This window comes from Oncorhynchus tshawytscha, linkage group LG10, assembly GCF_018296145.1.
Source record: "Oncorhynchus tshawytscha isolate Ot180627B linkage group LG10, Otsh_v2.0, whole genome shotgun sequence".
Classification (NCBI taxonomy): domain Eukaryota; kingdom Metazoa; phylum Chordata; class Actinopteri; order Salmoniformes; family Salmonidae; genus Oncorhynchus; species Oncorhynchus tshawytscha.
The window spans coordinates 25620801-25764979 of record NC_056438.1 but is presented as its reverse complement, the minus strand read 5'-3'; the positions used below and the strand labels follow the sequence as shown (position 1 = coordinate 25764979).

The window sequence follows — 144179 nt, the reverse complement described above, 5'->3', positions numbered from 1 at the left end:
TGAGGAGACTCCGGAAGAGACCGAATGCCAAAGAGGTGAAATCTCTTGTTGTTTTGTCATCCTCATAAGAGTGTTCATTCTTGGGTAAACGCCATGTTGATTCTAGGAGGGGAGGAAGGGGATTGTTCATGATGCTCAAGATCTTTCCTTATGTTTCTAGTACTTGCTACAAAACCTCCCATTGTCCTCCTAGAGTCTCAGAGAGATGCTGAGATCAGCCTGGTGAAGGTTGAGGACATTCCAAACAAGGACCTTAATGGAGACTGGCTGAGCAATCCCCGTCTACTGCAGCGGATCCTAGAGGTGCGGAACATACGGCATAAATGTTTTTTTGCTAGCGCGAGATGTGACAAGAAAAGGCCTGGGTACTGGGAGAGAGTGGGCCGACAAATTGACCAGGCTTACTTTTGCCTTTATCTCATCACCACCATTGGTTTTCTGGTATTCACTTATCATCAGTGGCTTCATTAGTTTTGCACTTTATACGGTGTGTGTAGATCATAGGTCTTGGCGCTCGAGGCCCCCCGTCTGCTATCTGCCTATATTCTAGAATATGTATTTAGCATTTAGCCATACTCACATGCCTTGTGTTTGTCCTTACATTTTTACGTTACTTGACCCATGTGATCTTCTTCTTCTTTCAAATTGGTTGTACATGGTGTCTGTATCTGTAGAGTTGTCCTTCATGATATTACTTTGTGGTTGAGTTTACAGATAGTAAATAAACTGCTAGTTTGCTTTGCTCATGTGTTCACTGTCTTTCAGAACAAAATAAATCCCCCAAAACCAAAGTAGTGCTTAACATACACTTTTTCCCATGATATAAAGAAAACAACCTTTATTCTACATTTAGGACATTTTGTCCGCAATCTATGGGTTACTAAACCTATCTGTAACACAATTTTTTATAGCACATTCTTCGGTTCATGAAAAAATATTCAGAACACTATAAAAAATGTAAAAAATGTTCCTTTTATCCTTTCGTAAAATACACGGTTTATTTAAATATTTGATAGAATATATATCTTTACATGCTTTATAATAGGTGCAACATTATTATAATGTGTGTGTGTCTCGGTGTGTAAGCATTTGTTTGAGTTCAAACCACAAACTCATCAGGGGTGTTAAAGGAAATATATATGAAACAAGGGGTCATGGAGAAGGAAACCCTTCACTAGGTACCATAGTACTGTTTTTTCACTCTATTTATGAACATATTATCGCAAAAAAAAGTAACAATATTAATTTTAAACAAACGGTTTGTGAAGTACTTTTTGAAAGTTCTGGATGTTTGGCGTTCTGAAACAATGGAATTTGACGTCAGTAGGGGAACCTGTCAAGCAACTGCAGCATACAAGCTCTGGAGCAATGTGCTATGGAGAGAGCCTTCTATCAGTGGAGATCAAAGGTGAGACAGATGTCATTTTTTTAATCATTTACCTTAACATGTACACTGAGTGTACAAAACATTAGGAACACCTGCTCTTTCCAAGACAGACTGACCAGGTGAAAGCTATGATCCCTTATTGATGTCAATCCCCTTCAATCAGTGTTGATGAAGGGGAGAAGACAGTTTAAAGAAGGATTTTTAAGCCTTGAGACAATTAAGACATGGATTGTGTATGTGTACCATTCAGAGGGTGAATGGGCAAGATAAAAGATTTAAGGGCCTTTAAAACGGGGTATGGTAGTAGGTGCCAGGCACCCCGGTTTGAGTGTGTCAAGAACTGCAACGCTGCTGGGTTTTTTACACTCAACAGTTTCCTGTGTGTTCCAAGAATGGTTCACCACTTAAAGGTTATTCAGCCAACTTGACACTACTGTGGGAAGCATTGGAGTCAACATGGGCCAGTGTTCCTGTGGAACGCTTTCGACACCTTGTCGAATCCATGACCCTACGAATTGAGGCAGTTCTGGGGGCAAAAGGGGGTGCAACTCAATATTAGGCAGGTGCTCCTAATGTGTACACTCAGTGTATATTTAAGAAATAATGCACAAGGGGGTGTGTTATATGGCCAATTTACCACGGCCAAAGGCTGTTCTTAGGCGCGATGCCTTATTGCTATTATAAACTGGTTACTAATGTAATTAGAGCAGTAACAAGAAATTATTTGTCATACCCATGGTATACGGTCTGATATACCATAGTTGTCAGCCAATTAGCATTCAGGGCCCGAACCACCTAGTATATATTTAAATCTGTACAGTATATGGAAACACTGACACAATAGAGTGGGATATCCCCTGGAAGAGTGCGTAGAAGGCTTTAATACTGAGAGATACGCAATTTACAGATTTTGTTTTGTGTTTGCTGCTGGCATCTGAACTGATCCAGAAACTTGATAACAAAAAGAAGCCCTACCCTGAGAACATGTTGGGGTTACTACGCTTCATACACAACCTCCATGAGCACTAGTAAGACACATGTTTTCCCAGTACTAAAAGTTGTCCCTCTCTTACCATTGAAGGAGGCTTAGTGTTTCTTTCTCCTTCTGCAGTGCTGAGGATACAGGTGTTGACCTGATAATGACCTTCCCTGATCTCTTCCAGACTGGTCTCAGACTAGAGATCACATGGTACTCAAATTAGTATAATATTTTACGACTGGTATGGTTACATAAGATATAAGGTTATTTAAGGCAAAAAAAATGACAGGAGTGCGATTGGTCAGGGTGGATGGGTAAGTGTATAACACAAATGTCTAGTAACCCAAAGGTTGTGTATTCAAATCTCATCACGGACAACTTTAGCATTTTTGCCACTTTGCAACTACTTAGCATGTTACAGTGCCTTGCGAAAGTATTCGGCCCCCTTGAACTTTGCGACCTTTTGCCACATTTCAGGCTTCAAACATAAAGATATAAAACTGTATTTTTTTGTGAAGAATCAACAACAAGTGGGACACAATCATGAAGTGGAACGACATTTATTGGATATTTCAAACTTTTTTACAAATCAAAGGAGGGGGACACTAATCCGACGATCCAGCAAACAGGCAAAGCATCAATAAAGGACCAAGTTCAAATCCTACTACACCGGCTCGGACGCTCGTCAGAAGTGGCAGGGCTTGCAAACTATCATGGATAACAAAGGGAAACCCAGCCGATAGCTGTCGAGTGAGGTGAACCTACCAGACAAGCTAAATGCCTTCTATGCTCGCTTCGAAGCTAGCAAAACCAGCATGAGAGGACCAGCTGTTCCGGACGACTGTCTGATCACGCTCGCCATAGTCGATGTGAGTAAGACCTTTAAACAGGTTAACATTCACAAGGCCGCAGGGCCAGAAGGATTCCCAGGATGTGTACTCGGAGCATGCGCTGACTAGCTGGCAAGTGTTTTCACTGACATTTTCAACCTCTCTCTCTGAGCCAGTCTGTAATATCTACATGTTTCAAGCAGACCACCATAGTCCCTCAACTAAAGAACACCAAGGTAACCTGTCTAAATGAATATTGCCCCATATCTGAAGACATGAAATTCTTTGAAAGGCTGGTCATGGCTCACATCAACACCATCACGCAAGACACCCTGGACCCACCCCAATTTGCCCAACAGATCCACAGATGACACAATCTCTACTGCACTCCACACTGTCCTTTCCACCTGGACAAAAAGAACACCTAAGTGAGAATGCTGTTCAGTGACTACAGCTCAGCGCTCAGTCTCAGCTGAGGGAAAGAGCAGCAGACTGAGGGTTCGCCTCTCAACATCACTCTCTCCCTGTCCCCCACTGACACTAACCAAAAAGGAACACTGTCTTCCAGCTGATGGGGAAACTCTCATTGCACCGCATTATTTCTGCCTCATGCACAAATTCATGTTGTTTCTCCTGTGAACAGAGAAAGTGAAATATTAAAAAAGACCCAAGGCACTAACAATAACAACATAAGTCTATAGATATACTTCCTACTCATTCATTACTTCTGCACAGCTTGTTTGTAGTGCTGAGTGGAAATAGTTGGAACGGGCATTTTATGGTTGATAAAAGTGTTGAATGCAAAGTGTTGACAGTGCCGAGTAAGAACGTAAACATGAACTCATAACAACAGCAGCTCTTTGCTGTATTCACTGTAAGTCTCTTTCTAGTGATGGTTCTATACTTTTTGAATCTTACAGTATCAATGTTGCTGTAACTTTCTTTAACGCCTGCTAATTTAATGCAGACACGATCATCTGAGCCATCCAATTGGCCGGCGGTATGACCATAGTGCACGTGATCTACTCTCTGGGCCCCGCCGGGAAGGCAGAGTTTGTACCTTCAGAAAGATGAAATGGTTCAAAATGGCAACAATTCGCCTACCCGGCGCACATGGCAGCTGAATCGGGTGCACCTACTGTCAACAGCCTGAGACAAATAAAACAAGATAGTGTAATGAAACGGCAGGGAGCAGGTCTCGAACCCTCGACCTTCGAGCCCGAGGTCCGGCGCGCTATCGACTGTGCCGCAAAAGCATGCTCAAGTGGCAGTCGATTTCCGAGCTTATAAACACAGGGTCGTTACAATAGGAACACAAGGATTTATTGTTTTGTTTTTTTACAGAAATGTTTGGCGATCGACGAGGGTACCAGTACTGAGTCAATGTGCAGGAGTACGAGGTAATTGAGGTAGATATGTACATATAGGTAGGGATAAAGTGGCTAGGTAACAGGATCGATAATAAACAGTAACAGCAGCGTATGTGATGAGTCAAGAGTGCAGAAAAGGGTCAAGGCAGGTTGTTAAATAGTTAACCAATAGCTACCCGGACTAACTATTTATCATTCTTATTTACTAACTATTTGTCTTATGGCTTGGGGGGTAGAAGCTGTTAAGGGTCCTGTTGGTTCCAGACTTGGTGCATCTGTACCGCTTGCCGTGCAGTAGAAGAGAGAACAGTCTATGACTTGGGTGGTTGGGAGTCTGACAATTCTTTCAGCCTTCTGACACCGCCTGGTATAGAGGTCCTGGATGGCATGGAGCTCAACCCGAGTGATGTACTGGGCCGTACGTACTACCCTCTGTAACGCCTACTGGTCGGATGCCAAGTAGTGGTCTTACCAAGTGGTGATGCAGCCAGTCAAGATTGTCTCAATGGTGCAGCTGTATAAAATGTTTAGGATCTGAGGGCCCATGCCGAATCTTTTCAGCCTCCTGAGGGGGAAGAGGCGTTGTAGTGCCCTCTTCACGACTGTATTGGTGTGTGTGGTCCATGATAATTGCTTAGTGATGTGGACACCGAGGAACTTGATCTGCTCCATCGATGTCGGGCTGTAGTGGTGACCACTGCTCTAGAAATTTGAGTGAAATTCAATCTTGTGCTTCTCTCTGTGGGCTGATATTTCTGCGCTGCGTGGCAGTCTCGGGCTACTGCGGGCACACAATGATTTTAGAGGGAACATTGGTGCAAGGCATTCCCATGTATACAGCCAACTTATCGTTACTCATTGTGCAGGGGGAGATCAGTGATGGTTGTAACACTTGCAAAGCCTCCAATCAGGAGTGAGGTAGAATCATGTGATTCACTGTGCACATGTTCAGTTTAGTCCTGGACCCTCCTGTGAAAAAGCAAGTCCCTGTAATAAACTCTGCAGATCCTATTGACAGATATCTGATTTTGAGGTAAGAAAGTCGTTATTTTAACCATATATGTATTTGTGATGACATCAACTGCATTGTAGTTCCATTCACCAAACTCATATCAGGTTTATAACCAATTTGTGGAGAGATATTTTATGCAATTTCTTTTTACATTTAGCTCAAATGGAAGCTAGCTAATGGCAGCAAGGGTCAGGGTTAATTGTAACAATGTGAGAAAATGTAACCCTGAGTAAAACTGGATGTTTTTCGTTTTCTTTTACATTCAGCATGTCTAGATCATGGACAAGACAGACACAGGGGAGTATCTCTCCACACTTTGAAAAGAGCATCAAATGATGTAGCAGAGTAGGGGGAAGGTAATCAGATCGGTTGCGAAGTTGTTTGGCTTATGTCATGTGACTCTGCAAAGAGAGAAAGAAGCTACAGGAGAAGGGGTCGAGAGAGCTTCCTCATGTTGGCTACCGTCGTGGAAACAGGGTCTTCATGGATGAGCAGAAGTTGTCAGAGTATCTCTCGAGAGCAGCTGATTTATATTATGGATTGTCACCTCGTGAGATAAGCATTTGATAGGAATTAGTGAGGAGTAAGTCAGAGCAAAGTTAGCAGTTAACAATGGTGGCAATTAAGGTCAAGGGAGGGAGTACTAAATGTAAATTATTAATGTCAAGTATTAATTGGGAGAAATAATTAACATATTTTATTATATTGTTCAGGTCAGAAAATGTGCCTACCAACTCGCTGAAAAATATGGTCGCAAGCATCCTCAGTCATGGGATGAGAGCTCTATGGTGGGAGTAGACTGATTCTCGTCTTACCTAAAGTGGCACCCTACTCTCGCCATTAGGAGTGCTGAAGCAACTCGTCTGTCACGGGCCACACGTTTCAACAGAACAAATGAAGCAGAGTTTTTCAGCAAACTGGGTGAGGTGGTAAATAAACAGCTTTAATGGCATTGACATATGGAATGTTGACAAGACAGGAATTAACCACAATACAAACATCTGATAGAAATGGTTGTGAAACCATTTTGTACAGGATGGACCAATTGGATGTGTTGGAAGTGGAAATGGATGTGGCTGGATGCAGGAGGATAACTTCCTAATTTTCCTTGAACACTTCCCCAAACATACCAAGGTCAGCCTGGAAAGGAAGGTGGTCCTTCTCCTTGACAACCACAGCTCACACCGGTCTATCAGGGCCATTGATTTCTGTAGGTGCTCTGGCATAGTCTTGCTTTCTTTCCTCCTACACTTTTCACACAAGCTCCAGTCCCTGGACAGGAGTGTGTACGGGCCATTGAAGAAAATGGTTAACTCTGCCAGTGATGCCTGGATGAGGATGAACCCTGGAATGACCATGACCATATATGACATTCCAGGCATTGACAAAACAGCACTTCCAGGTGCCACGACATCAGGTGCACCGGCATTTGGGCATACAACCCTGATATATTTCAGGAATGTGACTTTGCACCCTCACTTGTCACTAATCGTCCTGGTCTACCTGACACACTGGCCATGCCAGCTGCCTTCCAGGTCACCTCTCAGGCCAATGTGCCCACTGCTATCCAGCCACCCTCTCAGGCCACCGCTCCAGCTGCCTCCCAGGCCACCTCTCCAGCCACTTCTTTAATCGTGTAATAATGAACTCATTAGCAATCTTGGGGCACCACGGAAAAAGTTGAATGAGTTACCATTTCCCAAATTAACTCAAGAATATATCATTATCATACCAGTCATCCATTCATTATTATTATTACCTCATAGTCTCATTCTGAACGTTGTCGACTTCAAATCTGCACAAACCATAGTCTAAATGATGATTCAGCGATACACAAATTGGCTTAATGATTTATTTACTAACATCACACAGAATTACATAAACACACACACACACAGGATAGATTATACATCGATAACTAACAAAATGCAATGAAAAGTCCCTAATGGACTAACCCGATATGACGGCTTATTACACAATGAATGGGGTGGGGAAAGAGAGTGGAAGAGACAGAGAGGGGACCCATTGTACATACAATGGGGCAAAAAAAGTATTTAGTCAGCCACCAATTGTGCAAGTTCTCCCACTTAAAAAGATGAGAGAGGCCTGTAATTTTCATCATAGGTACACTTCAACCATGACAGACAAAATGAGAATATATATATATTTTTAAATCACATTGTAGGATTTTTTATGAATTTATTTGCAAATGATGGTGGAAAATAAGTATTTGGTCAATAACAAAAGTTTATCTCAATACTTTGTTATATACCCTTTGTTGGCAATGACAGAGGTCAAACCTTTTCTGTAAGTCTTCACAAGGTTTTCACACACTGTTGCTGGTATTTTGGCCCATTCCTCCATGCAGATCTCCTCTAGAGCAGTGATGTTTTGGGGCTCAGGTACCTTCACCATCCCAACCGTGAAGCACGGGGGTGGCAGCATCATGTTGTGGGGGTGCTTTGCTACAGGAGGGACTGGTGCACTTCACAAAATAGATGGCATCATGAGGAAGGACAATTATATGGATATATTGAAGCAACATCTCAAGACAAAATGGCTTAAGGACAATGAAGTCAAGGTATTGGAGTGGCCATCACAAAGCCCTGACCTCAATCCTATAGAAAACTTGTGGGCAGAACTGAAAAAGTGTGTGCGAGCAAGGAGGCCTACCAACCTATATTAGTGTCTTATTTTCCATTAATAAAAAGTAACACATTTTCTTCCACTTTGACTGATTATTTTGTGTCGATTGTTGACAAATAATGACAACTAAATCCACTTAAAACTCACTTTGTAACAAGAAAATGTGGAAAAAGTCAAAGGGTGCGAATACTTTCTGAAGACCGTAGATGTTTCTCAAATTTTCTTGAACTCAATGGAGACCATTATTTGAGCTGAAGAAAGAGAGAATATACTCCAACTTTGGAATGAAATGCTGCCTATTCACATCTCATTTGTTGCCTGGCTGCAATATTTTATCTTGCTACGTTAATAAATACACACAGTGTTAATTTAGGCATGGTTACCTGCCTACAATACCCACTGTAGTGTGAGTAGGTCCTAAGCCCATAGTAAATCAATAGAGATAACCTGCTAGCTACTACTGTTAGCTAGCCAGATAGCCACAAAGAATTGTTAGCTAGCTACCCACAAAGAATTTACATCTACCTTGATCACATTGGTTTTAGGTCATTTTTGCTTGTTATACTATCTGGTTAGCTATATTACTACGATTCACATATAGCTAGTTGATAGTTATGAAGTAAAACGTTTGCTTGGTGTATATCTTGTTTCGTCTCTTGCCATTGTCCTGCCTAGAAAAAGCAAGGTTCAGTGTAAGTCAATAGGACTAACTGGCTAGCTAGCAAACCATGAAGAATTGACATCTACCTTGCATAACATTAGTTTTAGATCATTTTTGCCTGTTTACTAGCTAGATGGATAGTTAGATTACGATTCACATATATCTAGCTGATAATTATGAAGTAAAAGATTTGCTTTGTGTCTATCTTGTTTCGTCTCTATTGTTTCCATTGTCCTGGCTGGAAGAAGGTTCAGTGAATGGGGAGATGCAGCGTGATGTAACACAGTGCGGGGAGTGCGATTGCTTCTCAAATCAAATGTTTTATGCCTTCTCCACATTCATCCTCACAAGAAAGTACTCAAGAGAACGTAAGCATATTGAGAACCATCCTGTATGCCTCAAGGTTAAAAATGAAAAACAAATGTAGGCCTATTTTTTAGCAAGCTTTTGAATTTGCAATTTGATTTCATGTGGCATGAACAAAAACACACATTCTCAGTCAAAAACTTAAGTCAGAACACAGCCTCTCTATCCTCTCATGTGTTTTCAGGTCCTCTGATCGGAAAAATTTCTTTCCACAATGAGAGCAATGGTATTTCTTCTCCTCCTCCTCCTCCTGTGGTTTTGTATGTATTCTTTCATGCCCTTTCAGGTTCCCTAACCGGGTAAATCTATTTCCACACTGAGAACATTTGAAAGGCTTTTCTCCTGTGTGTGTCCTCTCATGCTCCTTCAGACTCCCTATCCGGTTAAAACCCTTTCCACACTGGGAACATTGGAAAGGCCTTTCTCCCGTGTGTGTCCTCTCATGCCCCTTCAAGCTCCTTAAACGGGTAAAACTCTTTCCACACTGGGAGCATGGGAAAGGGCTTTCTCCTGTGTGTATTCTCTCATGCTCCTTCAGGCTCCCTAACTGGGTAAAACCCTTTCCACACTGGGAACATGGGAAAGGCTTTTCTCCTGTGTGTGTCCTTTGATGTGATGTCAGGTGTAGTAATCGGGTAAAACGCTTTCCACACTCGGAGCAGTGGTGAGGCTTCTCTCCCGTGTGTATTCTCTTATGGTCCTTTAGGCTTCCTAACCACCTAAAACTCTTTCCACAGTGGATACAGTGGTAAGGTGTATCTCCTGTGTGTATTCTCCTATGCATTTTCAGGCCCCTTAACTGAGTAAAACTCTTTCCACACTGGGAACAGTGGTGTCGTCTCGCTTGTTTGGACGTCTCTGCATATGGTTCCCCTGAAGGGCTCTCCCCGCTGTCAGAGTGAGAGTCTGGTCTCTCTTCTGCCAGAAAAACAGAGTATTTAGTTAAACAGAGACCTGAATGAAACCCACATATGATAAAACTGCCTTCCTATGAGGTTTAATCCAGAACTTGGTCCCTCAATCACCTGAAGTCAGTTTTCATAACATTTCATTAATTAAAAAAGCTTGATGGCCATAATAATAATAATAATGTAGAACTTCAAATGTAATCTTGCTCTCGTGGAGAGTCATGTTTTTAGGTTGCCTAATAAATTGTTTGCAGTGCTATGTTGCAGACTGTATAGTGTATACCAAGACCTGGTATTAGAGTCTGGTTTATTAGGTTCGTTTTTAGGCTGAGCAGAGCACTAAAATAATAGATATTGTGGACAACAGTGTTTAGCTAAATCAATGTCATTGGATGCATTTGATGGGTTGGTATAATTTGTGGAACGTTCCAACGGGAATCTGTAACCAAAACTTCGTAAATAACAAGGTTGCCAACAAAGCATACAAAGTTGTAAAGCGACAGACTAAGATACCGGGTAAGGAGAGTGGAATTTAATTAAGTTTTTCACTCACCACCATTATTTCCGAAAAATGTCTGTCCTCGCTCTGGGCTCCTATGGACAAACAATAATAAGCTACGTGGTGATTTGATGCTTATTCGGCAGCTAGTTAGCGAGGTGAATTTATCATGCTTCTCTGTATGAGTTGTTTATTGGCATCCTTGTACTCCAGAAGTTTTTGGATCAGATTTCTGTTGGAACGTTCCACCCGCATTTGATTCATGCATTTTGTTGGTGGCACACTATTTGACCGCATATACATCTTACAGTGTAGCTTTAACAATACAGTACAGAACAACATATTCAAGTGTAGCCTACAACGTCAGTGGAATGCTGCTATAAAACCACACATTAATTCAACAACTTCAGACAGAATTTGTGCCTCTGTTTTTAATATAGTACTTACCGGTGTTAATCAGATCTCCAGTCTCATCCTCCTCTTTCAATGTGACAGTTATCTCCCCCTCCTCCTTCACTCCAAAAACGGTATCCTGTTCCTTCTCTTTCTCCTCTTCGTTCACAGTAACATCCTCCTCCTCTTTCACTCTGAACTCTCCTTCCTCTTCTTTCACAGGAATTTCTTTATTTTCTTTTTTCACTGGAACATCCTCTTCCTCCTCCTCTTTTACGACAATGTCCAGCCCCAGAGCTTCTTTCTCCGTCCAGCAGACCCCCTCTTCTTTAGCAGATGGAGAGTATTTTAGTAAACTCATGCTCAGAGAGGTTGGCAAGTTAGTTAGCCTGAGCGACTAGGCTGTTTTAGCTACCCAGCTAGCTATAGCAACGTAAATATGAAATGAAAGGGGGTAACTAGCTAACTTTACGACGACAGAAGTGTTTTTAAAACACAGTGGCTAATATAGAACGAAATGATCTAAAGATATCCAATGCTTCGGCTATGTTGGCTAGCAAGCTACCGTGGTGGCTGACTAGCTGCTGTTGTTGTTGAAGAAGCGTCCGGTTAACTGGATTGTACGTCACACTGGTAGCGTCGGCTGAAAGACGCATATCGCCTTCTGCCGACTGGAGTTGGTAGTGCTGACTGAGTTAGGTAAACGTTTTATTTTTCCTTAATTTCATTAAATAATAGATTACCTCAGTATGAGTCATAATACCCATAGAGCCTAGCGGTCAAACAGGAAAATAGTTCCGATCGTTTTTCCACCATTCATATGGGATTTTAGAAACACTTAATAAGGGCTGTGTTTCATGTTCTTCCCTGGCGGAAGTTTTGATAACCGTGTAAATGTTTCTAGGACAAGGTGATTTATAAAAGTATTCTGCAGTATTTACCCCATCAAAATGAAATTCGCTGCTAATGTGGCTATACTAAATAACAACAAATGCCATTAAGGATCTGGCCGAGACCACCGAATCAAGGCAAAGGTAAAAATCTTGGGATTAACTAACTAAATGTAGTAATTAATAAATTGCCTACATTTCTTTAAATGGACAATTCTGAACTGTCTTGGGCAGGTTTTAAATTAACACAATACCTGTTAGCAAAGGTGTCTGTTAGAGATGACATGCAGGAGTTTGCAGGGATGTGTAGTTTGCATGATACTTTAATGTAAATAGAGCCGAAAATATTGATGAAAGTCACCTTGTCCGAGAGATTTAAATGGGAATCAAAGCGTCACGCCAGTGTAAGCCTACACAAAACAGTGTTTCTAAAATCCCTTATGGGACAAATGAATGGTGGAAAAACGATTGGAACAATTTCCCTGTTTGACCGCTAGGTTTTAAGGGTATTATGACACCTCTACGATGGGGCTCTATAAAGGTAGCCAGTCATGGCTAGAAGGGCTGTCGTTGTTGAAGAAGCGTCCCGTCAATTATACTCAAAAATATAAATGCAACATGTAAACTGTTGGTCCCATGTTTCAGGAGCAAAAATAAAAGATCCCTGAAATGTTCCATATGCACAAAAGCTTATTTCTCTCAAATGTTGTGCACAAATTTGTTTACGTCCCTGTTAAGTCTTTATTGAAGACTCATCTCTTCAGTAGGTTATATGATTGAGTGTAGTCTGGCCCAGGGGTGTGAAGGTGAACAGAAAGGCACTGGAGCGACAAACCGCCCTTGTTGTCTCTGCCTGGCTGGTTCCCCTCTCCACTGGGATTCTCTGCCTCTAACCCTATTACAGGGGCTGAGACACTGGCTTACTGGTGCTCTTCTATGCCATCCCTAGGAGGGGTGCGTCACTTGAGTGGGTTGAGTCACTAACGTGATCTTCCTGTCCGGGTTGACGCCCCCCTCGGGTTTGTGCCGTGGGGGAGATCTTCGTGGGCTATATTTGGCCTTGTCCCAGTGTAGTAAGGTGGTGGTTTGAAGATATCCCTCTAGTGTTTGGCAAAGTGGGTGGGGTTATAACCTGCCTGGTTGGCCCAGTCTGGGGGTATTGTCGGACAGGGCTAGTGTCTCCCGACCCCTCCCATCTCAGCCTCCAGTATTTATGCTGCAATAGTTTGTGTCGGGGGCTACGATCAGTCTGTTATATCTGGACTATTTCTCCTGATTTATCCGATGTCCTGTGTGAATTTAAGTATGCTCCCTCTAACGCTCTCTTTCTCTTTCTCTCTTCTCTCGGAGGACCTGAGCCCTAGGACAATGCGTCAGGACTACCTGGCCTGATGACTCCTTGCTGTCCCCAGTCCACCTGGTCGTGTTGCTGCTCCAGTTTCAACTGTTCTGCCTGCGGCTACGGAACCCTGACCTGTTCACCGGAAGTGCTACCTTGTCCCGGACCTGCTGTTGTCGACTCTCTCTCTCTACCTGTCTCTAACTCTGACTGATCAGCTATGGAAAGCCAACTGACATTTACTCCTGAGGTGCTGACCTGTTGTACCCTCTACAACCACTGCGATTATTATTATTTGACCCTGCTGGTCATCTATGAACGTTTGAACATCTTGGCCATGTACTGTTATAATCTCCACCCGGCACAGCCAGAAGAGGACTGGCCACCCCTCAGAACCTGGTTCCTCTCTAGGTTTCTTCCAAGGTTCCTTTCTAGGGAGTTTTTCCTAGCCACCGTGCTTCTACATTTGCATTGCTTGATGTTTGGGGTTTTAGGCTGGGTTTCTGTATAGCACTTTGACATCGGCTTATGTAAAAAGGGCTTCATAAATACATTTGATTGATTGATTGTTGGGTAGCATTTCTCCTTTGCCAAGATAATCCATCCATCTGACAGGTGTGGCATATCAAGAAGCTGATTAAACAGAATAATCATTACACAGGTGTACCTTGTGATGGGGATAATAAACGGCCACTTTAAACTGTGCAGTATTTTCACACTCAAAACAATCCCAAAGTTGTTTCAAGTTTTGAGGGAGCGTGCAATTGACATGCTGACTGCAGGAATGTCCACCAGAGCTGTTGCCAGAGAATTGATGTTAATTTCTCTACCATAAGCCGCCTCCAACAATAGCTGCACCCCTGCCCAGTCATGTGAAATCCATAGATTAGGGCCTCATTTATTTTAATTGACTGATTTCCTTATATGAATTGTAACTCAGTAAAATCATTAACATTTTTGGATGTTGCGTTTATATTTTTGTTCAGTATAAAAACAGTTGAAGTCAGAAGTTTACATACACCTTAGCCAAATACATTTCAACTCAGTTTTTCACAATTCCTAACATTTAATCCTAATAATGTCAGTTAGGATCAACACTTTATTTTAAGTGAATGTGAATTTTCAGAATAATAATAGAGAGAATGATTTATTTAAACTTGTATTTCTTCCATCACATTCCCAGTGGATCAGAAGTTCACATACACTCAATTGGTATTTGGTAGCATTGCCTTTAAATTGTTTAACTTGGGTCAAATGTTTCAGGTAGCCTTCCACAATAAGTTAGGTGAATTTTGGCCCATTCCTCCTGACAGAGCTGAGTCAGGTTTGTAGGCCTCCTTGCTCACACACGCTTTTTCAGTTCTGCCCACAAGTTTTCTATAGGATTGAGGTCAGGGCTTTGTGATGGCCACTCCAATACCTGAACCTTGTTGTCCTTAAGTCATTTTGCCACAACTTTGGAAGTATGCTTGGGATCGTTGTCCATTTGGTAGACCCATTTGCGACCAAGCTTTAACTTCCTGACTGATGTCTTGAGATTTTGCTTCTGTATATCCACATAATTTTCCGTCCTGATGATGCCATCTATTTTGTGAAGTGCACCAGTCCCTCCTGCAGCAAAGCATCCCCACAACATGATGATGCCACACTTATGCTTCAAGTTTGGGATGATGTTCTTCGGCTTGCAAGCCTCCCCTTTTTCCTCCAAACATAGCGATGGTCATTATGGCCAAACAGTTCTATTTAGTTTCATCAGACCAGAGGACATTTCTCCAAAATGTACGATCTTTGTCCCCATGTGCAGTTGCAAACCATAGTCTGGCTTTTTTTATGGCGGTTTTGGAGCAGTGGCTTCTTCCATGCTGAGCAGCCTGTCAAGTTGTGTCGATATAGGACTTGTTTTACTGTGGATATAGATACTTTTGTACCCGTTTCCTCCAGCATCTTCACAAGGTCCTTTGCTGTTGTTCTGGGATTGATTTGCACTTTTCACACCAAAGTACTTCATCTCTAGGAGACAGAACGAGTCTCCCTCCTGAGCGGTATGACAGCTGCGTGGTCCCATGGTGTTTATACTTGCGTACTATTGTTTGTACAGATGAACGTGGTACCTTCAGGCGTTTGGAAATTGCCCCCAAGGATGAACCAGACTTGTTGATGAGGTCTACAATTGAGGTCTTGGCTGATTTCTTTTGATTTTCCCATGATGTCAAGCAAAGAGGCACTGAGTTTGAAGGTAGGCCTTGAAATACATCCACAGGTACACCTCCAATTGACTCAAATGATGTCAATTAGCCTATCAGAAGCTTCTAAAGCGATGACATTTTCTGGAACTTTCCAAGCTGTTTAAAGGCATAGGTAACTTAGTGTATTGTTGCAGACCAGGGTCAAAACATTTCCACAAATCAGACACGGACAGAGTAGGATTAGGTCAGTTTCAAAGGTGTTTATTAAAATAAGTCCAAAAGAAAAGGTCTCCCCCAAGAGACCCTCTCTGGGATACCGTCTTCTGTGCTCTGGGTCTTGCTGTATCCTGTGGGGACCAAAAACTGGACTCCCTCCTGTTACCTATGGTGCCACCCCCAACTATACGGGAGTCCTTTCCTGCCCCAGTCTCTGCCCTATGTGCTGCCCTTCTGGCAGCTTTATGGGACTTGTACAGCTGGTGAACAATCAGCCCTTGATTTCTCACCAATCCCCAATCAGCCCCAATTAGTCCTGGCCCTAGAGCCCGTCGAGACCTGGCACGTCCAGCAGATGGAGCCATCAACTCGGGATGTATACTCCGTCTGTCACCAGGCCTCGACGAGTCTCCCCCTGGTGGCTGACCTGCTGTAAACTACAGCATGTAAACTTCTGACCCACTGGAATTGTGATACAGTGAATTATAAGTGAAATAATCTGCCTGTAAGCAATTGTTGGAAAAATGACTTGTGTCATGCACAAAGTATATGTCCTAACCGACTTGCCAAAGCTATAGTTTCTTAACAAGAAATTTGTGGAGTGGTTGAAAAACAACGTTTAATGACTCCAACCTAAGTGTATGTAAACTTCCGACTTCAGCTGTATATAAACACACATGCCCTCTGCTGACTGGAGTAGGTAAGGAGCACGTTTTTTTTTTACAAAACATTTAGGGTTGTGGGTTCGATTTCCACGGGTGACCTACTGTAAATCGCTCTGGAAAAGTGTCTGCTAAATGACTAAAACGTAAATCTAATGTAAATGTTTTTATTTTTTCATTTTTCAATATTAAATGGTGAAGTCCAAAGAGAAGCATGTGTTGATTGATTAGTAAGAATTTTAAACAAACTTTACATTAACTACTGCATTTAAGGCAATTTCTTATTCATGATTCAGATAAACATATATAAATATGCAACTAGGTCTCTAAAGCTCCTACATGTAACACCATTCAAAAGTTTGGACACACCTACTCATTCAAGGGTTTTTCTTTATTTTGACTATTTTCCACATTGTAGAATAATAGTGAAGACATCAAAACTATGAAATAACACATTTGGAATCATGTAGTAACCAAAAAAGTATTAAACTAATTTGAGATTCTTCAAAGTAGCCACCCTTTGCCTTGATGACAGCTTTGCACACTCTTGGCATTCTCTCAACCAGCTTCATGAGGTAGTCACCTGGAATGCATTTCAATGAACAGGTGTGCCTTGTTAAAAGTTCATTTGTGGATTTTTTTCCCTTCTTAATGTGTTTGAGCCAATCAGTTGTGTTGTGACATGGTAGGAGTGGTATGCAGAAGATAGCCCTATTTGGTAAAAGACCAAGTCTCAAATAAGAACAGCTCAAATAAGCAAAGAGAAACAACAGTCCATCATTACTTTAAAACATGAAGGTTATTCAATCCATAAAATTTCAAGAAGTTTGAATGTTTCTTCATGTGCAGTCGCAAAAACCATCAAGCACTATGAGGAAACTGGCTCACATGTGGACCACCACAGGAAAGTAAGACCCAGAGTTACCTCTACTGCAGAGGATAAGTTCATTAGAGTTACCAGCCTCATAATTTGCAGCCCAAATAAATGCTTCACAGAGTTCAAGTAAAGAAACCAATACTAAAGGACGGACACCAATAAGAAGAAGAGACATGCGTTGGCCAAAAAACACGAGCAATGAATATTAGACCGGTGGAAATCTGTCTTTGGGTCTGATGAGTCCAAATTTGAGATACAATGTAGAAAATAGTACAAATAAAGAAAAACTCTTGAATGAGTAGGTGTGTCCAATCAAATTAATTTAGCTATATCCATATCATATATCAAATCACATTCAAGACATTTCATGGTTGGAATCAAGAAATGCTCAATTCTATTCCTCTACAGTGCCCTCAGAAAGTATTCATACCCCTTGATTTATTTCACATTTGGTTGTGTTACAGCCTGAATTCAAAATGGTTGAAATAAAAGAAAATCTCACCCATCTACACACAATACCCTATAATAATAAAGTGAAAACATGTTTAGGATTTTATGCAAATGTATTAAAAATGAAATACAGAATATCTCCTTACATAAGTATTCACACCTGAGCCAATACTGCGTAGAATAACCTTTGGCAGTGATTACAGCTGTGTCTTTCTGGGTACGTTTTTAAGAGCTTTCCACACCTTGAATTGTGCAACATTTGCCCATTATTCTTTTTACAATTCTTCAAGCTCTGTCAAATTGGTTGTTGATCATTGCTAGACAACCATTTTCAGGTCTTGCCATAGATGTTCAAGCAGATTCAACACTGTTACTCAGCCACTCAGAAACATGCACTGCATTCTTGGTAAGCAACTCCAGATTTGGCCCTGTGTTTTAGGTTATTGTCTTGCTGAAAGGTGAATTCATCTCTCAGCAGATTGAACCAGATTTTTCTATAGGATTTTTTCTGTGCTTAGCTCCATTCCATTTCTTTTTATCCACAAAACTCCCCAGTCTTTAACAGTTACAATCATTCCCATAACATGATGCAGCCACTACCATGCTTGAAAATATGGAGAGTGGTACTCACTAATGTGTTTTATTGGACTTGCCCCAAAGATAACACTTTGTATTCAGGACAAAAAGTAAATTGATTAGAATTTTTTTTTGCCGTGTTATTTTAGTGCCTTGATACAAACAGGATGCATGTTTTGGAATATTTGTCTTCTTCCTTTTCACTCTGTCATTTAGATTAGTATTGTGGAGTAACGACAACATTGTTGATCCATCCTCAGCTTTCTCCTATCACAGCCATTAAACTCTGTAACTGTTTTAAAGTCACCATTGGCCCAATCCCTGAGCGGTTTCCTTTCTCTCCGGCAACTGAGTTAGGAAGGACCAATGTATCTTTGTCTTGGCTGGGTGTATTGATACACCATCCAAAGTGTAATTAATAACTTCACCATGCTCAAAGGGATATTCAATGTCTGCTGTCTTCTTTTTTTTTTACCCATCTACCAATAATCAGGGACCTTACAGATAATTGTAATTGTACGTGTGGGGTAGAGAGATGAGGAAGTCATTCAAAAATCATGTTAAACATTATTTTACACAGAGAGAGTCTATGGAAAAGCTGATCTTATTTAGGCTTGCCATAACAAAGGGGTTGAATACTTATTGACGAGACATTTCAGCTTTTCATTTGTAAATAATTTCAAAAATTCTAAAAACATAAATCCGCTTTGACATTATGGGGTATTGTGTGTATGCCAGTGACACAAAATCAAAATGTAATCAATCAATTTCTAATTCAGGCTGTAACACAATAAAATGTGGAAAATTTCAAGAGGCGTGAATCATTTCTGAAGGCACTATATTGTTAGGTTCTAATTATTAGAGTAAGAACTCAACAGACACTATGAAAGCTTAAACCAAGTCTATTCATCCCAAAGGGTCAAACAGCTGTGCAGACGATATATTCACACAAGCACTGATATGTAACCCTTTCTCCTATGCCGAGTCTCCTCCTACACATCTGAACAGCCAATGCATCTCGGTTGCTAGACAGAACCTTAGTGAGATCTGTTCTTCCTCACTTCATCTGACCTGACCTCTGCCCCAAAGTGCTCACTCCTCCCCAACTCACAGCTGTCATGGTGACTGGTACCAGACTGTCTCTTCTCATCCCAGAGGATCCCTCCCATAGGATCCCTGATGGCTAACAATTACATATCCTGACATAATGTAAACGTTATACATTATCCTCTCTTCCTCAGTGATATTAATAAGTATATTTCATATTCTCAGAACCCAACAATATAGAACTTAATAGACTAGTGTACTGTCCAGGGAATGTACTTGTACATCAAGCTGCCTCAAGCTACAAAAATAGGAGATTAATTCTGGCTGAGACAAGCCAAGGCTCGTGAAAGGCTACTTACTTAGTGACTTATATAATAATTTACATTTGCAATATCCAAATAATATAATGAACAACATTGGAGGGTTTATACTTACTTGTATCCAATGAAATTAAATGACATTATCAAAATGAAATACAGATTAAAATATTTAATCTGATTTTAGACATAGTTATGTCTCGAGGCCTATTTTTGAGTAAAACTTAATTGACACAATTTGATTTCATGTGGCATGAACAAAAACACAAATTCCCAGTCAAAAACATAAGTCAGAACACAGCCTCTCTATTCTCTCATGCGATTCCAGGTCCTCTAACTGGGAAAATGTCTTTCCGCAATGAGAGCAGTGGTATGTCTTCTCCTCCTGTGTATGTATTCTTTCATGCTTATTCAGATGCCTTAAGCGGTTAAATACCTTTCCACACATGGAGCAGTGGTAGGTCTTATCACCTCCCGTGTGTGTCCTGTCATGCTTATTGAGGGCCCCTAACTGGGTAAAACTCTGACCACACAGGGAGCATTGGTAGGGCTTTTCTCGTGTGTGTGTCTTCTCATGCTTTTTCAGACTACCTAACCACCTAAAACTCTTTTCACACTGGGAGCAGTGGTAGGGCTTTTCTCCTGTGTGTATTCTCTCATGCGTTTTCAAGCTCCCTAACTGGGTAAAACTCTTTCCACACTGGGAGCAGTGGTGTCGTCCTGCTGGTTTGGACGTCTTTGGGTCTGGTTCACCTGAAGGACTCTTCTTGCTGTCAGAGGGAGAGTCTCGTTTCTCTCCTGCCAAAGACAGAGTATTTAGTTAAACAGAGACCTGAATGAAACCCCCACATGATAAGTGTCTTCCTATGAGTTTTCTTCCGGACAAGATCCCTCAAAAACCTGAGGCCAGTCTTCACAACATTTCATAATTAAAAATAAATTTGGGGAGATTTCAAAAACAAATTATGAAGTGTTCCAAATTGAATCTTGCTCTAATGGATGACAATCCGTCAGTCAATTTTATTGGTTGCATTTGGTCGACTGTTAACAACGTTTTGTTGGTGGCCCACTATCTCTAAAGTAATCATAGAAATTACAATATTTTCAAAATGATCGTTTTTGTGTTCAGCCAAGCCTTTCCCTCGAAATGGCTATCCATGTTTTGACCTAAGACTTACAACCTCACAGACTTCTGCTAATATGTTCAGTCTCCCCAAAAAAGCTTGTCCATTTCATGTAACATCCATAACGCTAAATTGGGAATCCATGTAACATCCATAAGGGGAAATCCATATTTGAATTAGATTGGAAGGGGTGGGGGTAGCATCAAAAAGTGGATTTAATACATTCTTGGTCACTACTTGGCGATGCAAACGATGATAAACTGTCTACCGATTATGGACACCATCCAACGCAGGACACTTACTGCCCAAACAGGTTGCGTACAGCAACGGGATCGGGTGATATCTCACAAGTTGTCACTATGGAATGACCTAGGATGGGACGCTACTGTTAAAATGACAGTACTTACTGTTAGCTGTATACATGATGGCGAGCTATGAAGGGCTACCCCTAAGGGTGAGATATTTAAGTTGTAATTTCGCACAAAACAATCCATTGTTAACATTTGTTGGTTGCCAACTTTAGTGGTATACACATTTTTCAGTGTGGCTTTCTTTCCGACATTAAACTGCATAATCAAAAAGGCCCCTTTAAAACCATGCATTGATTCAACAACAGTGTGACCTAGCCTCTTTTAGAATCCAAGAGTGGAAAGACTTGTATTGGCTCCTGTCATTAATACTCAGCATTTCTGAACCATCCCGTTACATATCAGAATGTTGAATAAACTTTTTTTTAAATTAAATTTACCTGTTGTCCACTGATTTTGTCTTTATGTCGGATGTAATCTTAGACAAAATATAGACAGGGAAGTGTTAAGCCGAGTCTCACTACGCTGGTCTGTATTTCGATTGTATTTCCGGTTTTGTATTTTTTAATACTGATTCAATTCGCACACAACAAACACTCGCACAATATGTAAACAATGGCGGAGCTTAACCACAGACACAGACCTAACTTTGTCGCACACAATCAGCTGGCAAGTTTCACAGGTATTTCCAGCTGATTGTGAGGGAACTTGCTTTGGTCAACAACATGCAAGGTTCAATTCAGCTATTGTTTACATATTGTGCATCACATGCAATGCATCAACGGATTGGAAATACACTTGACAGAACCTACCGACACCGCAAAAAGTCAGGTAAATAAAACTTTCCTGTGGATATTTTACCTCCACTTCCCACCGTCAAAATGCACCAACAGCGGTAAAGTGTTAACACAGATAGAACAATTAGACATATTTGGTGTTAATGTCATTATATTCAACATTCTGGCGTGTAGATATTTTTTTTGGTCGACTTCTCTCAAACTGAATATACATGGTAACAGTCTGACGTTAAGCCAATTTGTGCCCCTCTTGTTAATTAAGATAATAACGTTACTCACCGTTGTTAATCTGATCTCCAGTCTCTTCTTCTTTCACTGTTACAGTTATCTCCCCCTTCACTCCAAAAACGGCACCCTCCACTTTTTCTTCCCCCTCTTCTTTCACAGTGACGACGCCCTCCTCTTTCACTCTGAACTCTTCCTTCATTGGAGCTCCTTCACCTTTCATTGCAACAGCCTCACCCTCTACCTCTTTTTTTACTGTGACAGCCTCATCCTCCTCCTCCTCTTTTACGACAATGTTCAGCCAAAGACCCTCTTTCTCCGTCCAGCAGACCCCCTCTTCTTTATCAGGGCAGGAGCTTAATGAGCTCATGGTTGGATGTTAGCTAGCTAGTTAGCACATTATTATCATCGACTAGCCTAGTGCTAGGCTGTTTTAGCTATCCAGCTAGCTATCTACTAGCAACGTAAATATGAAATGTAAATGGTAAACTAGCTTGACGACCAAAGTGTGTTCAAAACACAGTGGCGAATATACACCGAAGTCTAAAGAGCTTGAATCTTTCGGCTATGTTGGCTAGCAAGCTACGGTGGTGGCTCACTAACTGTTGTTGAAGAACCTCTTCTTCGATGAGGTTTAACGGCGGTTGATTTCCAATATATGTTGCATTACCGCCACCTACTGGAGTACAACTCCCTTATACATTGCTTGTACCACCTAACACTACACTCACAAAAAAATAATAACACCCTACTCCACTACTTCAATATATTTAGTCCTACCTCATGCCAACAACCTGAAAGGACCACTTAACACACCCTGTAACTCTTCTGATGCCAAGTCTCGTACACCCACATACCTCAATGCAGCTGCCACCACAACCTCAATTTTCTATGACTTATGTTCCATCCCTGCAGTACAGTTGATAACCATTGCTATAAATGCAAGAAATCCAATCTTACTGAAACATATATCACTTATTGGCCTATCCCTCTGTACTGGTACAGATCTACTACTCACACCACTCCTCTCAGGATCCCTCCCCCTTGACCCATCTTCCTCTACTTTCTTCACTGCCTCAGGTCATAACAATTTCTGCACTATTCTAACCCTCTTCCTTTCTCAAGGGACGCCATTTAACCGGCTGTCACAGTCTCCGTACAATCAGAACGAACCCCTCGGGATGTAGCGCTCAACAGTGCATCCCACTTATAAAGCAGCTGCTTCGTCTTGATGTTCTTCTTTATCAGAAGCTACCGCCACGTTTTTCAATTTCAAACAAGTGCGCTCTTCCAACCACCATCCCTGTACAAACATCTAACTCGATCCCCCCTCCCCACCATCAAGGGTGTCTTAAAGAGAGTTGGGATATGTAAAAGAGAAATTCTCATACATTGAGACAAACAAAGAGAAGCATATGTTGATTGATTAAATCAAATCATCAATCACATTTTATTAGTCACATGCGCCAAATACAACAGGTATTCACCTTACCATGAAATACTTAGTTACAAGCCCCCTATCCAACAATGCAGTTTAAAAAATATGAATAAGAATCAGAAATAAAAGTAACAAGTAGTTAAAGAGCAGCAGTAAAATAACAATAGCAAGACTATATACAGGGGGTACCGGTACAGAGTCAATGTGCGGGGGCACAGGTTAGTTGATGTAATTGAGGTAATATGTACATGTAGGTAGAGTTATTAAAGTGACTATGCATAGATAATAACAGAGTAGCAGCGGTGTAAAAAGGAGGGGGGGGGCATGCAAATGTTTTTAGCCATTTGATTAGATGTTCAGGAGTCTTATGGCTTGGGTAGATGCTGTTGAGAACTGGGGTCTTTGACAATTCTTAGGGCCTTCCTCTGACACCACCTGGTACAGAGGTCATGGATGGCAGGAAGCTTGGGTTAGGGATGTACTGGGCTGTACGCTCTACCCTCTGTAGTGCCTTGTGGTCGGAGGCTGAGCAGTTGCCTTATCAGGCAGTGATGCAACCAGTCAGGATGCTCTCGATGGTGCAGGTGTAGGACCTTTTGAGGATCTGAGTACCCATGACAAATCTGTTCAGTTTCCTGAGGGGGAATAGGTTTTGTCGTGCGCTCTTCACGACTGTCTTGGTGTGATTGGACCATGTTAGTTTGTTGGTGATGTGGACATCAAGGAACTTGAAGCTCTCAACCTGCTCCACCACAGCCCCATCGAGGAGAATGGGGATATGCTCGGTCCTCCATTTCCTGTAATCCACAATTAACTCCTTTGTCTTGATCACGTTGAGAAAGAGGTTGTTGTCCTGGCACCACATGGCCAGGTCTCTGACCTCCTCCCTATAGGCTGTCTCGTCATTGTCTGTGATCATACTGTCGTGTCATCGGCAAACTTAATGATGGTGTTGGAGTTGTGCCTAGCCGTGCAGTCATGAGTGAACAGGGAGTACAGGAAGGGACTGAGCATGCACACCTGAGGGGCCCCTGTGTTGAGGATCAGCATGGCGAATGTGTTGTTACCTTCCCTTACCACCTGGGGGCAGCCCGTCAGATTGTCCAGGATCCAGTTGCAGAGGGAGGTGTTTTGTCCCAGGGTCCATAGCTTATTGATGAGCTTTGAGGGCACTATGGTGTTGAACGCTGAGCTGTAGTCAATGAACAGCATTCTGACATAGGTGTTCCTTTTGTCCAGGTGTGAAAGGGCAGTGCAATAGAGATTGCATCATTTGTGGATCTGTTGGTGCGGTATGCAAATTGGAGTGGGTCTAGGGTTTCTGGGATAATGGTGTTGATGTGAGCCATGATCAGCTTTTCAAAGCCCTGATGGCTACAGACGTGAGTGCTATGTGTCGGTAGTCATTTGGGCAGGTTACCTTATTGTTCATGGGCACAGGGACTTTGGTGGTCTGCTTGAAACATGTTGGTATTACAGACTCGGACAGGGAGAGGTTGAAAATGTCAGTGAAGACACTTGCCAGTTGGTCAGCGCATGCTCGCAGTACACGTCCTGGTAATCCGTCTGGTCCTGCGGCCTTGTGAATGTTGACCTTTAAACATGTTGACCTTAAAACAAAAGGTCTTACATCGGCTGCGGAGAGTGTGATCACACAGTCATCCGGAATAGCTGATACTCTCATGCATGTTTCAGTGTTATTTTCCTCGAAGCAAGCATAGAAGTAGTTTAGCTCATCTGGTAGGCTTGTGTCACTGGGCAGCTCTCGGCAGCTCTCAAGCCCTGCCACATCCAGCGAGTGTCGGAGCCGGTGTAGTACGATTCAATCTTGGTCCTGTATTGACACTTTGCCTGTTTGATGGTTCGTCGGAGAGCAGAGCGGGATTTCCTATAAGCTTCTGGGTTAGAGTCCCGCTCCTTGAAAGTGGCAGCTCTAGCCTTTAGCTCAGTGCGAATGTTGCCTGTAATCCATGGCTTCTGGTTGGGGTATGTATGTTCAGTCACTGTAGGAACGACGTCATCGATGCACTTATTGATGAAGCCAATGACTGATGTGGTGTACTCCTCAATGCCATAGGTAGAATCCCAGAGCATCTGCTTAATTTTCCCCCACTGGTTGTATATTTAACATGCTGATAGAAATTTGGTAAAACAGATTTAAGTCCCCGGCCACTAGGAGTGCCACCTCTGGATGAGCGTTTTCCTGTTTGCTTATGGCGGAATGCAGCTCATTGAGTGTGTTCTTCGTGCCAGCATCGGTCTGTGGTGGTATGTAGACAGCTATGAAAAATACAGATGAAAACTCTGTAGGTAGATAGTGCGGTCTACAGATTATCATGAGATACTCTACCTCAGGCAAGCAAAACCTCAAGACTTCCTTAGATATTGTGCACCAGCCAGTGGACACAGTTTATCATAGTGCACTATGCTTTATTACGGACGACAGGTTCAGTACACATCACTGCATTTTGTATCAGGAAGTACACTAAAAGAAAAGGTTCCTGGAGAGTCCTTTAGGGGTTCTTTAAATTGAAACTTTGGGGGAACCCCTTTTAATGGATCCTCAAATAACCTTTTGAAGAACATTTTGGGGTTCATTTTTTAACTACCCACCCCTCCCCTGATATTATTATTAAAATGGATAATACTACGCATAACAATAATACAATATTTTAGTTCTCAGTGTTTTATGATTTTAGTGGCAAAGCAGAATAAAACATTCTAAATATGAGGTAAACTCCCAGCAGAGTCCCAAGTCCAATGGGTATATCCTCTGGCACGTTGATGTTAATATGTTGATGTTCTCCGTATCAACATATTCTCATAGCATTCAGTACATGTTCTTACCTCTTTGTGTATTGATATCCCTTGAATTGTGTCCATTTTCTGTTTTATAAAGATTTGCACAAATATGAAAAGATAGATGGTATCATCATAAAACAATATTAATGTAGATCATACAAGGGACCAACCATACCTTAAATTGAGAACATTTTTTACCTGCTGTCCTTTCAAATTCAAATCCAAATGTTTCAGTTGGGCAGTTAGTTGTTGGGGGTCCTTGCAGGAACCTAAGGAGGTTCCTCGATGAACCCCACCTCCTATGGGGTTCTTGGAATAATCTTTTTGGGGACATTTTCAGTGCCAAGAACACTAAGGTTCTTCATAGAACTGAGGATCTTAGAATAACCCTTTTTGAACCCCTAATTTTTAGAGTGTATTAATAAATATATCAGGTACATTTTTTAAATGATTTGGAAAATAACATATACTTGATTTAACCTGCAATAAGTACCAATATCAGTACTTAATACTATATTGGTACTTAATGCTTCCGGCGCCGACAGAGATGACCGCCTCGCTTCGCGTTTAGGAAACTATGCCGTATTTTGTTTTTTTATGTATTATTTCTTACACTGTTACCCCAGGAAATCTGAAGTGTTATTACATACAGCCGGGAGGAACTATTGGATATGAGAGCAACGTCAACTATGACTTTCCCGAAGCGGATCCTCTGTTTGGTCCACCACCCAGGACAATGGATCGGATCCCAGCAGGCGACCCAAAACAACGGCAGATGGAGTGGTCTTCTGGTCAGGCTCCGTAGACGGGCACATCGCCCACCTCTCCAGAGTATACTACTGGCCAATGTTCAGTCTCTTGACAACAAGGTAGACGAAATCCGAGCAAGGGTTGCCTTCCAGAGAGACATCAGAGACTGTAACATTCTCTGTTTCACGGAAACATGGCTCACTCGGGATACATTATCAGAGTCGGTACAGCCACATGGTTTCTTCACGCATCCCGCCGACAGAAACAAACATCTCTCTGGTAAGAAGAGGGGCGGGGGTGTATGCCTTATGATTAACATGTCGTGGTGTGATCATAACAACATACAGGAACTAAAGTCATTTTGTTCACCTGACCTTGAATTCCTTACAATCAAAGGCCGACCGCATTATCTTCCAAGAGAATTCTCTTCGATTATAATCACAGTCGTGTATATCCCCCCAAGCAGACACCTCAACGACCCTGAAAGAACTACATTGGACTCTATATAAACTGGAAACCACATATCCTGAGGCTGCATTTATTGTAGCTGGGGATTTTAAAGGCTAATCTGAAAACAAGGCTCCCTAAATTTGATCAGCATATCGAATGTGCGACCCAGGCTGGCAAAATTCTGAATCATTGTTACTGTAACTTCCGCAATGCATACAAAGCCCTCCCTCGCCATCCTTTTGGCAAATCTGACCACGACTCCATTTTGTTTCTCCCAAACGCCCATGCTCAGGTCTGTTCAACGCGGGTCCGACCAATCCGATTCCACGCTTCAAGATTGCTTCGATCACGTGGACAGGGATATGTTCCGGATAGCGTCGAACAACAACATTGATGTATACGCTGATTCGGTGAGAGAGTTTATTAGCAAGTGCATCGGTGATGTTGTACCCACGGCGACTATTAAAACCTTCCCCAACCAGAAACCGTGGATTGATGGCAGAATTCGCGCAAAACTGAAAGCGCGAACCACTGCTTTTAATCAGGGCAAGGCAACCGGAAACATGACCAAATACAAACAGTGTAGCTATTCCCTCCGCAAGGCAATCAAACAATCTTAGCGTCAGTATAGAGACAAAATAGAGTCGCAATCCAACGGCTCAGACATGAGAGGTATGTGGCAGGGTCTACAGTCAATCACGGACTACAAAAAGAAAACCAGGCTCGTCGCAGACCCCGATGTCTTGCTCCCAGACAAACTAAACAACTTCTTTGCTCGCTTTGAGGACAATACAGTGCCAATGACATGGCCCGCTATCAAAAGCTGCGTGCTCTCCTTCACTGCAGCCAAACATTTTAACGTGTTAACCCTCGCAAGGCTGCTTGCCCAGACGGTATCCCTAGCCGCGTCCTCAGAGCATGCGCAGACCAGCTGGCGGGTGTATTTACGGACATATTCAATCAATCCTTATCCCAGTCTGCTGTTCCCACATGCTTCAAGAGGACCACCATTGTTCCTGTTCCCAAGAAAGCTAAGGTAACTGAGCTAAATGACTATCGCCCCGTAGCACTCACTTACGTCATCATGAAGTGCTTTGAGAGACTGGTCAAGGACCATATCACCTCACCAGACATCACCGGCAACAACGCCGTCGCTGGACCAGACAGGACTGGAAAAAGTGCTCTTCACTGACGAGTCGCGGTTTTGTCTCACCAGGGGTGATGGTTGGATTTGCATTTATCGTCGAAGGAATGAGCATTACACCGAGGCCTGTACTCTGGAGCGGGATCGATCTGGAGGTGGAGGGTCCGTCATGGTCTTGGGCGGTGTGTCACAATATCATCGGACTGAGCTTGTTGTCATTGCAGGCAATCTTAACCCTGTGCATTACAGGGAAGACATCCTCCTCCCTCATGTGGTACACTTCCTGCAGGCTCATCCTGACATGACCCTCCAGCATGACAATGCCACCAGCCATACTGCTCATTCTGTGCGTGATTTCCTGCAAGACAGCAATGTCAATGTTCTGCCATGGCCAGTGAAGAGCCCGGATCTCAATCCCATTGAGCATGTCTGGGACCTGTTGGATCAGAGGGTGAGGGCTAGGGCCATTCCCCCCAGAAATGTCTGGGAACTTGCAGGTGCCTTGGTGGAAGAGGGGGGTAACATCCCACAGCAAGAATTGGCAAATCTGGTGCAGTCCATGAGGAGGAGATGCACTGCAGTACTTAACACAGCTGGTGGCCTGTTGGGGTTCGTTCCTTGTTCCTTGTCAATCATTGGCTCATTGGTGAAATTAGCATTCAGATAATATCTTTAAGTAAATCATTCATTTATTCATGCAATTGCAGACAGAAGTTGACAACAGGAACATAGCACACAAGTTTCCGAGTAGGTTCTGCAAAATAGAAAAGGGTCCGAGTTGTTTTATTATGCCTACAGTCATATCTTAGTGATGTCACTGCCTATGTCATTACCTTCTACTCATGAGACCAAACCCATGCCTACATAGCTACATAAAGAGTTTCAGTGTTATCTAAAAGCTCAGCAGTAAATGTCCACTCCCCACGTTGATTTATAGTGGAATGTCTGACTAGTCTCTTAGAACTCTGCAGGGGTGTGTAAGAGATATGAGTCACATTTCTCAGACCATTTCTTTATAGGAGGCAGAGACTAGAAAAAAACTGTGGAACAATATTAAACCTTCATAATGAATATATATATTGTTAATCTGTAGTCTAGGACCCTATACATGTAAGGAGGGAGGGGTCTTATAGCCCTTCCCCTTCTATTAATACAACATAAGCATAATCAACTATAATAATACATCAAACATTTGGTACAGCTCCTATCATAACCCCAAGGTGAACCCGACAGGCCATACTGACTGTTACGTTTGATTTTGACCACCCCTTTGTTCAGGGACACATTATTCCATTTCTATTAGTCACATCTGTGGAACTTGTTCAGTTTGTCTCAGTTGTTGAATCTTATGTTCATACAAATATTTACACGTTAAGTTTGCTGAAAATAAACAAAGTTGACAGTGAGAGGACGTTTATTTTTTTGCTGAGATTAGCTATAGGATAGAAGTGTGTTTAAAAACACAGGGACTAATATACACAGAAAGCATTTAAAGAGCTCCAATGTTTCAGCTATGTTGGCTAGCAAGTTACCAAGGTGGCTGAATGAATCAGAATGAAAGATGTTGAAGGCGTGCGTGTTGAATATTTATTTTTATGAAATAAAAAAGTTTGATGTATTTTTATAAATATAATAATAATAAGAGAGACATACAAAGATCAGCATGTGTTGATTGATTATTCAGACTTAATGAGTAAGAATTTTAAAAAGTACACTACACATCCACATTTAAAAGGCAATTTCTTGTTCAGTCATATAAACAGATTAAAAATAAGCCTGTAAATCCATAATGCTTCTACATGTAACAATACATACATGTCGTAATCTACAGTTTATAATGAACGTCCACTTATGGAGCAGGCCTTCCACATTTTATTTCTATTGACACAAAAGTGTTGCATTAATCACATTTTGTTTTTTACAATCAGCATCTGTGTACTCTGACATGGTGTAACGATACTGATGAAAAACATTCACTACCTCATGAATGTTCCCATGTCAACAACGTATCAATGTTATCAGAACGTAACACATTTTTATATTCCTTTAGCTTGATGACTGGTAGACCAATTAACTCAATGAAACTACTAAATTCAAGAGGCTACAAGGTTAGAATCAAGAAATGCACACTCAATTCAACGATTTAGTCATTTACATTTTGCAATATCCAAATCATACACAGTTGCTGTCAAATATATATATATATATATATATATATATATATATATATATATATATATATATATATATATAGTGCAACCAAGTAATAGCTCCGGGCTGCCAAGAACTTTGTCCATGCCATGGCTTTATTTTCTGATTTAAAATTGTAAATGTATGTTTACAGAAGTAAAATTGGTTCCGTAATGTTGAAAATCCCAATAGATGTGGAGACCAAAATATTCTTTCAATTTCAACTTACTTTAGAAGAAATAGGGAATTATTCAAGAAAAGTGCAAGGGTGCCTATATATTTGGCCACAACTGTAATAGTGTTTCCAATCAAATTAACTTAGCAATACCCAAATCATATTTCAAATTCAAGAGGTTAGAATCAAGAAATACAAAATTCCATTAATCTATATAATCATTAAATAGACTGCATCAAGGTGCCTCACACTACAGAAATAGGAGAAAGGCTCCTGCTCCTATGAGCCGTTCTGGCTCAGGGAAGCCTAGGCTCGTGCAAGGCTACTTACTTATATAATAATTCACATTTTGCAATATCCAAATAACATAATGAACAGCATTGGAGGGTTTATACTTGTATCCAATCAATCAAAATAAATACACATTAAAATATTTAAATCAGATTTTTAGACATGATCACGTCTCAAGATGGAAAAAACAACAACCTAAGTAATGACTATTTCATGTGGCATAAAAAAATACCACAGTCAAAAACACAAGTCAGAACACAACCTCTCTATTCTCTCATGTGATTTCAGGGCCTCTGACTGGGAAAATGTCTTTCCACAATGAGAACAGTGGTATGTCTTCCCCTCCTGTGTATTTGTATGTATTATTTCATGCTCTTTCAAGGCCACTAACTGGGTAAATCTCTTTCCACACAAGGAGCAGTGGTAGGTGCTATCCCCCCCTGTATGTGTCCTCTTATGCCTACTCAGGCCCCATAACTTGGTAAAACTCTTTCCACACAGGGAGCATTTGTATGGCTTTTCCCCTGTGTGGGTCCTCTCATGCAATTTCAAGGTACCTAACCACCTAAAACTCTTTTCACAGTGGGAACAGTGGTAAGGCTTCTCTCCTGTGTGTATTCTCTCATGCTGTTTCAGGCTCACTGACCCCCTAAAACTCTTTCCACAGTGGGAACAGTGGTAAGGCTTTTCTCCTGTGTGTATTCTCTCATGTGTTTTCAGGCTCACTAACCACCCAAAACGTTTTCCGCACTGGGAGCATTGGTAGGGCTTCTCTTCTCTATGCGTCCTCTCGTGCCTATTCAGGTCCCCTAACTGGGTAAAACTCTTTCCACAGTGGGAACATTGGAAAGGTTTTTCTCCTGTGTGTGCCCTCTCGTGCGTTTTCAGACTACCTAACCAGGTAAAAGTCATTCCACATTGGGAGCAGTGGTATGGCTTCTCTCCGGAATGTATTCTCTTATGTATTTTCAGGTTCCATAGCAGAGTAAAACTCTTTCCACACTGGGAGCAGTGGTGTCTTCCTGCTGATTTGGACGTCTCTGGGTCTGGTTCCCCCGAAGGACTCTTTTTGCTGTCAGAGTGACAGTCTGGCCTCTCTCCTGCCAAAGAGAATAATTAAAAAGGGACTTAATTGTCATTTTTTGTCAACAATATTCATAAATTACTCAATGTCGAAGTGGAAGAAAAATGTAATATTTATTTTTTATGGAAAATAAATCACTAATATAACTAGATTAGATAAGTATTCAACATGTATTCAAGACATGTTAGAATCGCCTTTGGCAGTGATTGCAGCTGTGAATCTTTGAGTAAGTATCTAAGAGTTTTGCACACATGGATTGTACAAAATTTGCCATTTATTCTTCAAAAAATTCTTCAAGCTCTGAAGTTGGTTGATGATCATTGCTAGAAAGCCATTTTCAAGCCGATTTAAGTCAATACTGTAATTAGGCCAATCAGGAAGATTGAATGTCGTCATGGTAAGCAACTCATGGTTAGAGCGTTAGGCCAGTAACCAAAAGGTTGTTCAATCGAATCCCCGAACTGACAAGGTAAAAATCTATCATTCTGCCCCTGAGCAAGGCAGTTAACCCACTGTTCCCCGGGTGCCGAAGACGTGGATGTCAATTTAGGAAGCTCCTCGCAACTCTCCGATTCAGAGGGGTTGTGTTAAATGCGGAAGACGCATTTAAATTGAATTGAAGGCATTCAGTTGTACAACTGACTAGGTATCCCCTTTTCCCAAATCCAGTATATTTATTTTGCCTTGTGTTTTAGGTAATTGTCCTGCTTAAAAGGTGAATTTGTTACTCAGTGTCTGTTGGAAAGCAGACAGAACCAAGTCTTCCTCTAGGATTTTGCTTATGCTTAGCTCTATTCTGTTTCTTTGTATCCTAAAAAAACTCCCTTATCCATGCCAATGACAAGCATACTCATAACATGATGCAGTCACCACCATGCTTGTAAATATGAAGACGTGTACTCAGTGATGTGGTGTATTGGATTTGCCTCAAACATAACGCTTTGTAGTCTGGGCAAAAAGTTAATTTCTTCCCCACATTTTTTGCAGTCTAACTTAAGTGACTTATTTATTAACAGGATGCATGTTTTGGAATATTTTTATTGTGTACAGGCTTCCTTATTTTCATTCTGTCATTTATGTTAGTATTGTGGAGTAACTACAATGCTGTTGATCCATCCTTGAGCGGTTTCCTTCCTCTCAGGCAACTGAGTAAGGAAGGGCGCCTGTATCTTTGTAGTGGCTGGTTGTATTCATACACCATCCAAAGAGTAATTAATAATTGCACCATGCTCAAAGGGATATTTTACCCATCAACCCAGTGGCAGAGCCCCACCTGTTTTGAGCCCTACCTATTAAACAAAGACAAAATATGTATACAGTACCAGTCAAAAGTTGACACAGCAACCCATTCAGGTTATCTTTCATGTTTACGCTTTTCTATAGTCGTGGCCAAAAGTTGAGAATAACACAAATATAAATTTTCACAAAGTCTGCTGCCTCAACTTGTATGATTGCAATTTGCATATACTACAGAATGTTATGAAGAGTGATCAAATTAATTGCAAAGTCCCTCTTTGCCATGCAAATGAACTGAATCCCAAAAATACATTTCCACTGCATTTCAGCCCCGCCACAAAAGGACCAGCTGACATCATGTCAGTGATTCTCTCGTTAACACAGGTGTGAGTGTTAACGAGGACAAGACTGGAGATCACTCGGCCATGCTGATTGAGTTTGAATAACAGACTGGAAACTTCAAAAGGAGGGTGGTGCTTGGAATCATTGTTCTGCCATCCATGGTTAGCTGCAAGGAAACACGTGCTGTCATCATTGCTTTGCACAAAAAGGGCTTCACAGGCAAGGATATTGCTGCCATTAAGATTGCACCTAAATCAACCATTTATCGGATCATCAAGAACTTCAAGGAGAGTGGTTCAATTGTTGTGAAGAAGCCTTCAGGGCACCCAAGAAAGTCCAGCAAGCGCTAGGACAGTCTCCTAAAGTTGATTCAGCTGCGAGATCGGGGCACCACCAGCACAGAGCTTGCTCAGGAATGGCAACAGGCAGGTGTGAGTGCATCTGCACGCACAGTGAGGCGAAGACTTTTGGATGAAGGCCTGGTGGCAAGAAGGGCAGCAAAGAAGCCACTTGTCTCCAGGAAAAACATCATGGACAGACTGATATTCTGCAAAAGGTACAGGGATTGGACTGCTGAGAACTGGGGTAAAGTCATTTTCTCTGATGAATCCCCTTTCCGATTGTTTGGGGCATCCGGAAAAAAAGCTTGTCCGGAGAAGACAAGGTGAGCGCTACCATCAGTCCTATGTCATGAAAACAGTAAAGCATCCTGAGACCATTCATGTGTGGGGTTGCTTCTCAGCCAAGGGAGTGGGCGCACTCACAATTTTGCCTAAGAACCTAGCCATGAATAAAGAATGGTACCAACAAATCCTCAGAGAGCAACTTCTCCCAACCATCCAGGAACAGTTTGGTGACAAACAATGCCTTTTCCAGCATGATGGAGCACCTTGTCATAAGGCAAAAGTGATAACTAAGTGGCCCTGGGAACAAAACATCGATATTTTGGTCCATGGCCAGGAAACTCCCCATACCTTAATCTCATTGAGAACTCATGGTCAATCCTCAAGAGGTGGGTGAACAAACAAAAAAACAACAATTCTGACAAACTCCAAGCATTGATTACGCAAGAATGGGCTGCCATCAGTCAGGATGTGGCCCAGAAGTTGATTGACAGCATGCCAGGGCGGATTGCAGAGGTCTTGAAAAAGAAGGGTCAACACTGCAAATATGGACTCTTTGCATCAACTTCATGTAATTGTCAATAAAGGCCTTTGACATTTATGAAATGCTTGTAATTATACTTCAGTATTCCATAATAACATCTAACAAAAATATCTAAAGACACTGAAGCAGCAAACTTTGTGGAAATTAATATTTGTGTTGTTCTCAAAACTTTTGGCCATGAATGTACAGTGTAGAATTATAGTGAAGACATCAAAACTATTAAATAACACATAAGGAAGCCATAGAAAGAGGAGTGGGAAGCCCCAGTGCACAACTGAGCAAGAGGACAAGTACATTAGAGTGTCTAGTTTGAGAAACAGACGCCTCACAAGTCCTCAACTGGCAGCTTCATTAAATAGTACCCGCAAAACACCAGTCTCAACATCAACAGTGAAGAAGTGACTCTGGGATGCTGGCCTTCTAGGCAGAGTTGCAAAGAAAAGGCCATATCTCAGACTGGCCAATAAAAGATTAAGATGGGCAAAAGAACAGACACTGGACAGAGGAACTCTGCATAGAAGGCCAGCATCCTGGAGTCGCCTCTTCACTGTTGATGTTGAAACTGGTGTTTTGCAGGTACTATTTAATGAAGCTGCCAGTCCTTTACAAACATGTCAAACAATGTATGGAATCAATCGTTAGGATGTTTTTAACATAAAACATCAATAATGTTCCAACATCAATAATGTTCCATGTTCCAACCGGAGAATCCGTTTGTCTTCAGAAAGGCACTGGAACGAGAGGAAACTCTGTCGGGAGCGCACGTCATGAGACCAAGGCTCTCTGCCAGACCACTGACTCAAACAGGTCTCATGAGCCAATAATTTATAGTAGAATCCTCATTCAACTTTCAAAAGACGGTTGACATCTAATGGAAGCCCTAGGAAGTGCAACCTCATCCATATCTCAATGTGTACTCAGTAGGCCAAGCTTTGAAAAACTACAAGCCTCAGATGTGGTTGGATTTTTCTCAGCTTTTCACCTGCCATATGAGTTCTGTTATACTCACAGACATCATTCAAACAGTTTTAGAAACTTCAGTGTTTTCTATCCAATACTAATAATAATATGCATATATTAGCATCTGGGACAGAGTAGGAGGCAGTTCACTCTGGGCACGCTATTCATGCAAAAGTGAAAATGCTGCCCCCTATCCCAAAAAGGTTAAGCAGGTTCTTCATTTCACCATTTCAGCGGTCTATTGACAGGTGTCATTTTTATATTCAAAGTCAACAGTGTTTTCTTTGCTTCAATAGAGTGATCAGGGATGTGCAACTGTAGTTTTCCTTCTCAGAAAATACATCAGCAACACATTCTGCAGAAAATTGCTTAATTTTAAACAGATGACAACAGAAGTACAATGCTATTTGGCTGGCAGCCAGAATAAATTAGTAAATGAGCTTAAAATGAAAAAGCAAAGTATTTTGTGCAAAAACAATGCATGGCCATTATACACTATACATACAAAAGTACGTGGACACCCCTTCAAATGAGTGGATTCAGCGATTTCAGCCACACCCATTACCGACAGGTGTATAAAAATCAGGCACACAGCCATGTAATAGCCATAGACAAAAATTGGCAATAGAATGGCCTTACTGAAGAGCTCAGTGACTTTCAGCGTGGAAAGGTCATAGGATGCTACCTTTCCAACAAGTCAGTTCGTCAAATATCTGCCCTGCCAGTGCTGCCCCAGTCATCTGTAAGTGCTGTTATTGTGAAATGGAAACATCTAGGAGCAACAACAGCTCAACTGCAAAGTGGTAGGCTACACAAGCTCAAGACAGCACCACCAAGTGCCGAACTGCATAGCACGTAAAAAAGTATTTGGTTGCAACACTCACTACCGAATTCCAAACTGCTTCTGAAAGCAACGTCAGCACAAGAACTGTTCATCGGGAGCTTCATGAAATGGGTTTCCATGGCCGAGCAGGGGCACAAGCGTCGGCTGGAGTGGTGTTAAGCTCGCCGCCATTAGACTCTGGAGCAGTGAAAAGGCGTCCTTTGGAGTGATGAATCACGCTTCACCATCTGGCAGTCCAAAGTACAAATCTTTGTTTGGCGGATACCAGGAGGACGCTACCTGCCCGAATGCATAGTGCCAAATGTAAAGTTTGGTGGAGGAGGAACAATGGTCTGGGGATGTTTTTCAGTGTTAGGGTTAGGACCCTTAGTTCCAGTGAAGGGAAATCTTAACGCTACCGCATACAATGACATTCTAGACATTTCTGTGCTTCCAACTTTGTGGCAACAGTTTGGGGAAGGCCCTTTCCTGATTCAGCATGCCAATGCCCCCGTGCACAAAGTGAGGTCCAGAAATGGTTTGTCGAGATCGGTGTAGAAGAACTTGACTGGCCTGCACAGAACCCTGACCTCAACCCCATCGAACACCTTTGGGATAAATTAGAATGCCGACTGTGAGCAAGGCCTAATCGCCCAACATCAGTGCCCGATCTTACTAATGCTCTCGTGGCTGAAAGTCCCTGCAGCAATGTTCCAACATCTAGTGGAAAGCCTTCCCAGAAGAGTAAAGAATGTTATAACAAAGGAGGAACCAAATACATGATACAAATACATGACCAAATGTCCATGATATTGGAATGGGATGTTTGACGAGCAGGTGTCCACATACTTTTGGTCATGTAGTATATTTGTAATGCTTATCATAGAAAGAAAGTAGCCAGCTACATTTCCTAATGTTTTGCTTAAAGTTAATCTTGAATTTTACCAGAGGAAAGTTGGCTGGCTGGCTACACTCAGTCGGAACGCTGTCTGCTGATAGCAACTTATGTGAGCGAAGCTGAAGAGAGGAGTGGAGCACGCCCAATTTGACTGGAGCATGGAGCGAGTTTCCCAAAGGCAGGAGTGTCAGCCTTCTAGCACAGTAGCGACTCAGGGCATGCCCGGCCCAGCATTTGTAGTCTACTTGTGTGCTGCTATAGCCCCTTGCTTTAGCTATTGTCATCTAGTATGCTAAATATTTTCATAAATAAACTGATAAAACACACAGGAGAAAAATCAAGGTGACTTACAAATGAGGAGGAGTACTGTAAGAGCAATAGAGGGAGTGTGGTGATGTAGTGTCCACAATTACAGAATTATTGTGGAATCTGAAAAGACAGGTACCCCGAAAGCATGATGGTGTACTTACTACGTGCACATTCTAACAGAAAGGAACGAGGTGGGTCGCTAGCAAGTGTGTCATTGTAGCAAAGTATTTATAAACAGAAAATCTGACCTCTCAAAAGTTTTGTTAATTTTCGTTCTATTATCTATACCAGTGGTTCCCAACGAGGAGTACTAGGCCCCTAGGGGTACTTGGCCTATCCACACAGGGTACTTGTGAATATTCATGAGACCATAGGCCTACTGGTAAAATGCACATGAGGAGGTACTTCAGGGTAATCAGGACAGAGCAAAATTCAGTTGGTGGTACAGTAACCAAAAAAATCAAAAAATGTTGGGAACAACTCATCGATACAATAGGCTATCATTGTTTCTGGCATATATTACCTCTTTCAATGAGCTTTCTGTTTTGACTAATCCTTTTGGCCTACCAATAGAAAAATGAATAAAAAACAACTAAACATCCCTGCCCAGCCTGGAAAAAGTGGCCCGAAGGGTGTTAAGCATCCCTAGTGGCTCTGCAAGCTCTCAGAGGGTATTCTCCACTGCTGGCCTGCTTGCCAGGCACCATTGCATGAGCTTCAAGCCACAGACTCTACCCAAAAAAATAATAATTAAAAAAGGCACTGTAGATGGTGCCTAATAAGGCATTTTTAATTTAAATTGTATTTAATTAAGTAAGTCACAGCCTACATGTGCAATAGACTATAGACTATTTATAGACTATTTAATACAACGAAATGTTGTTTAAATGCTGAGCGCTTTATGTCCCTGCTAGCCTAGTGTTTCGTACTCGCAAATGCTTCTCAATTTATTTATTTGTAAGCTATAGCCCTGAAATAATTGAACTAATATAGCCTAAAAAAAACCTGTTTGTTCCTTCTTATGCTACCTGTCTGGCTCCTGACCTATTTAGAGTGTTTATATTTTGAGAGGTCAGTGGAAAATATCCAACCTGTTTAGTGCGCAATCCCGAGAGCACGCCTTTCTTGTTTTTCTTTTATATTGACGACGCTATTGTCCGGTTGAAATATTATCGATTATTTAGGCTAAAAACAACCTGAGGAATGATTATAAACATCGTTTGACATGTTTCTACGAACTTTACGGATACTATTTGGAATTTCCATCTGCCTCTTGTGACCGCATTTGAGCCATTGGATTACTGAACAAAATGCGCAAAACAAAATTTCGTTTTTTTTTTATATAAAGAGGGACTTTACCGAACAAAATGTATTGTGTAACTGGGAGTCTTGTGAGTGCAACCATATGAAGATCATAAAAGGTAAGTGATTCATTTTATTGCTATTTCTGACTTTCGTGACTAGTCTACTTGGCTGGTAACTGTATGTAAAGTTGTGTCTGCTGGGCGCTGTCCTCAGATAATCGCATGGTTTGCTTTTGCCGTAAAGCCTTTTTGAAATCTGACACAGCGGCTGGATTAACAACAAGTTAAGCTTTATTTTGACGTATTGCACTTGTGATTTTATGAAAGTTAAATATTTATAGTCATTTAATTTGAATTTGGCACTCTGCAATTTCACCGGATGTTGTCGAGGTGGGACCTGATCCGAAAGAAGTTAACAAGAAATTTGTGGAGTGGTTGAAAAACGAGTTTTAATGACCTCAACCTAAGTGTATGTAAACTTCTGACTTCAACGGTATATTATTTTACTGCTCTAGGGATATAATTATTGTTTGGATAAGCTTATTTACTACTATGTATTGATATTTTTTCCTCCCCACTCTTTATGCGATGCGCAATGCAGAGAAAACGGGAAGAATCATCATCACTTAACTACCCTGGTGAATTATTGTAATGCTTGTTTATGTGTCAGTTAATCCCATAAGGGATGGCTTGCCAATTGGCGATTTGACACAATATCTTTTTTTCCCCCATTCATGTAATACTTAATAAACTTATTTTTTTTTAATGTCTCTAACCAAGTGGATTATTTATCTTTAGGCTCCCCGAATGGCATCTATTAATTTTATAGAGCCAACTTCATTAGATTATATATACACACCGTCCCATTCAAAGGTGCCAACCAGGTGGGATGGCGTATCCCGGCAGAATGCTGTAATAGCCATGCTGGTTAAGTGTGCTTTGAAATCTAAATAAATCACCGGTGTCACCAGCAAAAAAAACACACCATCACACCTCCTCCTCCATGCTTCACAGTGGTAACCACACATGCAGAGATCATCCATTCACCTACTCTTTGTCTCACCAAGACAAATTTGGACTCCGACTAAAGGACACATTTCCACCGGTATAATGTCCATTGCTCGTGTTTCTTGGCCCAAGTAAGTATCTTCTTATTATGGGTGTCCTTTAGTAGTGATTTCTTTGCAGCAATTTGACCATGAAGGCCATTTGAAAAAATGGCCCGGAAGAAATGGCAGCAGTTTTACGGGCGCCCAACCAATTGTGCTATTATGTGTTTTTTTCCACGTGGATATGAGGACAGCGAACACTCACCTCGGATTAGACAAAGATTTTTTTCTTCAACAAGCAGGACATTCTCTGAACACCCGACAAGGCCAACATCCCAGTTGTTTGCAAGAGGAAGAGACGCAGGTATAGAGGACACAGAGCGGGGTGCCTCATAAGGATCCGCAGAAGGCGAGTGGGAAAGCTGCCATTATTACTCGCCAACATGCAAACATTGGACAATAAATGAAACGAGATAGGATCACGAATATCCTACCAACGGGACATCAAAAACTGTAATATCTTATGTTTCACGGATTTGTGGCTGAATGATGACATGGATATTCAGCTAGCAGGATATATGCTGCACCGGCAAGACAGAACAGCACACTCTGGTAAGATGAGGGGGGTCGGTCTGTGCATATTTGTAAACAACAGCAGGTGCATGAAATCTAAGGAAGTCTCTAGATTTTGCTCACCTAAAGTAGAGTATCTTCTGATAAAATGCAGACCACACTATTTGCCTAGAGAGTTTTCATCTATACTTTTCGTGGCTGTTTATTTACCACCACAGAGGGAGGCTGGCACTAAGACCGCTCTCAGTTAGCTGTATAAGGAAATAAGCAAACAGGATACTGCTCACCCAGAGGCGGCGCTCCTAGTGGCCGGAGATTTTAATGCAGGGAAACTAAAATCAGTTCTACCTCATTTCTATCAACATGTCACATGTGCAACCAGAGGGAAAATAATTATAGATCACCTGCACTCCACAGACAGAGACGCGTACAAAGCTCTACCTCGCCCTCCATTTGGTAAATCCGACCACAATTCTATCCTCCCGATTCCTGCTTACAAGCAAAAATAAAAGCAGGAAGCACCAGTGACTCGGTCTATAAAAAAAGTGGTCAGATGAAGCAGATGCTAAACTACAGGACTGTTTTGCTATCACAGACTGGAACATGTTCTGGGATTCTTCTGATGGCATTGAGGAGTACACCACATCAGTCACTGGCTTTATCAATAAGTGCATCGAGGATGTCGTCCCCACAGTGACTGCACGTACATAACCCCAACCAGAAGCCATGGATTACAGGTAACATTCACACTGAACTAAAGGATAGAGCTGCCACTTTCAAGGTGTGGGATTCCAACCCGGAAGCTTAAGAAATCCCACTATGCCCTCCGACGAACCATCAAACAGGCAAAACATCAATACAGGGCTAAGATTGAATCGTACTACACCGGCTCTGATGCTTGTCTTATGTGGCAGGGCTTGCAAACTATTACAGACTACAAAGGGAAGCACAGCCAAGAGCTGCCCAGTGACACGAGCTTCCCAAATGAGTTAAATCACTTCTACGCTCGCTTTGAGGCAAGCAACACTGAGGCATGCATGAGAGCATCAGCTGTTCCGGACGACTATGATCACACTCTCCGTAGCCGATGTGAGTCAGACCTTTAAACAGGTCAACATACACAAGGCTGTGGGGCCAGATGGATTACCAGGATGTGTGCTCCGGGCATGTGCTGACCAACTGGCAGGTGTCTTCACTGACATTTTCAACATGTCCCTGATTGAGTCTGTAATAGCAACATGTTTAAAGCAGACCACCATAGTCCCTGTGCCCAAGAACACGAAGGCAACCTGCCTAAATTATTACAGAACCGTAGCACTCACGTCCGTAGCCATGAAGTGCTTTGAAAGTCTGGTCATGGCTCACATCAACTCCATCATCCCAGAAACCCTAGACCCACTCCAATTTGCATACCGCCCCAACAGATCCACAGATGATTCAATCTCAACTGTACTCCACGCTGCCCTTTCACACCTGGACAAAAGGAACACCTATGTGAGAATGCTATTCATCGACTACAGATCAGAGTTCAACACCATAGTACCCTCAAAGAGCATCACTAACCTAAGGCTTCTGGGACTAAACACCTCTCTCTGCAACTGGATCCTGGACTTCCTGACGGTGAGGTAGCAACATATCTGCCACACTGATCCTCAACACTGGAGCCCCTCAGGGGTGCATGCTCAGTGTCTGTACTTGTTCACCCACGACTGCATGGCCAGGCATGAATCCAACACCATCATTAAGTTTGCCGATTACACAACAGTGGTAGGCCTGATCACCGTTAACAACGAGACAGCCTATAGGGAGGAGGTCAGAGACCTGGCCAGGTGTTGCCAGAATAACAACCTATCCCTCAACGTAACCAAGACAAAGGAGATGATTGTGGACTACAGGAAAAGGAGGACTGAGCACACGCCCATTCTCATCAAGAGTGCTGTAGTGGAGCAGGTTGAGAGCTTCAAATTCCTTGGTGTCCACATCACCAACAAACTAGAATGATCCAAACACACCAAGACAGTCCTGAAGAGGGCACGACAAAACCTATTCGCCCTCAGGAGACTAAAAAGATTTGGCATTGGTCCTCAGATCCTCAAAAGGTTCTACAGCTGCAACTTCAAGAGCACCCTGGCTGGTTACATCACTGCCTGGTATGGCAACTGCTCGGCCTCCGACCGCAAAGCACTACAGAGGATAGTACCGCCCAGTACATCACTGGGGCTAAGCTGCCTGCCATCCAGGACCTCTATGCCAGACAGCGTCAGAGGAAGGCCCTAACAATTGTCAAAGAACGCAGCCACCCGTCATAGACTGTTCTCTCTACTACCGCATGGCAAGCAGTACCGGAGTGCCAAGTCTAGGACAAAGGCTTCTCAACAGTTTTTACCCCCAAGCCATAAGACTCCTGAACAGGTATTCAAATGGCTACCCGGACTATTTGCATTGTGTGTGTCCCTCCCCCCCCAAACCCTCTTTTACGCTGCTGCTACTTCTCTCTGTTTATCATATATGCATAGTCACTTTATCCGTATCTACATGTACATACTACCACAATCAGCCCAACTAACCGGTGCCTATATACAGCCTCGCTACTGTTATTTTTCACTGTTGTTTTTATTTCTATACTTACCTTTTGTTCACCTAATACCTTTTTTATTTTATTGCACTGTTGGTTAGAGCCTGTAAGTAAGCATTTCACTGTTGTATTCGGCGCACGTGACAAATAAACCTTGATTTGATACTCGCAGTCTCCTCTGAACAGTTAACATTGAGATGTGTGTTACTTTAACTATGTGAAGCATTTATTTGGGCTGCAATTTCTGAGGCTGGTAACTCTAATTAACTTATCCTCTGCAGCAAAGGTAACTCGGGGTCTTACTTTCCTGTGTCCGTCCTCATGAGAGCCAGTTTCATCATAGCGTTTGTTGGTTTTTGCGACTGCACTTGAAGAAACTTGTCAAAGTTCTTGAAATTTTCCAGATTGACTGACCTTCATGTCCTAAAGTAATGTTGGGCTTTTCTTTCTCTTTGCTTATTTGTGATGTTCTTGCCACAAAAACATCCTGTGGCGGACTGCAATAGCATCGAATAGTCCCCGTGATATGCAACTGTTCAGGGAAGTCCGGAACCAATACACGCAGTCAGTCAGGAAAGCTAAGGCCAGCTTCTTCAGGCAGAAGTTTGCATCCTGTAGCTCCAACTCCAAAAAGTTCTGGGACACTGAAGTCCATGGAGAACAAGAGCACCTCCTCCCAGCTGCCCACTGCACTGAGGCTAGGTAACACGGTCACCACCGATAAATCCATGATTATCTAAAACTTCAATAAGCATTTCTCAACGGCTGGCCATGCCTTCCGCCTGGCTACTCCAACCTCGGCCAACAGCTCCGCCCCCCCGGCATCTCCTCGCCCAAGCCTCTCCAGGTTCTCCTTTACCCAAATCCAGATAGCAGATGTTCTGAAAGAGCTGCAAAACCTGGACCCGTACAAATCAGCTGGGCTTGACAATCTGGACCCCCTATTTCTGAAACTATCCGCCGCCATTGTCGCAACCCCTATTACCAGCCTGTTCAACCTCTCTTTCATATCGTCTGAGATCCCCAAGGATTGGAAAGCTGCCACAGTCTTCCCCCTCTTCAAAGGGGGAGACACCCTGGACCCAAACTGTTACAGACCTATATCCATCCTGCCCTGCCTATCTAAGGTCTTCGAAAGCCAAGTCAACAAACAGGTCACTGACCATCTCGAATCCCACCGTACCTTCTCCGCTGTGCAATCTGGTTTCCGAGCCGGTCACGGGTGCACCTCAGCCACACTCAAGGTACTAAACAATATCATAACCGCCATCGATAAAAGACAGTACTGTGCAGCCGTCTTCATTGACCTTGCCAAGGCTTTCGACTCTGTCAATCACCATATTCTTATCGGCAGACTCAGTAGCCTCGGTTTTTCGGATGACTGCCTTGCCTGGTTCACCAATTACTTTGCAGACAGAGTTCAGTGTGTCAAATCGGAGGGCATGCTGTCCGGTCCTCTGGCAGTCTCTATGGGGGTGCCACAGGGTTCAATTCTCGGGCCGACTCTTTTCTCTGTATATATCAATGATGTTGCTCTTGCTGCGGGCGATTCCCTGATCCACCTCTACGCAGACGACACCATTCTATATACTTTCGGCCCGTCATTGGACACTGTGCTATCTAACCTCCAAACAAGCTTCAATGCCATACAACACTCCTTCCGTGGCCTCCAACTGCTCTTAAACGCTAGTAAAACCAAATGCATGCTTTTCAACCGATCGCTGCCTGCACCCGCATGCCCGACTAGCATCACCACCCTGGATGGTTCCGACCTTGAATATGTGGACATCTATAAGTACCTAGGTGTCTGGCTAGACTGCAAACTCTCCTTCCAGACTCATATCAAACATCTCCAATCGAAAATCAAATCAAGAGTCGGCTTTCTATTCCGCAACAAAGCCTCCTTCACTCACGCCGCCAAGCTTACCCTAGTAAAACTGACTATCCTACCGATCCTCGACTTCGGCGATGTCATCTACAAAATGGCTTCCAACACTCTACTCAGCAAACTGGATGCAGTCTATCACAGTGCCATCCGTTTTGTCACTAAAGCACCTTATACACCACCCACCACTGCGACTTGTATGCTCTAGTCGGCTGGCCCTCGTTACATATTCGTCGCCAGACCCACTGGCTCCAGGTCATCTACAAGTCCATGCTAGGTAAAGCTCCGCCTTATCTCAGTTCACTGGTCACGATGGCAACACCCATCCGTAGCACGCGCTCCAGCAGGTGTATCTCACTGATCATCCCTAAAGCCAACACCTCATTTGGCCGCCTTTCGTTCCAGTACTCTGCTGCCTGTGACTGGAACGAATTGCAAAAATCGCTGAAGTTGGAGACTTTTATCTCCCTCACCAACTTCAAACATCAGCTATCTGAGCAGCTAACCGATCGCTGCAGCTGTACATAGTCTATTGGTAAATGTGGTGTGGTGTCAGGAAAATAACCTCACACTCAACGTCAACAAAACTAAGGAGATGATTGTGGACTTCAGGAAACAGCAGAGGGAACACCCCCCCATCCACATCGATGGAACAGTAGTGGAGAGGGTAGCAAGTTTTAAGTTCCTCGGCATACACATCACAGACAAACTGAATTGGTCCACTCACACAGACAGCATCGTGAGGAAGGCGCAGCAGCGCCTCTTCAACCTCAGGAGGCTGAAGAAATTCGGCTTGTCACCAAAAGCACTCACAAACTTCTACAGATGCACAATCGAGAGCATCCTGGCGGGCTGTATCACCGCCTGGTATGGCAACTGCACCGCCCTCAACCGTAAGGCTCTCCAGAGGGTAGTGAGGTCTGCACAACGCATCACCGGGGGCAAACTACCTGCCCTCCAGGACACCTACACCACCCGATGCTACAGGAAGGCCATAAAGATCATCAAGGACATCAACCACCCGAGCCACTGCCTGTTCACCCCGCTGCCATCCAGAAGGCGAGGTCAGTACAGGTGCATCAAAGCTGGGACCGAGAGACTGAAAAACAGCTTCTATCTCAAGGCCATCAGACTGTTAAACAGCCACCACTAACATTGAGTGGCTACTGCCAACACACTGTCAATGACACTGACTCTACTCCAGCCACTTTAATCATGGGAATTGATGGGAAATGATGTAAATATATCACTAGCCACTTTAAACAATGCTACCTTATATAATGTTACTTACCCTACATTGTTCATCTCATATGCATACGTTGATACTGTACTCTATATCATCGACTGCATCCTTATGTAATACATGTATCACTAGCCACTTTAACTATGCCACTTGGTTTACATACTTATCTCATATGTATATACTGTACTCGATATCATCTACTGTATCTTGCCTATGCTGCTCTGTACCATCACTCATTCATATATCCTTATGTACATATTCTTTATCCCCTTACACTGTGTATGACAGTAGTTTTTTTTGGAATTGTTAGTTAGATTACTTGCTCGTTATTACTGCATTGTCGGAACTAGAAGCACAAGCATTTCGCTACACTCGCATTAACATCTGCTAACCATGTGTATGTGACAAATAAAATTTGATTTTTATTTTTTTTATTTTTAAATAGCCCACCCATTTTCACCTACCTCATCCCCATACTGTGTTTATTTATGTACTTTTCTGCTCTTTTGCACACCAATATCTCTACCTGTACATGACCATCTGATCATTTATCACTCCAGTGTTAATCTGCAAAATTGTAATTTTTCACCTACCTCCTCATGCCTTTTGCACACAATGTATATAGACTCCCCCCTTTGTTTTCTACTGTGTTATTGACTTGTTAATTGTTTATTCCATGTGTAACTCTGTGTTGTCTGCTCACACTGCTATGCTTTATCTTGGCCAGGTCGCAGTTGCAAATGAGAACTTGTTCTCAACTAGCCTACCTGGTTAAATAAAGGTGAAATAAATAAAATAAAAAATAAAAAATATGGACTTGGTATTTTACTAAATAGGGTAAAAAGACCACACCTACCTTGTCACAACACAACTGATTGGCTCAAACGCATTAAGAAGGAAAGAAATTCCACAAATTAACTTTTAAAAAGGCACACCTGTTAATTTAAATGCATTCCAGGTGACTACATCATGAAGCTGGTTGAGAGAATGCCAAGAGTGTGCAAAGCTGTCATCAGGGGAAAGGCTGGCTACTTTGAAGAATCTCAAATATCAAATATATTTAGATTTGTTTAACACTTTTTGATTGCTACATGATTCCATGTGTGTTATTTCATAGTTTGGATGTCTTCACTATTATTCTTGTAGTACAAATTAAGCAAAACCCTTAAATGAGAAGGTGTGTACAAACTTTTGACTGGTCCTGAATATAGAACTTTTTCTAAATGACAAATATTAGATCAATGTACCTCCAAATCGTTATGTTGGAGTGACTTAAAAAGTTGAGATGAGACAGATGTTTTTGTTGCGCAAGACCAGAAGTATCCAGGGAAAGTGTTGGAAAATTGGTGACAAAGTGGTTGCTATGAGAATTACAAGATGGGGAGTTTAACCCCAAATTATCCTAATGAGTAGAATTCGGTTTTCACATGCAAAGGTGATTGCTTTTTTTTAATTATTTTTTTTAAACGCGTCTGCCTTCCCAACGAAAACTCGAACATATATTTTATGGAGAAAAAAAATGTTTGTATGTTTCTGAAATATGCATCAGGCTGCTTTGTTGACACCATGACTGAGCTGTGCAGATTTCGGTTCGCCGCTTTTGCCCGTTCATGTCACGCGGTGCACTCAATCGAACCCCCTTCACTACTTACTGGTGTTAATCCGATCTCCTGTCTCTTCCGATGTGACAGTTATCTCTCCCTCAGTCTTCACTCCAAAAACTGTATCCTCTTTCTCTTCCTCCTCTTCTTTCACGGTAACATCCTCCTCTTTCACTCTGAACGTTTCTTCCTCTTGTTTCACTGTAACAGCTTCACCCTCTTCTTTTTGTACTGTGACATCCTCCTCTTGTTTCTCATCTTTTACGACAATGTTCAACCAAATACCGTCTTTCTCCGTCAAGCAGACCCCCTCTTCTTTATCAGGGGAGGAGTAGTTTAGTGAACTCATGGTCGGGGATGTTAGCATGGGCGACTGGCCTGGTGCTATGTTATCCAGCTAACTTACTAGCAACGTATATGTGCAATTAAAGAGGGTAACTAGATATACAACAGAAATGTGTTTAAAACAAACACAGTGGCTATAAATGTAACGTTACACCGATAACCTATAGAGCTTCAAAGGTTCGTCGATGTTGGCTAGCAACCTACCGAAGTGACTTACTAGCTTGTTGTTGTATTTGAAGAAGGGACACGTTTCACGCCACTGCATACAGCTACGACCGGAAGTGATTTTCCCTAACCCTTTCTTAGCCTCAACCTTGGCCTCCTAACCTGCTACGTAAATTATCCTAACCGGCTACGAAGAAGTCACTTCCGTATCGAAGTGGCGAGGAGGAGAGAGAGGCCCAACTCGGCGGAAAAGCTGTGTCCCCCCAGCAGGTGGCGTTTTTTCGTTGTTTCGCCTACTCATACAACCACATGTCCATGAGTGTACGGGGAAAGACTGCATTTTGTCCCGCAACCAAACAACCATGTTCCGCATGTTGTCAACAAATTCAAACATCACAAATTTTGAAAACTATTGATTTGTCCCGTATTTCAGTCAGACATTCCAACCTGTCTATTTGCAGGCACGTTCCGTTTATGGAAATATATTCTCTATATCATTAAGATGTAGTAGCCTAAACTTAAATGTTAAAAACTTTTCCAATCAATGTGGAGTTCTGATATTCTGCGCAGCGCAAGATGAGATGTAGGCCAATGCAATATGCCTATCACCAACCAATCCTATTTCTGAAATCCTTTCGGGCTAAATTCCAGCCAAACTTTGAGAGGACAGTTAGGCCTCATCACTTACTTTTGTAACTCTTACTCAGAAGCACGCTTTTTTGTAAGTAAATAGCTACATGAGACTGAAATATATAAGGTAATTTCATCAAATGTGTGACTTGAGGTTCTATATGCGCATTATTTAGCATATTTCTTCTACTACACCCAATCCCGTTTTAAAAGTCTCCCTGGCAGTGGTGTAAAGTACTTAAATAAAAATACTGTAACGACCCTGGGTAGTAAGTACTACTTAAGTAGTGTTTGGGGTATCTGTACTTTACTTGACTATTTATATTTTTGTCCCGTGTCCTGCAACCAAACAATAATTTGTTTATCAACACATTATGTTGATAACACATTTTGGAATTATTATTATTATTATCAACACATTTTGGAAGAAAAGTTGATTTATCCCATATTTATATACATATATAAATATATATTATATATATAAATATATATATATAATATATATATATTTATATATATATATAAATATATATTATACATATAATATTAGGATGTGTTAGCCTAAGATTACTAGTTACGTTAAACACTTCTCCAATCATTGTGGAGATCTGATATTCTGCGCAGTGCAAGATGAGATGTTGGTCAATGTCATATGCCTATCATCAACCAATCATATTTCTGAAATTTCAGGCTAAATTCCAGCTAAATTTGAAGAGGACCGTTAGGCCTCACAATTTACAAAAAGCCTGCTTATGATTAAGAGCTCTTAAATTAAGTAAATAGCCATATTATACTGAAAGATATAATTTAATAAAATGTGTGACTGAGGCTCTCTATGTGCATTAGCACCCAATCCCGTTCTCCCTACCTATCAGTGGTGTAAAGTACTTAAGTAAAACTACTTTAAAGTAGTATTAGGCTACTTAAGTTGTTTTTTGGGGTAACTTTTACTTTTGCTATACTACATTCCTAAAGAAAATATGTACTTTTTACTCCCATACAATTCCCTGACACCGAAAAGCACTTGTTACATTTAGAATGCTCAGGCAGGACAGCAATATGGACCAATTCAGGCGCCTATCAATATAATGCTTTCTAATCCTCATTGCCTCTGATCTGGCAGACTCACGAAACACAAATACTGCATTTGTTAATTATTTATGAGTGTGCCTGTCTTCCATAAATAAAATAACAAGAATATCGTGCCATCTAATTAAGGAATTTGCTGTATAGCTTTTCCTTTTACTGACAATTGAGTACTTCTTCCACCACTGGATTGAAGTACATTTAAAACCAGATACTTTTAGACTTTTTTTTACTCAAATAGAATTTTACTGGGTGACTTTTACTTTTATTTGAGTCATTTAATTATTATTAAGGTATCTTTACTTTTACTTAAGTATGACAATTGGCACGTTTCTTTGGCCACTCCCATATATTCAAATAGTTTCATAAACCAACCACACATGTGGGCTCTTGTTTCTGCATCACCACATTTTGCGTGAGGAAAAATAATAGGCTAGGTGCGCTTAAATTACCTCGTTCAGAGCAGCCGGAGTGGCAAGGGTGTAGTGCTGCCAGAGTGCACAGGAGCGTCGCTACTGCACTCCTCACAGTGGTGTTCGTTTAGTAAATTAGAGCAATGCTGAATCAATGTCTTGGAAGATCACATAATGATGAATTAGTCAAAATGATTCATGTAGACTACACTGTCCCGCAAAATCATCCTGTTGTCCCATATTTGGATATTTGAAATGTGGTCACTCTAATGATAATTGAGGTCTGTGATATCGTTAAGATACCCTGCACATTGCCTCTGGAACACGTTAGAGGTCCTCTTCTGTCCTCTTCCAGGTGGACAGAAAGCTTCTTCATCAGCAACACTGTGCTGCTCAGATGTGGGATGTTACTCAAAATGCAAACTACCGTGCTCCGAGCACGCAAATTGGAGCCCAGGGGGGTTGGAGTATGAGTCCAAATCAAATAATGCATAACGGAGCATGGAGGGCACTTCTCGAATGTATACTCCGTTTGTACATATGTTGAAGCATGCATCAATGCATGCTTCAACGGAAAGTATGCAAAGAAATATGATGCAACCACATAAAAATGACGCACATTTTCTTTAAATCAATGACGGTGTGATGAGATAACTAGTGGAATACGACGATACCAGCGCTTATTTCAGAGAGCGCTCCGGAAGCAGCGCCCCCAGTGGGCAGAGCTAGGCTTATTGGATAGGGACACGTTTTTAATACAAGAAAAAAGCCTCTCATTTTACAGTGGGTTAGCCATTGTTCTGTGTGTCCTAGTTATGCTAATATATTTGAGACCAGTATATTGCAGTTAATTTCGTATTTTGACTTCATAAGTAAAATATATTTGAGTAGCAAAAACGGAAACAACAACGAGTCCCAGACAATTCACAATAGAACATCCCGGAGGTGGCGTCGTTTACTATGTTTCCTAAATTATTGCGATCATCTGGTTACCACAAGTCTTTGGAATACACTGAGCTCATTAATTAACAAAACAGACCATGGTCCACGGTTGGTCTGTGTAAATTATGCGATTATATTGGAGACAGATTTATAGCAGTGAATGTCATCTATTCATTTACTCTTACTTCTAAATAGAAGCAATATCAGCCAGAGAAACTAATTGTTCTCACTTTGTGATAGAACATTCAGATGTCTGCCTGACTTTACCTGAAATATTTGAATTTTCTTGTGATCACAACAAAACTATGTAAAATTGTACCTTTATTTAACTAGGCAAGTCAGTTAAGAACAAATTCTTATTTTCAATGACTGCCTAGGAACAGTGGGTTAACTGCCCGTTCAGGGGCAGAACAACAGATTTGTACCCTGTCAGCTCGGGGGTTTGAACTTGCTACCGCCCCTTCTTCGAAGGTTTGTGTTTTCTTGCCGACTGCAATTTTCTGGATTATCTTGAGACAGGAACAAAACTACTTATTTTACTCAACTAGAGATTTAAATAATTTGTTTCTTTAAAAAGATGGGCCTGGCTGACATGGGCTGTTTCCTTGCCTTATTCTCCTTGTGGTTGTAAGGGAAATTTTAATGTTTGTGCTATTCTTATAACTAATTTATGTGTTCTATTCATGTGCTGTTCTATAAACCAATTGCTGTGTTCATACAAGTGGCTGACCCAACCAAGCCGCACTGCTTCTTATCCTTATTATCAGTAGCTGCAATTTGGCAGTACGCCCAGACTGTGTTTTGAGAACAAACTAAAGATATCTCAGTTTCAAGGTCTTAGCTTAGAGAGGAGAAGCCTTGTGAGGTGTTGGTCTGTCACATGTTATGAAACAGTATTGGTCGGTTACATGAATGAAACAAAACGGTAATGATTAATAATGCCAAATCGGGCCTCCCGGGTGGCGCAGTGGTTAAGGGCGCTGTACTGCAGCGCCAGCTGTGCCACCAGAGACTCTGGGTTCGCGCCCAGGCTCTTTCGTACCCGGCTGCGACCGGGAGGTCCGTGGGGCAACGCACAGTGTCGTCCGGGTTAGGGAGGGTTTGGCCGGTAGGGATATCCTTGTCTCATCGCGCACCAGCGACTCCTGTGGCGGGCCGGGCGCAGTGCACGCTAACCAAGGTTGCCAGGTGCACGGTGTTTCCTCCGACACATTGGTGCGGCTGGCTTCCGGGTGCGGCACATTTGTGCGGCTGTGTTAAGAAGCAGTGCGGCTTGGTTGGGTTGTATATCGGATGACTTTCAACCTTCGTCTTTCCCGAGCCCGTACGGGAGTTGTAGTGATGAGACAAGATAGTAGCTACTAACAATTGGATACCATGAAAAAGGGGGTAAGAAATTCAAAAAAATATAAAAATAAATCATGCCAAATCATGCAAATATCACTGGTCTGTGTATAGCCGTATATAATACAACTGCTGGGTCTGCCCAGGGAGAGCTCCTGATGACATTATGGTGCATTGAGTTGGTTGGAACCTCTCCAGCATGCTGACAATAAACAATGATTCATTTAAGATTGACTTCGAGTGTCCCTGTGTAAGATTGTTGGTTATTTACCAGGTAACAAGAAGTGAAAACTATACAAGGACTGAAGCAATAGACTCCTTACTCAACTAGAGATTGAAATAAATGGCTGTTCTTTCAAAAGATGGGCCTGGCTAACGTAAAAAATACATTAAAGGGAAAGGATCCAAAGACAGAGGCTGATTATCTTTCTGCACATCTCTTTATTTACAATGGTGGCTGCCATGGTTAACACAAATGCAGGGCAATTAAATCCTACCTGAATTGACTCAGAAAATGAATATAAGTAGGCCTACAGTATCACAGCGAGGTCAAAAAGGTGTGTGTGTGTTAGTCAGATTATCCAGTGTCCACAGCAACACTATTAATTATTCTCTACCCCAGTGTATGTGGTGTACTATGGTCTTTAGCCATGCTCTCACTAACCCTCGTCTTTTCTCTGTCTCCCCTTCCTGAGGCTCTTGGAGCGCGACTGAGAAAACCCTGGCCTGACGCCTGGACGTGCCTGGCCCAATCCCACCTTGCCCCCCCTCTACCAGTGTGTTGCTGCCTCCACTGATTATTTCTCCCCCTCAAGTCACTGACCCACTCCCCACACACCCAGAAATGTGTCTTTCTTTACTTACCATATGACTTTATGAAAAGTCGTCTGTGCATAGGGTCTTGAAGTGTGAATACTTTCTCTATTGTCATTATGGATATTATCTGACTATGCTGGCCGTTAATACTGGTATTGCGCCTTTCATTGTTGAAACGGTGAATAACAGAAGACGATGCTTTCATTTTAAATTAAAATACAATGAAGACATTGTTATATTGAATGTATGCTTTTATACTGTATTACAACAGAGATTAGTGCAAACTGGTAGTGTGACTTCTTTCCCCAATGATTTCCTGAGGCTGAGGTACTTTGTCAGTTATCAGTTATTCCGTACCAACACTAGATGAGGTCAAATGGCATCAACACCACACACAACTGCAATGCAACTAATTCATCTCATTGATACATGACTGTTCAGTCTGTTGAATATTTAATCAATGAAAATATGGATTTCTTGGCTAAATGAAGGTTTTATTAAATCTTCAAAAGGGACACACATACAAAATAAAGGGCATTTATCAAATAAAGTCATTGACAGGAAAAGTAATTTACTACATAACTTGTAGTCACTCTTATAGCCTCTCCCATTCGTTTGCTTAGCTGGGGGAATGGGATGGAGAAATGGTTTACAATAGGCAGGGTGGGGCTCATGGCCACATAGAGCCATGACTCTATTCCACATCAGTAACTCATGCAAGCAGCAAAATCTGATTAAAAATGATAAGAAGACACCTTATGGAACAGCAGGGACTGTAAAGAGACAAACACACACACACACACGATAACATACACATGGATTTTGTGTTGTAGATAAATGGTAGTAGAGTATGGCCTGAGGGCACACACTTAAAGGAAAATTCCACCCAAAAACTATATTTTGGTATGTTATATGAGTCCATTATTGATATAATCCCAAAATGTTTTGCTTGTCAGCAATCAAGATATGTAAGTTTCAAAATACAGAAATATGAAATGTAATGTTTTTAATTGTTGGCAGCAGCTAATGGGGATTCATAATAAATACAACAATCAGAATGCATCCCATAGGGCACCGTATTCCGTATAACTTTTCCCTGTATAATGCATTAGTTGTGACCCAAACCCTGGTCAGATCTAGTCCTGATCTAGTTGAAGTGCTGCAATGTGAAAGCAACCCTGTGTGCAAGTCCTCGTTGGTCATTGCCTGCCTCAGCCATGGGCACATCTGCTTGATCCTGATCTTCCATTGGAGGAAGCAATGCTGCTTCATGTAGTTGTGCAGCACAGCTATAGCAATGATCACCTTGCAGCATCTTCTTAGCTTGAAACCAAGTGTATTGCGGAAATACTGGAATCAATTTTTCCATACTCCAAACATATGCTCAACCAATCCCTTTCGTCCGGAGCTCGGTTGTATCTTTGCTGCTCAGCTGTTGTGGGATTTATGTATGGAGTGAATAAAAAGTTACTCTGACCATATCCACGGTCACCAAGTAGTAGTCCACTATGTTGTCATCTCTGAAACTGAGCACACAATGAAGAGTTGAGAAAAATCCTTGAATCGTGAGTTGCACCTTACCAACAGGCAACTATGTTTGAAAACTCTAAATTAGGAGTGCATATATTGATGGAAAACCAGTTCTTACGGTTCCTGTACTCCTCAGCATCAGAAGTTGCTGGACACTTGATGGGAACATGACATCCATCTATACAGCCAATCACTCCTGGGAAGTGCCCATATTCATAGAATTGCACTTTATAGTTGGCTTGGCAAGCAGAATCAGGAAACTTGATGTAAAGACTCCTTAGTACACAAATGACCCTGCAGACTTTATGAACTATTCTACATACAGTTGCTTCACTGGCACCACACAAATCACCAGTTCCACGGTGAAAGATTCCAGATGCCAAAAACCTCTAAGTGATCAGAACTTGGAGAGAATCGGGTAGAGGCCTTCCTCTTTGAGACGGAGAGGAAAGTCTAGGCTCAAGCAAAGATATTCTCTCCAATGCATTTTCTTTGTACATACGAAAGCGGTCTCGAACAGCTATTTCATCAAAGTAATTTAATGGATTACTCCTATCCACAAGTACTCGTCTGGTTGGCCTCTGTAGTACATGTTGGTCTTCATTTAGATATTCCAAATAGTCCATGCTCCCTCACAAACAGAAGTAGTCAGAAGTTAAACCTGACTCTTTTATGGATTAATTTAAGCTTCAATTTAGTCCTAGAGTAGCTCTAATCCTCTTTCGGCTTTGTTTAATCCAGAACAGGCTAAATCTACGACTATTTTAAGATAAGACTGTGCAAGTCAGTTTGTATTATAACAGTTCAAACAGGCCTTTTATTCTGGGACAAGGCTTAAGCCTTGTCTGTTAAACTAAGACTTCGGAATGAAATGTTGTCAATTCACATCTCATATATTGTCTGCTACGATATTTTATCTTGATACCTTGATAAACACACGCTGTGTTAATTTTGGCATGGTTACCTGCCTAAAATACCGACTGTAGTGTGCGTAAATCATAAGCCCATAGTAAATCAATAGAGAACTGGTTATCTGCCTACTGTTAGCTACAAAGAATTGACATCTACCTTGGATAACATTGGTTTTAGGTCATTTTTGCTTGTTATACTATCTGGTTAGCTACATTATTAGGATTCACATATAGCTAGCTGACAGTTAAGAAGTAAAACATTTGCTTGGTGTATATCTTGTTTCATCTCCATTGCCATTGTCCTGGCTAGACGGAAGGTTTTAGTGAATGGGTAAGTCCATAGTAAGGCAATAGGGATAGCTAGCTAGCCACAAAGAATTGACATCTACCTTCAAATCAAATTTTATTTGTCACATGCGCCAAAAACAACAGGTGTAGACCTTACAGTGAAATGCTTACTTACAAGCCCTTAACCAACAATGCAGTTTAAAATATATATATAAATAAAAATAAATAAAAGTAACAGGCTGCCTTATGAGAATTCGTATGAGATCGAATAAACCCCCACTTCCTTCCATTCTGCTAGCAAATGTGCAATCTTTGGAGAATGAAATCAACGACCTACATGGAAGATTAAACTACCAACGGTACATTACAAACTGTAACATCTTACGCTTCACAAAGTCGTGGCTGAACAATGATAATATCAACATACAGCTGGCTGGCTATACGCTGTACTGGCAGGATAGAACAGCGGCGTCTGATAAGACAAGGGGCGGCGGTCTATGTATTTTTGTAACAAACAGCTGGTGCACGATATCTAAGGAAGTCTCGAGCTATTGCTCGTCTGAGGTAGAGTATCTCATGATAAGCTGTAGACCACACTACCTGCCGAGAGAGTTTTCATCTGTATTCTTTGTAGCTGTTTACATACTACCACAGTCAGAGGCTGGCACTAAGACAGCATTGAATGAGCTGTATTCCGGCATAAGCAAACAAGAAAACGTTCACCCAGAGGCGGCGCTCCTGGTAGCCAGGGACTTTAATGCAGGCAAACTTAAATCTGTTTAACCAAATTTCTATCGGCATGTTACCTGTGCAACCAGAGGAAAAAGGACTCTGGACCACCTATACTCCACACACAGAGACACATACAAAGCTCTCCCTCGCCCTGCATTTGGCAAATCTGACCATACTTCTATCCTCCTGATTCCTGCTTACAAACAAAAATGAAAGCAGGAAGCACCAGTGACTAGATCAAGAAAAAAGTGGTCAGAGGAAGAAAATGCTAAGCTACAGGACTGTTTTGCTAGCACTATACTGGAATATGTTCTGGGATTCCTCCAATGCAATTGAGGAGTACATCACATCAGACATTGGTTTCATCAATAAGTGCATCAACAAATTCACAGTGACTGTATGTTCATACCCCAACCAGAAGCCATAGATAACAAGCAGCAATTGCTAAAGGCTAGAGCTGCCACTTTCAAGGAGCAGGACTCTAACCTGGAAGCTTATAAGAAATCCTGCTATGACCTCCGACGAACCATCAAACAGGCAAAGCGTCAATACAGGACTAAGATTGAATCATACTACACCGGCTCTGACACTCGTCGGATGTGGCGGGGCTTGCAAACAATTACAGACTACAAAGGGAAGCACAGCCAAGAGCTACCCAGTAACACGACACTACCAGATGAGCTAAACTACTTTTATGCTCACTTCGAGGCAAATAACACTGAAACATGCATGAAAGCACCAGCTGTACCGGAAGACTGTGTGATCACACTCTCCAAAGCCGATGTGAGTAAGACCTTTAAACAGTTCAACATTCACAAGGCCGCAGGGCCAGACAGATTACCAGGACGTGTACTGCGAGCATTCGCTGACCAACTGGCAAGTGTCTTCACTGACATTTTCAACCTCTCCCTGTCTGAGTCTGCAATACCAATGTGTTTCAAGCAGACCACCATAGTCACTGTGCCCAAAAACACTAAGGTAACCTGCCTAAATGACTACCGACCCGTAACACTCATGTCTGTAGCCATGAAGTGCTTTGAAAGTCTGGTCATGGCTCACATCAACACCATCATCCCAGAAACCCTAGACCCACTCCAATTTGCATACCGCCCCAACAGATCCACAGATGATTCAATCTCTACTGCACTCCACACTGCCCTTTCCCACCTGGACAAAAGAAACACCTATGTGAGAATGCTATTCATTGACTACAGCTCAGCGTTCAACACCATAGTGCCCTCAAAAGCTCATCAATAGGCTAAGGACCTTGGGACTAAACACCTCCCTCTGCAACTGAATCCTGGACTTCCTGATGGTCCACCCCCAGGTGGTAAGGGTAGGTAACGCTGATCCTCAACACAAGGGCCCCTCAGGGGTGCGTGCTCAGTCCCCTCCTGTACTCCCTGTTCACTCGTGACTGCACAGCCAGGCAACACCACCAACACCATCATTAAATTTGCCGATTACACAACAGTGGTAGGCCTGATCACTGACAACGACTAGACAGCCTATAGGGAGGAAGTCAGAGACCTGGCCGTGTGGTGCCAGGACAACAACCTCCCTCTCAACATGTTCAAGGCAAAGGAGATGATTGTGGACAACAGGAAAAAGAGGACAGAGCACTCCCCCATTCTCATTGACAGGGCTGAGGTGGAGCAGGTTGAGAGCTTCAAGTTCCTTGGTGTCCAAATCACCAACAAACTAACATGGTCCAAGCACACCAAGACAGTCGTGAAGAGGGCACGACAAAACCTATTCCCACTCAGGAGACTGAAAAGATTTGGCAGGGTCCTCAGATCCTCAAAAGTTTCTACAGCTGCACCATCGAGAGCATACTGACGGGTTGCATCACTGCCTGGTATGGCAACTGATCGGCCTCCGACCACAAGGCACTACAGAGGGTGCATGTAGGTAGAATTATTAAAGTGACTATGCATAGATGACAACAGAGAGTAGCAGTGGTGTAAAGAGGGGGTGAGGGGGTGTTGCAAATAGTCTGGGTTGCAAAGTACAGAAAGCTTTCGTCGAGTCACCACTGACGGGCTTAACCCACATCTTTTTTTGCTTCCTATTGTTTGTTGTAGCTGCACAGTCTATTCTTTTTTGCAGGTTTATACATATTTCCTTGATATGCCAAACAGACAGAACAACAACATAAATTACTTTTCAGGAATTGGCGCGTTTACGCTATACTGTGATTGGATGAATATACGGGACAATTTAGCCCAATATAAGGGACATCCCTGTTAATACGCGACAGTTGGCAACCCTACCTCCTCCCTATAGGCTGTCTCGTTTTTGTCGATGATCAGGCCTACCACTGTTGAGTCATCGGCAAACTTAATGATGTTGCATAACATTAGTTTTAGGTCATTTTTGCCTGTTTAACTAACTAGCTAGATTACGATTCACATAATTCTAGCTGATAATTATGAAGTAAAACGTTTGCTTTGTGTCTATCTTGTTTCATCTCTATTGCTTTCATTGTCCTGGCTGGAAGAAGGTTCAGTAAATGGGGACATGCAGCGTGAGGTAATACAATCACTCATCTGATTGGTCGAGTTAGCAGGGCTTCTGACTTTGTGGCTGTGGTAACTAGTGATGTTCTCTTATCAGGGAGCCGTTTCATGTGCTTTGTCAGGCATTGCCAACAGGGAGATCTCCTTAAATATGGATCAAATGCGTTAAAATATTGTATACCACAACAAAGCTGATGCTAGCTAGCTTTGAATGGCTAATATCATAGACTGTTTCTAACATTGTTTTAGAGAGAAATAAGTCTATGTACAGTTGTGGCCAAAAGTTTTGAGAATGACACAAATATTAATTTCCACAAATTTTGCTGCTTCAGTGTCTTTAGATATTTTTGTCAGATGTTACTATGGTATACTGAATTATAATTACAAGCCTTTCATAAGTGTCAAAGGCTTTTATTGAGAATTACATGAAGTTGATGCAAAGAGTCAATATTTGCAGTGTTGACCCTTATTTTTCAAGACCTCTGCAATCCGCCCTGGCATGCTGTCAATTAACTTCTGGACCACAAGTTCTCAATGGGATTAAGGTCTGGGGAGTTTCCTGGTCATAGACCCAAAATATCGATGTTTTGTTCCCGAGCCACTTAGTTATCACTTTCGCCTTATGGCAAGGTGCTCCATCAGGCTGGAAAAGGCATTGTTTTTCACCAAACTGTTCCTGGATGGTTGGGAGAAGTTGCTCTCGGAGGATGTGTTGGTACCATTCTTTATTCATGGATGTGTTCTTAGGCAAAATTGTGAGTGAGCCCACTCCCTTGGCTGAGAAGCAACTCCACACATGAACGGTCTCAGGATGCGTTACGGTTGGCATGACACAGGACTGATGGTAGCGCTCACCTTGTCTTCTCCGGACAAGCTTTTTTTCCAGATGCCCCAAACAATCAAAGGGTATTCATCAGAAAAAATGACTTTACCCCAGTCTTCAACAGTCCAATCCCTGTACCTTTTGCAGAATATCAGTCTGTCCCTGATCTTACTGGCAGCAATATCCTTGATTGTGAAGCCCTTTTTGTGCAAAGCAATGATGACGGCACGTGTTTACTTGCAGGTAACCATGGTTGACAGAGGAAGAACAATTATTCCAAGCACCACCCTCCTTTTGAAGTTTCCAGTCTGTTATTCAAACTCAATCAGCATGACTGAGTGATCTCCAACACTCACCTGTGTTAACGAGAGAATCACTGACATGATGTCAGCTGGTCCTTTTGTGGCAGGGCTGAAATGCAGTGGAAATGTTTTTTGGGGATTCAGTTCATTTGCAAGGCAAAAAGGGACTTTGGAATTAATTGCAATTCATCTGATCACTCTTCATAGCATTCTGGAGTATATGCAAATTGCCATTATACAAACTGAGGCAGCAGACTTGTCATGTTTGTTAAAGCTCGATCAGCTAACGAGTTACACTGAACAAAAATTTAAACGCAACATGTAAAGTGTTGGTCCCATGTTTAATGAGCTGAAATAAAAGATCCCTGAAACACACAACCTTCTTTCTCTCCACTTTTGTGCACAAATGTATTTATATCCCTATGAGTGAGCATGTCCCCTTTGCCAAGATAATCCCTCCACCTGACAGGTGTGGCATATCAAGAAGCTGATGAAACAACATGATCATTACACAAGTGCACATTGTGGTGGGGACAATAACAGACCACTTTAAAATATGCAGTTTTTGTCACACAACACAATGCCACAGATGTCTGAGGTTTTGAGGCATGCTGACTAAAGGAATGTCCACCAGAGCTGTTGCCAGATAATTGAATGTCAATGTCTCTACTATAAGCCGCCTCCAACATAATTTTAGAGAATTTTGCAGTACCTCCCAACTGGCCTCACAACCTCAGACCACATGTATGGCGTCGTGTGGGCGAGTGGTTTGCTGATGGCAACGCTGCAAACAGAGTTTCCCATGGTGGCGGTGGGGTTATGGTATGGGCAGGCATAAGCTATGGAAAACAAATACAATTGCATTTTATCAATGGCAATTTGAATGCACAGAGATTCTGATCCTGAGGCCCATTGTCGTGCCATTCATTCGCTGCCATCACCTCATGTTTCAGCATGATAATGCATGGCCTCATATCGCAAGGATCTGTAAATATTTCCCAGTTCTTCCATGGCCTGCATACTCACCAGATATGTCACCCACTGAGCCTGTTTTGGATGCTCTGGATTGACGTATACGACAGCGTGTTCCAGTTTTGCCAATATCCAGCAACTTTGCACAGCCATTGAAGAGGAGTGGGACAACATTCCACAGGCCACAATCAACAGCCTGATCAACTCTATGTGAAGGAGATGTGTTGCACTGCATGAGGCAAATGGTCACACCAGATACTGACTGGTTTCTGATCCACGCACCTACCTTTTTCTTTAAGTATCTCTGACCAACAGATGCATATCTGTATTCCCAGTCATGAAATCCATAGATAAGGGCCTAATCAATTTATTTAAATTGACTGATTTCCTTATATGAACTGTAACTCAGTAAAATCTTAGAAATTGTTGCAAGTTGCATTTATTCTTGTTCTGTATAATTTAAGCGCACCTAGCCTATTATTTTTCCTTGCGCCAAATGTGGTGATGCAGAAATGAGAGCCAATATGTGGCTGTTTTATGTAAAACTGGGAATATGTGGCAGTGGCCAATGAAACATTTCTGATTGGTCTCAGAGAGGAAGCAGTGGTAGAAAAAGTACTCGATTGTCATTATTCAGTAAAAGTAAAGGTACCTTAATAGAAAATGACTCAAGTAAAAGTAAAAGTCACCCAGCAAAATTCTACTTGAGTAAAAGTCTAAAAGTATCTGGTTTTAAATGTACAGTGTTGGAAAAAGTACTCAATTGTCATACTTGAGTAAAAGTAAAAAGTAAAAGCCATACATCAAATTCCTGAATTAGACGGCTCGTTTTTATTTTATTTTTATGGACAGACAGGAGCACACTCCAACACTCCAATTTACAAATGCAGTATTTGGGTTTAGTGAGTCTGCCAGATCAGAGGCAGTGGGGATTACAAAGCATTATGTTGATTGGTGCATGAATTGGTCCATATTGCTTCCCTGCATGAGCATTCAAATGTAACAAATACTTTTGGTGTCAGGGAAATTGTATGGGAGTTAAAATTACATATTTTCTTTTGGAATGTAATGGTAAGTAAAAGTTGTCCAAAATATAAATAGTAAAGTACAAATAATCCCAACTACTTTACTACTTCAAAGTATTTTTACTTTAGTACTTTACATCACTGCTAGGAAGGGAGACTTTTAAAATGGGATTGAGTGAAGTAGCAGAAAATATGTTGAATAAGCAACTAATGAACACGGAGAGCCTCAGTCACAAGTTTGACGAAATGACCTGATATCTTTAAGTCTAAGATGGCTATTTACTTACTGTTGTAGCTCTTAGTCAGAAGCAAGCTTTTTGTAAGCCTACCACATCCTTATGATATACAGTTCAAGTCGGAAGTTTACATACATTTTAGCCAAATACATTTAAACAGTTTTTCACAATTCCTGACATTTAATCCAAGTAAATATTTGCTGACATAGGACAGTTAGGATCACCACTTTATTTTAAGAATGTGAAATGTCAGAATAATAGTAGAGAGAAGGATTTATTTCAGCTTTTACTTCTTTCATCACATTCCCAGAGGGTCAGAAGTTTACATACAATCAATTAGTATTTTGTAGCATTGCCTTTAAATTGTTTAACTTGGGTCAAACGTGTCGGGTAGCCTTCCACAAGCCTCCCACAATAAGTAGGGTGGATTTTGGCACATTTCTACCGGCATAGCTGGTGTAACTGAGTCAGGTTTGTAGGCCTCCTTGCTCGCACACACTTTTTCAGTTCCGCCCACACATTTTCTATGGGATTGAGGTCAGGGCTTTGTGATGGCCACTCCAATACCTTGACTTTGCTGTCCTTTAGCCATTTTGCAAGTATGCTTGGAGTCATTGTCCACTTGGAAAACCGATTTGCGACCAAGCTTTAACTTCCTGACTGATGTCTTGAGATGTTGCTTCAATACATCCACATAATGTTCCTGCCTCATGATGCCATCTAGTTTCTGAAGTGCACCAGTCCCTCCTGCAGCAAAGCACCCCCACAACATGATGCTGCCACCCCCGTGCTTCACGGTTGGGATGGTGTTCTTCGGCTTGCAAGCCTTCCCCTGTTTCCTCCAAACATAACAATGGTCATTATGGCCAAACAGGTCTATTTTTGTTTCATCAGACCAGACGACATTTCTCCAAAAAGTACGATCTTTGTCCCCATGTGCAGTTGCAAACCGTAGTCTGGCTTTTTTATGACAGTTTTGGAGCAGTGGCTTCTTCCTTGCTGAGCGGCCATTCAGGTTACGTCGACATAGGACTCGTTTTACTCTGGATATAGATACCTTGTACCTGTTTCCTCCAGCATCTTCACAAGGTCCTTTGCTGTTGTTCTGGGATTGATTTGCACTTTTCGCACCAAAGTAAGTACATATCTAGGAGACAGAACACGTCTCCTTCCTGAGCGGTATGGCAGCTGCGTGGTCCCATGGTGTTTATGCTTGCGTACTATTGTTTGTACAGATGAACGTGGTACCTTCAGGCATTTTAAAATTGCTCCCAAGGATGAACCAGACTTGTGGAGGTCTATAATGTTTTTTCTGAGGTCTTGGCTGATTTATTTTGATTTTTCCATGATGTCAAGCAAAGAGGCACTGAGTTTGAAGGTAGGCCTTGAAATACATCCACAGGTACACCTCCAATTGACTCAAATTATGTCAATTAGCCTATCAGAAGCTTCTAAACCCATGACGTAATTTTATGGAATTTTCCAAGCTGTTTAAAGGCACAGTCAACTTAGTGTATGTAAACTTCTGACCCACTGGAATTGTGATACAGTGAATTAAGTGAAATAATCTGTCTGTAAACAATTGTTGGAAAAATGACTTGTGTCATGCACAAAGTAGATGTCCTAACCGACTTGCCAAAACTATAGTTTGTTAATAAGAAATTTGTGGAGTGGTTAAAAACGAGTTTGAATGATTCCAACCTAAGTGTATGTGAACTTCCGACTTCAACTGTATATATTTTTTTATTTTATGTATTTATTTAACCTTTATTTAACGATGCAATTCAGTTATGAACACATTCTTATTTACAATGACAGCCAACCAAAAGGCAAAACGCCTCCTGCGGGGACTAAGGCTGGGATTAAAAAATGAATAAATATAGGACAACACACACATCACGACAAGAGAGACAACACAACACTACATAAAGAGAGACCAAAGACAACAACATAGCAAGGCAGCAACACATGACAACACAGCATGATAGCAACACAACATGACAACAACACGGTAGCAAGACAACATGGCAGTAGCACAACATGGTACAAACATTACTGGGCACAGACAACAGCACAAAGGGCAAGAAGGTAGAGACTTCAATACATCACGCAAAGCAAGTACTTTTAACATTCTGCCACAAAGAGCTCAATTTAATAAAAACATGTTCTCATCTCAAGATGCTAAATAGGTTAAATAAATAAATTACTATAGCAAGTGCCAAATAAAGTAAAAGCCAAATATCTGCCAATTTCAAAAAATTGAAACTTCGGTGACCCTCTGAAATATTTTGATGGTCTTACAACTATTTAGCTGTCCATTGAAATATTTTGCAGGTCATTGAAATATTTTCATGGCCTTTGAAATATTTCACAGCTTTTTACCAAACTTCACAGCCTGAAATATTTTGCTGGCCTTTTTACAGAAGCAAAGCATGTCTGACTTTTGTTAATAAGAAGGAAATTGTCGAGGCAACTTTTATGTCTATTTTAGATCATGGGGATATTATCTATATGCGTGCAGCAGCATCTACACTAGTAATGTTTGTAGAACTCGCCATTATGATTTGTATCAAAAAGTGGCTTGGGCACTTTTTGGAGAGAGCAGCATTTCCTTGTGTTTATTTACAAAGCACTCATGTAGAAATGTCCTAGGTATTTATCTATCATAATTAATTCAATTTAGACCTACAAATGACCAAACCCGGTCTCAGGCTTGGATAACACCAGATGCCCCTTCGGTCTCCACAGAGTTGGGTAAAGCTGCTTCTAGTGTGTTTGCGCCCTTTATGTGGAACAACTTCCAGAGCGCTCTGAAATTAGATGTTCATAAATGTGTCTGTTTTCCTTAATATGTTTTGTAATTTTGTATATTGTATGTGTTTGATGTGTTTATGCAGGGCTCATCTTTAAAAGAGAACTTAGTTTCAGTATGACTTTCCTGTCAACAAAATAAAGGTTAAATCAAAAAATATAAATCAAAGCAAGCAAGGTTTCCATCCATTTAGCTTCAGATTTTCATGCAAATATCTTAAAACCCCCATAAAAAACAATATTAGCATTTTCCCACCAGAGATGTGTTTCCATCAAATTGACTTGTTGTAGATAAAAAGCTGTGCGTAATGACACGTTTTGCGGTTAAATTCCCATGTACTGAATAGAACATACAAGTTAAATGGGTTACCGTTGCATTTTGAACTCTACTGATGGTTTTCTCACAAAATAATTGTGCTATACAGTGCATTCGAAGTATTCAGACTCCTTTACTGAAAAAAAAGTATTCTAAAATTAATAAAATATTTTCTTTTCCCTCAACAATCTACACACTATAGACCATAATGACAAAGCAAAAAAAAGGTTTTTAGAAATGTTTGCATTCAGACCCTTTGCTATGAGACTCGAAATTGAGCTCAGGTGCATCCTGTTTCTATTGATCACCCTTGAGATGTTTCTACAACTTGATTCGATTCCACCTGTGGTAAATTCAATTAATTGGACATGACTTGGAAAGGCACACACCTGTCTATATAAAGTCCCACAGTTGACAGTACATGTCAGAGCAAAAACCAAGCCAATGAGGTTGAAGGAATTGTCCGTAGAGTTCCGATACAGGATTATGTCGAGGCACAAATCCGTGGAAGGGTACTAAAAAATGGAAGAACTTTGGAACCACCAAGACTCTTCCTAAATCTTACCACCCGGCCAAACTGAGCAATCGGGGGAGAAGGGCCTTGGTCAGGGAGGTGACCAAGAACCTGATGGTCACTCTGACAGTGCTCCAGAGTTCATCTGTGGAAATGAGATAACCTGAAGGACAACCGTCTATGCAGCACTCCACCAATCAGGCCTTTATGGTAGAGTGGCCAGACGGAAGCCACTCCTCAGTAAAATACATATTATAGCCTGCCAGTCATTTGCCAAAAGGCACCTAAAGGACACCTAAACAAGATTCTCTGGTCTGATGAAAACAAGATTGAACTCTTTGGCCTGAATGCCAAGCGTCACGTCTGGAGGAAACCTAGCACCAGCTCGGTGGTGGCAGCAGCATGCTGTGGGGATGTTTTTCAGTGGCAGGGACTGGGAGACTAGTCAGGATCGAGGGAAAGATGAACAGAGCAAAGTACAGAGATCCTTGATGAAAACCTGCCCCAGAGTGTTCAGGACCTCAGACTGGGGCCAAGGTTCACCTTCCGACAGGACAACGACCCTAAGCACACAGCCAAGACAACGCAGGAGTGGCTTTGGAACAAGTCTCTGAATGTCCTTGAGTGGCCCAGCCAGAGCCCGGACATGAACCCGATCGAACATCTCTGGAGAGACCTGGGAATAGCTGTGCAGCAAAGCTTCCCATCCAATCTGACATAGCTTGAGAAGATCTGCAGAGAAGAATGGGAAAAACTCCCCAAATACAGGTGTGCCAAGCTTGTGTCATACCCAAGAAGACTCGAGGCTATAATCACTGCCAATGGTGCTTCAACAAAGTACTGAGTAAAGGGTCTGATTACTTCATTTGTTTATTTTTAATACTGTCATGGAAATTCACACACAGGGAAACTCAAAGTCAGTCTTAAATGAATCATTGTTTATTGTCAGAAATTCCCACAGAAGAACATTGGTTCTTAATGTTCTCTGAACCTTCTGAGAACATGCCTTTAAATAGAACCACGAGGAAACCTGTAGGAAACATTATGCTGAAGTACAGAAAGTTTTTTCTTAACGTTCTTTGAACATTTTGAGAACATGACTGGGAATGATAAACTATTTTAGAACATTCCCAATGTCAAACCAGTTGGAGAACGGAATTCAGTATTCAGTATTTCATTTAAATGTTGGAAGGACAAATGACATGTATTTAACGATTCTTTGTAGTACTTTCTAAAAAATTATACTTGAAATAAAATTGATTTTATATTTGTTACATGTTTTTTGCTTAGCTCACAATGACATTTAAACATCTGCATTCAGATGTCTGTAATAGAATAAACTTGGCAAAAATAAATGTAGACATTAATAAATGCCTTTCTATTGCTTCCAAAATATATATTTTTTACAATAGTGGGGGGGTGCCAAGATGGAAACGCGGTGGGTTCAAAACAGCATGCCATGTCAGTAATATAGTGTACATATATAAATCAGTGTATAACAGGTTCCAAGTGATATGAATTGCAAAAATACCAAAAGGTACAAAAATGATAAAATAGCAGGTAAATTAAATCCAAATGAAACTGTAGAAAACTGAAGCTCTACATGGTGTTTTCCTGTTTCTATCAAATCAAATTTTATTGGTCACATATACATGGTTAGCAGATGTTGTTGTGAGTGTAGCGAAATGCTTGTGCTTCTAGTTCCGACAGTGCAGCAATATATAACATGTAATCTAACAATTTCACACAACTACCTAATAGCCACAAAACTAAGTAAAGGAATGGAATAAGAACGCATACATATAAATATATGGATGATCAATGACAGAGTGGCATAGACAAGATACAAAAGATGGTATAAAACACAGTATATATCAAGCCCCAGTCAGCTGTCCTAATTAGCTCAACCGCAGATTATCCATTATATTGTCCAGATACTCAAGTGGCCGCTTTAACAATTAAAATAAATGTCTTCAAAAATGCAAGACAGTCGGGAGGAGGCAAGACCAGGTGGGACAATTGTAGCCAATGAGAGGGCAGATACGTGTGTGAACAACAGGCAAAACTCCGATAATATAAAGTTGCCGGGATGTCACGTGTCCTACTTACATTAGTACACTCCTAACAACTTTAGCATTACAAAACTTATATTTTATCAAATGCACATGGGAAAAAATAATCCATTAATGTTTTTGTTAACCAGATTCAAAACTGATTGATCTCCATACAAAAACTCCTGGCTTGGTTTCCATACATTAATAAGCATTTCTACATAATTCTAGATCTTTCTCCGCAATCATAAATCAACCAAACTATTTTATATACATTTCCAATATATTTACTTTTCTATACACAACAAAGCTCTTATGAGTACACAAATTAACTAAAATAAATAAAACTAAATTCAAGAGGTTTCAAGGTTAGTCAAGAAATGTACATTTTATTAATATATTGAATAGTTTAAATTTTTAAATACCAAAATCATATATCAAGCAATATCTAAAGGTTTATACTTTTATCCAATCAATCAAAGTTTATAATCAAAATAAAATACACATTTTAACATTTTAATCAAATTTGTGATGGAAAAAAAACATCTTTCAGACAATTAAGTTTCATGTGGCATGAACAAAAACACTTTCTCAGTCAAAAACATAACTCAGAACACAGCCTCTAGTAGCTCATGTGATTTCAGGGGCTCTAATTGTCCAAAACTATTTCCACACTGGGAGTATTATATTTTTTAATTTTTTATTATGGATTCAAATTAGCTGCTGCCTCGGCACCCCTTCCTGGGGTCTTCTTCTCCCGTGTATGTATCCTCTGATGTGATTTCAGGCTCCCTAACTGGGTAAAACCCTTTCTGCAATGCGAGCATTGGTAAGGCTTCTCTCCTGTGTGTGTTCTTTCATGTGTTTTCAGGCTCCCTACTTGGGTAAAACCCTTTCCACAATGGGAGCATTGGTAAGGCTTCTCCCCTGTGTGTGTTCTTTCATGCACTTTTAGATGCCCCAATTGTCCAAAACCCTTTTCACAATGGGAGCACTGGTAAGGCATCTCTCCTGTGTGTGTTCTTTCATGCACTTTTAGATGCCCCAATTGTCCAAAACCCTTTCCACAATGGGAGCAGTGGTAAGGCTTCTCTCCCGTGTGCGTTCTCTCATGGTTGTTCAGATTCCCTAATAGGGGAAAGCTCTTTCCACAGTGGGAACAGTGGTAAGGCTTCTCACCTGTGTGTGTCCTCTCATGCGTTTTCAAGCTACCTAACCAGGTAAAAGTTTTTCCACATTGTGAGCAGTGGTAAGGCTTCTCTCCTGTGTGTATTCTTTCATGCTCTTTCAGGTCCCTTGACCGGGTAAAACTAGTTCCACACTGAGAGCAGTTGTAAGGCCTCACTCCAGAGTGTATTTTCTCATGTGTTTTTAGGGTCCCTAATTGGGTAAAACTTGTTCCACACTGAGAGCAGTGGTAAGGCTTTTCTCCTGTGTGTATTCTCTCATGTACTTTTAGCTTCCCTAACCAGCAGAAACTCTTTGTACACTGCAAACATTGGAAAGGCTTTTCTGCTGTGTGTGTCCTCTCATGCTCTTTTAGGTTTCGTAACTTAGTAAAACTCTTTCCACACTGGGAGCAATGGTGTGGTCTTGCTGGTTTGGACGTCTTTGGGCCTGGTTCCACTGAAGGACGCATCCCGTAGTCAGAGTGAGAGTCTGGTTTCACTCCTGTAAAAAGACAGTGTGGTAGTTAAATAGACTTGAACGAAACCTTCACATTATAAAACTGTCTTCCAATTAGGTTTAATAAAGTACTAGATCAGTTTACACAAAATGTCCATAATTGTTTTAACTTGGTGGCCATTAAAATGATAATAATGTAGAACTTAAAATGTGATCTTTCTCTTGAAAATGTGATCTGTACCCATAACTAATAACTGAAGTATTAATAGCAGAAATATTTGTAGGAAATCAAAGGGAAGATATTTTGAAAAAGTAATTGGTATAGCTTTGGTAAGAGAGGTCAGAGAACCCAACACACTTGTCTGTTGATCTGTAGGTTTTATGGACCGTGACTTATTGAAAATTAGACCCATAACTGGAAATATTCATATAAACTCAGTGAAATCAAAAATGTTAGCCTAATTCTAGTAGGTGTAGTATGAGGGAAGTCAAGAGACCTAACATCAAGTCGTTTTAGATGCATGCTGAACAAAAATATAAAACGCAACATGCAACAATTTTGATTTCAAAGATTTGACTGAGTTACAGTTCGAGAAATCAGTCAATTGAAATGAATTAATTAGGTAGGGGTCTGGATCAGAAACTATCTGGTGTGACCACCATTTGCCTCATTCAGGGCGACATATCCTGGGCATAGAGTTGATCAGGCTGTTGTTTGTGGCCTGTGAAATGTCTCACTCCTCTTCAATGGCTGTGTGAAGTCACTGGATATGGCTGTACTCTGTTGTACACGTCAATCCAGAGCATCCCAAGCAGGCCATGGAAGAACTGGGACATTTTCAGTTTGAGGAATTGTGTACAGATCCTTGTAACATGGGGCCATGCATTAACATGCTGAAACTGTGTAATGATCCTGCTGTTTAATCAGCTTCTTGATATGCCACACCTGTCAGGTGGATGGATTATCTTGGCAAAGGAGAAATGCTCACCAACAGGGATGTAAACACATTTGTGCACAAAATTGGAGAGAAATAAGCTTTTTGTGCATATGGAACATTTTGGGGATCTTTTATTTCAGCTCATGAAACATAGCACCAACCCTTTACATGTTGCGTTTATATTTTTTTCCCCGTGTAAATGTTTGCCCTCAGATATTTTACAATGGCTCTCTGCCAGAAGTCAAAGAGCTCTGGATGAGTTCTGTATAGCTGCCATTTTTTCCTGTGCTTGCTAATAGCGTTTTTAAAAATCTCCTCCCCTATGCTCTGTGTACACATGCTGCTCTTCCTTCAGAAAAGCATTCATCACAACTTTGTTCATTTGCACAATTTCTCTCGTTCACTTTCGCTTGCAAATGTTAACACTCACCAAAAATGACATTCGGTAGCTACTAGCTATGCCTGTATAACTTTATGAGCAGGATTTGCCTGTCTTTGCAATTAGTTTGTTCATTTTCGCATGTTAGCAGTTAGCTAACAGCGTCTGTGATTTCACAATTAGTTTGTGCTAATTTTGTTAACATTCTGGTAATAGAGGCCCAATAGGGCTTTTCTGGCATTTTTAGTACCCCCTTGTGTGCTATGTCGGTAATACCGTAAATCCCGGGATGAGTTAAGGACGATATGAAAATCTGGATACCGCCCAAGCCTAGTTCAGATCGCTCCCTTGGGGATCTTTTATTTCAGCTCATGAAACATAGGACCAACACTTTACATGTTGCGTTTATATTTTTGTTCTGTGTAAATGTTTGCCCTCAGATATTTTACAATGGCTTTCTGCCAGAAGTCAAAGAGCTCTGGATGAGTCCTGTAAAGCTGCCATTTGCTAAGAGCGCACACAAGCTCCAGTTAGACATACAGAAATAAATGCCTATAAAAATGTTCTAACTGATGGGATACACAAGCTACATTTCTTGCCAAATGACATCAGTATTATCACAAATTCAAAATGGACTGGTTGATTGAAATAGGGTAATATGTGTTCCAACAACAGGCTGCAGTTTTGGAATAATTGCGTCCTGTCTTTTTTCAACTGAGGCTACTTTGCGAACAAAGACAGGTTCCACACTAAAAATATACAAAAACATTAGTTTGATAAAGACAAAGAGCAGATTTTTCATCAGAACCATTAAGCCTAGGCCTTTTCACCAAACTGAATGTTGTTGCTGTAATTTATCACCATGCAGTGTTCAATGTGGAATTCTTAATCCATTTGGAAAATTCCAAAGAACCATCAGAATTATTTAAAACACGGAATGTCTGTTTATCGGAAAGAAAAACAATTTAAGTTTGTGACCCTGAAAAAATGTATACTCGCCAAATTGAACCCAGTTTCAAACCCTCACTCTTGGAGAATAACTGTTCCATGACTTCGCACTGGCAACTTTATTAATTTGGAAAAATATTGGGTTATATTTTATTCTGTTATATTACATCATGTCTTTTTACTATAACATACAGGGATGCAAACTGGTGAGGGCCCATAAAGGTGACACTTTTGTTTCTGCACTGAAAACATGCAAAAAATCCCTTCCAGGAGGAAATGCGGGTTTTAACTAATTAAACAACAAAGAATATGATCTACATGATCGGTCTCTGTGTGTAAAATACAAAGTGGTTAATGTGAACCTACCTCACAGCTAAAACATGTAAAGAAAGCAACCCAATGTTATTTGTTGCCTAAACTTTACTGCAAATGACTGAAAAAAACAATACACTAATATTGCAGTTAGCCATGACAGCCTTTATAATAGAATGTTTGTGACCACAAACATCTAAATATTGCAATTGGGAAAAAAACAATACACTAATATTGCAGTTAGCCATGACAGCCTTTATAATAGAATGCTTGTGACCACAAACATCTAAATATTGCAATTGGGAAAAAAACATCTTAAAGTAGAAATAGAATGAAACAAACAGTCATTCTATCTTTTCTCTATTTTAATGGCCACTATAGTAGACATTGATCAAGTGCACAAGGCTACATGTGCAAAAATAACATTCACAGAGTTAAAAAATATATAATCCCCCCCACACACACACACGAAAGTGTTACTGTCAAGTTCAATACAACAAAATCTATATCTTTGGATTACACAGCACATTATTACATTGTACACTTTGTCTGTGGTCACCTGTTCTACAATATGCCAGCAGAGCACGATACCCTTTGTTGGCATAATTGATCTCTTTAAGGCAGAGAGAACACCTGGCATACCCCTTTTTATCCACTGTATTAAAAAAGTGAAAAAGAGGGGAAGTGTGTGATGTTCCTTTCACCTCTATAGTGACATCCAGCTTAAGCCAGGCCCAGCTCCAGCTACACTTGATCCCTGAATCCACTTGTTTAACAAGTAATGCCTAATTTTCACCTAATTCTCTCATTCTGAAAATCAACCACATACTGTAGAGGGAAAACATTAGTTCATAGATAGTAGTTAGTTCATTAGCTAGTTAACATTTCACACTGATTGCCAGGCTCCAGTAAGCAACTAATGAGTTATAACTTGAGGAAAGGCAAGGTGTTGTATACCAGTTAATTCTATAGTGAATTGGTAAGGTTACTAACGTTAGCTCATCTGATGTTGTAACGTTAGCTAGCTAACGTTAGCTGTCTGACTTTAGTAGCCAGCTAATTTTTACAACATGAACTCAATTATTTGATCAGTTAAGTTGGCTAATGTTGCTCAACATTTCTCTGGCTAGCTAACGGAGAATTCGATCCAGCAAGCAAGATACTTAACAATGCTAACAATACTTGTTCCACCACACTTTCTCCCTCACCTCAAACTTTCCAAATGCCAGTTGTTTTTGGTCACAGCTCTTGAAGTACGATTCATCATCTTCTCACCCCCATCTCCGTGGTCAGGCTTCTCACCGACCTCTTTGTTATCGTCCAGGGGACGCGCTGCTGTAACTGTCAAACTGCCATTCCACTCTCCGCTGTCTTTCCAGAGCGCGCGCTGATGCTGTAACTAGCAAATTGGTTGTCTCTTCTCTCTTCAGTCTCGTGCTGCATTCTGTTGTTATGTGAACGATTGGCTCAGCCTTGGATACAGCCAGTATTGCTCCAAACGCGCATCACTCGTTCGCTTACAGACAGTAGTGATCCAAAGCCGTAGGTCACCTATTTTGGAACCAAAATGGCAAATTTTGCAGAAAGATGACTAGTTTGCATCCCTGAACATAGGTGTGGCTTGACTATGATAAAGGCTCTGGAAATAAGAGTGCCTTGTCTGCTAAATTAACAAAAACAAGGCTGTTCCATTGCATAGCCATAGGCTTCTACAGGCAAGCACCACCGCTGAGGTTACTGCCTTTTTGAAGATATAACCAGCTGATATTACGGTTTCCAGTAAATTAATCTTAAATGGCATTTGCTTTTTTATTGAGTGAATATACACTGTGTACAAAAACAGTGTATAGAACACGTGCTCTTTCCATGACATAGACTGACCAGGTGAAAGCTATGATCCCTTAAATCCACTTCAATAGGTGTAGATGAAGGGGAGGAGACTGTTTAATAAAGATTTCTAAGCCTAGAGACAATTGAGACATGGATTGTGTGTGTGCCATTCAGAAGGTGAATGGGCAACACAAAAGATTTAAAATATAAAATATATACAGTGGGGCAAATAAGTATTTAGTCAGCCACCAATTGTGCAAGTTCTCCCACTTAAAACGATGAGAGTCCTGTAATTTTCATCATAGGTACACTTCAACTATGACAGACAAATGAGAAGAAAAAAATCCAGAAAATCACATTGTAGGATTTTTAATGAATTTATTTGCAAATTATGGTGGAAAATAAGTATTTGGTCACCTACAAACAAGCAACATTTCTGGCTCTCACAGACCTGTAACTTCTTCTTTAAGAGGCTCCTCTGTCCTCCACTCGTTACCTGTATTAATGGCACCTGTTTGAACTTGTTATCAGTATAAAAGATACCTGTCCACAACCTCAAACAGTCACACTCCAAACTCCACTATGGCCAAGACCAAAGAGCTGTCAAAAGACACCAGAAACAAAATTGTAGACCTGCACCAGGCTGGGAAGACTGAATCTGCAATAGGTAAGCAGCTTGGTTTGAAGAAATCAACTGTGGGAGCAATTATTAGGAAATGGAAGACATACAAGACCACTGATAATCTCCCTCGATCTGGGGCTCCACGCAAGATCTTACCCCGTGGGGTCAAAATGATCACAAGAACGGTGAGCAAAAATCCCAGAACCAAAACGGGGGGACCTAGTGAATGACCTGCAGAGAGCTGGGACCAAAGTAACAAAGCCTACCATCAGTAACACACTACGCCGCCAGGGACTCAAATCCTGCAGTGCCAGACGTGTCCCCCTGCTTAAGCCAGTACATGTCCAGGCCCGTCTGAAGTTTGCTAGAGAGCATTGGGAGAAGATTGGGAGAATGTCATATGGTCAGATGAAACCAAAATATAACTTTTTGGTAAAAACTCAACTTGTCGTGTTTGGAGGACAAAGAATGCTGAAAAGCATCCAAAGGACACCATACCTACTGTGAAGCATGGGGGTGGAAACATCATGCTTTGGGGCTGTTTTTCTGCAAAGGGACCAGGACGACTGATCCGTGTAAAGGAAAGAATGAATAGGGCCATGTATCGTGAGAGTTTGAGTGAAAACCTCCTTCCATCCGCAAGGGCATTGAAGATGAAATGTTGCTGGGTCTTTCAGCATGACAATGATCCCAAACACACCGCCCGGGCAACGAAGGAGTGGCTTCGTAAGAAGCATTTCAAGGTCCTGGAGTGGCCTAGCCAGTCTCCAGATCTCAACCCCGTAAAAAATCTTTGGAGGGAGTTGAAAGTCCGTGTTGCCCAGCAACAGCCCCAAAACATCACTGCTCTAGAGATCTGCATGGAGGAATGGGCCAAAATACCAGCAACAGTGTGTGAAAACCTTGTGAAGACTTACAGAAAACATTTGACCTCTGTCATTGCCAACAAAGGGTATATAACAAAGTATTGAGATAAACTTTTGTTAATGACCAAATACTTATTTTCCACCATAATTTGCAAATAAATTCATAAAAAATCCTACAATGTGATTTTCTGGATTTGTTTTCTCCTTTTGTCTGTCATAGTTGAAGTGTACCTATGATGACAATTACAGGCCTCTCATCTTTTTAAGTGGGAGAACTTGCACAATTGGTGGCTGACTAAATACTTTTTTGCCCCACTGTATATTTAAAAAAAATAAAAAATATTTAAGTGCCTTTGAACGGGGTATGGTAGTGGGTGCCAGGCTCACCGGTTTGATGGTGTCAAGAACGGCAAAGCTGCTGGGTTGTTCATGCTCAACAGTTTCCCGTGTGTATCAAGAATGGTCCACCACCCAAAGGACGTCCAGGCAACTTGACACAAGTGTGGGAAGCATTGGAGTCAACATCCCTTTGGAAAGCTGGTCCATGCCCCAACGAATTGAGGCTGTTCTGAGGGAAATATTAGGAAAGTGTTCCTAATATTTTGTATACTCAGTGTATATGGGGCAGTTAGGAATAGTTATCTGTAAGGGTTACGATAAAATAGGCATTGCTGTGCACTGTTGGCATAGATCAGGTATTCCCAAACTGGGGTACACGTATAATGCCCTCGGGGGTACGCCAAATAAAAATGTGATTCACATTTTCAAACAGTCCCATTTAGATTTTCCAACAGGGCTATACATTTGGGTGAGGTTTTTTCTCTCGCCTGAGTAGCCTCGTTTCACTGCCAAAAATAAAATTAAACCAGCTAGTGTTCAGCAAAATAACAACACAATGTCAAATACAGGTAGCCGAGTCAAATAATTAACATCCAATCACATTAACCTTCACTCTTGCACAGACATTAAGAAATGAAACATGCCAATTTGAAAAATAAGCCCCGGGAGTTTTTGAGCGAGAATAAAAATAACTTTTGAGTAGTAAGACATGTATAAAAGCAACAGATACCATTAATAAGAAGGGACTAGAACCGTCTTATATGGTGAGCTACCGGGTGGCTAGGACAGGCAAGCCCCATACTATTGTGGAGGACTTCATTCTTACTGCTGCCGCGGATATGGCTGGGACAATGCTGGGGGAAAAAGCAAATAAACTATACAGACAATGCCTTCATCAAACAACACTGTTTCACAACGCATCAGTGACATGGCAGGAGATGTTTTGAAACAATTACTGCTTCGCATACAAGCCAGTTAAATCTATGCGTTACAGCTGGATGAGTCAACAGACGTGGCGTGGCGGGCCTGGCACAGCTCCTGGTATATGTCCGTTACGTTTATGGGGGTCAATTAAGGAAGACATCCTCTTCTGCAAACCACTGGAAACCAGGACAACAGGAGAGGATATTTGTAAAGCACTGGACTGCTTTGTGACATCAAATGGACTGGTGGTCAAGATGTGTTGGTATCTGTACTGATGGCACAAAAGCCATGACAGGGAGACATAGTGGAGTGGTAACGGGCTTGCAAGCAGTTGCTCCCGATACCACTTGGGTAAACTGCAGCATCCACCGAGAGGCTCGTGCTGCCAAGGGAATGCCTGACAGTTAAAAATATGTTTTGGACACTACAGTGAAAATGGTTTGTTTGTTAAAGCAAGGTCCCTGAACTCTCATGTATTTTCTGTATTATGCAATGATATGAGCAGTGACCATGTAATGCTTTTACAACATACAGAAGTGCGCAAAGTATTGATACTTTTTTTAATTGAGAGCTTAAAGTTTTCTTTACTGACCATAATTTTCACTTGTCTGACAGCTTTTTATCACCTGAATGATATGAATCTAGCATTACAGGGACTCTCCACAACTATATTCAATGTGTAGGACAAAATTGAGGCTATGATTAAGAAGTTGGAGCTCTTCTCTGTCTGCACTAACAACGTCCACACACAGGTCTTTCCATCATTGTATGATTTTTTGTGTGCAAATGAACTCAAGCTTACGGACAATGTCAAATGTGATATAGCGAAGCACCTGAGTGAGCTGGGTACGCAAGTACTTTCCCGAAACGGATGACACAAACAACTGGATTCATTATCCCTTTTATGCCCTGCCTCCAGTCCACTTACCGCTATCTGAACAAGAGAGCCTCATCGAAATTGCAACAAGCGGTGAAAATGTAATTTAATCAGAAACCACTGCCAGGTTTCTGGATAGGGCTGCGCTTAGAGTATCCTGCCTTGGCAAATCTAGCTGTTAAGACACTGATGCCCTTTGCAACCACGTACCTATGTGAGAGTGGATTCTCAGCCCTCACTAGCATGACAACTAAATACAGGCACAGACTGTGTGTGGAAAATTATTTAAAACTGAGACTCTCTCCAATACAACCCAAAATTGCAGAGCTATGTGCATCCTTTCAAGCACACCCTTCTCATTAACCTGTGATGAGTTATTCACAATTTTTCATGAACAAATAAGGTTTTATATGTAAGATGGCTAAATAAAGAGCAAAATTATTTATTATTATTATTATTTGTGCCCTAGTCCTATAAGAGCTCTTTGTTACTTCCCACGAGCCGGGTTGTGACCAAAACTCACACTCATTCTTATGTTTAATAAATGTATTGTATAGGGTGTGTGTGGCAGGCTTACAATGATGGGAAAAAAAAAAACATTTGAGAGTGCGCTGACCCTGGTGCTAGAGGGGGTACGCAGCTGGAGATAGAATGTTTGAATGGGTACGGGGCTATAAAAAGTTTGGGAACCACTGGCATAGTACTCGAACAGTCAAATGCCCATGCCTAGTTACAGGTAATGATTACTAAAATATTGTATGGTACAACCTTGTAGCTACTGTTGTCCTGTCTCAGCAGCTACAAGCAGAGGCTAAGCCCCCTACAGGGTAACCCCATTACTAAAGACCATACAGATTAAAACCAGTGGAAAATTCCCGATGGCACATGAAGCTGGAAGTACTTGAATTTGAAGCACTCCATATTGCTGAATGGGTCTGAATGACGCACCCGGTGAAAGTGGCCGAATGAGCCGGGCCAGAGGATCTCAGCCATAGAGAAGGCCCAGCCAACAGAATGAGAAGATGATCCTCAAGGAGCTATTCACCAAAGAGTGCATGAAGGCCAAAGGCCTCACCCAGGCCGCCGACGGACTTATACTGGCCTTCCCCGCAGAGAGCGTCACAGACACAATGGAAGCCATCGTGGGAAGAATTAGGGCCGGGGACCTCACGGTATGATATAATCGTGATAAATACTGTAGGTGCCGATACAATATGTATGCTATTCGAAACGATTCTAAATGTATTGCATGTTGATACTGTGTTTTTATTCTGGTTTAATGTTCCAAGCATATTGTTCACCATAGAAAGCATGAGAAAATGAGTTAATTAGTCATGAAAATAAGTGCTGAAAACAAATTGGCTTCCTATTTACAAAATAAGATGGAGAACAAGCTATGAAGGAAAAATACTGGAGTTTTGGTGCAGGTACAGCCAACTAGCACAAAAATAATAATAATGCGATTTTGTCAAAAGAATATACGATATATCGTCAAATAATATCTTGATATGTAACTGTATCAATCCCCCCCCATCACCAGGAGCTAAGAATATCACTGTTAGTCTACACCTGTTGTTTACGAAGTATGTGACAAATAAAATTTGATTTGTTTTGAGGTATGTGAGCAGTTACTGTAGAAGGCTAATTTTGTCTAATAATTTAACATATGTCCTTAGTGGAAATTACCCAAAGGTGTTTTGTAGATTGACTAACCTGTGGTCCATTCCTTCCAGATGGTAAAGCAGTTGCTGCTGCACAGGGCCAACGAGGAGCACAGTAACGTTTCAGATTACACTCGTCTCAGCCTAGCCACCTCAGGGGGCTGCATCAACTTTCTCCTAAACGCTGGCACAGAAATCAACTCCTGGTATGACTGTTTATCAACCCCTGAAACCCATGACCAACCCTGTCAGTGACAAGGATTTATCCCACTCTTAACGGTGTATAATCCTCCCAGTCCACATTTCCCCCTCTCCCTGTCTGTTCCTCTCTGTGTATTTGTTTACACTGGGTATCTCTCCTCTTGAGGCTGGCTGCAATGAATGGCCATGTCCCTGCGGTCAAGCTGCTGCTGGACATGGACTCAGACATCAACACCACACAGATCGAGACCAACTGCAACACGGCACTGACCCTGGCCTGCCAACGTAGAGCACAACACCAAGATGAGAGCAGCCACCATCAGCTGAACCTGACACGTTATGTTATCTGGGCTAAAGTCAATGAGAATGTCAATTCAGTCAGAATCCCTCTCCAGTCTCACTGCCCTGACCTGCGACACCTCTGAGTAAGTTATTACAATGTTGTTACAACCAGCAGTGTGTGTAGTCATGCAGTTGATTCTAGCTGAAGTCCAAATTATTCACATCTTCTCTCTCTTTTAGTGTCCATTTCAGAGCTGTTCAAGATGGAGCAGATAGACATGGTCGCCCTGTTCATGCTTTATTTTTTCTCTCCTCACATTATTAGCTCCAAATGTTTATTTTTTTAATGTATTTTTCACATACAGATGGAAATAACTTTGACTTACCGCTGCTCTGATATCCCAACAGCATTTCGACCAGAAATAAGACTTTACTGAATTGGATCCATTGTTCGTACCCTGCCCCAAGGCAATTCGACTTATCCAAGACACCGGTACCTGTCAAAAGTTTGGACACACCTACTCCTACAAGGGTTTTTCATTATTTCTGACTATTTTCTACATTGTAAAATAATAGTGAAGACATGGAAACTATGAAATAACATATGGAATCATGTTGCTGTGGTAGCCATGCTGGTTAAGTGTGCCTTGAATTCGAAATAAATCACAGACAGTGTCACCAGCCAAGCACCCCCACACCTCCTCCTCCATGCTTCACAGTGCGAACTACACATGCAGAGATCATCCGTTCACCTACTCTGCAACTCACAAAGACATGGCGGGTTGGAACCAAAAATCTCAAATTTGGACTCATTAGACCAAAGGACAGATTTACAACAGTCTAATGTCCATTGCTCATATTTCTTGGCCCAAGCAAGTCTCTTCTCCTTATTGGTGTCCTTTAGTAGTGGTTTCTTTACAGCAATTTGACCATGAAGGCCTGATTCACGCAGTCTCTGAACAGTTGATGTTGAGATGTGTCTGTTACTTGACTCTGCATTTATTTGGGCTGCAATTTCTGAGGCTGGTAACTCTAATGAACTATCCTCTGCAGCAGAGATAACTCTGGGTCTCCCTTTCCTGTGGCGGTCCTCATGAGAGCCAGTTTCATCATAACACTTGATGGTTTTTGTGACTGCACTTGAAGAAACTTTCAAAGTTGTTAAAATGTTTTCCATATTGACTGACCTTCATGTCTTAAAGTAATGATGGACTGTCGTTTCTCTTTGCTTATTTGAGCTATTCTTGCCATAATATGGATTTAGGGCTATCTTCTGTATACCACCCCTACCTTGTCACAACACAACTGATTGGCTAAAACATATTAAGGAGGAAAGAAATTCAACAAATTAACTTAACAGGATAAACCTGTTAATTGAAATGCATTCCAGGTAACTAACTCATGAAGCTGGTTGAGAGAATGATCAAGGCAAAGGGTGGCTACATTGAAGAATCTCAAATATAAATATATATACCCTTGAATGAGTAGGTTTTCTAACTTTTGACCGGTACTGTATATATATATATATATATTAATATTGTGTACACATGTTATATATTTTTACCTCCTGTTTCAGTAAGTGATATCACTGAGTACTGCCCCTATATGTATGTACAGCATACATGTAGGACCTTCCACCCCCATCTGGGAAATGGATGCCTGATGAAGACCCAAGGTTTGAAACGTTGTTATAAATCAAATCAGGGAGCATGAGCAACAGTGTGTGTGTTTTTCTTATTTTTTTAATTTTATATACTGTTTTACCCACTTCATATGTATATACTACTGTATTATAGTCGAGGCCTAGCCTATTTAACAATTGCTGTACATATACTATCCTTCAGATATACTAAATATTCTATCCATCATGTCTATACATCCCATCATACACACACTCCAGAATCCGACATTGCTCTTCCTAATATTTCTTAATTTTTTAGATGTGTGTGTGTGTGTGTGTGTATGGTATTGTCCCTCTCATCACAGGGCCTTCCGCTGGAGGTATTGATGAGCGAACTCCGAATATCCAAAGTGAAAACAAATTTACAAATGTACTTACTGGTGTTAATCAGATCTCCTGTCTCATCTTCCTCATTCAATGTGACAGTAATCTCCCCTTCCTCCTTCACTCCAAAAACGGCACCATCCTCTTTCACTCTGAATGCGTCTTCCTCTTCTTTCACTGAAACGTCTTTCTCTTCTTCTTTCAATGTAACATCCTCACCTTCTATTTCGTTTTTTACTGTGACGTTCTCCTCTTCACTTTCTTCTTTCACGACAATATTTAGCCACATACCCTCTTTCTTCGTCCAGCAGACCTCTTTCTTAACAGGGAGAGAGTAGCTGGGTGAGCTCATGGTCGGCGACGCTAGCTAGCTAACATTAGCGACTAGCCTAAATTAGTGCTACTGCTAACTTAACCAGCCTGTGGGTCTGCTTGAAACAACGTAATATGAAATTAAATGGGGCAACACAAAGACAGCACAACGACAGCAGTGTGTTTAAAACACAGTGAATAATATACACCAAAACAGTCTAAAGACCTTTAACGTTTCGGTTGTTGGTTAGCAAGCTACCGATGTTGCTGACTAGCTGTCGTTCTTCTTCTTTAAGGCTTATTGACAGACGACAACCGAGAAGGTGTATTGTCGCCATCTACTGTATGGGTTGTGAATGAGAATGTAGTTTTTCTTTGTGGGAAAAACAACATCAAATACAAAAAAATCCATCCCACTCCTTCAGTCATAGTCCAATTCACATCCCTACTGTGAGGATGGAACAGTCCCAAAAAACTTTCAGTGGCAATGCATATTTTCTCAGATTTCCTCTTTCTTTGCTCTGTGCAGTTCATAACCTATGCAATAAATTATACAAAGTCCATCTTTTAAACATGCAACATGTCAAGATACTGTTGGCTAGGAACATTTACTGGTGTCACTAATCCAACTACCATTTCTTCTTCAACATTACTCTCTTCTTCCACTCTTCTCACCACCTCCGTATACAAAACATACACTTGCCACCTCCTTCACTCTAACAGGGCACTTCAGTAATTTGGGCACATATTCACCACCACAATTGTAACATTTCACCTTAACTGGCATACGATACTCCCCCAGCCTACATAAAATTAAATGAAATGTTATTTGTCACATGATTTGTAAACAACAGGTGTAGACTAGCACCCAACAGGGTCCTGTTGGTTCCAGACCGCTTGCCGTACGGTAACAGAGAAAACAGTCTATGGCTTAGGTGGCTGGAGTCTTTGAAAAATGTTGGGCCTTCCTCTGACACTGCTTGGTATAGAGGTCCTGGTTGGCAGGGAGATTGGCCCCAGTGATGTACTGAGCCATTCTCTCCACTCTCTGTAGCGTCTTGCAGTCAGGTGCCTTGCAGTTGCCATACCAAGCGGTGATGAAGCCAGTCAAGATGCTTTCAATGGCGCAGCTGGCAAATGTTTTCAGCCTCCCAAGGGGGAAGAGGTGCTGTCGTGCCCTCTTCACAACTGTGCAGGTGTGTGTGGACCATGTTAATTCCTTTGGTGATGTGAACTCTGAGGAACAACCTCCCCTCCATTTCCATTTCCTGCTCCCATAGCAAGTCAAAATTGTCACAAAAAGGGATATTCCTGTCTTTGCAGAGTTTCTTCAGGAACTTGTTTAGGGCAGCGAGGTGGATGCAATGTTCCTAACCCCTTCTATAGCACGGCAGGGGGCCAGAGATGACTGTTCTCTTTTCTGTGCAAACAAGGGTGTTTAAGAGAATGTTGCAGTCCTTCAATTCCTCAGATTGCCGAAAGTGAATGTTGTTAAATCCAACATAAGTGACAATGGTGCGGATATTAGAGTAATTGTCTAGAACTGTTGGCAAGAGGACCTCGGCGTGGGATTCGTGAAGTACCTCGGCGTTAATCTCTCTTTTGACGAACATATCAAGACTATTTCAAAGACAGATTTTTTGCATCTTCGTAACATTGCAAAAATCAGAAACTTTCTGTCCAAAAATGAAAAGTGAATCCGATGATTTTGTCCCTTCTAGACTAGACTACTGCAATGCTCTACTTTCCGGCTACCCTATAAAGTACTAAATAATCTTCAGTTAATGCTAAACACGGCTGCTAGAATCTTGACTAGAACCAAAAACTTTGATCATATTACTTCAGTGCTAGCCTCTCTACACTGGCTCCCGGTAAAGGCTAGGGCTGATTTCAAGGTTTTACTGCTAACCTACAAAGCATTAAATGGACTTGCTCCTACCTATCTCTCCGATTTGGCCCTGCCATACATACCTACACGTACGCTACGGTCGCAAGATACAGGCCTCCTTACTGTCCTTAGAATTTCTAAGCAAACAGCTGGAGGAAGGGCTTTCTCCTATAGAGCTCCATGTGAGAGACGCATACTCTGTCTCAACATTGAAGTCTTTATTGAAAACTCAGCAGCTCCTATGATTGAGTAGTCTGGCACAGGGGTGTGAAGGTGAACGGAAAAGCACTGGCGCAACAAACCGCCCTTGCTTCCTCTCTCTCCACTGTGATTCTCTGCCTCTAACCCTATTATGGCGGCTGAGTCACTGGCTTACTGGTGCTCTTCCATCCCGTCCCTAGGAGGAGTGCATCACTTGAGTGGGTTGGATCACTGATGTGATCTTTCTGTCTGGGTTTGGCGTCCCCTTGGGTTTGGGCCGTGGGGGAGATCTTTGTGGGCTATACTCAGTCTTGTCTCCGGGTAGTAAGTTGGTGGTTTGAAGATATCCCTCTAGTGGTGTGGGGGCTGTGCAGTGGAAAAGTGGGTGGGGTTATTTCCTGCCTGGTTGGCCCTGTCTGGGGGCATCGTCGGACGGGGCCACAGTGTCTCTCGACCCCTCCTGTCTCAGCCTCCAGTATTTATGCTGCAGTAGTTTATGTGTCGGGGGTCTGTTATATCTGGAGTATTTCTCCTGTCTTAGCCAGTGTCCTGTGTGAATTTAAGAATGCTCCCTCTAATTCTCTCTCTCTCCCTCCCCTCCCGGAGGACCTAAGCCCCGGTACAAAGCCTCAGTACTACCTGGCCTGACGACTCCTTGCTGTCCCCAGTCCACCTGGTCGTGCTGCTGCTCCAGTTTCAACCAGAGCAGCAGATGTGCTACCTTGTCCCGGACCTGATGTTTTTGACTCTATTGCTCTACCGCACCTGCTGTCTCGAACTCTGAATGCTCTACTATGAAAAGCCAACTGACATTTACTCCTGAGGTGCTGACCTGTTGCACCCTCTACAACAACTGTTGTATTATTTGACCCTGCTGGTCATCTATGAACTTTTGAACATCTTGGCCATGTACTGTTATAATCTTAACCTGGCACAGCCAGAAGAGGATTGGCCACCCCTCAGAGCCTGGTTCCTCTCTAGGTTTCTTCCTAGGGAGTTTTTCCTAGCCACCGTGCTTCTACTGTACATCTGCATTGCTTGCTGTTTGGAGTTTTAGGCTGGGCTACTGTATAGCACCTTGTGACATCGGCTGATGTAAAAAGGGCTTTATAAATACATTTGATTGATTGATTGAGGAGGGAGTTGTTGTCTTGGACAAGGAGGCCTGGGTGACAGTGGACATTGATAGTCCCGCAAGCCGCAGACAGGTCAAAATATCTCACCATTGTGCTGCCCACAAAGATGGTGGTGGTGATGGAATCCGATGGGGAAGAAAGAGGGGGAACAGAACAGCCCTGTCTTGGGCAGGGGTGAGGAGTTGAGCTTCGACTTATGCCAGCCTGACTTACTGCACATGTACCAGTAGCAGTGGATGGCGTCAGAATCCTTGGGGAGATGGAGGAGGGCCCAATACCTTGTTTCCTTTGGTCAGCAACCAGCTGAGCTTTGGAGGGTGCTTCTGGATGACTGCTGGCTGTTAGTGTGCTCCCAGGATCAGAGCTGACTCCTGGGGCCGGTGTGTCCGCCTCCTGAGGGGCAAAGCTGTTTAATAGCTGGATCTGATCTTCCAGGATATATGGAGGCCGACCAGACTGCCACCCACCCGACCTCCTTTGCCTTGCCAGTGTCCAGTTTCCCACTGGCTGCGGAGTTGAGCTTACCATCTGGATTGGTGCAGGTCAATGCCAGCCGACTCATCGACCCCTTGGCCGTAGGAGGCATTCAGAACTGAAATTCTGTGTGCCTGGGCTGCATCAAAGTACTTAGAAAGCACATCTGTTTTTTTCCGCCGCTGAGCTAGCAGCCAGAGAATCTCTTCCCTAAGCTGCTTGATGATGATAAATTATTTGTGTGTTCCAAATGTATGTTTATCTGTTTCACCTTACTTTCCTCCTCTTGCGTTGATATCATCTCACACCTAGCGCATTTGAGCCCAGACTTAGATACAAATACCACTGGTGTTTCGACTCTAGCACTGTTAGCGTTACCTTGCTCTGTTAGCTTGATGGCTAGCCACTTACTATTGTGTTTTTTTTGCAGGAATCCGGGACACAAACTTGCGGTCTCAGCCGAAAAGGCTAACTGCGTCGCGGAATCCTTAGCTATCAAAACTTCCAATGGTTAAAGATGTTGCTGTTTACATTATTAAAAACTATTTAATGAAAACTATTTCTTAAAACAACAGACCGAGTATAGTCAGGATCGAGGCAAAGATGAACGGAGCAAAGTACAGAGAGATCCTTGATTAAAACCTGCTCCAGAGCACTCAGGATCTTCGACTGGGCAGAAGGTTCACCTTCCAACAGGACAACAACCCTAAGCACACAGCCAAGACAACGCAGGAGTGGCTTCAGGACAAGTCTCTGAATATCCTTCAGTGGCCTTGCCAGAGCCCAGACTTGAACACGAACGAACATCTCTGAAGAGACCTGGGAATAGCTGTGTAGCAAAGCTCCCCATCCAACCTGACAGAGCTTGAGAGGATTTGCAGAGAATAATGGGAGAAACTCCCCCAAAAACAGGTGTGCCAAGCTTGTAGCGTCATATCCAAAACGACTGAAGGCTGTAATCACAGCCAAAGGTGCTTCAAAAAAGTACTGAGTAAAGGGTCTGAATACTTAAGTAAATGTGATATTTCCATTTTTTTTTTAGAAATTAGCAACAATTTCAAAAACCAGTTTTTGCTGTCATTATGGTGTATTGTGTGTAGACTGTGTGTAAATATTTAATACATTTTAGAATAAGGCTGTAACCTAACAAAATGTGGAAAAAGTCAAGGGGTCTGAATTCTTTCTGAAGGCACTGTACATAATGGCATTTGCGGTCACTTTTTAGAACAGTGTGTTCCCGCTAATCGATTGCATTTTGGAACATTTGCGCTTATAGCCTACTGCCATGTGAGCATTGTTGTGAAGAAATAGCCTAATAGTTTATCTGTTGCAATCAGGCTCATTGCTTTAAAAAAACATGTATGCGAGAGGTTGTATTCATTTGGGATCTATCGCATCCCACTGTCAAAGAGCATGTTTGGGATATTTATTTATTACACATGTTTGGGATATTTATTTATTTTGTACTATGGGGGATAGTAGATGTACATAGGCTAGTGCTTTTGCTGTTCGTTAGGCCTACTCATCTTGTTGGCTGACAAAATGTGAGCTAAATGTGGACAGTTCTTCTAACATCTTCAATATATCCCTCAGTATTCGATTAGAGGGAAGTGCACAGTTGTGTCCCCAATATGTCTGTCTTCACTTGTAGCCTACGTCTTAGCTGAGATGCCTGTGAGAAGGACCCGATCACGTAATGGGCATTGGCTAATAAGAATTTATATATATCTGAGAGAGCCATGTGAGTGAGAGGTGATTCAGAGCACGGCAGCTGGGAGAAGGGAATTATAATTATTATATTCATCCCAAGGGCACAACGGCCGCAAAAGGCCTGGATTTTTTTAGGGGACATTACGGCCACACAAGTGGTATACTGCCAGGAAATTCGAGGACTGGTGAGAATATTATCAAGTGCTTGATAAATTATGAATGAGAGACTGATGAAGTGTGTGCAGCCTGCACAAGAAACAAATCAGAGCTCATGCCTTTCATTAAACTTTCTTCAAATCATCTTTAGTCGCATTATGCAGCCTTAGAATGTATTAAAAATCGAAAACTTACAGCCTGACGTTTGTATCACAAACTAAAGTTGCATAAATAACTCTAAATTAAGCATACAGGAGGACCTGTTTCTTTGTTTTTATTTATTTATTTTATTTTTTATTTCACCTTTATTTAACCAGGTAGGCAAGTTGAGAACAAGTTCTCATTTACAATTGCGACATGGCCAAGATAAAGCAAAGCAGTTCGACACATACAACGACACAGAGTTACACATGGAGTAAAACAAACATACAGTCAATAATACAGTATAAACAAGTCTATATACGATGTGAGCAAATGAGGTGAGATAAGGGAGGTAAAGGCAAAAAAAAGGCCATGGTGGCAAAGTAAATACAATATAGCAAGTAAAACACTGGAATGGTAGATTTGCAATGGAAGAATGTGCAAAGTAGAAATAAAAATAATGGGGTGCAAAGGAGCAAAATAAATAAATAAATTAAATACAGTAGGGAAAGAGGTAGTTGTTTGGGCTAAGTCATTGGCAGCAGAGAACTGGAAGGAGAGGCGGCCAAAGAAAGAATTGGTTTTGGGGGTGACTAGAGAGATATACCTGCTGGAGCGTGTGCTACAGGTGGGAGATGCTATGGTGACCAGCGAGCTGAGATAAGGGGGGACTTTACCTAGCAGGGTCTTGTAGATGACATGGAGCCAGTGGGTTTGGCGACGAGTATGAAGCGAGGGCCAGCCAACGAGAGCGTACAGGTCGCAATGGTGGGTAGTATATGGGGCTTTGGTGACAAAACGGATTGCACTGTGATAGACTGCATCCAATTTGTTGAGTAGGGTATTGGAGGCTATTTTGTAAATGACATCACCAAAGTCAAGGATTGGTAGGATGGTCAGTTTTACAAGGGTATGTTTGGCAGCATGAGTGAAGGATGCTTTGTTGCGAAATAGGAAGCCAATTCTAGATTTAACTTTGGATTGGAGATGTTTGATATGGGTCTGGAAGGAGAGTTTACAGTCTAACCAGACACCTAAGTATTTGTAGTTGTCCACGTATTCTAAGTCAGAGCCGTCCAGAGTAGTGATGTTGGACAGGTGGGTAGGTGCAGGTAGCGATCGGTTGAAGAGCATGCATTTAGTTTTACTTGTATTTAAGAGCAATTGGAGGCCATGGAAGGAGAGTTGTATGGCATTGAAGTGTGCCTGGAAGGTTGTTAACACAGTGTCCAAAGAAGGGCCAGAAGTATACAGAATGGTGTCGTCTGCGTAGAGGTGGATCAGAGACTCACCAGCAGCAAGAGCGACCTCATTGATGTATACAGAGAAGAGAGTCGGTCCAAGAATTGAACCCTGTGGCACCCCCATAGAGACTGCCAGAGGTCCGGACAGCAGACCCTCCGATTTGACACACTGAACTCTATCAGAGAAGTAGTTGGTGAACCAGGCGAGGCAATCCTTTGAGAAACCAAGGCTGTCGAGTCTGCCGATGAGGATGTGGTGATTGACAGAGTCGAAAGCCTTGGCCAGATCAATGAATACGGCTGCACAGTAATGTTTCTTATCGATGGTGGTTAAGATATCATTTAGGACCTTGAGTGTGGCTGAGGTGCACCCATGACCAGCTCTGAAACCAGATTGCATAGCAGAGAAGGTATGGTGAGATTCGAAATGGTCGATAATCTGTTTGTTGACTTGGCTTTCGAAGACCTTAGAAAGGCATGGTAGGATAGATATAGGTCTGTAGCAGTTTGGGTCAAGAGTGTCCCCCCCTTTGAAGAGGGGGATAACCGCAGCTGCTTTCCAATCTTTGGGAATCTCAGACGACACGAAAGAGAGGTTGAACAGGCTAGTAATAGGGGTGGCAACAATTTCGGCAGATAATTTTAGAAAGAAAGGGTCCAGATTGTCTAGCCCGGCTGATTTGTAGGGGTCCAGATTTTGCAGCTCATTCAGAACATCAGCTGAACGGATTTGGGAGAAGGAGAAATGGGGAAGGCTTGGGCGAGTTGCTGTGGGGGGTGCAGTGCTGTTGACCGGGGTAGGAGTAGCCAGGTGGAAAGCATGGCCAGCCGTAGAAAAATGCTTATTGAAATTCTCAATTATGGTGGATTTATCAGTGGTGACAGTGTTTCCTATCTTCAGTGCAGTGAGCAGCTGGGAGGAGGTGTTCTTATTCTCCATGGACTTTACAGTGTCCCAGAACTTTTTTGAGTTAGTGTTGCAGGAAGCAAATTTCAGCTTGAAAAAGCTAGCCTTGGCTTTTCTAACTGCCTGTGTATAATGGTTTCTAGCTTCCCGGTACAGCTGCATATCACGGGGGCTGTTCGATGCTAATGCAGAACGCCATAGGATGTTTTTGTGTTGGTTAAGGGCAGTCAGGTCTGGGGAGAACCAAGGGCTATATCTGTTCCTGGTTCTAAATTTCTTGAATGGGGCATGTTTATTTAAGATGGTTAGGAAGGCATTTTTTTTTAAATATCCAGGCATCCTCTACTGACGGGATGAGATCAATATCCTTCCAGGATACCCCGGCCAGGTCGATTAGAAAGGCCTGCTCGCTGAAGTGTTTCAGGGAGCGTTTTACAATGATGAGTGGAGGTCGTTTGACCGCTGACCCATTACGGATGCAGGCAATGAGGCAGTGATCGCTGAGATCTTGGTTGAAAACAGCAGAGGTGTATTTAGAGGGCAAGTTGGTTAGGATGATATCTATGATGGTGCCCGTGTTTAAGGCTTTGGGGAGGTACCTGGTAGGTTCATTGATAATTTGTGTGAGGTTGAGGGCATCAAGTTTAGATTGTAGGATGGCTGGGGTGTTAAGCATGTTCCAGTTTAGGTCGCCTAGCAGCACAAGCTCTGAAGATAGATGGGGAAGATAGGAGTGGAGCTAGGCACTGCAGGGCCTGGATTCACCTCTACATCGCCAGAGGAACAGAGTAGGAGTAGAATAAGGGTGCGGCTAAAAGCAATAAGAATTGGTCGTCTAGAACGGAGAGTAAAAGGAGGTTTCTGGGGGCGATAAAATAGCATCAAGGTATAATGTACAGACAAAGGTATGGTAGGATGTGAATACAGTGGAGGTAAACCTAGGTATTGAGTGATGAAGAGAGAGATATTGTCTCTAGAAACATCATTGAAACCAGGAGATGTCATTGCATGTGTGGGTGGTGGAACTAATAGGTTGGATAAGGTATAAAGAGCAGGACTAAAGGCTCTACAGTGAAATAAGCCAATAAACACTAACCAGAACAGCAATGGACAAGGCATATTGACATTAAGGAGAGGCATGCTTAGTCGAGTGATCAAAAGGGTCCGGTGAGTGGAGAGGTTGGTTGGGGGTCACGGCAATTTAGACAGCTAAATCGGTAGCAAGCTAGCATAGGATGGAGGTCTGTAATTACACAACAACAAAAATAAAAACAATAGGTATAGTTATAGAGGCCCAAGAAGAAAAATAAATACATTAAAATTTAATTTTAAAAAATTGTCCGATTGTCTATTCAGATAGCAGCCGATAAGACAGCCAACGGCTAGCAGGCCGCAGATGGGTGCCCAGGCAACGTCGCGCCGGAGGAAGCAGCCGGACAACTCCCTCGGGTAGACAACGTCGGCAGTCCAGCTGTGAAGGCCCGGTGGGGCTCCGCGTAGGCAGCAAAACGGGTCCGGATAGGTGACTGCAGCCCAGGAGTGATTGATGGAACTCTTCAGCTGGCTAGCTCCGGAACAATTGATGTTTGCTCCGGAATCGACGAAAGCCGATAGTCACACGGATAGCAGCTAGCTAGCTGTGAGATCCAGGTATGAATGTTAACTGCTCAACACAGAATAGCAACATTTGCGCACTTCCTTGAATATCATTTGGAGAGAATATCATTTCTATTTCATTCAGCTATGTTCAATTGTATTCTTCATACTATAAAATAATAACACCACAGAATTCCAAGCAAATCTTGTCTGCTAAATGAACTAGTGTAGCCCACAGCCATATGGCTTAGCCATATCAGGGCCCAACATAAGGACAACTCAAGAGTATGTTATTCTGTTCTTCTGAAATAGACTACATTTTCTTCATATCGTTTTTTTTTTAGACCTTTCCAAAATAAAAAATGGATTTATGAAATGGTTTTATTAAACTTTAAAAAAAGTAGATGTTCCTAAGTTCTGCATCAATGGCTTGTATGCTATGCACGGCAGCCAAGAGATGCTAAACGTGTTTATGTTAATCAATGGTAAATTACAGTGAGACAGTAATTTGCTTGACAATCACCAGCAGACAAAATGTCATGACCACCACAGCCCTACCCACGCCCCTACCTTTTTTTAAGGTATCTGTGACCAACAGATGCATATCTGTATTCCCAGTTGTGAAATCCATCGATTAGGGCCAAATTCTTTTTTTAAATTGACTTATTTCCTTATTTGAACTGTAACTCAGTAAAATCTTTGAAATTGTTGCATGTTGCGTTTATATTTTTGTTCAGTGTTCAAATGCCTCATGAACTTAGTTCATTTGTGGTACCCAATCCGAACACAAAATAAGCTTATTTTACTCAGTCTCCAGTATCTATGCTGCAATAGTCTATGTGCCGGGGGGCTAGGGTCAGTCTGTTATATCTGGTATAATTCTTGTCATATCTGGTGTCCTGTGTGAATTTAAGTATGCTCCCTCTAATTCTCTCTCTCTCCCGGAGGACCTGAGCCCTAGGATCTTCCCTTGGGACTAACTGGCCTGATGATTCCTGGCTGTCCCCAGTCAACCTGGTCATGCTGCTGCTCCAGTTTCAACTGTTCTGCTTACGGCAAGGGAACCCGGATATGCTCACCAGACGTGCTACCTTGTCCCAGACCTGCTGTTTTCGACTTTCTCTCTCTCTACCACACATGATGTCTCGACCTCTGAATGCTCGGCTATAAAAAGCCAACTGACATTTACTCCTGAGATACTGACCTGTTGCACCCTATCCAAACACTGTGATTATTATTTGACCCTGCTGGTCATCTATGAACATTTGAACATCTCGAAGAACAATTTGGCTTTAAATGGCCATGTACTGTTATAATCTCCACCCAGCACAGCCAGAAGAGGACTGGCCACTCCTCAGAGCATGGTTCCTCTCTAGGTTTCTTCCTAGGTTCCTGCCTTTCTAGGGAGTTTTTCCTAGCCACCGTGCTTCTACATCTCCATTGCTTGATGTTTGGGGTTTTAGGCTGGGTTTCTGTATAGCACTTTGTGACATCTGCCGATGTAAAAAGGGCTTTATAAATACATTTGATTGATTGACACAAAATATTTAAAACTTAACCGTGTAGCCTCAAAATATTGTTAAAACGATTATTTAGATATCAAAGATGGTCAGTACCGGTCTATGAATTTGAGAGTGGTTACATTTCTCCACACCCATCCCAAAGCTTTTCACTGAAACATGGGCAGGAAGAAGGCTTTGTTATTGTTTCTACTGAGAATTGCCCCATTTAAAGAATAATATCACACTAAAATGTACAAAAAGAAGCATGTGTTGATTAGTGCAGACTTTAAATGAGTGAGAATTTTCTGACATGGTATAATAATACTGATGGGAACATTCATTTCAACAACTTATCAATGTTCTCAGAACAACATCACATTTTCATACACCTTTAGCTTGATGACTAATACACAAATTAACTCAATAAAATACATTGACAAGAAATGCACACTATTCATTGATTTAACCATTTAGATTTAGAAATATCCAAATCATTATCAAATACATTTTTCAACATCCAAACAATTTATCCAATCAAATTCATTTAGCAATATCCAAATCATATTTTCAATTCAAGAGGTTTTCAAGATTAGAATGAATAAAAGCAAAATACCATTAATCTATATAATAATTGTATAAACTAACATCCTGTCCAGGGGGTGTACTTTTACATCAAGCTGCCTCAACCTACAGAAATAGGAGATAGGAAAAGGAGCCTATCAGCCTTCTGGCTTAGAATAGCCAAGCCCTGTGCAAGTTGTTACTTAAATAATTTACATTTTAAAATATCCAAATCATGAAATGAACATCTAAGGGGTTTATTCTTGTATTCAATATATCATAATACAAAATTAATACATCTGAATTTATATATAATCATGTCCAAAACAATACAAAAAGAAGCCTATTTTCAAGCAAGCTTTCAAATATACAATTTGATTTCATAAGGCATAAACAAAAACACATTCTCAAGTCAAAAACATAAGTCTGAACACAGCCTTTCTAGTCTCTCATGTGATTTCAGGTCCTCTAACCGGGAAAATGTATTTTCACAATGAGAGCAGTGGTATGTCTTCTCCTCCTGTGTATGTATCCTTTCATGCTTATTCAGATACCGTAACCGGCTAAATATATTTCCACACAGGGAGCAGTGGTAGGTTAACTTAGCCCCTTCTGTGTGTGCCCTGTCATGCCTATACAGGCCCCCTAACTTAGTATAACTCTTTCCACACAGAGAGCATTGGAAGGGCTTCTCTCCTGTGTGTGTCCTCTTGTGCTTATTTAGGGCCCCTACCTGGGTAAAACGCTTTCCACAGTGGGAACATTGAAAAGGTTTTTCTCCTGTGTGTGTCCTCTCATGCCTTTTCAGGTCACATAACCAAATAAAACTTTTTCCACATTGGGCACAGTGGTGAGGCTTTTCTCCTGTGTGTGTTCTCTCATGTTTTTTCAGGCTCCCTAACTTGGCAAAACTCTTTCCACACTGAGAACAGTGGTGTCGTCTCGGTGGTTTGGGTGTCTCTGGGTCTGGTTCTCCTGAAGGACTCTTCCTGCTGTCATGGCGAGAGTCAGCTCCCTCTCCTGCCAAAGACAAACGGAGTGATAAATGATAAAACAGTCTTCACATGAGTTTTAATCCAAACTAGATTGCTCAAAACCCGAAGGCTAGTTTTCACAACATTTCATCATTAAATATAAACCTTGCTGCGTTTTTTTGTCTCCATTTTTGGGGGGGTATAAGAATGATGTAGAGCTTCAAATATAAATCTTGCTCTCTTGGAATGTCATGTTTTTAGGCTCAGCAGAGCACAATTATTAAGCAATGAGGCCTGATGGGGTGTGGTATATTGCCCATATACACAACAAACCCCTGAAGTGATTTATTGCTATTGGGCAATTCCACAGTTACTGAATTGCCCTGAGACTCACTTTAAAATGTATGCCAATTATGTGTGCCTGTACAGTAGATTTCAGTACACTGTACTGTATTGTACTGAACGATACTCTACTGAACACTACTCTACTGTCCTATACTATACTTTTTATAATGAAAAATACAATACTTTACTCTATTCTACTGTACTGAACTCAAACCTACTCTTCTGTGCTGTACTCTAGTTATCTGTACTTTGATGTCCAAACTTGTGAAACATAGACATCTATGAGGGGCGGAGTTCATTAGAATAATAACTATTGTGTAGAATAATAACTAAACATGCAATCTTCAACAGCATGATATTATCCATAGGGCAAGCATAGTTATGGCAGTTGTCTATAAACACGGAAAAGCATACAATTTATTAGGCTACTGATGCAATAAGTTATGAACTTCACAGGTTGGTGAAAGTGCAAGGTGATGAGCTTGATGCTACTTTCCAATAAATACCGAGTATCTTATTCTATTGACATGATGCTTGTCCATAATGTAATAATCGCTATACACTTATTCGGTACATGGGAATTTAAAGCAAAAGGTATTTATGTGCACTACGTCATCACGCGCCGACTTTTATCCTCAAGTGAATTTGATGGAAACCTCTGGTTGGAAAATGCGAAGATTTTATTTATACTCGCATGAAAATCTGTGGAAACCTAGCTACTTACTAGCGAACTCTGAATATCTAAAGTAAAAACCCATTACGACGGTAAGTTACTTACTAGTGTTAATCAGATATCAGGTCTCCTCTGTCAATAAAACACTGCGATTAATATACACCAAAACAACCGACAGTAAAGCGCTTGAGTGTTTTGGCTATCAACCTAACGATAGCTGTTGTTGTTGAAGAAGCATCTGGTCCCGTCCACTAGAATTTACGTCACATGAGCAGCATCGCCCGAAAGACGCACATCGCCATCTGCTGACTGGAATGAGTAACGCAGTTGAGAAGTTTATTTTATTTCCAGACAAATGCTCTGTTCGAATACTCATACTAACCGTACTATTTGTGACGTTAATTGAGTATAGTATGCATATATATATATATATATACACACATATATATATATACACACATACATACATATATATATATTTATTAGTTAGAATGCCAAAAGTTATGTCGGCTATCTACTCTGATTTCAGAGCACTCTCGTCTGAGTGTACCAGAGCGTGGAATAATGAATTTAGTAGCGCTCAACACCAGTTGAATATGGCCAGTGTCGGTAAACATCGGCAAAAAAAAGCGTAATTAAATTGTTGCCAGCAGCACAGTTACATTCACCAACGCTCTGGATAACATGAAAACTGCCTAACCAGCTCTGCTAGGGCGAGTAAAATGGTCAGTGGTCTCATTTGTGTCTGGAAGGAGCTAGCAAGCTAGCCAGCGTTAGCTTGGGTGCTTGACTGCAGTTGTAAGGTCAGAATGTTCAAATCAACCCTAAACGTCCCGAGCGTCCAGTGTGCGCTTTGAGAGCGAAACACTCTGGATTTACAAACAGACAATCCGACAATGCTCCGAAATTAGGAGCGCACTCCACATTGAATTTAAGAACACACCCGAAGTCGTAAAATGTCTAACTAGTCATTTGTTACGTTAACTAGCTAGCAAGAGGTTGCATAGCAACAGCATCAACTTCCGGTAGCTTGGCGACGAGCTTGTACACTCAACTGAAAGCATACTGTTCGTTTACAGCATTTTAGTATAAACTAATAGTATGTTAGTATGGGTATTCGAACACAGCTGTAAAGTATAGTTTTTATTTATTTAATAAAATCTGAAGTAAAATTGAGCAATCTCACCTTGGCACGGTATAGGCAGCTATTGGTTCGAAGGTTGAACTCGTATTTTGAAGGGACAGGAAGTGTTGGCTGTCTAATGACAGGCATTCCACATTTAACCTCACCGACAGGTGAAAATCAAAGAGAATTCATCAAAAACAATACTGCTTTCAGAAATTATTCACACCTTGTGACTTTTTCCAAATTTAGTTGTGTTATAACGTGTAATTAAAATGGATTTACACAAAATACTTTTATGGAAAATCAAACAGTAATATATCTTGATTAGATAAGTAATTAATTCAAACCCCTGAGACAATAAATGTTAGAATCAACTTTGGCAGGGATTAGTCTTTCTGGGTAAGTCTCTAAGAGCTTTGCACACCTGGATTTAAAAAAATAATAATAATAATAATTTCACCTTTATTTAACCAGGTTGGCCAGTTGAGAACAAGTTCTCATTTACAACTGCAACCTGGCCAATATAAAGCAAAGCAGTGCAACAAAAACAACAACACAGAGTTACACATAAACAAACAGTCAATAATACAATAAAAAATAAAAATAGAGAAATCTTGGTACAATGTGTGCAAATGTAGAAGAGTAGGGGGGTAGGTAATAAATAGGCCATAGAGGCGAAATAATTACTTTTTAGCATTAACACTGGAGTGATAGATGTGCAGATGATGATGTGCAAGTAGAGATACTGGGGTGCAAAAGAGCAAGGGGATAAGTAATAATATGGGGATGAGGTAGTTGGGTGTGCTATTTGCAGATTGGCTGTGTACAGGTACAGTGATCGATCGGTAAGCTGCTCTAACAGCTGATGCTTAAAGTTAGAGAGGGAGATATAAGACTCCACCTTCAGAGATTTTTGAAATTCGTTCCAGCAGAGAACTGGGAGGAAAGGCGGCCAAAGTAAGTGTTGGCTTTATGGATGACCAGTGCAATATACCTACTGGAGCGCATGGTGGGTGTTGGTGGGTGTTGCTATGGTGACCAGTGAGCTGAGATAAAACTGAGCTTTACCTAGCAAAGACTTATAGATGACCTGGAGCCAGTGGGTTTGGCGACGGATATGTAGTGAGGGCCAGTCAACGAGAGCATACAGGTCGCAGGGGTGGGTAGTACATGGGGCTTTGGTGACGAAAAAGATGGCACTGTGATAGACTTCATCCAGTTTTTAAAATATTTAACTAGGCAAGTCAGTTAAGAACAAATTCTTATTTTCAATGATGGCCTAGGAACAGTGGGTTAACTGCCTGTTCAGGGGCAGAACGACAGATTGTACCTTGTCAGCTCGGGGGGTTGAACTTGCAATCTTCCAGTTACTAGTCCAATGCTCTAACCACTAGGCTACCCTTGCTGAGTGTTGGGGACTATTTTGTAAATGACATCCCCGAAGTCAAGGATTGGGGTAGGATAGTCAGTTTTACGAGGGTATGTTTGGCAGCATGAGTGAAGGAGGCTTTGTTGCGAAATAGGAAGCCGATTCTAGATTTAATTTTGGATTGGAGATGCTTAGTGTGAGTCTGGAAGGAGAGTTTACAGTCTAACCAGACACCTAGGTATTTGTAGTTGTCCACATATTCTAGGTCAGAACCGTCCAGAGTAGTGGCGCTAGTTGGGCGGGAGGGTGTGAGCAGCGATCGGTTGAAGAGCATGTCCTTAGTTTTACTAGCATTTAGAAGCAGTTGGAGGCCACGGAAGGAGTGTTGTATGGTGTTGAAACTCATTTGGAGGTTTGTTAGCACAGTGTCCAAAGAAGGGCCAGATGTATACAGAATGGTGTACGATATTCTATATAGAATTGTACAATATTTGCTTATTATTCTTTAAAACATTCTTTATGCTCTGTCAAGGTAGTTGTTGATCATTGTTAGACTAGCCATTTTCATTGCTAGCCATTTTCAAGTCTTGCCATAGATTTTCAAGCCGGTTTAAGTCAAAACTGTAACTTGGTTACACAGGAACATTCAATGTCGTCTTGGGAAGAAACTCCAGTGTATATTTGGCCTAGTGTTTTAAGTAAGTGTCCTGCTGGAATGTGAATGTCTCCCAGTGTCTGTTGGAAAGCAGATTGAACCAAGTCTTCCTTGACAGTTTTGCCTGTGCTCAATTCCATAACCATAACATGATGCAGCCACCACTATGCTTGAAAATATGAAGAGTGGTACTCAGTGATGTATTGTGTTGGATATGCCCCAAACATAACTCGTTGTATTCAGGACAATTTGTTTTATTTCTTTGCCGCATTTCTTGCACTATACATGTTTTGGAATATTTGTATTCAGCACAGGCTTCCTTCTTTTCACTCAGTCATGTATGTTAGTATTGTGGAGTAACACCAATGTTGTTGATCTATCGTCAGTTATCTCCTATCACAGCCATTAATCTCTGTAACTGTTTTAAAATCCTAATTGGCCTCATGGTGAAATCCCTGAGAGGTTTCCTTCCTAGTTAGGAAGGACGCCTGTATCTTTGTAGTGACTGGACACCATCCAACGAGTAATTAATAACTTCACCATGCTCAAAGGGATATTCAATGTCTGCTTTAAAAAAAAATCTATCTACCAATATGTGCCCTTTGCGAACCATTGGAAAACCTGGTCTTTATGGTTGAATCTGTGATTGAAATTGCTGTGATAGACTTGCCATAACAAAATGGTTGGATACTTCTTGACTCCAGACATTTCAACTCTTCATTTTGTATTCATTTGTAAAAACATAATTCCACTTTGACATTATGGGCTATTGTTTGTCACGGATCTACACACAATCTCAATTTCATCCCATTTTAATTCAGGCTGTAACACAACAAAATGTGGAAAAAGCCAAGGGGGGTAAAAACTTTCTGAAGGCACTTTTGAGATGAGACAATTTTTCGGGTTGCTTGTAGAAAGGAAAAAAAATGGCAAGTACATACCGGGCTGATGGCAGTAAATTATGATAGTTGCTCAGCGAAACTCCATATTTAGTGAGTAACAAATGTATTTTGACATTACGCTTTCAAATTGGTCTAATGTGAGAATTAATGGTTTCTAACTGGGCTAGAGAGGAGACTCGTCAAATTCATCTTCTCCTCCTCTGCCCAGATACTGGTTCAGACTAAACTCCACGGTGAAGAAAGTTTCTGATGAACTCTACAACAGAGTAGAGCAGAGACCAGGCTTTGTTGAATTCAGTTCCAACTACATCGATTCATCCAAGAACAATACTTTATAATAATTATGAAACGCTAACCTTGTACCTATGTTTGTCCTCTGTAGTTGCGTGCCTCACTTTGTTTGCAGAAAGCCATACTTTTTCAATAAACTTTATTCACAATCGGTGACTGCTCATTGCTGTAAAATGAAACTCAGCGCAAATGGGCATGTGACAATGGAATCCCGATAAAGAAACAGTGGGTGGTTGTATTTGATTAGCATTTATTGAAAAAGTATGGATTTCAGCAAACAAAGAAAGGCATGCAACTACAAAGGACATAATATATTTTTTAAGTATTATCTTGGGCGAATCGATGTCGTCAGAGCTGAATTCCACGAAGCCTGGTCTCAGCTCCACTACATTGGAGTTCATCAAAAACGTCCTTAACCATTGAGTGGAATTTAGTCAGCTAGAACAACCCCAGAGCAAGTCCCTGTAGTGTCTTTCATTCTATGGTAAATCAAATATCTTACAAGGACTTTCTCATATCCTCTTTGACAAAATGTTCCATCTCTGCTCACTGTTTATATAAACTGACCACCTCTCTCAATACAATAGGCCTAGGATAAAATAGAAATGTATTATTTCCATCCTCTGCCGACCCACCCGGACATCCCCGCCCACCTGCAACAGCTGACATGAGTAATAACAGAGGGGATTCGATTAATCTCGCCCGGACGCCCGTGTTGGCGTGATTTGCACCGGCTGAAAGTTGACTGTATTCGATATGGAACGAGGCTGTCTCCCAGACTTGAGGCAGGTATCCCGCTCTGTACGACAGCTCAAAACAAACGCGAGAACATATACTTTATGGAAAAAATATGTATATGTTTTTGAACGCTTGACCATGCTGCCTGGTTGACAACATAACCAAGCAGCTCAGAATGCTATTCGATTTGAGTGGCGCTCCTCCCTCACCGACTTCGCCGGTCACGTGATGAGCCAGAGGCTGGTTCAGTGCGGGCCAGCTTAATAGAACTGCCATAGATACAGCGAAGCGGAGGAGGAGTCAAAAGAAGAGAAGTCACCTTGCTGAAGACAGTAGCGTACCAACTAATACAAGAAAACCGTGAAATTTACGTGTTGGAAGAGACTGCGAAATTATGAATTCTTCGAAAAGGAGTGAAAGTGACTGGCAAGGCCTGGTGAGCGAGGTGAGTGCGCTGCAAAAACACTGACAATCGTTTGCGTGAGCCATTAGTGATGCTTAGCATATAGAATTGGGTTGCCATATGGAAAGATAAATTAAATGTCTACTTCGAGATACGTATTTTGTTACTATTATCTAGCCAATTTGAATAATTATATGGTTGTGTGTGCGCATATTGCCTATCACAGCGTATTTTTAACACTAATCCTCCAAATCAAATCAAGCTTTATTTATACAGCACCTTTCAGACATTGAATGCAACACAATGTGCTTCAAAAGAAAAAACAAATATAAACAATGAAAATAAAAACTGAAATATTTAATACACAACAGAGATGAGAGGGTAAAAAACAAAAAAATAACAAGAACTGAATGATTTAAAAGCACCCTAAGGAAAAGCAAAGCTAAAAAGGCGTGTTTTAATATCTCTTTTAAAATGTACACAGTTTTGGGCCCCCTCAGGTTCTCTAGCAGGCTATTCTCAGGGGCTTGGGGCATAGTAACTAAAGGCTGCCTCTCCATGCCTCTTGGTCTTAGGCTATGGGATAGATAAAAGGCTAGTTAGTGCCAGAAGACCTGAGGGACCTACTGGGTACATAACCTATATGTGGAAACCCCTTCAAATGAGTGGATTTGGCTATTTCAGCCACAACAGGTGTACAAAATCGAGCACACAGCCTTGCAATCTCAATAGACACACATCGGCAGTAGAATGACCTTACTGAAGAGCTCAGTGACTTTCAACGTGGCACCATCATAAGATGCCCCCTTTCAAATAAGTCAGTTTGTCAAATTTCTGCCATGCTAGAGCTGCCCCAGACAATAACAGCACTTACAGTTGACAAGTGGAAACATCTATAAGCAACAACGACTCAGCTGTGAAGTGGTAGGACACACAAGCTCACAGAACGGGACCGCCAAGTGATATAAATTGTCTGTCCTTGGTTGCAACACTCACTATGAGTTCCAAATTGCCTCTGGAAGCAACGTCAGCACAATACTTGTTAGTCGGGAGCTTCATGAAGTGGGTTTCCATGGCTGAGCAGCCACACACAAGCCTAAGAACACCACGCACAATGCCAAGCGTTGGCTGGGGTGGTGTAAAGCTCACCGCCATTGGACTCTGGAGCAGTGGAGACGCATTATCTGGAGTGATGAATCACGCTACACCATCTGGCAATCCAACAGTCGAATCTGGGTTTGGCGATGCAAGGAGAACGCTACCTGCCCGAATGCATGGTGCCAACTGTAAAGTTTGGTGGAGGAGGAATAAATGTCTGGGGCTGTTTTTCATGGTTTGGGCTGGCCCCTTAGTTCCAGTGAAGGGAAATCTTAATGCTACAGCATACAATGACATTGTAGATAATTCTATGCTTCCAACTTTGTGGCAACAGATTGACAAAGGCCTTTTCCTGTTTTAGCATGGCATTGCCCCCCAGTGCACAAAGCGAGGTCCATAGAAAAATGGTTTGTTGAGATCAGTGTGGAAGATCTTGACTGGCCTGCACAGAGCCCTGAACTCAACCCCATCGAACACCTTTGGGATGAATTGGAACGGTGACTGCGTGCCAGGCCTAATCGCCCTACATCAGTAATGCTCTTGTGGCTGAATGGAAGCAAGTCCCCGCAACAATCTTCCAACACCTAGTGGAAAGCCTTTCCAGAAGAGTGGAGCTGTTATAGTAGCAAAGGCGGGACCAACTCCATATTAATGCCCATGTTTTTGGAATGAGAGGATCGACGAGCAGGTGTCTACATTTGGTCATGTAGTCTAACTTAAAAGCATGTCTGACATTTATTGGTGTGCACAATTATAGATTGATTTTAAAAACCAATAGAATCTTAAAATGAATTCTAAAACTGACAGGCAGCCAGTGCAGAGACCTTAAAACCGATGTATTGTGTGCTCTCTGTCTGGTCTTGGTCAACACCTGTGCTGCAGCATTCTGTTTGTTTTGCAGTTGACCACTGGCTTTCTTGGGTAGACCAGACGAGAGCATTACAGTAGTCAAGCCTGCTTGTAATAAAATCATGGCTGAGTCTCTCTATATCAGCCTGAGAGAGAAACGGCCGCACATTGGCAATGTTCCTCGGGCGGTAAAAAGCTAATTTGGTCTCATTCCTAATGTATGATTTGAAATTGAGTTCAGAATCTGAAATAACACCTAGGTTTTTTTACCTGGGATTTTATCTTTATTGCCCATGAATTAAAATGTGTGGCAGTATTCTCGCTGTGCTTTGGCCCCAACAATAAGTACCTTGCTTTTGTCTTGATTTAGCTAGACGAAGTTGTGCGCCATGATATTTAAATAACTAATACAGTCTAATAATTTCTGTGGAGCTAAAATACTCAGACACAGAAATGTGAAGTTGTGTATCGTTTGCGTAGCAGTGAAAATCAATGCTGACCTTTTTGATAACACTGCCAAGGGATAATGTGTGTGTGTGTGTGTGTGTGTGTGTGTGTGTGTGTGTGTGTGTGTGTGTGTGTGTGTGTGTGTGTGTGTGTGTGTGTGTGTACTGAACAGTACCGGAACGAAAATCGAACCTTGTGGAAAGCCACATGTGATATCTATTTTCTCTGTCATCACCCTTGGTGAACATAACTCAAACTCTTGACCGGTTAAATAGGTCCTAAACCAATTTAGAACTGGACTGGAGAGGCCAACACACCTCTCCAGTCTGTTCAGAAGGACATCATGGTCAAATGCAGCACTTAAATCCAAGAGTACAAGGACAGAGAGCTGTTTGGACTCTGTTGGCTCCAAGATCATTTACCACTTTAACTAAGGCTGTCTCTATGCTGTGGTGGGCCGAAAACCAAATTGGAATAAAAAACATTTTCAAGAATTGAGTTAGTTGGCACTTAAAGTAATTAAACTGTTTGAAGACCAATTTCTCCAGAATTTTGCGGAGGGTTGGTCCTCCCGGGGCTGGCGCAGTGGTCTAGGGCACTGCATCGCAGCGCTAGCTGTGCCACCAGAGACTCTGGGTTCGCGTCCAGGCTCTGTCGCAGCCGGCTGCGACCGTGACGTCCGTGGGGTGACGCATAATTGGCCTAGCGTCGTCCGGGTTAGGGAGGGTTTGGCCGGTAGGGATATCCTTGTCTCATCACGCACCAGTGATTCCTGTGGCGGGCTGGGCACAGTGCACGCTAACCAAGGTCGCCAGGTGCATGGTGTTTCCTCCGACACATTGGTGCGGCTGGCTTCCGGGTTGGATGCGTGCTGTGTTAAGAAGCAGTGTGGCTTGGTTGGGTTGTGTAACATTTGTATACCACGAAAAGGGGGTAAAAAAATAAATGTTTAAATAATAAAAAAATAATAATAAAGAATGGAGGGTTGGAGATTGGCCTAAAATTGCTGAGAGCTGAAGAATCTAGATTAATTTTCTTCAGAAGGAGTGTCACCATAGCAGTTTTTAGTGCAGTGGGGAAAGTGCCTGTGAATTGTGAATGATTTTAACAATAGCTTGCACTTCTTCAAATATGCATTTTAAAATCTGTTTTGAAGGTGGTTGGGATAGGATCGAGAAGGCAGGTAGAATGCTTAAGTTGTGATGTCACTTTCCTGAGCTTGCCTGTGTCAACCAGGGAAAATATATCCATAGTGTCTTTGCGTGGTGGGCTAGGGCACATATCATCAAACTTCTCATCAGGTCTTGCTTGTCTGATAACAAACATTAGGCTGGGTATCTTATGCTGTGAAGGATTTGCAGGATTTGGTCAACGAGCCCATCTGCCATTTCTAATTGCCTCATTCATGGGTTTTTCTTTATTTTTACTATTTTCTACAATGTAGAAAAATAGTGAAGACATAAACTATGAAATAACACATGGAATCATGTACAGTTGAAGTCGGAAATGTACATACACTTAGATTGGAGTCATTAAAACTCGTTTTTCAAATTTCTTGTTAACAAACTATAGTTTTGGCAAGTCGGTTAGGACATCTACTTTATGCATGTCACAAGTCATTTTTCAACAATTGTTTACAGACAGATTATTTCACTTATAATTCACTGTATCATAATTCCAGTGGGTCAGAAGTTTACATCCACTAAATTGACTGTGCCTTTAAACAGCTTGGAAAATTCCAGAAAATGATATCATGGCTTTAGAAGCTTCTGATAGGCTAATTGACATGCTTGGTCGCAAATGGGTCTTCCAAATGGACAATGACCACAAGCATGCTTCCAAAGTTGTGGCAAAATGGCTTAAGGACAACAAAGTCAAGGTGTTGGAGTGGCCATCACAAAGCCCTGACCTCAATCCTATGGAAAATTTGTGGGCAGAACTGAAAAAGCCTGTGTGAGCAAGGAGGCCTACAAACCTGACTCCGTTACACCAGCTCTGTCAGGAGGAATGGGCCAAAATACACCCAACTTATTGTGGGAAGCTTGTGGAAGGCTACCTGACACGTTTGACCCAAGTTAAACAATTTAAAGGCAACGCTACCAAATACTAATTGAGTGTATGTAAACTTCTGACCCACTGGGAATGTGATAAAAGAAAAAAAAGCTGAAATAAATCTTTCTCTCTACTATTATTCTGACATTTCACATTCTTAAAATAAAGTGGTGATCCTAACTGACCTACGACAGGGAATTTTTACTAGGATTAAATGTCAGGAATTGTGAAAAACTGTTTAAATGTTTTTGGCTAAGGTGTATGTAAACTTCTGACTTCAAGCCACCCTTTGCCTTGATAGCTTTGTACACTCTTGGCATTCTCTCAACCAGCTTCACCTGGAATGCTTTTCCAACAGTCTTGAAGGAGTTCCCACATATGCTGAGCACTTCTTGGCTGCTTTTCCTTCACACTGCGGTCTGACTCATTCCAAACCATCTCAATTGGGTTTGGGAAGGGGGATTTTTGGAGGCCAGATCATCTGATGCAGCACTCATCACTCTCCTTCTTGGTCAAATAGCCCTTACACAGCCTGGATGTGTGTTGGGTCATTGTCCTGTTGAAAAACAATTGAGTCCCACTATGGTGTATTGCTACAGAATGCTGTGGTAGCCATGCGGGTTAAGTGTGCCTTTTAATTCTAAATAAATCACTGACAGTGTCACCAGCAAAGCACCATCACACCACCACCTCCATGCTTCACGGTGGGAACCACACATTTAGAGATCCGTTCACCTACTCACCTATCAGTCCAAAACGAACGTTAAAAAAAATATTGTGACGAAACATGCAAACCATGAATAGACAGGTTGGTTGTTTAGCAACAACAATAATGAGGTTTGCGTAGAATGTTGACAACATTTAAGCTATATTTGGTCTACAATGTTTATTGAAAACATAAATACATTTGCACAATGACAACTTGTCTCTCAAATACATCATTGATGGTTAGGCTAGCTAGTGAATGACACATATTAGCATTAAAACCACTCAAAACAAGACATGGCATCAATGACAAGATGAAGTTGAAGTTTGAACTACTCCACAGATTATCCATTATATTGACCAGATACTCCAGTGGCTGCTTTAATGAAAAGAAATGTCTTCAAAACTGGAATGCAGTCGGGAGGAGGCAAGATTAGATGGGACCATTCCAGGCAATTAGAGGGCAGATACGTGTGAACAACGGTTTCCACTAAGTTACTACAGCCACAAAGTAAAAATGGACTATATTGTAAAAATTCATGAAAACAACAATTAGCTTTTTGGTCTTAATTCAAGGCTAGGCATAAGGTTAGTGGTGTTGACACAAACCAATCACATTTTAAGAATGGAAATAGGCAGGGTTTACAACTTTGGCTGTGGTATCTAGTGACAATCAGGCACGACTCCGATATAAAACTTTTTTTTCAAAGTTGCTGGGATGTCACGCGTCCTACTTATCACTACACTCGTAACAACCTAATCATTATGATACTTTCATTCGATCAAATAAACCACATGCAGCAAATAAGCTATACAAAATGTGTTAACCAAATTTGACACTCTCTCATTGACCTCATACAAAAACTCGCTTGGTGAGTGAATTTATGATAATAATAAAAAAAATGTAAACATCACCTGTTGGAGGAGACAGATTTTGGTCTCAGATATCGCTCTAGCTTTGCCTATTCTCTCTGACTACTCCAGGAAGTGACATTGCAGGCTAGCTCAGTTCTGCCCCCTCTTATTGATTAAGAGCTAACTTATGCTTGATCCGAAAATGTGGTTGGACGTTCCATATGGAGGGTGTAACGCAATTGTGGAGTCTCCAGAGGCATGCAGAGGTCAAATTGAGCTCCGTACCGCATAGCTGTGCGCCTCCCAATTTTTGCAACCGTGCAGAGGGTTCCATATATCTCTGCATTGACATGATTGGTTGACAGTAGTTGGGGGCGAGAGGTCCTGTATAAACACAAACTCACTTCCTTGAAAATGTCCTTCACAACAGCTCTGCTGAACAGTATGAATGCCCTGACTTCTGCAGAGGCCTTATCACTGTAAGGGAATACCCCCCTGAAGTGGACAAAAATGAATGGGAAGTCATTGGCATCGGACAAACCATATACACATTGGCCAATACCACCCGATTCGGCGTTGATTCGTGCAAAGTGTATTGCAACTGCCATATGGCGATTGCCTATTGTAACACTTTAAAAATTCAACAGGTGGCGAATTCGCTCCACCATGGTTTTTCATATTGGGAAATGTCACCCAAGTCAACATCCAAAAGCAAAATTTTGAAAAAATGATTTTTTGTCAAAAACTTATCACCCCTTAAAAAAGTGCTTTCTGGACCGTTTTTCGAAATTCTTTCGATTTTTTTTGTCAATTACACATGTGTAAGAACTGTATGAATATACTTTTGTCCAATTTTATCATATATATATTTTTTTTTTACATGCGCATAAGTAATATGTTTTGTCCATTTTCAATATGATTTCATAGGAAGTCAAAAGTCAAAAAGGTCAAAATTTTGTAAAAAACTTCACACACCCTTAAAAAGTGCTTTCTGGACCGTTTTTTGTAATTTTGTGTCAATTACACACGTATAAGAACTGTATCAACATACTTTAGTTGTATTTTACCATATGAAATTTGACATGCTCAAAAATGCAAAATTGACTGGCCTGATGAACACAGGATGGCCGAGCAGTGATAGTTGTTCCTTTCCATCACTCGTTGTGTTGATTTCATCATGTCCATTTGGTGATGTCTTTTCACATACAATCATATTGCAAGTGCACGTGCATTTGCAATATGGTTCAATGGGCATTTACCATATGAAATTTGACATGCTCAAAAATCATGCAGAAATGCAAAATTGACTGGCCAGATGAACTCGGGATGGCCTGGCAGTGATAGTTGCTCCTTTCCATCGCTCGTTGTGTTGACTTCATCCTGTCCATTTTGTGATGTCTTTTCACATACAATCATATTGCAAGTGCACGTGCATTTGCAATATGGTTCAATGGGCATTTACCATATGAAATTTGACATGCTCAAAAATGCAAAATTGACTGGCCTGATGAACACAGGATGGCCGAGCAGTGATAGTTGTTCCTTTCCATCACTCGTTGTGTTGATTTCATCATGTCCATTTGGTGGTGTTTTTTCGCTATTGAATCATATTGCAAATGCAGGTGCATTGTTGTGCAACTGGTAACCCAAAAATAAAAATATGGTGATTTCATTATGTCCATTTGTTTATGTTTTCTTACTTTTGCAAAGTCACTGTGCATTTGCAATATGGTTCAATGGGCAGGTACCATCACGAATTTGTCATGCTATAAAAATGCTGCAGGAATGTGAAATTGATTGCCCCGATGAACACAGGATGGCCGAGCAGTGATAGTTGTTCCTTTCCATCACTCGTTGTGTTGATTTCATCATGTCCATTTGGTGATGTCTTTTCACATACAATCATATTGCAAGTGCACGTGCATTTGCAATATGGTTCAATGGGCATTTACCATATGAAATTTGACATGCTCAAAAATCATGCAGAAATGCAAAATTGACTGGCCAGATGAACTCGGGATGGCCTGGCAGTGATAGTTGCTCCTTTCCATCGCTCGTTGTGTTGACTTCATCCTGTCCATTTTGTGATGTCTTTTCACATACAATCATATTGCAAGTGCACGTGCATTTGCAATATGGTTCAATGGGCATTTACCATATGAAATTTGACATGCTCAAAAATGCAAAATTGACTGGCCTGATGAACACAGGATGGCCGAGCAGTGATAGTTGTTCCTTTCCATCACTCGTTGTGTTGATTTCATCATGTCCATTTGGTGGTGTTTTTTCACTATAGAATCATATTGCAAATGCACATGCATTGTTGTGCAACTGGTAACCCAAAAATAAAAATATGGTTGTAAATGCATTTACCGGGACTCCTATTGTCCATGCCCGCTATGGGAGTACCCTACTACGACCCTCTATCCATGGGGGCCGCCCTGAGTGCTTTATGGACTGTTTAAAATAGGCACCTGGTAACCCAAAAATAAAAATATGGTTGTAAAATGCAAGCGAGCTACGGTCAAGCGGGATATCTCGTTGAACTCGGCACGGCCTAGGGATTATGGTAATGCCATTGCCTGCTCTCTGTGTCTTTAAGCACCGCACTTTGTCACTCCATCCTTGCTGTGTGTGTGTGTGAGAGCTTTTCTTTGACATCTGTTGGGAGAAATGACTGACTTACAGTTTATGGGGATTGCCTAATCACACATATGAAGTTTTGAAAAGATCTGACCTTTTTAACCCTTGGAAACTGCCACTATGACATCATTTAAGGCACTTCCGGTTGGCACAGGAAGCTATAAATAAACCCATATCCTGATTGGGGTATGCCTTTACAGAATCCTGAGTTTTAAGTCTTTACGTTAAGAACTGAGTTATTTACAGAGGGTTTAGTGAGTGTGTGTTATTTCAGAAAATCATAGAAAATCACAGAAATCTCGCAGAGCTCCGCAGCACACTTTAAAAAGATTCGTAAGAACACCCTGCAACTGGATCTGTAACCGTTGAAAAAAAAAAAAAACACCTATCCGTGAACATCACCAATCTGTCATTGTACGATTTCTCTTAAAATGACGATAGATAAATGGCTGGTTCTTTTTTTTATTGACACCGGAGGCTCCTTGACTTTGACATGAAGTGGAAAAATAATTTCTCTATTTTCATTTTGGACCTTTAATCCCAGATAAATGGCCATAACTCAAAAACCGTTGAGGCCTGGACGCCATCTTGTTCGGGGCCAACTGCCCATTATGCCAAACCTACGCTCACCGAGTTTCGGCTTCGAAATATTTTCCGTTTTCGAGATAAGGCCCCGTCGTGAATCGTGATGTTTTGTCCGATAGCAATATGATTGCTTATGCCCCCCTGTGGGATATTCTGGGACAGTGGAAAAATGACCAAAATCTTATTATTTTTGTGAAACGGAAACCGAATGTCCGACAAAGTTCATTTGATGACTTCCTGGTAGGTCCGGCCCTGCCGCTCGGCCCGACGCCGTCCGCGAATTTAACAAACGTTTTCGGACGTCTAGTAAGGGACCGTACATTTGCAATGTGGACTTTCTCACTAACCATACGGCAAATGCCGAAATGTTCCCTTAAGGTATGTAAATGCAGAGAACAGATTGACCATGCAGCACCTTTAACTCCAGTTGAAGGCCGACCAGGGTACTGCAGGCTGCCATTACCAACACAAGTATCCTTAAATTCTTATGTGTGTGATTTAAACAAAAACGAAACAAAAAAATGTTGGTTTAAGGACATCTGGTGTATTTGAAAACAATTATATATATTTTTAACACAGATTGACCACAACGATGGTGATTTTTCCATTTACTACAATGGGGGATCATGTTTTCTGCAAACAATGCCTGCAGTACCGCAGTCTGACTTTTACTTCCGTGGCTTCAATGAGAGGGGGCAGTCATTATCCCGTGGGTTAGAATTTGAAAATGGCTCGATTTTTAATAATAATCAGCTATGACCTGTAATCTCCTACCCGTTATTGGGCTTCAGAATGAGCACACACTCAATGTTTGCACAAAAAGTGTACCAATCACACAGTCATCCCTTGTACCACACCAAGTATGATGGCTGAGGGAACACAGTTAGTCCATTCATTGAGAAGGCTGTGTCGTGTCCTTACTGCGGATATTACACTTTGCTACTACTGGTTATCACTTCTATATCCTTTGCATAACTGAGTGCCTGTTATCATGACAACCTGTATGTGGGGGGGGAAGGTTCCACATTAATATTCCAGTGTTTCTTATCTTCACACAATGCATATTGTGCATAGCCAACTGTGTATTCTTCCATCAGTGCTGAACTAGCAGCCACACTGGTGATACTGTAAGTCAAGGTACAGGTGATTTACCTATTACTGTTAGCTGACAAGTGTTACTGTATATGAGATGTGAGATGTACATTTGCGATAAAAAAACATTTAATCAGGAAGTTCTATCTGCGCAAATTCCAGATTATACATTTTTTACACCTGTTTTCTCCCCAATTTTGTGATATCCAATTGGTAGTTAGTCTTGTCCCGTACAGACTCAGGAGAGGCAAAGGTCGAGGGGACACGCATCCTCCGAAACACAACCCTGCCAAGCTGCACTGCTTCGTGACACTCTGCTCTCTTAACTCGGAGGAGAAACTGTCCAATTGGTGACCGCAGTCAGCGTGCATGCGCCCGGCCCGCCACAAGGAGTCGCTAGAGTGCAATAGGACATCCCGGCCGACCAAACCCTTCCCTAACCCGGACGATGCTGGGCCAATTGTGCGCCGCCTCATGGGTCTCCCGTTCGCGGCCGGCTACAACAGTCTGGGATTGAACCTGGGTCTGTAGTGATGTCTCTAGCACTGCGATGCATTGCCTTCGACAGCTGCGCCACTCGGGAGGCCGCAAACACTTTTTTACTTGGTGCTATAAGGTTCTATCTGCAAAACACAGTGCATTCGGAAAGTATTCAGACCCCGTGACTTTTTTCACATTTTGTTACGTTACAGACTTATTCTAAAAATGATAAAATTATTTTTCTCCCTCATTAATTTACACAATACCCCAACACGACCGTGAAAACGGGTTGCTAGAAATTTCACAAAATCAGAAATACCTTATTTTACTTAAGTTTGCTATAAGCCACAATTGAGCTCATGTGCATCCTGTTTCCATTGATAATCCTTGATGTTTCTACAACTTGATTGGAGACCACCTGTGGTGAATTCAATTGATTGGACATGATTTGGAAAGGCACACACTTGTCTATATAAGACCCCACAGTTGACAGCGCATGTCAGGAAAAAAAACGAGCCATGAGGTCAAAAGAATTGTTCATGGCGCACCAAGACAGGATTGTGTCGAGGCACAGCTCGGGGGAAGGGTACCAAAACATTTATGTAGCGTTGAAGGTCCCAAAGAACACAGTAGCCTCCATCATTCTTAAATGGAAGAAGTTTGAATCCACCAAGACTCTTCCTAGAACTGTCTGCCCGGCCAAACTGAGAAATCAGAGAAGGGTATTGGTCAGGGAGGTGAACAAGAACCCGATGGTCACTCTGACAGAGCTCCAGAGTTCCTCCAGTGCCTAATAAAGCCCTTTTAACATCCGCCGTGGTGACAGTGCTATACAGAAACCAAGCCTAAAACCTCAAACTGCAAGCAATGTAGAAGCACGGTGACTAGAAAAATTATAACAATCACTGTGGTTGTAAAGCGATGCAACAGGTCAGCAATGTCAGTAGGCTTTTCATAGCAGAGCATTCAGAGTTAGGCAGAGCGAACACAGCAGGTCCGGGACCTTCCAGAAGGACAACCATCTCTGCAGCACTCCACCAATCAGGCCTTTATGGTAGAGTGGCCAGACGAAAACCACTCCTCGGTAAAAGGCACATGGCAGCCCGCTTGGAGTTTGCTAAAGGACTCTTAGACCATGAGAAACAAGATTCTCTGGTCTGATGAAACCAAGATTGAACTCTTTGGCCTGAATGCCAAGCATAATGTCTGGAAGAAACCTGGCACCATCCCTACGGTGCAGCATCATGCTGTGGGGATGTTTTTCAGGGACTGTGAGACCAATCAGGATCAAGGGAAAGATGAACGGAGCAAAGTACAGAGAGATCCTTGATGAAAACCTGTTCAGGACCTCAGACTGGGGCCAAGGTTCACCTTCCTACAGGACAATGACCCTAAGCACATGGCCAAGACAACACAGGAGTGGCTTCGGGACAGGTGTCTGAATGTCCTTGAGTGGCCCAGCCAGAGGCTGGACTTGAACCCGATCAAACATCTCTGGAGAGAACTGGAAATAGCTGTGCAGCAACGCTCCCCATCCAACCTGACAGAGCTTGAGAGGCTCTGCAGAGAAGAATGGGAGAAACTCCCCTAATACAGGTGTGCCAAGCTTGTAGCGTCATACCCAAGATGTTTCGAGGCTGTAATCTTGCTGCCAAAGGTGCTTCAACAAAGTACTGAGTCAAGGGTGTGAATACTTATGTAAATGTTTTTATTTTATAAAACATTTTCAAAAATGTCTAAGTTTAGTTTTGCTTTGTCGTTATGGGGTATTGTGTGTAGATTGAATAAAGCTGTAATGTAACAAAGTGGGAAGAAATCAAGGGGTCTGAATATTTTCCAAATGCACTGTACTTGTATGTAAGGTGATATACTTATTGAATCACAAATGAGGAAGACATCACAACAGTTCTCAGATCTGGGACTTGAAAAATACTCAATCTCAAAACTATGCATTTTGCAGATAGAACAGTATAGTCTCAAGTCCTTTATTGTTAATATCATAGGTTCTGGTCCTCTTTTGTAATTACTTAGAATTGATTTTTTTATCACCTTTTCTTAAGAAGAAGCTCTTTATGGTAAAAACCCAAACAAAGAAATACAGGTGCTTTAGAGCACGTTTAAGGCCCTTAGAGGCATTGCTGTTTTTGTCTTGTTCTATATCAATACGAAAAGCTCCATGGACAAGGTATTTCACTAAAATTACTAACTTACATTTTATTGATAACTAGCAAGTAGTTTACTGACTTTGGATGTCAGAGACCAGACAAATATCAGTTTACTCATCCAGAGCTAAATTTGAACAATGTTGCTAGTTATCCATATGATAAGGTGTATTTATAATTTTAGGGAAATATTGCTTTAACAAATGTGTGATGAACATTAATTTGATCATGTGATTAGAAAGATGAAAGGGTGTTGTCTTTATTCATTTAAATGTCTGGAGTTTTTTTATTTAAATAATTGTAACTTTCTGGGCCAGAAAACGTTTTGGCTGAGCCATACGGTTCTGTCTGCGATTGCACCCCCCCCCCCTTAAAAGAGGAAAAGTGATTTACAAATGTCTTTAGGATTTTGATGCTCTGCACTTTGGGTACCTTTTTAAGGTTAGGACTTTGATGTGTTGTGAAAGAAGAATTCGCTACAAAACAGTTCTGGGATGTGAACTTTAATGCTGAATATCTCAGAACAATGCTTTGCGCAGATAGAACCTTTTTTATAGTCCCAAGGTCTTGAATTGTCAGTATACTGTGTATGCAAAAGTGATGAGGTTAATTGGGAAGTCGTACCATGGTTGTAACTGCTTAACTGTTTAGTTTCCTCATTTTATTTTTCCTGTTAAAATAACTTAATGAAAGGGACTTGATAGTTTTTCACCATGTTATTTTCACCTTTCAAAGCTTTGAATCAGATGAAATGAAAGCTATTTAACACTTGGTGCAAAGCCCACACTTTCTGAAATACTAACCTGTCCTTACACTTTATAACAATGGGAGCAATAGTTTTTTTTCTTTGACATCCGAACATGCAACTTGAGCATCCACAGTAGGAACTGATGTTAATTCCCATTCCGTACCCTCCCCTATATTGTTTCTTAGTTCCTGGTGTGTAAGCGTAAACTAGACAGCAAGAAGGAGGCCCTCCTGATCCTGTCCAAAGAGCTGGACACCTGTCAACAGGAGAGAGACCAGTATAAGCTGATGGCCAACCAGCTGCGAGAACACCACCAAGGACTCAAGAAAAAGTACAGGGAGCTCATTGTGAGTCTGTCTATAGGATTTATGTTCAGAAATCTTTATCTGTAATGATTTGCCTTAGTGATAATCTGGCCAAATGACGACTTTGACTTTGTTTAATGGTTTCTAAAAAGTCTTTTAAGGACCTGGAAAATCAGTGACCCATGAATGTTTGTTTAAATAAGAGCTTAGTATTTTGAGGGAAAAGCAATGGGACCACTGTTCATGCTCTGATTCACCTTATAGTAAAATGTTTATTTCTTTCAGGATGGAGATCCTTCTTTACCACCTGAAAAACGCAACCAGGTAAATTAAGCTGTCTCTAATGCCCATGCTACAGTTGAAGTCGGAAGTTTACATACACCTTAGCCAAATACATTTAAACTCCGTTTTTCACAATTCCTGACATTTAATCAGAGTAAAAATGTATTGTTTTAGGTCAGTTAGGATCACCACTTTATTTTAAGAATGTGAAATGTTAGAATAATAGTTATTTATTTCAGCTTGTATATATTTTCATTACATTCACAGTGGGTCAGAAGTTTACGTACACTCAATTAGTATTTGATAGCATTGTCTTTAAATAGTTTAACTTGGGTCAAACGTTTCGGGTAGCCTTCCACAAGCTTCCCACAATAAGTTGGGTGAATTTTGGCCCATTCCTCCTGACAGAGCTGGTGTAACTGAGTCAGGTTTGTAGGCCTCCTTGCTCGAACACGCTTTTTCAGTTCTGCCCACAAGTGTTCTATAGGATTGAGGTCAGGGCTTTGTGATGGCCACTCCAATACCTTGACTTTGTTGTCCTTAAGCCATTTTGCCACAACTTTGGAAGTATGCATGTGGTCATTGTCCATTTGGAAGACCCAATTGCGACCAAGCTTTAACTTCCTGACTGATGTCTTGAGATGTTGCTTCAATATATCCACGTAATTTTCCTGCCTCATGATGCCATCTATTTTGCACCAGGCCCTCCTGCAGCAAAGCACCCCCACAACATGATGCTGCCACCCCCGTGCTTCACGGTTGGGATGGTGTTCTTCAGCTTGCAATCCTCCCCCTTTTTCCTCCAAACATAACGATGGGCATTATGGCCAAACCGTTCCATTTTTGTGTCATCAGACCAGAGGACATTTCTCCAAAATGTATGATCTTTGTCCCCGTGTGCAGTTGCAAACTGTAGTCTGGCTTTTTTATGGCAGTTTTGGAGCAGTGGCTTCTTCCTTGCTGAGCAGCCTTTCGGGTTGTGTCAATATAGAACTTGTTTTACTGTGGATATAGATACTTTTGTACCTGTTCCTCCAGCATCTTCAAGGTCTTTTGCTGTTGTTCTGGGATTGATTTGCACTTTACTCACCAAAGTACATTCATCTCTACCAGACAGAACGCGTCTCCTTCCTGAGCGGTATGACGGCTGCATGGTCCCATGGTGTTTATACACTGCTCAAAAAAATAAAGGGACACTTAAACAACACAATGTAACTCCAAGTCAATCACACTTCTGTGAAATCAAACTGTCCACTTAGGAAGCAACACTGATTGACAATACATTTCACATGCTGTTGTGCAAATGGAATAGACAACAGGTGGAAATTATAGGCAATTAGCAAGACACCCCCAATAAAGGAGTGGTTCTGCAGGTGGGGACCACAGACCACTTCTCAGTTCCTATGCTTCCTGACTGATGTTTTTGGTCACTTTTGAATACTGGCGATGCTTTCACTCTAGTGGTAGCATGAGACGGAGTCTACAACCCACACAAGTGGCTCAGGTAGTGCAACTCATCCAGGACGGGACATCAATGCGAGCTGTGGTAAGAAGGTTTGCTGTGTCTGTCAGCGTAGTGTCCAGAGCATGGAGGCGCTACCAGGAGACAGACCAGTACATCAGGAGACGTGGAGGAAGCCGTAGGAGCGCTGCAAAATGACCTCCAGCAGGCCACAAATGTGCATGTGTCTGCTCAAACGTTCAGAAACAGACTCCATGAGGGTGGTATGAGGGCCCGACACCGTGCATGACGTTTGGCATTTGCCAGAGAACACCAAGATTGGCAAATTCACCACTGGCGCCCTGTGCTCTTCACAGATGAAAGCAGGTTCACACTGAGCATGTGACAGAGTCTGGAGACGCAGTGGAGAACGTTCTGCTGCCTGCAACATCCTCCAGCATGACCGGTTTGGCGGTGGGTCAGTCATGGTGTGGGGAGGCATTTCTTTGGGGGGCCGCACAGCCCTCCATGTGCTTCCCAGAGGTAGCCTGACTGCCATTAGGTACCGAGATTAGACCGAGATGAGATCCTCAGACCCCTTGTGAGACCATATGCTGGTGCGGTTGGCCCAGGATTCCTCCTAATGCACGACAATTCTAGACCTCATGTGGCTGGAGTGTGTCAGCAGTTCCTGCAAGAGGAAGGCATTGATGCTATGGACTGGCCTTCCCGTTCCCCAGACCTGAATCCAATTGAGCACATCTGGGACATCATGTCTCGCTCCATCCACCACAGACTGTCCAGGAGTTGGCGGATGCTTTAGTCCAGGTCTGGGAGGAGATCCCTCAGGAGACCATCCACCACCTCATCAGGAGCATGCCCAGGCTTGTAGGGAGGTCATACAGGCACGTGGCGACCACACACACTACTGAGCCTCATTCTGACTTGTTTTAAGGACATTACATCAAAGTTGGATCAGCCTGTAGTGTGGTTTTCCACTTTAATTTTGAGTGTGACTCCAAATCCACACCTCCATGGGTTGATAAATTTCATTTCCATTGATCATTTTTGTACTATGTAAAGAAAAAAGTATTTAATAAGAATATTTCATTCATTCAGATCTAGGATGTGTTATTTTAGTGTTCCCTTTATTTTTTTGAGCAGTGTACTTGCTTACTATTGTTTGTACAGATGAGCGTGGTACCTTCAGGCATTTTGAATTTGCTCCCAAGGATGAACCAGACTTGTGGAGGTCTACAATTTTTTTTCTCAGGTCTTGGCTGATTTCTTTTGATTTTCCCATGATGTCAAGCAAAGAGGCATGAGTTTGAGAGTAGGCCTTGAAATACATCCACAGGTACACCTCCAATTGACTCAAATTATGTCAATTAGCCTATCAGGAGCTTCTAAAGACGGAAATTTCCAAGCTGTTTAAAGGCACAGTCAACTTAGTGTATGTCAACTTCTGACCCACTGGAATTGTGATGCAGTGAATTATATTTGAAATGATCTGTCTGTAAACAATTGTTGGTAAAATTACTTTGTGTCAAGCACAAAGTAGATGTCCTAACTGACTTGCCAAAACTATAGTTTGTTAGCAAGAAATTTGTGGAGTGGTTGAAAAATGAGTTTTAATGACTCCAAACTAAGTGTATGTAAACTTCTGACTTCAACTGTATATCCCTCAAACTGTTACACATGTTATACTTTTATCACAATGTTTATATGATGGACAACACTCTCTGAAGCTTTCCCAGTTTGACTTGATTTGATCCTGTGCTTTCAATCTCCAACCTTGTGTGTCTGAGGGGTTGAGTACAGCAGAAGACATTTATGTCTCGTATGAATTAATAAAAGCATTCTTCTATTTCTCTATCCTCTCCCCAGGTGAACTTGGCTCAGCTGCTGAGAAACGCAAGGGAGCGAGGGAAACAGCTAGTCGAGGAGGTGAAGGAGCTGAATCAGAGACTGGCAGAGGCCCAGGGGGATAACAAGGTAGGGCATCAAACACACACACACACACACACACACAAACCTACATCTCTCATACTACCTCAGTGAATCTGTTCCTCTATTTGACCCGTCTCTCCCTGGTCCACAGCTGCTGAGGATGACAATCACTAGACAGAGGCTGGGGGATGAGGAGGTGGGGGCACGCCACTTTCCCGCCCATGAGAGAGAAGACCTGGTCCACCAACTGGAGAAGGCAGGGCTACAGGTGGGAAGGGATCTTGTCCAATGGGAATGCTCTTGTTCTATGGTACATCGTGCCCTAATGAACATGACCCAGTGCCTCTCCTTCTTCAGCACTTTCAGAATAGTGCAAAAAATGGAAGATAGGAGACAACTGTGTCCTATTCGCTTTCTTTGTTTCTCTCGCTCGCTTTCTCGCTGTTTCTCTCACCCACTGTCTCTCTCTGTGTGTTCAGATGGAGGAGCTGGAGAACAGTGTTAAGGCACTGACTGATGAGCTGGAGGACGTTAAGGCAGAGCGTGGCGTGTTCAGCGAGAAGGCTGAGCGCCTCAACCTGGAGCTCAACCATATCCTGGGTGGCCACGAGACCCGGATCATCGACGTGGATGCCCTCTGTATGGAGAACAGGTGAGGGGTGGACTCTTCTCTGCAAGTATTACATTTACAGTTGAGTAATTTAGCAGAAGCTCCTATTAAGAGTAACGTACAGTCAGTGCATTCAATTAAGGTAGGTAAAAAAACGACATGCCACACAATGTTCAACACAATTAAATACCCCCCAATTTAAATTAAGCTATGCACGCATAATTTATTTTTACTTCTGTACACCGTAGAAGGAGACATTTTCATACACTGTGAGGTTGGCACTATTTCAATGTCTTCCTATTCCAGGTAGGCATAGGGTGTTCTGTGTGTGTTTCTAGATGAAGAATTGTTGTTTGCTGCTGCTTTTTCTTCTTCTTTTGCCCGGAAAGATGAATCTAAAGCTATTTTTTTCCCCCTCTGTCAGGTATTTACATGAGCGGTTCAACCAAGTCCAAGAGGAGGTGAACTTGCTGAAGTCTAACATCATGAAATACAAGGTAGAGAGGTGTCTATCTGTGAGAGTGTGCTCAATACCCGCATTGCAGTAACGAGTAACTTTTTTACCATCAGTTAGACTCTCCTCACGTTTAGATACTTCAGAATAAGGTGTGTGTGTGTGCGTGCAGTAAACAAAGGCGCTGTGTCAACATTGCATTGCAATTACATTGAATTCTAGCCAGTGTCTCGTGACAGTCCCAAAGAGAGTTAGAGATGACAGCTGATAAAGGTGGGTGTATTTGTTTTGCAGACTGCGTTGGAGAGGAGGAAGAGCTTTAAATTGTCTGGGAAGTCCAACAGCAGTGCTCTAACAGGAGTCCTCTCTGCCAGACAAGGTACACCACCATCGCATACAGATGTGTCCAGCTACCACATGGCAGGTCCCAATTCAGACTGGCAGCTCCGTAGTGAGTAAGATAAGAATGCTGGTCAGCAACTGATCCGAGAAGAGCAGTTAGGAACTTTCTAAGTGATCTCCTCTGTCATTGAATCTAGGTAATGCATAGCCCAGGGACGCATAAGTGTAGAAGATGTGAACTAGCTAGCTAGTGAGTACAAGCCCACTGCAATGATTTAACCTTCCCTGAGATTTGAAGGATCTATTCTAGAACCTGTATTGCAGCGTGGCAGTGTGAGTTGCATTACATGATTTACTTGAAGAAATCAAGCTACAGTAGCACACTGGCGTGTAGAAACTATTTTCAGCTCTTGTAAAAGCCTATCATATTTAGTCTACACCACCAGGGTTCCAGTTCTAGATAAAAAAGAAGTACCTGTAATGCCCATTCTGTCTGAAGTAGACATTATTTCTTCATTAGAGTTACGTTAGTCTCCAGTGCCTAACTTTTGAAACACCTGAGACTCGCCCTAATTTGTATTCAGAGTTCTGGCAGAGATGCAAAGCTTAGGTCTTGATTGACAGTTCTCGGCAGAGCCAGCACAGTAGGGCAGCAGTTCAAGCTAGAGGAAGCAGGGAGGTAACCTATTGTACAGACGGCTGTTTCTATCGCTCTGTCACTCTTTCACTCACTCTCTCTCACTTTTTCTTTCTTTCTTTATCCCTCATCTACCCTGTGTGTCGCTCCTGTCTATATACTGTTTCTCTCCTATTTTTGTCAGTCTTGCTATCTGTTTTCATCTCCCTCCTCACTCTGTTTCACTTATGTCCTCCCCTTTCTTCTCCCCCTCGTACTCTCTCTATTCCCTTCTCTCCCTCCCTGTATTTTTATTTTTTCCTTCTCAACAACTTACTCCTCTTTCCCCTTTATGCCCCCTTCTTTACCCCTTTTCCTGATTATATTCTGTCTCTGTCTCTGCAGTGCAGGAGTTGTTGTCTGAGGAGCAGGGCTGCAGTCTCCCGGCCACGCCCCAGTCCATCTCTGACCTAAAGTCCCTAGCCACGGCCCTGCTGGAGACCATCCATGAGAAGAACCTGGTCATTCAGCACCAGAGACACACCAACCGGTATATGCACTGGCACACACATTTCTACTGTACACACAGGCCTACACACACACACAGTCCACACATTCCCTTTCTTATTCTTTCATATCCTTTATTTACGTCTGGTGTGCTTTGTCTCCATTGACCTTTACCCATAGTAAGTTCATAAACCTCGCCACACAATGTTCTCCACTCCTACTAGTCAAACAGTGGAGACACACTTAGTTTACAGTCTGGCCACTGGGCCACAAGGGACCTTGTGACTCACCCTCCAATTTACCTTCTCCACACAGGATTCTGGGGAATAGAGTTGCTGAGCTGGAGAGGAAGTTGAAGACATTAGAGGTGTCCGGCTTGTGGAGTCTTCCAGGTTAGTTACAGTAACGTTGTTCAAACGCATTGACTGTTATTGACATGAGTGTAAATCCTAGACAGTGGGGTTTTAGTTGGGTGGATAATACTAGATCTTGCAGGTAAATAACACTACAGAGAACAAAGCACCACACCATAAGCAAACACACTGTCTACCAACATTTATTTGCAAATATCTGGTTAATGCTAGCTCCAATGGGACTGTACGATGAAATGTTACCCAGCTTTACCTACTGAGAATTTCTTTATTGACACTTCAATTTACCAATGAACTGACCAATTGGTGGTGCACGGTCCAATGAAATGCTGTGTTATTAACTGGGTATCTCCTCCCTGGCTGCGGCTGCCTACAGGCCTGACCTACCACGTTTCTCTGGGAATAGGGAGTATGTGTTCTGTATATACCGCCCTTCTTAGCCCATGCTTTCCATTGTCATGCCACCTTGGCATCCTCCCAAAAACTGCCATCTCATATCCATCGCCCTAATGCTACCTCCATTCTAGTCCAAGGCCACTCCTTGTGCATTCATGTCACCTGTTGGGGTCTTCTCACCTGCTGTAGGTAGTCACTTACGGCTTAACCTCGGAACCCAGAGCTAAATCACACTTGCACAATGGCCACCTACTCAGTTTGGTTACTCGATTCATAACATTTGTGGTAACAGTCTCTCCTGAGAGACTACTTACTGCTCCGTTTATCAGTATAAAAGGTGAGTCCGTCTTTTGTATATATTTGAATGTCGGTACAACTACAGGTAGGTTACCTAGCGGTTAGAGCGTTGGGCCAGTAACCGAAAGGTTGCTACACTGAATACCAATATAAACGCAACATGCAACAATTTCATATATGAACTGTAACTCAGTAAAATCTAAGGAAATCAGTGAATTGAAAAAAGTTCATTAGGCCCAAGCTATGGATTTCACATGACTGGGAATACAGATATCCATCTGTTGGTCACAGATACCTAAAAAAAAAAAAGGTAGGGGCGTGGATCAGAAACCAGTCAGTATCTGGTGTGACCACCATTTGCCTCATGCAGCGCGACACATCTCCTTCACATAGAGTTGATCAGGCTGTTGATTGTGGCCTGTGGAATGTTGTCCCACTCCTCATCAACGGCTATGCGAAGTTGCTGGATATTGGCGAGAACTGTAACACGCTGTCGTACACGGCGATCCAGAGCATCCCAAACTAGCTCAATAGGTAACCTGTCTGGTGAGTATGCAGGCTATGGAAGAACTGTGACATTTTCAGCATCCAGGAATTGTGTACAGATCCTTGTGACATGGGGCCATGCATTATCATGCTGAGACATGAGGTGATGGCAGCGGATCGCATAACATGGCATAACAATGGGCCTCAGGATCTCGGCACAATATCTCTGTGCATTCAAATTGCCATTAATAAAATGCAATAGTGTTCATTGTCTGTAGCTTATGCCTGCCCACACCATAACCCCACTGCCACCATGGGGCAACGCTGTTCTCAATGTTGACATCTAACCACTTGCCCACACGACGCCATACACGCTGTCTGCCATCTGCCCGATACAGTTGAAACCGGAATTCATCCGTGAAGAGCACACTTCTCCGGCGCGCCAGTGGCCATCGAAGGTGGGGATTTGCCTACTGAAGTTTGTTACGACTCTAAACTGCAGGCAGGTCAAGACCCTGGTGAGGATGACGAGCATGCTAATGAGCTTCCCTGATAGTGCTAATGACAGTTTGTGCAGAAATGATTTGGTTGTGCAAACCCACAGTTTCATCAGATGTCCGGGTGGTTGGTCTCAGAAGATCCCTCAGCTGAAGAAGCCGGATGTGGAGGTCCTGGGATGGCGTGGTCGGTCTGGTTGTGAGGCTGTTTGGACGTACTGTCAAATTCTCTTAAACGGTGTTGGCGGCAGCTTATGGTAATTAACATAAAATTCTCTGGCAACAGCTCTGGTGGACATTCCGGCAGTCAGCATGCCGATTGCCCGATCCCTCAATACTTGAGACATCTGTGGCATTGTGTTGTGTGACACAACTGCACATTTTTAGAGTGGCCTTTTGTCCCCAGCACAAGGTGCACCTGTGTAATGATCATGCTGTTTAATCAGCTTCTTGATATGCCACACCTGTCTGGTGGCTGGATTATCTTGGCAAAGGAGAAATTCTGACTAACCGCGTTAAACAAATTTGTGCACCAAATTTGCGAGAAATAAGCTTTTGTGCATATGGAACATTTCTGGGATCTTATCAGCTCATGAAACATGGGACCAATACTATACATGTTGCATTTTATATTTATATCATTCTAATCCTCGTGCCGACAAGGTGAGAAATCTGTCGCTCTGCACCAGGGTCACCGTAAATAATGGCTGATCCCTGGCCGTGACCCCACTCTCCGATGTTTCGGGGGGAGTTGGGATATGCAAAAAAACGCATTTCCATTTCACACCTCACACTTGTACATGCAGTGAAACAGGACAAATATATGTGTTCCAAAACTACTGGTTAATGAGTGACAGGTAATTTGGGGAGCTTGATGCTGTCACATAAGAGTCCTGCGAAATAGGCAATTCCTACTGCTTTCAAATACTGAAATAGACTAACCTTTTAAGCGTATGATTTAGTAAATATCTGAACTAGTTTAACAGCTTCCCTCAATCTAATGGAAAGAACAGCAAATGTACAATGCACAGACATGCCAGTCAGACGTTGAGATTATAGAAGAGTTTCTCCAGTGTGCACCAGAGGGGGGTGTTGTGCTGTGTTTAAAGTGCATTGGTGGGATTTAGGTGGCGAGCTGTAGCTCGATGAAGCTCGCCTGTCATGAGACTGTCATTCTCCCGCCATAAAACTGACAAGCATCCATTACTGAAAATGATTGCCCACATTACAAACACATTTAGGGGAATGTGCTGTTATTAGGGGATTTGTAGACGAGGCCCAAAGTGCCTCATGACTCTGTCCACCACAATCGGCGTAGGGCAGAGGGAGAGGGCGATATGGAGATTGAGAGAGAGAGTGGCCTTGTCAAGATGGACAGTCACGATGGGGCAAAAAAAAAAAAACAGAGGGGGCGATTTGGGGGCAGGCCCCGAGTCAAAACATTGGACACGCCATGCGTTGCTGTTCCTGAACGACAAGTTAAAAGGGAGAGTAAAAAAACAAAAGCGACTCACTCAAATAGACTTGTGATTTACTCGACAACCCAAACCCCCCCTGGGAGCGATCCCCTGTTCAATGAGCGCTGGAATACACGCAGACTGAAAGCCTGTCTGGGCGCATCAGCCACACTCAATAGCAAACGGGGTGAGACTCGCATATACAGTAGCCTACTACACTGGAGAAGAAGATGCATTGTGCAATGCCCTGATAGATAGACATGTCATTACCCAGGTATTTTTAAACAAAGATTTCTCTATTTTCTCTCCCAAACTCTTCCCTGTCGTTGTTGCCACCTCTCCGCGGATCAACGTCCGCGAGGGCGCGGGCTGGCATCTCACAAAGGCGGTGTATTGGGTGTGACAGACCTGCCTCGTTGTCAAAATAAGAGACGGGTGACCCCCCCCCCCGAGACTGGTGTAGGGACTAGAGAAGCTGGGTACCAGAGAGATGTCCGAAGTCTTTTTTGGATGAGGGAGATAGGCCTACAGTATGGGGTGTTATCGTTTGGGTGTCAGTGTAAAGGTAGAAGCAGTAGTTCTATTCGTGGAGGTTGTACTTCCTTTGGTACCTCTACTATCTTTGTTTTAGCATGTATGTATGATATGTTTTGGCAGAAATAGGCTTCAGGATGAATGCATGCATATGTGCGTGCGAGTTGGGATGTCTGTCTCTTAGTGTGTGTGCAGTTATTAATGTGTGTGTGCGCGCACGTCTGTGAGAGGAGGAATGGACGGATGGATGGGCAGCTGTCAGGAGGGTATAAACCCACTCCTCCATACCTCCTCCTGAGCACGACGTGGGCTGAAACCTGCTGCGTTCAGCCCAGGCCCTGCTCTGCATACATAATCACCACTTTAATACTGGCTTTAAAAAGCAGCCTGAGAAACTCAAGTCACCAAAGGCCCTCTCAACTCCGAACGAGCAAGGCTCTCAGCCTGTATGAGGGCTAGCGCCTAGATGAAAGTTTGAAGTATTACTTAGCCTTGCCATTGCATGTATCCCAACGGGCATTTATTTAAGACGAATATGCTAATGTGTGAAATGAGGTGTACAGAAACTAAGTTGCAGAGTCCTTTTTCATAAACAGCTTTCGAGGAAAGTAAAAGGGGGAACTTCACAGGACAATCAAAGTACGGTGTGCATCCAGTGCCATAGATTGACGTGAAGAGGAATTGACCCCAACCCCTGGTGTGCTATAGAAAAGATGAGCAGTGCCCTGCGTTCATAACACAAGTGCTTGTGCCATTCATGCTTGACAGTCAACATGTTTCACATGCTGACATCCACATTTAGCATTCTTCTGCTTTTGTTTATGTTTTAATGTTTTAGTTCGTAATTCACACTTGAGTGACCCTAGTTTGTGTCGAGGGTGTTTGTGCTGGCATGGGTATGTGTGTGATGTCTGGTATACGGTGCACGGTCCCCTCTGAGTAGCATATGGCGTCAGCCCAGGAGGCGTGCAGCCATCACTAATGAAGACTGATGACAGGGAACTGCAGCCACTTCCTGTGAGCACAGTTTTGTGTGTGTGTGTGTGTGTGTGTGTGTGTGTGTGTGTGCGTGCATTTGGATGAATATGACTTTATCTGTGTGAAGGAGCACGCGCAGTCCTTACCTGCTTACACAGGCACCTTTTTTTGAAAACCACCCTCATGTTTTTAGCATCTGTGTCTGTTGGGTGTTTTTATTTTCTGACTGGGTGGGGGAAACCTTCTGGGGAAGTTAACTCTTGTTCCCCTGTGGGTTTGTTGGGTTAACAGGGGGACGAGACAACATTATGCTGAGCGAGAGCCAGCGACCCGAGCTCCTATCACCCAGCATCACGCCGTGCCCACCTCAGCCCCACACGCACGCAGCAACGCAGCCACCTAAAGGTGAGTGTGTAATTGTGTGTAACTGGGCTTCGCCGTTCGTTAAACGTCGTCCTCGGGCAGTGGCTGAAACGCTGTAATTAGCTCCATCCCCTCTCCCCACACACCCTTCATTTTGCGCCCAGTCCCCTTTCCCGCCTCTCCTCCAACGCTGGCCTCTCATTGGTGCTGATGGCTAAGTACCTGATGCTCCTCAAATGCCATGGCATTTTGGAAATGTGAGCACAATTCTCGCCCGCTGACATTCAAAAAGTTGGTGTGTTTTTGGAAGGGGGGGGCCTTATAAATATGGATGCTGGCATGAATTTTCTTTCCCTCTCTTTTGTGGGGGCAAGTGTTCTCTGTGGTCTGTCTTTAACCTTTTTGACTGAACATTCACAAATATGGGTCAGTAATCTGCGGAATGGGAGAAATATTTTGGAGAGGAAGCAGAACTTAGGGGCGTCGCTATTTTTGGCCCTTTGCCGTGGAAGTGCTTGAGTCACAAGTTATTGAAATAACTTTTGTCGATTGACACAGCCCCCAACTCCAAAGAGAAGTAAGGGTGGCTAGTTATTTAATCCTGTAATGACATCTTAATTCTCTGTCAATTTGAAATGGAGGATTGAACAATCAACTCTTGACAGGTGCTCAGAGTAATGTGGTGTGGAGTTGTTTTCAATGTCCGTAACGTTCACACTGTATATTCACTCACGTAACTTGGTTGATTTTTACATGGATAATGCATGAGCGTAAGCTATTTACACAGCTCTACATACACCCAGGCTGGTTGGATATAGCATGTGTATTAAGGACCCACAGGAATTTGGTTGGGTCACCACTGTCTTTTGACCTCTATCAAGCATTACTGCAACATGCAAATATCAGCAGACTGCGTCCCCTAGCACCGAACACGTTGGTGTTTTTGAACTGCTGATCTAGGATCTGCCCCCTCTGTCCATATGCGCTTGTTCATTATGATCTGAAAAGCTAAACTGGTCCTAGATCAGTACTCCTACTCTGAGGCGCATTATGAAACTGGCCCTGATAGGACTGTTAAGGTACTGTATATGTGGAAGGAAAAGCTCAACCTAGTTTACCAATGGGCTTTGGGGAACTTTTGTTCCAGTCCTGCTCTAACACACCTGATTTAAAACTCGACTATGCTTCAGCTGCTTATCAAAACCTTGATTAGCTGAACCAGCTGTGTTATAGCAGATTAGGAGGAAAAGCCTGGACACGCAGAAGCTCTCCGGGAGGACAGTTTACCACTAGGTAGAGTTAAGAGGGTGTTACAGCTTCATTATAACTACCCTCTCACAATGAACTCTTCTCCTCTCTCCCAATGTGACTAGACGACAGAATGGGAGCATCGTCGTGGGAACGGGCCACAGCTGGCGGTGACTTTGGCGCAGATGGCGTCGGCGGGGAGGGCGCACCCGAGCCCAGTGACGGGGCGGAGGCTAACTGCATCTGCCTGAGTGACAGGCGGGGAGTGGAGATTGTGACGCTTTCGGAGGAGCAGGCTGCCGCGGAGCTGGAAGAGGGGCAGAGTCCTGTGGAGGAGGAGGGGCATGAGGTGAAAGTGGACGAGGAGCTGGGCTCTACAGTTGAGGAGGGAGAGGAGGCGGCCCTGGCGCTTGACGCCCCACCCTTAGAGGCGGAGTCAGACTTGGGTAACCTCCCACAGCTGCCTGTAAGGCAAGCTACCATAGATGACACCCTTGAGGCGGGTCATTTGATCTGCCATGATCAAGCAGTGGAGCCTACAGGACTCCCTAACACAGAAGGTGCCTCTAAGCCAGCTTCCATATTCAAGACCCCAGACTGGGGTGGCACAGATGGGTGGGACCTGCACTGTCAATCAGGACAGAGTGACAGTTGCCATAGCGACAATCATTGAAAAGTGAAGTTTGTCTTGGCTGCATTACTAATCACTAGCAACATTTCCACAATGTAGACCAACCCCCCCCTTTTGTGCTCCCAGCCATTCTTTGCATGAGTCTATAGAATGGATAGAGAGAACACTTTCTCAGCCTCCCATTGACAGTCAGTGCCTGAAGTGTACTTTGCATCTAGATAGTGTTGTTGCTCTGAAAAGAGTAGACAATCTTGAAATCAATCCACTTGCAAGTCTAATGTCCTACAGGAGTAATTTAGCAAAGAAAATAGCAAAGATGGCAAAGTCCCCCCGCAAACTGCCTCTATGGTAGGATAATCCCAGCTGTTTGCTTCCTGTTTATTCCTAAGGGTTGCTAGTTAAATGAGAGCTGTTTTATTTTTTTTCTGTTGCCCACATACAGGAGCCATTGTGGGTTAATGTGATGAATGTATTAGATTTGCATGGAAATCTGTGAAGAACATTGTTTGAGAGTTTAATGTATTTGTATTATTGTAGCTTTATGTATATAGATTATAGTTACAGTCACTAATCAATTATGGAGCCGTTTTCTTATTCTGTTTCTAATGGAAAAGTAGATGTTGGCTTGTGACTGCATGTGCCTTATACACTGGAATATTTCATTTTACATTTTCAAATCCTTTTGAATGAGCTTGACTGACTTTTTGAATGTCATATCTTGCAGTGTCACATGTCTAACTTGTTGCATAGGAGCACAGACGTATAATCAATATGGGCCTTAGTGCTGCCTGAGGAATGTCAATGTCCTTGTTTTCACAACCAACTGATTGTCATGGTTGTCTACTCTTATAAAGCTTTGTTTACCAGCTGCATAACCACACACACACACACACACACACACACACACACAGTCTTACTACACTTTTGTAAATAAACACATTGACTCATTTTGTCACACAAAGTTTCATGTACTTGCCCCAAAATTCTGACACACACACACACACACACACACACACTTACAGGCAAAGTCCAGGCCCTGCTAAGGTATTCAGATTCAGTTTTTCCCACATTCAGGTGGCAGCTGGCCTCTCCAAGCAAACGGCATCAAAGCCAGAATCCATGAAGTGCTTATTCTGCAGAAGGCTGCTTGCTATTTTTACTCTTTGACACAAAATAGGAGGAAGGAAAAAAATATAGAATCCCGGGAAGCCGTGGTGTGTTCGCAGTACGCACACACTCACACAGACAGAGTAGGCTCGCTGCCAGCCAGCTTATTTGGCATATTGGCGAGGCGTTTCGAGGAATCTGATGACTTTATAAAGCAGATGGGATTTGCTGCTAATGAAATTGTGAAACGACGTGGTGCCTTGGGCTTTAGCGAAATGCCTAACCTGCGTGCCAATTCACCACGATAAGGGGGTTCCTCATCCTCCGGTATCTTGCCTAATTTGACTTTAATGTCTGTGTGAAATTTAACTACTCAAAGGGGTAAACAGTAGAACTACAAATGTGTTATTTTCTGAGCAGTGGCGTGGAGCTGGTAGTTGTCGTTTTGTAGAAGTGAGACTGTAACCTAGGTTACAATGCGTGACCTGCCCTGTACTAGTCAACCAAAACTGACTGCCGCTCAGAGAGCCCTGGGCATTGAAGAAGTGAGCAATTTCAGCTGCTCTCGCTGGGTTGCTCAAGTTGTGACATGGATTGAAGTTGACAATTCCCTTTTTGCCCCCCCTCCCCTGCACCGATCCCTGATGGTCTGTCACAGCCTGCCGCTTGCACTGTGGGAAGTCAGAATCCTCCCGCGTCTCACTACCAGTATACTTTCTATTCTCTTAGAGGGATTTCTATTCTCATTTGCAAAGGAAAGTAGCTATGCTCATTGTTTAACTCTTCAGGTCTGTACAACAAATTGCATTAAGACTCAGACTCATTAGATATGGCTTGACTTTATTATCCAATTCCTTTGTATCAGATGTGACATTCCAATATCTTAAGCAGAGGTGGCCAACCTTTCCTGGAGAGCTATTGGGTGTGGAGGCTTTTGCTCCAGCCCTGCTCTAACACATCAGCGAATCAATGTCCTGCAGTTGAACCAAATGTGTTAGAGCATGACTGGTGCAAAAGTCTGCACACCCAATAGCTCTCCAGAAGGAGGCTTGACCATCCATGATTTAGAAGACTATAAAACACATCTAGCCTCAAAAATATAATTATTAAAGACAATCTTATTTCACGGATTGATTGACATCTAGGGTTACTTTTGCTCGTCTCTCTATGACAGGATTACCTGGGACTCTCTCTCTCTTGTTCTCGTTCTCTCTCTCTCTCTCTCATATATATTCTTATATATATTCTTATATATATATTTATATATATATATATATATTTATATATATATTTATATATATATATATATATATATATATTTATATTTATATATTTATATATTTATATTTATATTTATATTTATATTTATATTTATTATTATATATTTATATATATTTATATTTATTTATATTATATATATATATATTTATATATATATATTTATATATATATATTACACACCCACACAGTGGGGCAAAAAAGTATTTAGTCAGCCACCAATTGTTCAAGTTCTCCCACATTGTAGGATTTATTTGCAAATTATGGTGGAAAATAAGTATTTGGTCACCTACAAACAAGCAAGATTTCTGGCTCTCACAGACCTGTAACAACTTCTTTAAGAGGCTCCTCTGTCCTCCACTCGTTAACTGTATTAATGGCACCTGTTTGAACTTGTTATCAGTATAAAAGACACCTGTCCACAACCTCAAACAGTCACACTCCAAACTCCACTATGGCCAAGACCAAAGAGCTGTCAAAGGACACCAGAAACAAAATTGTAGACCTGCACCAGGCTGGGAAGACTGAATCTGCAATAGGTAAGCAGCTTGGTTTGAAGAAATCAACTGTGGGAGCAATTATTAGGAAAGGGAAGACATACAAGCCAACTGATAATCTCCCTCGATCTGGGGCTAAATGCAAGATCTCACCCCGTGGGGTCAAAATGATCACAAGAACGGTGAGCAAAAATCCCAGAACCACACGGTGGGACCTAGTGAATGACCTGGAGAGAGCTGGGACCAAAGTAACAAAGCCTAAGATCAGTAACACACTACGCCGCCAGGGACTCAAATCCTGCAGTGCCAGACGTGTCCCCCTGCTTAAGCCAGTACATGTCCAGGCCCGTCTGAAGTTTGCTAGAGAGCATTTGGATGATCCAGAAGAAGATTGGGAGAATGTCATATGGTCAGATGAAACCAAAATATAACTTTTTGGTAAAAACTCAACTCGTCGTGTTTGGAGGACAAAGAATGCTGAGTTGCGTCCAAAGAACACCCTACCTACTGTGAAGCATGGGGGTGGAAACATCATGCTTTGGGGCTGTTTGTCTCAATACTTTGTTATTGACCAAATACTTATTTTCCACCATAATTTGCAAATAAATTCATTAAAAATCCTACAATGTGATTTTCTGCATTTTATTTCCTCATTTTGTCTGTCATAGTTGAAGTGTACCTATGATGAAAATTACAGGCCTCATTTTTTTAAGTGGGAAAACTTGCACAATTGGTGGCTGACAATACTTTTTGCCCACTGTGTGTGTGTGTTCAAGTATTTGATACACTGCCGATTTTGCAGGTTTTCCTACTTACAAAGCATGTAGAGGTCTGTAATTTTTATCATAGGTACACTTCAACTATGAGAGACGGAGCCCAGAAAAGCAAGTATGATTTTTAAGTAATTAATTTGCATTTTATTGCATGACATAAGTATTTGATCACCTACCAACCAGTAAGAATTCCGTCTCTCACACACCTGTTAGTTTTTCTTTAAGAAGCCCTCCTGTTCTCCACTCATTACCTGTATTAACTGCACCTGTTTGAACTCGTTACCTGTATAAAAGACACCTGTCCACACACTCAATCAAACAGACTCCAACCTCTCCACAATGGCCAAGACCAGAGAACTGTGTAAGGACATCAGGGATAAAATTGTACAGGACAATAGGGAAGCAGTTTGGTGAGAAGGCAACAACTGTTGGCGCAATTATTAGAAAATGGAAGAAGTTCAAGATGACGGTCAATCACCCTCGGTCTGGGGCTCCATGCAAGATCTCACCTCGTGGGGCATCAACGATCATGAGGAAGGTGAGGGATCAGCCCAGAACTACACGGCAGGACCTGGTCAATGACCTGAAGAGAGCTGGGACCACCGTCTCAAAGAAAACCATTAGTAACACACTACCCCCGTCATGGATTAAAATACTGCAGCGCACACAAGGTCCCCCTGCTCAAGCCAGCGCATGTCCAGGCCCGTCTGAAGTTTGCCAATGACCATCTGGATGATCCAGAGGAGGAATGGGTTAAGGTCATGTGGTCTGATGAGACATAAATAGAGCTTTTTGGTCTAAACTCCACTCGTCGTGTTTGGAGGAAGAAGAAGGATGAGTACAACCCCAAGAAAACCATCCCAACCGTGAAGCATGGAGGTGGAAACATCATTCTTTGGGGATGCTTTTCTGCAAAGGGGACAGGACGACTGCACCGTATTGAGGGGAGGATGGATGGGGCCATGTATCGCGAGATCTTGGCCAACAACCTCCTCTCAGTAAGAGCATTGAAGATGGGTAGTGGCTGTGTCTTTCAGCATGACAACGAACCAAAACACACAGCCAGGGCAACTAAGGAGTGGCTCCGTAAGAAGCCAGTCTCCAGACCTGAACCCAATAGAAAGTCTTTGGAGGGAGCTGAAAGTCCGTATTGCCCAGCGACAGCCCCAAATCCTGAAGGATCTGGAGAAGGTCTGTATGGAGGAGTAGGCCAAAATCCCTGCTGCAGTGTGTGCAAACCTGGTCAAGAACTACAGGAAACGTATGATCTCTGTAATCGCAAACAAAGGTTTCTGTACCAAATATTAAGTTCTGGTTTTCTGATGTATCAAATACTTATGTCATGCAATAAAATGCAAATTAATTACTTAAAAATCATACAATATGATTTTCTGGATTTTTGTTTTAGATTCCGTCTCTCACAGTTGAAGTGTACATTGAAGTTGAAGTGTACATTGAAGTGTACATGTACATATATGTACATACATGTACATATACAAAACATATATAGTTTTGGCAAGTCGGTTAGGACATCTACTTTGTGCATGACACAGGTAATTTTTCCAACAACTGTTTACAGACAGATTATTTCACTGTATCACAATTCCAGTGGGTCAGAAGTTTACATGCATGAAGTTGACTGTGCCTTTACTCACCTCGGCTGCAGTGAAGGAGAGTCCGCATGTTTCTGACACGGCCTGCAACGGAAACATGCGGACTCTCCTTCACTGCAGCCGAGGTGAGTAAGACATTTAAACGTGTTAACCCTCGCAAGGCTGCAGGCCCATTTATATATATATATATATATATATATTTTATATATATATATTTTATATATATATATATATATATATATAAAAATATATATATATATTTTATATATATATATTTTATATTTATATTTTATATATATATATATATATTTTATATATATATATTTATATATATATATATATATATATATATTTATATATATATATATATATTTTATATATATATTTTATATATATATATATATATATATATATATATATATATATATATATATATATATATATATATATATATATATATATATATATAAAATATTTTTATATATATATATATATATATATTATATATATATATATATATAAATATATATATATATATATATATATATTATATGCTATTTTTGGTTGTTAAGTAGTTGTCACAGAGCAGGGCGCTGCCAGGCTAGCTTGCTGCCACGGCAGGTAGAATTAGGTCATGGTCACCACTGTGCAGCCCCTGCCAAAACTAATCTCAGCCCTACATGTCTGACAGAGACATCCCCGACCCATACCCCACCCTTATGTTAGTATGAATTTGTTTAGAATAGTAATGTAGTTTTGTTTAGAATAGTATTTGTTAAAACTCTGTGTGTGTGTGTGTGTGTGTGTGTGTGCACACAGCTGTGTCTTTATTATATGTGCCTCTCAGTGAGTGTGTGAGATCCAGTGTGGTGATTTTGGCAGCACTGCAATCTAATCACATTCTCACAGGGAGTGGTGGTGAGATGCTTTGCTCCAAATGCTTCAGCCAAGCCACCTGCCCCCCCTCTCCTCCTACCCTGGACGGACACACACACACACACACACTACCCTGGACAGACAGACAGACGCAGTGGCCCAGCCGGGTCACCACAGGGCCTGCTGACTCTAATAGGTGTGATTTGAGGAGGCAGGAGGCAGCTGGATGTGGGGGGAATTGACACCCCATCATCGCCAAGGGAACTAGGGGGATAGGGGAGGGGGTGGGACACTTGGAGTCAGCGGTTTCCACGCCAACCACTCAGCGGGGTTAATTACTTTACCAGCCAGGTGCCCTGGCCACTGATGGCCAATGGCTGTGTCTATGTCCTGCGCTTCATTCAGTTCTCTATTCTTTATGCTACCTGACTTCTGTCAGCAATCCCTGAGAGAGGGAACCAATCAGAGTGCACCGAGCGAGCCCACCAGGTTGTCACCTGGTGATGTGAAAAGTGTAACTTTCTGCTCGGTGGATGACGGGTCTGTCATTATCTCTCATGGGGAGGTGGAAAAACAATGTGAAATGTCTTGTCAGATCTTTTTTCCTGCTTGTTTGTCACCCACGCATGGATGAGCCATACGCCTCGTTCCCACCCTTGTGCGAGCAACTGGTTATTGAACAATGTTGTGATTATTACATTACGTCTATTCATTCGGATCCCTATACGTCAGTGCAATGGCTTCGATGATACTGTCCTTGATTAAAGAAGCAAATAAAGCAGCCGTCCGTCAGGATTAACATTAGCATCAATCACCCAAACCCAACATCAACCTCCACGAATGTCCTAGATATACTGTAGAGTTACGTCTCTCCACTGTTATTTATTACATTCAATTACATGTGTCGTGCTTCCTCACAAGGGCAAAGTCCCAGGGAAACAACACGCGGAACCGCTCGGGTTGTTGCTTTTTATGGCCTTATTTATATTAAATTTGATTTGTTTATGCACAGGGAATTGAGTTGGAGAATCCGTGGGCAGTTATGCAAATTATTTTTGTAAATCACCCAAGTTGAGTGGCTAATCGCGTCGTGTCGAGTGGCGCCTCGCTCGACTTTAGACAATTCCATCCACGTCGCTCTTCTACATTTGTTGACGGGTTCTTTATCCATTGTGACCTACCTTGCAGTTTCCGCTTATTCTTTAAGGAAACAAGCGACCGCGGCACCTAAATGGTCCCAAGGGCCCAAGTGAGGCCGGCATCAGATGACGTTATGGATGGAGGGAGAGTTGTGGTGGGCCAATAAGCAGAGGCCACGCCGGGGGGTCAGCACACTGTCAAGGTGTAGTCCTACAGTGTGATCTCTATTAAGATAAGAGGGTGGGCTGGAGCTATAAGAGGAGACATGAACCACTGATCTAGCCCATGCAGTAAGGGGACAGACCAGCTTATCTTGTCCTGCATGACTATTCTGTTAGTGCTGTTGTGCCTGATGAGCTAAATCAAGCGCAACTATGATATTTTGAATACATTTTCTACCCAGGTCTGGATAGGAATGAGTTTGACTGATATGTTTGGAGCTTCTACAGGATAGTCAATTGACATGTTGTGTTATTGAGTATCCTTCAACCCCCCTCCCCCCCTACTCAATCTTTGGCATAACTATTGAAAATGTGTGTTGTGCCTGTCTGTGTGCCCTCTCCTTGCTGAGAGAAGCCCCATCATGCACATTGGCACATTGTTGTCAGGGCGTTTCAATGCCCACCCTGCCTAGAGTTGGCTGCTCCAGTGCATCGCCTCAGGGCATCACTACCTGCAGGGCCTCCATTACTCCAGTGTGTGACAACCATCTTTAGAAACTGCCAGCTTTGTCATCTAGAACTCCCACACACTCCCTCTTGATCATTGCAACACTGTCTCACTCAGGCAAAATGAGCCATCCAACAACCTGGTTAGTCACTCGCTTTGTTATGGCTGGTGTTTTAAAATGAGATCGGGATGACTAGAGCTAAATGTTGAAGGGGGAAAAAACACTTTTATTTTTCAAGTGTGAGTAATGGTTGAGCTATTTCTGTCAAATGAAATGACACACCTGCATGAGCAAAGTCACGCATTAAGCCTTTAAAAGCAGGTTAGGGCGTCACATTGAGCTAACACATCATTCCAGACCACACAGTTGCCAAGCGAGATGTATACAGTGGATGTCGGAGAGTTAGCGTTAGCTCACACAGTGCTGATGAGTCAACCAGCTTTAGCTCGCTTAATGTAATGTGACAACAAGCAGACATATCCACATCAATTTGTGTGTCTACAGTTAGAATGATTGAAGTTGGGACACCGGCATATTAAACCTTTTCTATCTATATCTGAAAGGATAAGGGGTGAAAATACTAATATACAATTTTGATATTTATGTGGTTTCCCCATCTAAGGTGCTCATCAGCACTGACCTTTAACATTCCAAATGTGGCTAACTTTGTGATTAAACCATGGATATTGCTGTCACTTTATGAAATAATGCTGCAATTCATGCATGGGCATAGGGTGTCTTATTTTCCACACCTTAATAAAGGAATACTGTGACATTTTGGAAATTGAGCCCTTTTTTTCTACTGGAAGTCTTCAGGAACAACTAGCATGCTAGCTGTTCCTGTAGACTTCCAGGTATTGCGCTAACACTAGTTAGTAATGGCTCCAGAAACTGCCTTCCACTTCCTTCAAACTGCAAGCAGAGACATAACAATGGTATCCATGAGTTCATTGGACTCTGGGTAAAAACAAAAAAAGGCTTAATTCCCTAAATGTCACACTATCCCTTGAAAGTGCTTTAACTTGCCCTATGTGCAAAAAAAAAAATGTTTTATTGTAAGGTGAATAGGGCAGCTGTTTAACTGTGATTTGTAGTTTCCCAAAGCTGTCTGTCTCCTACAGTGGTCCTGTAAAATGTGATAGTGTTCTTGTTATTTAATTGTATATTGCGCAGAAATGTTGTTTCTTTTGAGTGTATGAATGCATTCAGATTGTAAATAGACATATCAGGACTAGACATTAACAAAATACAATATGCTTACATTTAAAGGGGCAATCTGCAGTTGCTTCATCCATTTTTGGACTTCTGAATTAATGAAATAAACCTATTGATTCTTGAAGAATATAACTTATAAATGCTTCATGAGCTTAGTTCAAATGTCGTACCCCACCAGAACCCAGAATATAAGCTTGCTTCACGCCAATGTTTGTAAACGTAAACAAACACTATATAGCCTCAATATGGTTAAGACTATAATTTTGGTTTCATGGATGGTCAGTCCTTGCATCCTTAGCCCTGCCTATAAATTTGAGAGTGGCTACATTTCTCCAGCCCTATCCCTCAACTTTTTACCGAAACGGGTGAGGTTGCGTTGTTTCAACTGCTGACTGACACTTTAAATAAATGTTTATTTCATGAATGTACACTGTACAAAAATAGTGTATAAACACACCATGTAAAGTGTTGGTCCCATGTTTCATGGGCTGAAATAAAAGATCACAGAAATGTTCCATACGCACAAAAAGCTTATTTCTCTCAAATTTTGTGCACAAATGTGTTTACATCCTGTTTGTGAGTATTTCATATTTGCCATGATAACCCATCCACCTGACAGGTGTGGCATATCAAGAAGCTGATTAAATAGCATGACCATTACACAGATGAACCTTGTGCTGGGGACAATAAAATGCCACTCTAAAATGTGCAGTTTTGTCACACAACACAATGCCACAGATGTCTCAAGTTGAGGGAGGGTGAATTTGGCTTGCTGACTGAAGGAATGTCCACCAGAGCTTTTGCCAGAAAATTGAATGTTCATTTCTCTACCATGAGCTGCCACCAATGTTGTTTTAGATAATTTAGCAGTACGTCCAACCAGCCTTACAACCCCAGACCACGTGTCTGGTCTTGTGTGGGTGAGCAGTTTGCTGATGTCAATGTTGTGAACAGAGTGCCCTGTGGTGTGGGGTTATGGTATGGACAGGTATAAGCTACTGACAATGAACACAATTGCATTTTATCAATGGCAATTTAAATACCATCAGGCTGACCTCTGTCATCAGGTGAACAGTGTTTCCAACCCATTGTACTCCACCTTTGCCTCCCGAGCCCATTGGGGAGTTGCAGCGATGAGACAAGATGGAGATTCTCTGAGGCTGTGGAGGGATCCAAATTGTGGATTTAAAATAACATGAATCATCAGCATAAAATGACACTTTTTGTTTTTAAGCCCTGAATTTCTAGCCCCTTGATATTATTGTTGGATCTGATTTTAATAGCTAACATTTTGATGGCCATAATAAATGGATATGCTGATAATAGACAACCTTGTTTTACTCCTCTTGACAGTTTAATACTTTCTAATAGCCATTATTTACTATTTTACACCTAGAGTTACTATACATAACTTTAACCCATTGTATAAGAGATTCCCCAAAATGTAAATATTCCAGGCATTTATATATACAGTGGTCAGCCACATTTAGTCAGCCACCAATTGTGCAAGTTCTCCCACTTAAAAAGATGAGAGGCCTGTAATTTTCATCATAGGTACACTTCAACTTTGACAGACAAAATGAGAAAAAATTGAAAATCACATTGTAGGATTTTTAATGAATTTATTTGCAAATTATAATGGAAAATAAGTATTTGGTCAATAACAAAAGTTTATCTCAATACTTTGTTATATACCCTTTGTTGGCAATGACAGAGGTTAAACGTTTTCTGTAAGTCTTCACAAGGTTTTCACACACTGTTGCTGGTATTTTGGCCCATTCTTCCATGCAGATCTCCTCTAGAGCAGTGATGTTCTGGGGCTGTTGCTGGGCAACACAGACTTTCAACTCCCTCCAAAGATTTTCTATGGGGTTGAGATCTGGAGACTGGCTAGGCCACTCCAGGACCTTGAAATGCTTCTTACGAAGCCACTCATTCATTGCCCGGGCGGTGTGTTTGGGATCATTGTCATGCTGAAAGACCCAGCCACGTTTCATCTTCAATGCCCTTCCTGATGGAAGGAGGTTTTCACTCAAAATCTCACGATACATGGCCCTATTCATTCTTTCCTTTACACGGATCAGTCGTCCTGGTCCCTTCGCAGAAAAACAGCCCCAAAGCATGATGTTTCCACCCCCATGCTTCACAGTAGGTATGGTGTTCTTTGGATGCAACTCAGCATTCTTTGTCCTCCAAACACGACGAGTTGAGTTTTTACCAAAAAGTTCTGGGATTTTTGCTCACCGTTCTTGTGATCATTTTGACCCCACGTGGTGAGGTCTTGCGTGGAGCCCCAGATCAAGGGAGATTATCAGTGGTCTTGTATGTCTTCCATTTCCAAATAATTGCTCCCACAGTTGATTTCTTCAAACCAAGCTGCTTACCTATTGCAGATTCAGTCTTCCCAGCCTGGTGCAGGTCTACAATTTTGTTTCTGGTGTCCTTTGACAGCTCTTTGGACTTGGCCATAGTGGAGTTTGGAGTGTGACTGTTTGAGGTTGTGGACAGGTGTCTTTTATACTGATAACAAGTTCAAACGGGTGCCATTAATATAGGTAACGAGTGGAGGACAGAGGAGCCTCTTAAAGAAGAAGTTACAGGTCTGTGAGAGACAGAAATCGTGCTTGTTTGTAGGTGACCAAATACTTATTTTCCACCATAATTTGCAAATAAATTCATTAAAAGTCCTACAATGTGATTTTCTGGATGTTTTTTTCTCATTTTGTCTGTCATAGTTGAAGTGTACCTATGATGAAAATTACAGGCCTCTCTCATCTTTTTAAGTGGGAGAACTTGCACAATTGGTGGTTGACTAAATACTTTTTTGCCCCACTGTAAATTCCAGTTGTACTTTATCAAAAGCCTTTTCAAAGTCCGCTATGAGTACCAGGTCTGGTTTCCCATATTTTTCATAGTGTTCTATTGTTTGGAGTACTTGTCTTACATTGGAGATAATATATCATCCATGTAAAAAACCTGTCTGATTTAGGATGAATAATATCCGACATACCTTTTTAATTCTATGCAACACTTCTCATTGACCCCAACACACTCACTTTAGATTGTACTTCTTTATTAAAAATTGATCTCTAATGAAGTATATTATTTATCTTTAGTCTCTCCTAATGGTATATACAGTGTATTCGGAAAGTATTCAGACCCCTTAGCTGCTTCCACATTTTGTTACGTTACAGCCTTATTCCAAAATGGATGAAGTTGTTTTTTTCTGTCATCAATCTACACGCAATACCCCATAACAAAAATTGATTTTTAGAAATGTTTGCACATTTATTATGAGACTCGAAATTGAGCTCATCCTGTTTCCATTTATCAACCTTGAGATGTTTCTACAACTTTATTGGATTCCACTTGTGGTAAATTCAATTGATTGGACATGATTTGGGAAGATACACACCTGTCTATATAAGGTCCCAGAGTTTACAGGGCATGTCAGAGCAAAAACTAAGCCATGAGGTTGAAGGAATTGTCTGTAGAGCTTCGAGACAGGATTGTGTCAAGGCACAGATCTAGGGAAGTGTACAAAAAAATAGAGTGGCCAGATGGAAGCCACTCCTCAGTGAAAGGCACATGACAGCCCGCTTGGAGTTTGCCAAAAGGCAGCTAAAGGACTCTCAGACCATGAGAAACGAGATAATTTGGTCTGAAGAAACCAAGATTGAACTCTGTAGTCTGAATGCCAAGTGTCACGTCTGGAGGAAACCTAGCACCATCCCTACAGTGAAGCATGTTGGTGGCAGCATGCTTTGGGGATGTTTTTCAGTGGCAGGGACTGGGAGACTAGTCAGGATCGAGGGAAACATAAACGGAGCAAAGTATAGAGCGATCCTTGATGAAAACCTGTGCCAGGGCGCTCAGGACCTCAGACTGGGCCTAAGGTTCACATTCCAACAGGACAACGGCCCTAATTACACAGCCAAGACAACGCAGGAGTGGCTTCGGGGCAAGTCCCTAAATGTCCTTGAGTAGCACAGACGGAGCCCGGACTAGAACCCGATCAAACATCTCTGGAGAGACCTTAAATTAGCTGTGCAGCGACACTTCCCATTCAACCTGACAGTGCTTGAGAGAATCTGCAGAGAAGAATGGCAGAAACTCTCCAAATACAGGTGTGCCAAGCTTGTAGCGTCATACTCAAGAAGACTCGATGCTGTAATCGCTGACAAAGGTGCTTCAACAAAGTTCTGAGTAAAGGGTATGAATACTTACTCTACCGTTCAAAGGTTTGGGGTCACCTAGAAATGTCCTTGTTTTTTAAAAGAAAGCACATTTTTTTTGTCCATTTAAAATAACATCAAATTGATCAGAAATACAGTGTAGACATTGTTAATGTTGTAAATTACTATTGTAGCTGGAAACGGCTTTTTTTAATGGAATATCTACAGACCTATATCCATTCTGCCCTGCCTATCTAAATCGACCTGGCCAAGGCTTTCATCTCTGTCAATCACCGTATTCTTGTCGGCAGACTCAATAGCCTTGGTTTTTCTGACGACTGCCTCGCCTTGTTCACCAACTACTTTGCAGACAGAGTTCAGTGTGTCAAATCGGAGGGCATGTTGTCCGGACCTCTGGCAGTCTCTATGGGGGTACCACAGGGTTCAATTCTCGGGCCGAATCTTTTCTCTGTATATATCAATGATGTCGCTCTTGCGATTCCCTGATCCACCTCTATGCAGACGACACCATTCTGTATACTTCTGGCCCTTCCTTGGACACTGTGCTAACTAACCTCCAAACGCGCTTCAATGCCATACAACACTTCTTCCGTGGCCTCCAACTGCTCTTAAACACTAGTAAAACCAAATGCATGCTTGTCAACCGTTCGCTGCCCTCACCCGCCCGCCCGACTAGCATCACCACCCTGGACGGTTCCGACCTAGAATATGTGGACAACTATAAATACCTAGGTGTCTGGCTAGACTGTAAACTCTCCTTCCAGACTCATATTAAACATCTCCAATCCAAAATCAAATCTAGAATCGGCTTTCTATTTCGCAACAAAGCCTCCTTCACTCACGCGGCCAAACTTACCCTAGTAAAATTAACTATCCTACCGATCCTCGACTTCGGGAATGTCATCTACAAAATAGCTTCCAACACTCTACTCAGCAAGCTGGAAGCAGTCTATCACAGTGCCATCCGTTTTGTTACCAAATCATCTTATACCACCCACCACTGCAACCTGTATGCTCTAATCGGCTGGCCCTCGCTACATATTCGTCGCCAGACCCACTGGCTCCAGGTCATCTATAAGTCTATGCTAGGTAAA

The 144179-nt window shown here is 42.0% G+C and overlaps 6 protein-coding genes across 7 annotated transcripts in view; 2 read left to right on the top strand and 4 right to left on the bottom strand.

Annotated features, from left to right (window-relative positions):
• LOC112261009 (5-hydroxytryptamine receptor 3A-like) overlaps positions 1–7218 on the top strand; it is an 18771-nt gene extending 11553 nt beyond the window's left edge. Inside the window, exons 7-9 of the mRNA XM_024436372.1 lie at positions 1–35; positions 194–303; positions 7036–7218. The exon at positions 1–35 is cut by the window's left edge and continues 124 nt beyond it. Coding sequence (XP_024292140.1) covers positions 1–35; positions 194–303; positions 7036–7218 — 328 coding nt within the window. The remainder of the gene's footprint in view (positions 36–193; positions 304–7035) is intronic.
• Positions 7219–8144: 926 nt separating this feature from the next.
• On the bottom strand, positions 8145–49144 carry LOC112261008 (zinc finger protein 436). The gene is made up of 4 exons (XM_042329569.1): positions 48406–49144; positions 31546–32405; positions 11106–11253; positions 8145–10169 (listed from the first exon to the last, which is right to left on the bottom strand). The coding sequence occupies exons 1-4, from the start codon at positions 48719–48721 to the stop codon at positions 9385–9387; spliced, it is 2109 nt and encodes a 702-aa protein (XP_042185503.1). The 5' UTR covers positions 48722–49144; the 3' UTR covers positions 8145–9384.
• LOC121847436 (zinc finger protein 135-like) lies at positions 18717–22674 on the bottom strand. The gene is made up of 2 exons (XM_042328432.1): positions 22120–22674; positions 18717–20409 (listed from the first exon to the last, which is right to left on the bottom strand). The coding sequence occupies exons 1-2, from the start codon at positions 22433–22435 to the stop codon at positions 19889–19891; spliced, it is 837 nt and encodes a 278-aa protein (XP_042184366.1). The 5' UTR covers positions 22436–22674; the 3' UTR covers positions 18717–19888.
• An 18853-nt stretch (positions 49145–67997) lies between the features above and the next one.
• On the bottom strand, positions 67998–83565 carry LOC112259990 (zinc finger protein 501). Its single transcript, XM_024434754.2, has 2 exons — positions 82990–83565; positions 67998–70796 (listed from the first exon to the last, which is right to left on the bottom strand). The coding sequence occupies exons 1-2, from the start codon at positions 83285–83287 to the stop codon at positions 69829–69831; spliced, it is 1266 nt and encodes a 421-aa protein (XP_024290522.1). The 5' UTR covers positions 83288–83565; the 3' UTR covers positions 67998–69828.
• A 10907-nt stretch (positions 83566–94472) lies between these two features.
• On the bottom strand, positions 94473–98889 carry LOC112261007 (zinc finger and SCAN domain-containing protein 21-like). Its single transcript, XM_042329568.1, has 2 exons — positions 98880–98889; positions 94473–95783 (listed from the first exon to the last, which is right to left on the bottom strand). The coding sequence occupies exons 1-2, from the start codon at positions 98887–98889 to the stop codon at positions 95176–95178; spliced, it is 618 nt and encodes a 205-aa protein (XP_042185502.1). The 3' UTR covers positions 94473–95175.
• A 3241-nt stretch (positions 98890–102130) lies between these two features.
• ccdc149a (coiled-coil domain containing 149a) lies at positions 102131–131448 on the top strand. Of its 2 annotated transcripts, XM_024434751.2 has the most exons (12): positions 102131–102281; positions 116141–116302; positions 116546–116584; positions 119871–119978; positions 120085–120201; positions 120413–120585; positions 120968–121040; positions 121292–121376; positions 122361–122505; positions 122778–122854; positions 127770–127883; positions 129215–131439. In XM_024434751.2, exons 1-12 carry the CDS (start codon positions 102231–102233, stop codon positions 129760–129762), a joined length of 1692 nt encoding a protein of 563 aa, XP_024290519.1. In that variant the 5' UTR covers positions 102131–102230; the 3' UTR covers positions 129763–131439. The 2 variants fall into 2 exon arrangements, with proteins under 2 accessions (XP_024290519.1, XP_024290521.1); XM_024434753.2 differs by lacking the exon at positions 127770–127883 and having other exon boundaries at positions 129215–131448.
• Positions 131449–144179: the final 12731 nt, after the last annotated feature.

Bases quoted from the DNA above. Each gene is read 5' to 3' on its own strand.
- LOC121847436 (XM_042328432.1), bottom strand. From the start codon at position 22,435: ATGAGCTCATTAAGCTCCTGCCCTGATAAAGAAGAGGGGGTCTGCTGG. The intron at 20,410-22,119 runs GTGAGTAACGTT...TGTCTTTGGCAG, and splicing joins TGGAGATCAGATTAACAACG to GAGAGAAACGAGACTCTCCC.
- LOC112261008 (XM_042329569.1), bottom strand. From the start codon at position 48,721: ATGCTAACATCCCCGACCATGAGTTCACTAAACTACTCCTCCCCTGAT. The intron at 32,406-48,405 runs GTAAGTAGTGAA...TCTCTTTGGCAG, and splicing joins AGGAGATCGGATTAACACCA to GAGAGAGGCCAGACTGTCAC. The intron at 10,170-11,105 runs GTAAGTACTATA...TTTTTCTGGCAG, and splicing joins TGGAGATCTGATTAACACCG to AAGAGAGACCAGACTCTCAC.
- LOC112259990 (XM_024434754.2), bottom strand. From the start codon at position 83,287: ATGAGCTCACCCAGCTACTCTCTCCCTGTTAAGAAAGAGGTCTGCTGG. The intron at 70,797-82,989 runs GTAAGTACATTT...GTCTTTTTACAG, and splicing joins AGGAGATCTGATTAACACCA to GAGTGAAACCAGACTCTCAC.
- ccdc149a (XM_024434751.2), top strand. From the start codon at position 102,231: ATGAATTCTTCGAAAAGGAGTGAAAGTGACTGGCAAGGCCTGGTGAGC. The intron at 119,979-120,084 runs GTAGGGCATCAA...CCTGGTCCACAG, and splicing joins AGGCCCAGGGGGATAACAAG to CTGCTGAGGATGACAATCAC. The intron at 122,506-122,777 runs GTATATGCACTG...TTCTCCACACAG, and splicing joins CACCAGAGACACACCAACCG to GATTCTGGGGAATAGAGTTG.